The sequence below is a fragment of the Elephas maximus genome, chromosome 5 (genome assembly GCF_024166365.1).
Source record: "Elephas maximus indicus isolate mEleMax1 chromosome 5, mEleMax1 primary haplotype, whole genome shotgun sequence".
NCBI lineage: Eukaryota > Metazoa > Chordata > Mammalia > Proboscidea > Elephantidae > Elephas > Elephas maximus.
The window spans coordinates 115,386,617-115,530,795 of NC_064823.1; the positions used below are offsets into that span (position 1 = coordinate 115,386,617).

At 37.3% G+C, this 144,179-nt stretch overlaps 3 protein-coding genes and 1 pseudogene across 10 annotated transcripts; 2 read left to right on the forward strand and 2 right to left on the reverse strand.

The window, feature by feature from the left end:
• Positions 1-3,814: 3,814 nt before the first annotated feature.
• Positions 3,815-38,572, forward strand: GNPDA2 (glucosamine-6-phosphate deaminase 2). Of its 4 annotated transcripts, XM_049886319.1 has the most exons (8): positions 7,222-7,309; positions 7,603-7,666; positions 8,159-8,237; positions 10,912-11,013; positions 12,102-12,284; positions 22,208-22,392; positions 27,796-27,970; positions 35,742-38,572. In XM_049886319.1, the coding sequence occupies exons 4-8, from the start codon at positions 10,998-11,000 to the stop codon at positions 35,801-35,803; spliced, it is 621 nt and encodes a 206-aa protein (XP_049742276.1). In that variant the 5' UTR covers positions 7,222-7,309; positions 7,603-7,666; positions 8,159-8,237; positions 10,912-10,997; the 3' UTR covers positions 35,804-38,572. The 4 variants fall into 4 exon arrangements, with proteins under 4 accessions (XP_049742275.1, XP_049742274.1, XP_049742277.1 ...); XM_049886318.1 differs by lacking the exons at positions 7,603-7,666; positions 8,159-8,237 and adding an exon at positions 3,815-3,923 and having other exon boundaries at positions 7,148-7,309; positions 35,742-36,690; XM_049886317.1 differs by lacking the exons at positions 7,603-7,666; positions 8,159-8,237 and adding an exon at positions 3,815-3,935 and having other exon boundaries at positions 7,148-7,309; positions 35,742-36,687.
• A 2,852-nt stretch (positions 38,573-41,424) lies between these two features.
• Positions 41,425-67,351, reverse strand: GUF1 (GTP binding elongation factor GUF1). 5 transcript variants are annotated; one of them, XM_049886296.1, is made up of 17 exons: positions 67,002-67,350; positions 63,111-63,222; positions 62,815-62,963; positions 62,456-62,536; positions 60,828-60,905; positions 59,931-60,014; positions 54,188-54,252; positions 53,458-53,661; positions 51,393-51,532; positions 50,112-50,235; positions 49,622-49,754; positions 48,042-48,185; positions 47,094-47,227; positions 45,405-45,506; positions 44,120-44,239; positions 42,391-42,427; positions 41,431-41,591 (listed from the first exon to the last, which is right to left on the reverse strand). In XM_049886296.1, the coding sequence occupies exons 1-17, from the start codon at positions 67,164-67,166 to the stop codon at positions 41,454-41,456; spliced, it is 2,010 nt and encodes a 669-aa protein (XP_049742253.1). In that variant the 5' UTR covers positions 67,167-67,350; the 3' UTR covers positions 41,431-41,453. The 5 variants fall into 5 exon arrangements, with proteins under 5 accessions (XP_049742257.1, XP_049742255.1, XP_049742256.1 ...); XM_049886297.1 differs by lacking the exon at positions 67,002-67,350 and adding an exon at positions 65,774-65,839; XM_049886298.1 differs by lacking the exon at positions 53,458-53,661 and having other exon boundaries at positions 41,429-41,591; positions 67,002-67,351.
• Positions 56,492-59,922, reverse strand: LOC126077203 (tigger transposable element-derived protein 1-like; annotated as a pseudogene).
• A 94-nt stretch (positions 67,352-67,445) lies between the features above and the next one.
• On the forward strand, positions 67,446-115,327 carry YIPF7 (Yip1 domain family member 7). Its single transcript, XM_049886321.1, is given in 6 exon segments — positions 67,446-67,640; positions 95,295-95,410; positions 102,766-102,944; positions 106,823-106,968; positions 112,134-112,315; positions 115,088-115,327. Coding segments are annotated over 5 exon segments (786 nt in total). The 5' UTR covers positions 67,446-67,640; the 3' UTR covers positions 115,251-115,327.
• The last annotated feature ends 28,852 nt before the right edge of the window (positions 115,328-144,179 follow it).

Below are 144,179 nucleotides of genomic sequence, written 5' to 3' on the forward strand. Positions count from 1 at the left end.
GGCTTTTCCTGAGTTCACTGAGGGTGGGAACTGTCTGTTTTCCTCAGTTTGGTGTCTAGTACATAATAGAATCTCAGTAAACATTTTATTGAATGAACATATGAATGACTCAGGTTCCCTGTCTATGCCCATGTGAAAGACAATTTTTCTGTCTGGTATTAAACATTTTGCCTTCGGTTGCAGTATCTTCTTGCTTTAATACTGGTACATTGAGTGTGGCAGATGGGTTGTGTCTTAGGCTGGTTTCTCTAGAGAAGCAAAACCAGTAAGGCATATAAATATATAGAGAGAGAGATTTATAGAAAGGAAATGGCTCATGAGGTTGTACAGGCTGGAATGTCCCAAGTTCGTGGGTCAAAATAAGGGCGTCTCCTGATTTCATGCAGCCACAGGGGCTGGCGAACCCAAGATTGGCAAGTCAGAGAGTAGGCCTCTTGTTCACAGGCTGTGAAGATCAACAAATTCCAAGATGGGCAGGCAAGACCATAGGTAAGCTGCTAGCTCAAGTCTCAAGAACCAGAGGTCAGATTAAGAGGAGCCAGCTGCAGGATTCAGCCCTAGCAAAAAGCCCATGAACCTTGCCAGAATGTCCACTTATACTCTATGAGGGCCACATACCCAAGGAAACACTCTTTCAACTGTTTGGCTACTCACAGAAGATCCCATCATGGGGGTGATCACGGTATATCAGATCTCAACATAGAAGTGATCACAACATGATACGACTGCCAAACCACTGAGAATCATGGCCCAGCCAAGTTGACACACGATCTTAACCATTACAGGTTGCAAGAGGTGAGAAACACCAACTTAAGAGAAAAGTGAATTCTAGACATGATACAGTGCAGTCAAGGCAGAATTAACCACGACACTTATAGCAAGGACTGAACTTACTTCTCTAGTGTCAAAAACATTAAAAAAAAAAAAAAAAGAAGAGGTAAAACCATTGAGAAAATATACATTTCACAAATGTCCTTCTCTGCTCTAACGATACTCCCTGAGAAATTCTCTTTTATTATTATTACTTGCTGGCCTTTTTCACCAGGGTAGGTACACAACTGATGTTTATTAGGTAAATTTCAGTACTGGGAAGAAGTTAAAAACTGCTTTTGTAAACTAACTTAAGGCTATAACGCTAAGAAAACTTGTTGTCTAATATGATAGACTATGAAAAACATTGCTGTTTGAAGTAATATAAGTGAGAATGGAAAATTCCCTTTTGCTTAAAAGGATTTGCAACCCAGGTGCAGAACTTCAAGTAAGGGACTTAGGGACAAAACATTTCACATTTATCTTAACTTCGCAACATCTGAGAAACAGAACCTTGAGTCTACTTCTCAGCCCATGCTGGTAATTAGATTATATTTTTCCTAACAGAACCTTAAACATTATTTCTAATGGGACATGGCCAAAGGCACACAATACAACCCTTTTCCTTTTGAGTGATTGCTGCTTTCTCAATAAAAATTTAAACTGACGATATTGAAGGAAGAAATCCAAGCTGCACCAAAAGCATTGGTGGAAAAAGGGCTCCAGTAATTGATGGAATACTCCTTGAGATGTTTCAACAAATAGATAAAAAGCTGGAAGCACTCACTCATCTATGGCAAGAATTTGGAGGACGGCTACTTGGCCAACTGACTGAAAGAGATCTATATCTGGACCCATTCCAAAGAGAGATGACCCAACAGAATGCAGAAATTATTGAACAGTATCATTAAAATCACCCACAAGTCAAATTTTGCTGAAGATGATTCAAAAACATTTGCAGCAGTGCATTGACAGGGAACTGCAGAAATTCAAGCTGGATTCAGGAGGGATTTCATTGCTGATGTCAGATAGATCCTGGCTTATCTTATTCATCTAGTGCTGCTGTAACAAAAATACAAGTGGATGGCTTTACCAAAGAGAAATTTATTTCTTCACAGTAAAGTAGGCTCCAAGTCCAAATTCAGGGCGTCAGATCCAGGCGAAGGCTCTCTCTCTGTTGGTTCTGGAGGAAGGTCCTTGTCCTCAATCTTCCCCTTTTCGAGGAGCTTCTCAGGCGCAGGGACCCCAGGTCCAAAGGATGTGCTCTGCTCGCAGTGCTCCGTTCTTGCTGGTATGAGGACCCCAACTCTCTGATTGTTTCTCTTTCCTTTTTCTCTTGTAAGATAAAAGGTGGTGCAGGCCACACCCTAGGGAAACTCCCTTTACATTGGATCAGTGATATGACCTTAGTAAGGGTGTTAGAATTCTACCCTAATCCTCTTTAACGTAAAATTACAATCACAAGATAAAGGACAACCACACACTACAGGGAAACATGGCCCAGCCAAACTGATAACACCTGTACTTTGGAGGACACAATTCAATCCATGACATGGCTGAAAGCAGAAATAACCAAAAAGATGTTTGCTTGTGTTTTATTGACTATGCAAAGCCATTCAGCTGTGTGGAGCATAACAAATTATGGGTAACACTGAGAAGAATGGAAATTCCAGAACACTTAATTGTGTTCATGAGGAACCTTTATGTAGATCAAGAGGCAGTTGTTCGGACAGAACAAGGGGACAGTGTGTAATTTAAAGTCAGTAAAGGTGTGCATCAAGGTTGTATCATTTCACCATACTTACTCAATCTGTATGCTGAGCAAATAATCCAAGAAGCTGGAGTATATGAAGAAGAATGGGTCATCAGAATTGGAGAAAGACTCTTTAGCAACCTGCATTATGCAGATGACACAGCCTTGCTTGCTGAAAGTGAAGAGGACTTGAAGGACTTACCGATGAAGGTCAAAGATTACAGCCTTCAATATTGATTACACCTCAGTATAAAAAAACAAAAATCCTTACAACTGGACCAATAAGCAACATCATATTAAACAGAAAAAAGATTGAAGTTATCAAGGATTTCATTTTCCTTGGATCCACAATCAATACCCATGGAAACAGCAGTCAAGAAATCAAACGGCGTATTGCATTGGGAAAATCTGATGTAAAAGATCTCTTTAAAGTGTTAAAAAGCAGAGATGTCACTTTAAGCACCAAGGTGCATGCGCCTGACCCAAGCCATGGTATTTTCAATGGCCTCATATGTCACTGAGTGAGCAAAAAGAAAGACCCTCAATGAGATGGATTGACATAGTGGCTGCACTATGGGGTCAAGCATAGCGAAGAATGTGACAATGGCACACCAGGCAGTGTTTCCTTCTGTTGTACATGGGGTCGCAAATGAGTCGAAAGTGACACCTCACCAACAATTTCCCCAGACCTGCTTCCGTTCAGTCCTTTCACCTTCTGAACAGAGTTCTGTGATACCCAAATCAAAGGAGATTCCTATGTCTTCTATCCCTTTCTTTGAATCATGCACCTTAAGACCAAACCCTATAAAAAGCCCCTTAGTGCCCCCTCAGTGAGGTGCTCCAAGTTTCCCCATAATACATGATTGCCTAGAGTTAACAAATTTAACTTTCTTTGATGAGCTTTACTGATGTAAGTTGCCTAGCTGTCATTGTTGCTTGCACAGTCGACGTTCATCAGCTTGGGGTAAAGACAGACAGATTCATAGTGCCTTTATAAGCAACATCTAAAGCAATGCTTGTGTATGGGCATTGCAGGCCAAATCTACTAAACATTTACAATTCACAGCGATTTAATCTTTGTGAGATGAAAAAATTGTAGCAGCAAGGCGATGCTCCAGAAATCAGAGACTCCCAGGTTGGAAAGACTCCCTCCCGCACCGAACTCAGGCGGACCCTGGGTATCACAGTTCAGGACGACCAAGAGGCAGCGCGCATGCGCAGTGCCCGTAGGCCCTGTCCGTCCTTTCCGGCGCCTAGGTTTCCATCCGGGTCCTTGTGTTCCGCGCTCCCGCGCCGGCGGCGACCGCCCGCTGTTTCTTGGGTGTTGATTATTCCCGCTGCTCCAGCTTTCGAAGAGCCGGTGGGTCAGCGGGTGAGTCTAGGGTGGCAGCCTGGAAATGGGAACTCAGGCGATTGCCCTTGGCGTGGCTGTTGTACCATCGAGTGTGCTTTGTGCGGAGACGGGGCCCCGGGCGGATTCGGGTCCCGAGCACCTCGAGGCAGGGGCGACTGGCGCTCCGGCCCTTTCCCCTCAAGCCCAGCAGGTCTTCCTTTTGGGAATTGGGTCCCTGGCCCCTCCTATCCGGCGGCTTTCTCCTGACACTTCTCCGCACACTTGTTAGAAATTCGTAACAGTCCTCCTGTCATTTGCATTCATTATAGTTTGCGGAGTGAATGGGCCCAGCAGCCCTCCCAGTTGAAGTGGGTCGGCATCCTCCGCCTTCCGGGCAGGGACAGCTGACATCTGTGCTGCTTCTCGACTCTCATCGGGATCAGTCACGAACACGCGTGGCCAGGCCACCCCTGCCCAGCGCGCTTCTTCGTGGCCCGGGCGTCAGAGACCTTTTCAAGTTAGGTGCAACATGGTGTAGGTAAAAGCTTAGCGGGGATTCTGGAAGTCCAGGTTCAAGTCCTGGTCCTTCTGTTAACTAGCTGTGCAACCTGAATGGTGTGTAGGTTCCCATCCGGCTCTCAAGTTCTCAGACTTTCGTTGAGCAGTCATTTCCCCAAGCGATGCTCTTCCAGAATGAATCGGCACGGGAGGGAAGACGAGGAAAGGGGCGGTGCTGGGTCCTGTTTTGAGTTTTATCTGGTTGTGATGCCAGAGAGTCGCCCTGGGCCACAGCAGTTTGGATTTTGGGGGATTGGGAAAAGGCGCGTTTGTTTATATGAAGAAGATGGCAGTGGGTGTGTAAGTATGTGGTGAAGACATTTTAGTTTCCTGTGGGTGAGGTGATCCAGACTTTTGAAGGTGAACTCTGTTACTGTAAATAATTTAAAAAAAAAAAACAAACTTGCTTGTGCCTTGGTTTGGGGGACTTGCTTGAACCTCCTTGCAAGGAAGTCAGCATGCCTGTTCTTTTCCAAATTTAATTTGATTATAAACCTGTAATATTTGTAAAAGTACGGACTCCCTAAACCCCATTTCAGATCTGTTGGGGAGTCTGGGATTCTGTATTTTTAGTAAGTTTCCTAAGTGTTTCTTACTGATAAGGCACTTTGTGAAAACCTTACATTGGAAGCATGAGTCTGAGTCAAATAGACTTAGTTTTAAAAACCCAGTTCCTTCCATCACTTGATCACTTTAAAGCATGGGCGGTGAACTTCTCAGTGTCTCAGTTTTTTCATGTGAAAAACGAGAATGATGATTTCTACCTCAGAAAGTATTATTTAAGTCCTTTAATGGCCTTGACCTTATCTTTTGTGTCTACAGAAACTAACATAATACTTGGCATTTAGTAGACCCTTGGAAGTGTACTGAACTGACGTAAATAAGATAGCATGTAAAATGCCAATAGCAGAGAAGACACTTGGAAAACTCTACTGTCCTTCCTTCTCCTTACCTTTCAATTTTTTGTCTTTATTAGTAATCCTTTTCTGAGTATTATTACTAGAAACAAATATATTTCTTGATGATCATAACAGCAAATATTCCTGATTCTTTGGTATATAACTTTAAAATTGCTTCTGACGTTAGATTATTGGTGAATTTAGATGGAGGCCAAGCCCATTTGTGGAGCTGAATTTATGACTTATTATGTAAATTATCATCAGTAAATGCTGTAGATCTCTTGTTACTGTGCCAGAATTCTAGATCGTAATTCTTTTGTTGTTATTCCAGAATTCTAGATCATTGTGTTTTTAAAGACATCATTTAGGCTCCATGTATTATTTTTTAACAAGATTACATTGTAGTAACACCTACTTCATCGCCTTAAAAGAATTTATTAGTCTATGTAAAGTGCGTGGGTAAATAACTCAGGATTACTGAAGCCATGTAGAAGGATTGGTGGTGGTAGTTGATCCATTTGAATAGAAAACTAAGAATTAAAATTTTGGAATTATGGTTTAGAAAACAATATAAATGTTATGAATCTTGATAATAAGTAATGTATCTTACAGAAGGAGCCCTGGTGGCACAACGGTTTGGAGTTAGGCTGCTAACTGAAAGGTGGGTGGTTCAAACCCACTCAATGGTTCCGTGGGAAGAAATGACCTGGTGGTCTGCTTCTGTAAAGATTACAGTCTAGGAAACCCTATGAGGCAGTTCTACTGTCATATAGGGCCGCTATGAGTCAGAATCAACTTGATGGCACCAAAACAACTATATCTTAGGGAAACCAGGAGGTGCCAAGAAGTATGAGAATGCTAGCTTTCATAACTTTCATGGTAATCAACCCACACTGTCTAAAATGGAGTCATATAGTAAAAATTTCTCTGATCTCTTAATATTTGTACTGTAATTTTTCTTAACCTTAGAGGAATCTTTTAGGAACTAAAACTGCTTTTTGTGGAAAAAAATTATTTTTCCCCAGAGGTCAGCAGTTTCTTTACTTTGTTTTCTTTTTCTTTTGTTGCATTCAAGTAAAATTAAATTTTTTATTAAAATAGCATATCTAATATCCCATTGTTATAAAATTATTTCTGTATATTCTATATGTGTGCATAGAGAGATGAAATTATTTCTGAGTGGTGAAATTTGGGTTGATTTTATTTTCTTCAGTTTATGTTTCTGTGTTGATTGAGATTTGTACAATGAATATATATTATTTTACAAAAACACTAACAAAAGGGAGATTTGGTTGTTACATTATAAGAGCTCTGGATTTTAATAAGTAACTCAAAAGTCGTTGCATAATCATTACTACCGTTAATGTGCAGTGAAGAAATGAATACTGCTTTGTTTGCCATTAGGGTATTTTTATGTTGGTTTAGTAAGATACATTATCCCTGTAGACGCAGCGTGGTATGGTATCTTTGTAATCGGTTTGCTTTGATTTGAATTCTGGCACTACCAGCATGACCTCAGTAAAGTTGTGTGGGTCCCTTTTCTCATCTACTAAAACTGGGTGTTATGTTTATTTTACAATATTTTTGTAAAGAAGAATATATGAATTTACATGGCCTAGTCCACTGCCAAGAGCCCAGAGTCTCCTCAAAAAAAGAACAACTATTATTACTGTTTTAAACTTGGAGATGTGACTGGTTGTATTTTGTACATATGCGTGTCCTTTTTAAAGTCATCAGTATGTTATACTTTTGTCTGTAAATTACCTAAAGCGCTCTACAATGGACTTTTCTCAGGATTGAACTTCTTGTCCTGGACGCTGTGCATCATCATAATGAGGCTTGTAATTCTTGATAACTATGACTTGGCTAGTGAATGGGCGGCCAAATACATCTGTAATCGCATCATTCAGTTCAAACCTGGACAGGACAGATATTTTACCCTGGGTTTACCTACAGGTAATAAACTACTTTGTCCATTTTAGATAGTCAAAATGGTGGGATTGTAGGGTTTCTCTTAGTATTTTTCTCATTTGCTTCTTGCTGTATCGCTGGTTGACCATATTAGTGTATAATTAAAATAAGTCAGAAATAAATATATATTTAGCAGGTAAACTTAGTTACTATTTTCTTGTGTTGAGATTCTGTCTCACCTACCACTCCAAAAGGCAATAGGAAATATCCTAACTAAAGTTATTGTCGTAATATTTTTTATAGCTTTCTCTAATGATCTTTCCTTTGTTTGCTTTTAGGGGCATTACTTTTCCTGTTCATATAATTTATTAGTAGACAAGCCTTCTTATTAATTGTTAAAAGGTACCTGAAGTATGTACTATTGCTTCTTAATTTCACCTCATATGCCTTATACTGTCTTATTAGCGCTTTGCTATATCTGTGTTTATTTTTGTTCTAGAAGTATTACAAGTGAAACATTTGAAGACTGGTGTGTCTATCACAGAATAAACATAAGCATTAATTGCATATTTTATTGGACTTAGTTCTATTAAGGATTCCCTTAAAAAAATAATCAGGTAGTATCATTGATCTTATGGCACTGTATTTGGTATTGTTGACCTGTGACTTCCACAGGAAATAACATTGGACCTGGAATCAGAGCTGCAACTTTCTTGGTGATGACATGCCATTTTATGCTATATCCCTGAGCCTTGGTTTCCTTACCTATAAAATAAGGATAATAATAGCTTATAACGCTGTTTTGAGGCTTCAAATAATATAGCGTATGATGCTTTGAATATTGTAAATGCTTTATTAATTTTAGGTTTCTGTAAGTGTGTTCTTTTTTGACAGAATATCGTCTCTTCCTGCTCCTCCTTCCATACATGCCAACTACATACAAGCTACAAATCATAATTTTTTTTCTACTTGGGTAATTTCCACTAATAGTATTTTTTAGCATATTAAATTGCTTTTTTGTTTGTTGTGGTTTTGTTTGTTTGTTTTTTGTTCCAGAGCAGTAGATCTTGGTGAGAGTGGCAAGGGGGTGGGGGTGGTTAAAAACTACGCACACTAGCGCTCTGCCCCTTACCATCCCCACTTCTGATGTGTGAGCCCTGGGTGTTGAACATGGCTTCCGTATAAATTTGCGTACTATAAACCTGGGTTACACTCAGGATAGTAGCCCTAATTTCTTCTTATCTTAATTATGCAGCAGAAATAAACAGTAGTTCAAGTGTGGGGATAGAAAAGCTTCAAATGTCAGCAGTGCTAAACGTGTGTTTGTATATTTAGATCTACAACTTATGCTTTATTTTGGAGAGCATAACTGCCTACTAATACACCTGCCAAGGCAGTGTCTCTGGAAAAAGCTTCGTTGACATTTTTCGTTCTACATTATTGACCATTGACAATGTTAGTTACACCCTCTCACTGACTGCTTTTGACTCTTGAACGTACATATCTGTAGTTGCAAGTATCATGCTGTGTTGTAATTGTCCCTCCACCAAGCACAATTTCTGGGGATTATCTGCTCAATATATACTCACTGAAGTGATCTTAATGAGCCTGACATTTAAAGCCTTCCGTGCTGTAGGCCTGACCTGCTTCTCAGCCTTAATTCCACCACTCTCTTACCCTGAATCATGCTAGGCAAACTGGACGGCTTATAGTTCAAAAATTAAGGCTTGAACTTGCTGGCTTCTTTACTTTTACTCATGTTGTTTGCGTATAATACGGAGAAAACTGCATGAGCTCTAGAAACATACAGATCTAGATTTGAATCCTTGACTTTACTGCCATGTGAGATTTGGCAAATTCCTTAATCTTTTTGACCCAATTTTTCCATCTTCAAAATGAGAAAGATAATGTGAGACTCCCAAGGTTGTGGGGGTTTGCCTGAGGTAATGTAACATCAGCACAGCATCTAGCACACGGTAGGCATACGGGTGTCATCTCTGAGCCTTCCTCTTTTCCCATTATGCCCTGCCCACCTTTGACTTTTGGAATTCTTCCCCTTCTTAAGCTTTCAGTTGAAAAGTTATCCTTTTTGACCCTTCCTGGAATAGACTTTTCTCTTTTGGTTCATTGTAGTATTCCGGACTTTTTTTAAGATTATTTACAATGTTTTTCCATTTGTCGTGAGTATTTTCTACTTGTTTTAGTCCTATTTTGTGAGTTCTCCCAAGACAGAAACAGTCTTAATAATCTTTGTCTCAGCCATGTTAGTTCTTGCTAAATATTTACTACTCTTGAACTTCCTTAGTATTTTTTTGCCAGAGACTACATGGGGTCACCGTGAGTCAGAATTGACTTGAGGGCAATGGTTTTTTTTTGTTTTTTTTTTTTAGTTTAGTTTAGTTCTCTCAGACTTCTGCCTGCTATTTGAGTAGAAATTTTCTGTGCAAGTTCTCCCTCGGCCTCCATGATGGTGGGTGGAATAGAAATCAATACTCCAGCCAGGACTGGAAGGACCAGGTAGCTAGCTTGTTATAAGAATGCAATCAGTCTAGCCTTCCAGATTAGAAATAGAATGAAAAACACAAAGCAAATTTAGAAAACAAGAAAGACCATTCCCAAATGACTAAATTCGTTTATATTTATTGTGTCATATAACACAGCAGGAAACCCTGGTGGCATAGTAGTTAAGTGCTACAGCTGCTGACCAAAAGGTCAGCAGTTCAAATCTACCAGGCACTCCTCGGAAACCCTATGGGGCAGTTCTACTCTGTCCTATTGGGTCGCTATGAGTCGGAATTGACTGGATGGCAATGGGTGGGTGATCGCACAACACCATCAAACAAAATTCTCTTTTCAAATATTAATTTTAAAAAACATGTAAAGGAATCCATTATAAGCAATAAAACTAAGAAAACACATGATGTATTCAAAGCCAAGATCCCATTTCCTGCAAGTCCTCTATCTTAAACTTCTCTTTCTCACTTTACGTTACACATTTTAGTGGAAATGTGCTGAAGATAATACAAAATGAGGAACAGGAGGCCCAGTTAAACAGGAAGGTTGAAGTCCTTTCCTCAATCCTTGTTAGTTTCAGAAATTATTTTTGAAAGTAGGGACAGTATTTAAATTTAGCTCCAGTTTGCCCTTTGATTTCACTAAGCGGTCAGCACTTGACCCTTTTGTGTATCGTTTATACTGGAAATCCTTCTCTAATAAAGATTTTTTTCACAAAAAATGGGATGTTGATTTTTCTTTTAATTTAAATGTGCTCTTTAGAAGTTTCTAATCTTGGAATTTCAATAGTAATTCTAGATACTCAACAATTCAAGAATAGTTTTTCAAACTGTAATTTCTAGTGATAGATTTCCAGGTTTATTTAGAAAATTCTACAAATAATAGTTTTTTTCAACTTGGGTAATTTGCATGAATTGTACTTTTTAGTATATCAAATTACTGAAATTTCAAGGTACTCTGTAAAGAGACTACTTTGTTTAATGTATATTTGTTAAATATGTGTTTGAAGTAATAACTACCTAATAAATTAGAAATATAGAATAATTGTTAAATCAGAAAAGAATAAAGTTAAGAACTTTTTAAAAAACAGATTTTAAAGTTATATTAAAAAATGTAATCTTTATCTGTTTTAGGGAGTACACCTTTAGGATGTTATAAAAAACTAATAGAATATCACAAGAATGGAGACCTTTCTTTTAAATATGTGAAGACCTTTAACATGGATGAATATGTTGGTAAGCTATGTTTGAATACATTGGGTATATTTTGTATTTTTAATAAAATAATATGTTTCTAAAGTATAATGTAGTGCTTTGTGATGAGGTTGAGGGTTTATATAAAACTCTTTATGATGACAGCATGTAATAGTGGAAGCGTGTTAGACCAGAGAAATCAGACGATCTGTATTCATCCTGGGCCCTGCCACTTATCAGTCATGTAACCTTGAGCCAATCCGTCACGTTTCTCATTCTCTGACTCTTTTTTAAGTCTTTTCTTAAAGCAGGGTTAAAACCAATGTTGTGGTGGGGATAAATTAAGCAATATGTGAGTAAAAGTAAATTGTAAAATATTTTTTCAAATATAATGTTAATATTTATTTCAAGCCCTGAAGCTTTTCTTGTTTATTGAATGTTAACTTGCTTAACTGGAAAGGTCTGTTATGTGTAGAAACTCTGTGTTAAACTTTAAACTTGGAATCCATTTTCAGTTTGTGTACTGGAGGATTATTGGCAAGTAAAAATGTACTAATGTATTTTAAGCGACAAATGCTTTATAGGCATTTTATATGACAGCATAAGTGAGAGCCAAAGAGCTGTTGTGACTCGGTGTGCTTCACATGCATTTAGAAAGAGCAGAGGCGAAATGCAGGCCAGCAGTTCAGCTGAATGGCTGATTAACTTACATCGAGCATAACACAGAAATCAGTGCGTTGGTTAATACTTTATGCATTTGAGAGGTGGAGTGGAGTGTGTAAGCAAACATTCACTAGCCTTTCTGTGTTTGAATCCCAGCCTTCCTGTGAGCTCTGTGACTTTGGGAAAGTTATTAAACTTACCTGTTCTCTAATTGTTCATCTGTAAGATGAGAATGATAATAGGAATTCCTTAGGTGTGCATGTTAATAGAGTTAATACATCCATGTAAAGTGATTAAGATAATTCCTGTCATGTAATAAGCATATGTTCCACATAAAATGCTTTTAAATTGAATATGGTATAGAAGGGCCATATAATTTAAGTAGCATTTATGGCTTAATTAGAAAAATAAACTTTAGATTTATTTCTGGAAATAGTTACATTTATATTTATTAATTTCATATTTAGGACTTCCCAGAAATCATCCTGAAAGCTATCATTCTTATATGTGGAATAACTTTTTTAAGCATATTGATATAGACCCTAATAATGCTCATATCCTTGATGGAAATGCTGCAGATTTGCAAGCAGAATGTGATGCATTTGAAAAGAAAATTAAAGAAGCTGGAGGAATAGATCTTTTTGTTGGAGGTATGTAAAACATTTTGCCGTTAATCAATTGTTAGTATTTGAATTAGGTGTTACAAAATTTTTTTAAAAAAGGCATCACTGTGTAATATAAAGAATGTCTGTGACTGTTTATAATACCTATTTATTCAACTACTGATTTCTACTTTATTTTAATTAAAAAAAAACTTAAAATTTTAACAGTTGGAATTGTCTAAATCATGTCTTAAGAGGTAGGTCCCAATCTCTGCTACACTTCTAATTTTACCCTGTTAGGACTGACAGTTTACTACACTTTTCAAAAAGAGTATCTGCGTCCTTTCCTCGGTGATAACCTTATCCTTTTAAAATTTCTTTAAAATTCCAACCTATTTGTCATGGATTGAATTGTATCCCCCCAAAATATCTGTCAACTTGGCTAGGCCATAATTCCCAGTATTGTGTGATGGTCCACCTTTTTGTCATCTGATGTGATTTTCCTGTGTGTTGTTAATCCTTTCTCTATGATGTTGATGAGGTGGGACTAGCGACAGTTATGTTAATGAGGTAGGACTCAATCTACAGTATTAAAAACCAAACTAAACCCAGTCGATTTCTGACTCATAGCAATCTACAATATTAGGTGTGTCTTAAGTCAACCTATTTTGAGATAGAAAGAAGCGAGCAGAGAAACGGGGGGACCTTATACCACCAAGAAACAAGAGCCAAGAGTATAGCGCGTCTTTTGGACCCAGGGTTCCTTTCGCTGAGAATCTCCTTGTCTGGGGAAGATGACAGGGATTTTCCCCCAGAACTGACAGAGAAAAAGCCTACCCCTGGAGCTGGTGCCCTGAATTTGGGCTTCTAGCTTCTAGACTGTGAGAGAATACATTTCTCTTTGTGAAAGCCATCCACTTGTAGTATTTCTGTTATAGCAGCACTAGATAACTAAGACGCTAACCTTATCTGATTACAGGGTTGAATCTCTTAAAGTTTGTTTAAGGAACTGATGGATTTTAATGCTTCTATACTGATCACTTAAGTTGTTTCGTCTCACTGAGAAGTCAGTTAAGAATGATGTAAAACTTCTGTTCATTATTAGCCTTTAAACCAGTTGTCATCTAGTCAGTTCTTTCTGACACATGGTGACCCCAAGTGTGTTAGAATAGAGCTGTGTTCTGTTGGGTTTTCAATGGCTGATTTTTTTAAAGTAGATCACCATGCCTTACTTTCAACATGCCACTGGGAGGGACTTGAACCTCTAACGTTTAGGTTAGCAGCCATTATAATTGTCTTTATAAATTCCAAAGTGTATGAATGTTTAATTGACCAAATTCTACCTGTAAATAATACATAACCTATTGCCATTGAGTCAACTCTGACTCATAGCGACTCTATAGGACAGGGTAGAGCTGCCCCACAGGGTTTCCAAGGAGCTACTGCTGGATTCGAATTGTAGGCATCTTGGTTAGCAGCCAAGCTCTTAACCACTGCACCATCAGGGCTCTAAATAACATGTATGTATGTGGAAAACCTGGTGACGTAGTGGTTAAGAGCTATGTCTGAGTGGTTTAGAGCTACATCCACTAACCAATAGATTGGCAGTTCGAATCCACCAGGCACTCCTTGGAAACCCTATGAGGTAGTTCTACCCTGTCTTATAGGGTTGCTATGAGTCAGAATTAATTCAACGGCAGTGGGTTTGATTTTTGGTTTATATGTGAAGGTCATTGGATGGCACAGGTGGTTAAGCACTTGACTACTAGCCAGAAGGTTAGCACCACCCAGAGACACCTCAGAAAACAGGCCTGTCAGTCCCCTTTCTAATGGTCACAGCTTTGAAAACCCGGTGGAGCATTTCTACTCCATACACATGAGGTCACCATGAATCAGAATCATGTAGATGTATATTTTCTGTGTGTATATATATACACACACACATTAAAAAGTTGAGGCTATTATTTTAAATATCTAAAGAACTTGATTGAACATTTATATTTTAAATGAATTAGGTACATAATCTACCACTGAAACTAGGAAAAAGAGTTTCTTCTCTTGTAATGACAGTATGGTTTCTTGTCATCCATAGAAACAGCTGGAACAGGTAGCTATAATTACAATCAGAATAGTATAACATGAACTAAACCAAAACCAAAATTGTTTTTGGTGCATTTTTTACTATTCAACTAAAAATACTAAAGCCTAAGTTAACAAGTTTTCTGGATAGGTCTTACCATGAATTTATTAGGAAAGTGCTCGTAATTACATGAATTAGAGCTTCCATAGAACTGTACTGAAGTTAATCTGCGATTGAGGTGATTGGATGCCCTTAAAGTCAGGCATAAATTTGCATCCTGTTTCTCCTACTTATTGTCTGTTCATGGCCTTGTAAAGTAAGTTTAATATAATAAGTCATCAGTAAAACAATTAATATTTACCAGTCCAGAGTTGTGAGAATTAACTGAGCTCATAAAGTGTAACTGGAAATAGTTGTGTTTTCAGTGTTCAGTCTTCTCTTTGTCTTAGAACTCTAGATGCTGAAATAATTTTTCCTTAGTTTATTGAATTTTCTGTTGAGGTTTTGACTGAATTACCTTTCAGGGCATTCCAGTGAGACTGAAATAGCCTCTTTGAGGAAATTTTTATCCCTGCCTAACAGACCAATGCCATGTATTTTCCTGCATAGATGGGGTGATTATTTATCTGAGCAAGAAAATCCATGTTAGACTCTTGCTTTTTAAAATAGAAAATTATCTGTGTTTTTAAATAAAATTTGCTAACATTGCTTCAGTATTCCTAGAGAACATTTACCCTCCAGTTTTGTCCATATAACTCAATTTTGGGATAATTTCCGTTTTGCATCTATCAAAATAAGGCTAAGACAATAGGTGTTTTAGAACATTTAAGGAATATACTAAACCATTCATTCTTTAAATTTTCTAAACTGTATATCAGAATCAAGTAGAATCACTGGAATATCCTATACCTGGATCTGTTTATCTTAGTTATATCAAGAAATGTTTTCGCTGATATACCATTATGTAAAAAAAAAATGTTAATTGTTAGAGGTTCATGATTAAAAATGTCTGCCTGATTTTTTTTTTCCCTTCTTCAGTTGAGGACTTTTTTTTGTTAATTTGTTGACCTTAGGTAAGGATCCATGGACTTCAGTGCCAGGAAATAGACTTCATTGGGGGAAGAAAACAAACAAAAGAAACTGATAGGAACGCTGTAATTCCAGTTTGTTCTTTATCTGCTTTCCAGAAAGCATTTATATATTAATGTGATTTCTGGTAGAATTCTCTTTTTTCCTTATAACTTTAAGTCATTTCTGATTTCTTTTTAGCTAAAAGTTTTTGGTACATTTCCTCACTATAAGCCATCTCAGTTTTCCTTGGAAGTAGATGAAGTATTAATTAAAATTATTTATGCTTATCACTGACTCTTAACTACTACAAAGAACTTTGTTTTTAGACAGATTTTTGTTTTAACTTTTCTGTAGTTGTTTCCCCCTACCCACCCCACCCCCCCAAAAAAAAGTTTTAAAGGAGTTTGCTTGGCTCCTCCATTAGCATTTTCACAGTAGTCTTGATAATTCAGGGTCTGAAATTTTATAGTTACCATTCTAGTGGACATAATCACTTTGAGCATAGGGAGAGAAGGGTTAGTTTATTGCATTTTCTCTGAACTTTTTCCTATTTGGGTATTGGGATACCTTATTTTTGGAAATGTACTCATACAGGAGTGAATCTTATTTATTTGTTACATTTATTGGTTTAGGTTTGCAGGAGCAGTGGTGGCACAGTGGTTTTAAGTGTCACCTGTTAACCGAAAGGCCTGCAGTTTGAATCTACCAGCTGCTCCGCGGGAAAGATGCGGCAGTCTGCTTCCTTAAAGCCTTAGAAACCCTGTGAGGCAGTCCTCCTCTGTCCAATAGGGTTACTATGAGTTGGAATCAGCTAGACAGCAGTGGGTTAGGTTTTTTGCGGGGAGGTATCATTGGGTTGTAAAGATGAGGCTTGGTGTCTGGATCTTACTACTTACCCTTCTTTTGTTCCAGGGTTTGTTTAATAAAAACACTAAGAACTGAACCAAATGGGATCAAAATGTCAGCTTTATTAAAGGTTACATTGGGTTAGAGATTGCAGGTGGGGCTTGAGGCACAATGGGGTTTCCAGCTCCTCCCCTGTGAATTAAAAACAGTAGAGTGGCTTCACCAAAAGAGTAAAAAGACCACCTACAGACTGGGAAAGAATTTTCAGCTATGACGTCTCAGACCAGCGCCTGATCTCTAAAATCTACATGATTCTGTCAAAACTCAACCTCAAAAAGACAAACAACCCAGTCAAGAAGTGGGCAAAGGATATGAACACACATTTCACTAAAGAAGATATTCAGGCAGCCAACAGATACATGAGAAAATGCTCCCGATCATTAGCCATTAGAGAAATGCAAATTAAAACTACGATGAGATTCCATCTCACACCAACTAGACTGGCATTAATCCAAAAAACACAAAATAATAAATGTTGGAGAGGCTGCGGAGAGATTGGAACTCTGATACACTGCTGGTGGGAATGTAAAATGGTACAACCACTTTGGAAGTCCATCTGGCGTTATCTTAAACAGTTAGAAATAGAACTACCATACAACCCAGAAATCCCACTCCTCGGAATATACCCTAGAGATACAAGAGCCTTCACACAAACAGATATATGCACACCCATGTTTATTGCAGCTCTGTTTACAATAGCAAAAAGCTGGAAGCAACCAAGGTGTCCGTCAACGGATGAATGGGTAAATAAATTGTGGTATATTCACACAATGGAATACTACACATCGATAAAGAACAGTGACGAATCTCTGAAACATTTCATAACATGGAGGAATCTGGAAGGCATTATGCTGAGCGAAATGAGTCAGAGGCAAAAGGACAAATATTGTATAAGACCACTATTATAAGATCTTGAGAAATAGAAAAAACTGAGAAGAACACATACTTTTGTGGTTACGAAGTGGGGAGGGAGGGAGGGAGGGAGAGGGTTTTTTATTGATCAATCAGTAGATAAGAACTGCTTTGGGTGAAGGGAAAGACAACACTCAATACAAGGAAGGTCAGCCCAATTGGACTGGACTAAAAGCAAAGAGGTTTCCGGGATAAAATGAATGCTTCAAAGGTCAGCGGAGCAGGGTCGGGGGTCTGGGGACCATGGTTTGAGGGGATTTCTAAGTCAATGGGCAAAATAATTCTATTATGAAAACATTCTGCATCCCACTTTGAAATGTGGCATCTGGGGTCCTAAATGCTAACAAGCGGCCATCTAAGATGCAGCAATTGGTCTCAACCCACCTGGAGCAAAGGAAAATGAAGAACACCAAGGTCACACGACAACTAAGAACCCAAGAGACAGAAAGGGCCACATGAACCAGAGACCTACATCATCCTGAGACCAGAAGAACTAGTTGGTGCCTGGCCACAATCGATGACTGCCCTGACAGGGAGCACAACAGAGAACTCCTGAGGGAGCAGGAGATCAGTGGATGCTTCAAAGGTCAGTGGAGCAGGGGCGGGGGTCTGGGGACCATGGTTTGAGGGGACTTCTAAGTCAATTGGCAAAATAATTCTATTATGAAAACATTCTGCATCCCACTTTGAAATGTGGCGTCTCGGGTCCTAAATGCTAACAAGCGGCCATCTAAGATGCATCAATTGGTCTCAACCCAGCTGGAGCAAAGGAAAATGAAGAACACCAAGGTCACATGACAACTAAGAACCCAAGAGACAGAAAGGGCCACATGAACCAGAGACCTACATCATCCTGAGACCAGAAGAACTAGTTGGTGCCTGGCCACAATCGATGACTGCCCTGACAGGGAGCACAACAGAGAACTCCTGAGGGAGCAGGAGATCAGTGGGATGCAGACCCCAAATTCTCATAAAAAGACCATGCTTAATGGTCTGACTGCGACTAGAGGAATCCCGGCGGCAATGCTCCCCAGACCTTCTGTTGGCACAGGACAGGAACCATCCCTGAAGACAACTCCTCAGACATGAAAGGGACTGGTCAGCGGGGGGGAGAGAGATGCTGATGAAGAGTGAGCTAATTAAATTAGGTGGACACTGGAGAGTGTGTTGGCAGCTCTTGACTGGAGGGGGGATGGGAAGAGAGATAGGGAAGATAGCAAAATCGGCACGAAACGAGAGACTGAAAGGGCTGACTCAATAGGGGGAGAGCAAGTGGGAGAAGGGAGTAGGATGTATGTAAACTTACATGTGACAGACTGATTGGATTTGTAAATGTTCACTTGAAGCTTAATAAAAGTTAATTAAAAAAAAAAAAACAACAGTAGAGTGGAAGAAAGAGTGCGAAAATGTTAATCTACTATTGCTTACTCCTCGGAAATGGAACAAGAGTTCCTTTCCCTCTATACAAATCAAAAGAAGGAAATATATACTCTCACAAGTTCTCAGTATTCCTCTGATGGCAAAACTGATGGATGGATAAGGCATATAACACAGTCTCTGACTCATCCCCAGCAGTACAAAATGCAAACAGAATTTCGTAGATAGAATCTAAAGGTATTATCTTTAGGTATTTGTTTAAAGAGTAAAATATAAGAAGACAAGGAAGCAAACTATCCTAATTTGGTTATGTGATTGGGTTCTTTGGTTTATAAGTAACAGAAACTAACAAGGGGACAAAAAACAAAAGCAAATTTACTAGAGTGATTCTAAGGTGACCCACAGAACGGAAGGAGGAGTTGAAATAACCAATTCTTTGGAAGGATAAGAACTGGGAAACCTCAGATCTCAGAAGTAGGAACTCATCAACCTTCTCTTGCAGTGATGTTATCAAATCCTTCAGTTCTAGATGTTTTCTTTCTTTCTTTGTCCCTAATCAAGTTTCAGATTCTCCAGAGAAAGATTCTGATTGGTTCAGCTTGGGACATGTACTTATGCCTAGGTCACAGTCACTCAGTCCAAGAGAGATGCAGGGTATTATGGTTGTTCTGGTCCTTGTTCTGTTGTACATAGGATCTCTGTGAGTCGGAACTGACTTGATGACACCTAACAACAGTAGTCCTTGTGATAAGGGAAGCAGAGCAGAGGAGAAGGCCAGAGGTGGAAGAAGCGATACTGAGCACACCAAAGAGTAGCAACCATCCATTTATTCACCTGTTATTTATGGAGGGCATCCTGTATGTCATGTGCTGCTGTAAATGACAAGGATATGGCACTGAAGGAGAGAAATCCCTTATTCATGAAGTTCACATTCTATACCGCAGAATTACCCTTTGGGTTAGCAGCCGTAGCGCTTAACCCCTATGCCACCAGGGTTTCCCACAGCAACAGAGGACAACATGTAACTCAGGCTCAGATTTTAGAGATACTTCATAGAGGTGCTGATAGTTTAGACTTGAAGGCTGAAGAAGAGTTAGCATGGATTTTAGGTTTTGTGATTATTTTTAAGAAAATTTTGCAAAGCTTAGTAAAATATTCTCAACATTTAAAAAAGTAGTTTTATATCAGCATCTCAATTTTTGACAGTTGTTCATGGCATGTGTTGACCCTTCTCCTTCATGAACCTTCCCTCATAATTTCAACTTAGCTGTGCACTTCTGTGTGGCCCACATCACCAGACGACTAGTGTTAGAATGCTTCCTTTCTTGAACTTATATTTTCCTAGTTTTATCCTTTCCTCTTTATACATATATAGAAAAATATAAATATTTGCACAGATGTATATTTAAAAGGAAGAACAGAACACTTTTATAGATTTATAGAGAAATGCACACCTACCATTCAGAACTTACAAGCAAATACATAATAGTGGAAAAGAAACATCCATGCATATTAAGTTTATGTAGGTCTGGTTTATGTCTCCACATTAAAAATACCTACACTTCATTCTCTTTTCTCCTCCATCAAAACCAAGTTACTCTTTGTCATATTTTATGTTGTTGAGACTTGGGGAAAATTTGTTAGAATTTTATTTTAAGAGTCAGTAAAATACACTAATCATTAAAGTAAATATGCAGAATATAAATGTAATAGACCTTTTAATGACTCAGAAAACTTGTGGGTTTATTTTTTAATTGAGATTGCCAGATATCTGATTGATTAGTAGGAAACGTACATAAAACTTGATTTATTTATGTCGTAGAGAAATTCTTGATTTTATGAAAAGATTTATTTCCTGTTTACCTCAAATGAGGAATGCTGTATTTTTATCTATATTTTAAAGGCAATCCTGAACATTTAGTGCTGGCGGTTGTTGTTAGGTGCTGTTGAGTCAGTTCCAACTCATAGTGACCCCATGTGCAACAGAATGAAACACTGCCCAGTCCTGTGCCATCCTCATGATCGTTGTTATGCTTGAGCCCATCTTTGCAGCCACCATGTGAGTCCATTTCCTTGAGGGTCTTCTTTTTTTTCACTGACCTTCCACTTTACCAACCATTGTGTCCTTCTCCAGGGACTGGTCCTTCCTGATAACATGTCCAAAACTGAGTCGAAGTCTCGTCATCTTTGCTTCTAAGGAGCATTCTGACCATACTTCTTTTGAGACAGACTTGTTCTTTTGGGAGTACATGGTATATTCAATATTCTTCACCAGCACCACAACTCAAAACCCAGTGCTGTGGAGTCAACCTACAACTCAAGGGCATCAGTTATTCTTCAGTCTTCCTTATTCATTGTACGGCTTTCACATGCATATGAGGCAGTTGAAAACCCCAGGGTACATTGTATTGGGTAAATCTGCTGTAAAAGACCTCTTTAAAGTGTTAAAAAGCAAAGATGTCACTTTGAGGACTAAGGTGCACCTGACCCAAGCCAAGGTGTTTTCAGTCACCTCATATGCATATGAAAGTGTTGGCAATAGGTATTTCAAAGCATTGTTTTTCAAATTGTATGTTGTCATCCATTATTAAAGCATGAAATAACTATATTCAGTCACATCTAACATTTCCTTTTTGTTCCTGTTGTTAATGAAATGGAATATAATAGAAAATAGCTTGTGTGGCTCTTTGTTTCATGCAATTCTGGTTTTAATTATGTATGTGTAAATGTGTGATGTGTGTGTATGTGTACTAGATTGCAATGTCAAATGTACTTCTTATAATAGGTTACAGTCAACAAAGTTTAAAAAAAAAAAAACTCCACTATCCTAGATGTTACCTTGTCCAATGTATACATTTTTATCAGTGAGGAACTATAATACAGAGAGGTTACTGGTTAATTACCCCATCTGGACTAAAAAAAAAAAAAAATCTGAACTAGAACCAAGGAATTTATAAGTCTGAGTATAAAGAGCACCGGGTTGGGAATCAGAAGGCTTAAATTTGAATCCTATCTCAAATTGTGATTTGAATGAGTGACCTATTATCCTTGAGCATCAAAGTTTCCTTTTGAGTTTTTTAAAAAAAAAAGACAGGACAGATGAGAGGGGTAGATATACCTAGTTTGTCTCTCAAGATTTTTAGATGTATCTGTTGTTGAGATAATACACGTGAAAGTGCCTTATAAACTAAAGTTATTCTAAAGTAAAAACAAAACAAACTCTGCTGTCAAGTCAATTCTGGCTCATAGCGACCCTATAGGACAGAGTAGAACTGCCCCAGAGGGTTTCCAAGGAGCACCTTGTGGATCGAACTGCCGACTTGACTTTTTGGTTTGCAGCCATGGCTCTTAACCACAACGCCACCAGGGTTTCCATTCTAATGTAAGGTGATACTTCATTTTACTTGTGTTGTTAGAATCATGCTAACTCAATGCTAAGCATATAGAAAATATTGAAGTACTTGAATCAGGTACAGAAATGGATCCAACTATAAAATAAAACAAGGTAAGTGTGTTTATTATTTCTTTACTCTTAAAACCACATTGAACTATGAGAAATCTTAGTTTATGTGAGAAACCTTACTTATTAATATATACATGTGTGTATGTGTCTTTCTTTTAAAAGGAATAGGTCCAGATGGTCATATCGCTTTCAATGAGCCAGGATCCAGTTTAGTGTCAAGAACAAGATTAAAGACTCTAGCAATGGACACCATTTTGGCAAATGCTAAATATTTTGATGGAGATTTGTCGAAAGTGCCAACTATGGCTCTAACAGTTGGTGTGGGGACAGTGATGGATGCTAGAGAAGTAAGAATTAAATGTTCTTTAATGTTTTCACTTTGATGTTTGTGTATTTTAGGGGAATTATGTTGCTGAGTAAGTATTAATTTTGGTTGCATTTTTTGATCATATAAATTGTTTTCCAGCTTTTAGTAGCTAGCTTCTGTCAGTGTTACTGACATCTTTAGGATTTAACCAAATTAAGTCTTTGGGATCTGCAAACTAAGAATCAGGCACCATTTCTTTGAGGTAGTGCTTCATTTGTCTGTCCCTGCTTTATAGTTTGAACTGAGGTTCTGAAGTTATAAAGATCAGATAGTTCTTTTTTAAGTGAAATAGTATTTTTTTTTTTTAGTATTATGAAAGGACTGCTGGGACAAAGATGCAATTTGAGTTATATTACCTTTGGAGCCCTCAGGATAATGCAGTGTGAAGTGCTTCTTGACTGTAGGAGAATAGCCCAGTTGGTTTCCAGCAGGAAGGAATGGATCAAAGGCGAGGTTTATTCCGAATTTGGTATGTTTAAGAAGAATAAAGCTCAGAACAATAGTCCTGTTTCATTTAAAGTTTTAATTGGGCTGTCATTTCCTTCCCTGAGAATAACAGAACAAATTATATCCAGTCCATGATTATAAGTGGTTAAATTATATGGAATCTCAGAATTTCATTCCTTTCAGGCAGCAGGATTGAACAGGTTCAGAGGCATCAGTACAGACAGCGCAAACTGACCCTGACATAAATATACCTAGACTTGAGCCAAAATATAGGAGTTTCTCATTCTCTAAAAAAAATAAGAACTTGACTGCTAACCAAAAGGTTGGCAGCTCAAATCCACCAATCACTGCTTGGAAACCTTTGAGACAGTTCTACTCTGTCCTGTGGGGGTCACTATGAGTCACAATTGACTAGATGGCAACTGTTTTTTATTTTTATTTTTTTTAATACGAAGAAAAGATCTTTTAAGGACTGAAAGTTCATAGTAAGTTAGGAAAAAGATTTCAGAATAGTCTTATTTCTAAAATATGAAACTGAAAGTTATGCAAATAGACTTCTTGTCTTCAACAAGATTTAAGTTACAATGCAACCCCATGTTAGTTGTTAGAATGAATAGAGAATTATACAAATACAGATTTCTTTTGGTTAATTTTTTCAGCGAAAGTATATGATGCCCTTCATCTTACAATATTTGTCCCTAACATGATCATAAAGAAAATCATCATGGCAAAACTACCGTATTTCCTGCAAATAATGCACCCACATAAATAGCACACCCACACACGTAATATGCATAGTGCACCTAGGAAAATAATGCAGAAGGAGGTTGCGCGGTAGGCGAGAAAGCATATAGTGCGTGCATTATTCACGTATAATAGGGTATGGGATTTCATCATTTTCCAAGTGGCCTATCATACTGCTTTAAGTTTTCACAGCATTCTTTTGAAACAAGCACATTGAAACCTGTTAAGAGCTGGAACTTTGACAGAACTGCCTTGTTTTTCTAACACTGCCTGTCACATAATAGGCATTCAATAACTTGGGAATTGTTTGAATGAATTATATATTTTCATAATTCATTTTGGGTGAAATTAGCCATATCCACAGCTTGGTTATCTTCCTGAATCATCAGAACTGATTTTTATTGACTTTTGGCAGGTTTCCAAAAGCCAGATTTATCCTCAAAGGATTAAATTTTGTTTTACCAAGGTGTATTTAAAGATATTGCCATATATGGTATTTTATGCAAATAATGTGCAGTTCCTGCATTTGTTTGCCAGCTGCACCCTCGCTGTGCAAGGTATTTTCGTAAGCATGTTCTGCTAGTTTTTTTTTTTTTACAGCAACATGTGGAAGAGGACTGGCAAGTTGGCTCATGTGAGGGTGCCTCATGGGGAGGGCGTGGCTGGCAAGCACCGAAGGCACACATTATTTGCATAAAAATATGGTATTTGAAAAGTAATTTAGAAAGAAAGACAAACTTTAACTATAGCAGTATCTTTAGAATTATAGATAATTATACTAATTTGGATATTCTTATGATAACAAAAGGAAAAATAGATGAAATCCTGTTTTTGACTTTATTGCCTTACTGAAAGTCACAAAGATCATCAGTGGCCTCCTAATTGCTAAAAGCAACATCTTTTCTGTAGATTTCATCCTACTGGACCGCATCATCATCTATTAGTGTTGACTGTTTCTCCCTTCATAAGACGCTACCGTTATTATTTTCTTTCTAACCATTCCTTCTCAGTCTGCTTCCCCAACTCTTCTTCCATTTGTCTTTTGAGCTCGGTTGCTCTGTAGGGTTTCATCCCACCATTGTATATTCACTCTGCATACTATTCTTGGACAGTCTTCTCCATGACCATTTTTTAAAAGCTACCATGTCAGTAACATTCAAATTTTGGAAAATTCTAAGTAGTTTTATTACTATTTCAAAAAGATAACAGCTCCTGACTATCTCCATTCTTTACCTATCCCAATGTCTGTATTACTGTCTGAATTATTTTTTTCAAAAATACGGTTTAGTTTATTATTTATCTGTATAATTAAGACCCTCAAATTCCTTGTTTCCCCCTCACAAGATGAGCCCTCACCTCTTAGCGTGACATGACTCTGTATTCTTAGACTTCAGCCAAAGTTTCCAACCATTTCCTTCCATGTGCCGTATGTTCCACGTTAGCAAACTTCTAGCTTTTTATGTCTGAAAAGCTGTTTTTGTAGCTTTTCTACTATTCTTAAGACTTGGCTTCGGATAGGAAGTACTCTAAAGCTTTTCCCAACTCTTCCAGAGAGTTATTAGACCTTCATGTCCTCATTGTGTCTTACTATTGTATATATTTTGTACACCAGTTTGTTCACATGTCTCTCCTTCCGACATTCGTGGCATCGTAAGGCTGTATGACGGGTGAGAGCTTAGAACTTAGAGCTGAAAATTCTGCGTACTCTGCTAGCTGTATGATTTTAGGCAAGTCGCTCAACCTTTCTAAGCCTATATTTCCTCATTTATAAAGTGGTAATTAGAAAATACCAGGAAACGATGTTGAGGGCTAAAAATGAGGTTATGGATTTTTGTAACTTATTTACATCTATTTGTTTATAGAGTGATAGATTAAATGTGGACTTTAAACTTTCATATCAGCTTATTTCATAACCTTTTAAAATAGCTTTATTGCTTTAGGCTTATGCTTTTTCTAGGTGGCATGAAAGTATGGTATCCTTGCAGTATTTTCCTGAGCACTGGTTCTCAAACATCAGTGTACATAAGAATCACACTGTACCCGAGTCTCCACACTCAGAGATTGATAAAATTTGGTGATTTTGCAGTTTGAGCAAGCATCCCAGATTATTCTAATAGAGGTCCTCCTTTTTCATAATATGAGAAATACTCCCCTTGAGAATAGTGGAGCAAGTATATTCTAACTAACCACATATCAGTGTTAAATGATATTCTGATAGCAGTGTTTTTCAACTTCTGCTTTTCCAGGTATTTCTTCTTAATTCTCAGTTAAATGTATCGATGCTGTAGTCATAAGTAAACACGAATAACTAATTCTTCATCCAACCCCAAGCATCCATTAGTCTCCTTTCCTTCCATTCTCTTTGAATGGAAGTCTCCATGCTGCTCACATTAGTATATACTTCACCTTTCTCATCAATAAAACTTTAGTTGTCTTTTCAGTGTTTCTTCTCAGGATACACTTAATGTTGGCATTTGTAGCTACTGTTCTCATTATGTTTTTATATTGTTTGCTTCAATAATGAAAGACTCTTAGCTCATATTATCTAATTGGTAAACCTTTTAATAGTTCCCCTGTCTCTGAAGGAGTATATTAACAAAACCAAGATACAAACAAGTTACAGAATCCTTGTATTCCTCAGTTTATCTGTAAAGTAGGAATAACAATAGTATTCATCCTGTTTTGAGGATTAAATGAGATAATTCAAAGAAAGTGCTTAATTCACTGTTTTAGTTTTGAACCACAAAATCGTATTTTTAAATTCTCCTGAAATAAATTAAACTTCAGAAAATATCTTTCATGCCGATGTCAGTAGATATTCTAGTATCTACTTTAATGCAGTGTATGTTAAAGTAGCTTTATAGAGACCCTTCAAGTGCCTGAGGACTTCTGTGAGATGGTCTGCACAAGAATCGCATAAAGGGCTCTGAGTCCTAGGTTCTGTCTCCACGTGTTCTGAATTAGAATACTATACCTAGGATGGAGCTAAGAACCTGCATATTTAAAAACTCCCGTTATATATATATCAATCTTAAGAAAAGAACGTTGGCTAATAATGTCAACCAACAAAGTAAAATTAGCACATTCATAAATCATTATTCTTCCCTGAGCCTTGATCCTTGTAGTTAAGAACAAGAAGTATCAATGAAAACATTAGTTGAAATTCATACATATCTTAATTCATTCATGGGCTTTGATTTTAGTTAAGATGTAGCTTCAAGATGGAAGTCAGATAGTGAATCTTGATGAAAGAAATACAGTAATATCCTGACTCATTTCTCTCATTAAAAATCTAGTTATAAAATATGTAATACAAAACTTTTTATGTTGTTATATTTTAGAATTACACCCATTGTAACATTCATCTTTTTACTTAGCAATTGTGATGAGAAAAACATGTTTATAGGTTTATTACATTACAGAAATTTGTGTGCATATGTTGAGTTGTAAACTGGAATCAGTTTACTGTTAAAAGGTCATAAAGAGAAGATTCATTCGGGCACATGTATACTCATTTGCATATATTCTTTGAATTGTGTTATAGGTGGTTAGGCATTGGAATGAAGAGCTTGGATTTTCTGGAGTTTGTAAGGATATTTTCAGTCATATGTGCTTAAAGAACAAGTTATTTTTAAGTAGATCCCTAATCTTTATATCGTTTTGTTCCAAGACAAATTTAAATAGCTCGTATTCAATGTAGCAGTCTTCAGACTTCTTTAGAATTACTCTTTAAATGTTGTAGAGTCTTGCTTTTCTTAAAGCAGTATCTTTTGCTTTTCTAAACTAAAGCCATTTAATGTATCATTCCAAATTATATAAATTACTTGTCTGTTGACTTGTAATTCTCCTTTTGCAAAACAGCCATTTGGTTTTTTTTCTTCGTTGTCTCTTCTGCATAATCATAGACATTATGATCTATTCACTAATGTCCCCTAGAAAGGTGTCATCTTGTTTCTTAAACTAGGAAAAGGGACACATTTTGTGCTTGCCTATTACCTTAAGAAGTAGAAATACCTTGAACTGTGAGTAAGCATGGGGCTATTTTACCCTTAGGTGAATTTTTTTTTTTTTTAAACAAAATTCTTTGTTTAAAAAAAAAAAAGCAAAAACATATATATAGAGAGAAAAAGCTGCCTAGTCATTGGAACATACTTTAATGATTAATTAACAGTTGATGCTCGTGGTTTTTCAGGTAATGATCCTCATAACAGGTGCGCACAAGGCATTTGCCCTGTACAAAGCAATAGAAGAAGGAGTCAATCACATGTGGACTGTTTCAGCTTTCCAGCAGCATCCCCGAACAATTTTTGTATGTGATGAAGATGCTACTTTAGAATTAAGAGTTAAAACTGTGAAATACTTTAAAGGTGAGCACTGAATTTGAAAAGCAGGCTGTGAGAATGCTCCGTTGTCGATAATAATTAAAACTTAATCTGACTGTGCAGTTACATCCCCCACTGTGGCCTAGTGAAAGCTGGCATTGTGCTGACACAGTAGCCAGTTCTTTCAGGGAATAGAAATGTCTCACCTCAGATAATAGTAGCCGTCAGAGTGGTTTCTTATTTTTTTCATGAAGACAGACTCTTCAGTCTGTATTTTTAGCAAATACAATTTTTCTTGAAATCCACAATTTAGTAAAATTTATTGCTTTTATATTGAATATGCAAGATTTAAAAACTCAGAAGAACATATATGTCCTTTCTGTTTTTCTTTTCCTTGTTTACCTAACCCACCTTCTCCTTAAGCTGGCTTTAGAACCTAAGTAGATAGGCTGGGTCTTCCACTAGCTTATTTAATCCTCACAATTTCAGACAAATTTAGTTCCATACATTCAGGGTTTAATGACTAAATCTCAGAGCCGCATGGAATGAACTCTGCAGGTAAGCAGGAGCACCTCTCCTTTTCAAGCTAGAGATGGAGTAGTTATCCAGGTCATTTTTGTAACAGAATAGTTTTATTTTCCAGGCAGGTGATGTAGATTTTCGTTTTGCTTCTTCTTTTAGTCGAGTTCGGTAATTCTCAAACCCCACTGTGCCTGGTTCTGTATATAAAACCACATGTTATGTTGTTGTTATGTGCCCTCGAGTCAATTCCGACTTAGCAACCCTACAGGACAGAGTAGAACTGTCCCAAAGGGTTTCCAAGGAGAGGCTGGTGGATTTGAACTGGCCAACGTTTTTTGGTTAGCAGCAGAGCTCTTAACCACTATGCTACCAGGATTCCATAAAAAAACCACATATAATTGATGGGTGATTTCAGAGATTTTATGGGAAAATTTTGACTATTAAACCTATTTCCATAATTTAAATTTATTTCCTGCTTGAGTCAACTCCACTAATGTATACATATGTACATATAAACAGGCTATAAAAATAGGTACTCTTTATAAAGCACCTGTATTTATATAGATGATATAAAACTGCTGCATAACCTTTTGGCTATACATATAAGTCAGTGATTCACCCAGTGTGTAGTATGTGCACTACTGGTTTTACATGAATTAATACATATATTTTTAATCTTTTTACTCCAAGTAACTAGGGTTTGTTTTAACATGTGTTGGGGAAAATGTATGGAACAAATCCAAGCTAAATTTCATGTATATCATTGGTTAGGACAAGGTTAAAATAGCCGCCATATTTTATTGCCTCTAAATGCATCTTTTTTCACAGTTATATTATCTGAATTGGGATGTGTGTTACAATTGGTGACATAAAATAGCTTATTGGGTAGCATTTTTTGTTAGTGGTACAGAAAATAATAGTGCAGCTTTACAGTCTACAGCATCTCATATTCATGAAATATTGTGTATAAACTTAAAGATTGTAAGTCAGTTTAAAGAAAATCAGTAACTCAGTTCATGTAAATATATGAATATGGCAAAAATATTGAAGGTGGTATACAAATGATTGAGGTTTTACAAACACTGAAAACAGTTTCATATTTTTAAAACAAAATTTTGATCATGCTGTGTATATAGTTTTGTCCTGTATTTTCACTTAAATGTTGTGAGTGTTTTTTGTTACACTAGTCTTCAAAAGTATTTTTAATGGCTACATAATACTCAGTCAACTAAATGTATCAGAATTTATTTAAACATTTCTTTATTGTTAAACACTTAGATTATTTCCTGTCATTTATATTTTTACCAGTTAAATTGCTAGTTTTTTACCATGCCACAAATGTATCAAATTAAATTGTTAGCTTCTTTGTAATTTGATAAATAGAAGTAAAGAGCACCTAAGTGCTGAGCTGTAAGACAGAGTTCATGGATAGAGTTCTCCCCATATTTTTCTATGTAGTCCTTCAGATTTCTTCACAAATACTAGATTCTTCTAAAATTTAATACAAAGAATTCTCAATATCCACACATTTTAATATCAGTTTTGAGGAGCTTCATTTAACTTGACCATTTTCTAATACAAGTAATCCCCAGATAAAGTTAGTAGTAGATTGATTTTGTCACAATTTGATTTTTATCAGAACATTTTTATATTTTAGTGAAGTAAATAATAAATTTAATAATACTAGCCAATACTTATGCGGCCAGACACTACTCTAAACATATTGCACTTATTGATTTAATTCCCACAATTCTATGAAGTGAGTAGTCAATACAGATGAGTTAAAAGGCTAATAGGGATGTTAATTTACCAAAAGTCACACAGCTCATATGTGGGCAGAGCTGCGTAATTGAAAACAAGCTTATCTGGAGCCTGGGCTTTTGACCAGTCTGGTATACTGCCTCCCAGAGAAGGATTAAACTCTGGCTATGATAGCATCTACATCAAAATCATGGGAGGTAGATATTCATGTATTTAGTTCTTTCATTTCTGTCTATCCAAGTTCTAAGCTCTTTTGAAACATTTTGAGGTGGAGATTATTGAGAGGATTGCTGCATTGCCTTTTTGAAGACACTGTATTTTCCACATAGAAGCTGTCCATATTTCTGAAGGTTTCATGCTAACAGCTTCTGTAATGTTGTCTCTTTCATTGTGGAGAAAAATGGAATTGAGATATCGTTCTGGGCTATCTCTAGGCCTCATTCTACAGTAAGGATATTTTGATATAGGATAAAGTAATTGACTATCATAAACTTGTACATATTTCAAATACAGTTTTATATATTTGCCATATCTTCTTTGAGTTTTTATATAACTTTAAGATGTACTTGAGGATAATGACCCCTGTAGTTGCCATCTGTAATTTTTCAAATTCCATTCGGATCATTACCCTTTCTTCTGCTGTCACTGAAAATGACAACAGGAATCATAAAGGGTTCTAGTTATTTATTTCCTGAGTGAAATAACTAGAAGTTTCAGTATATACCTTTTGAAGATATTAGTAAATCACAAGAAAACAAGTTTAATACTTGGAAATTTGTTTTACAAGTTCTAGTTTTTTTGTGTTTGCTTTTAAAATAAAACTGCTGTTTGTCCTTGAGTTAGTGTATCTTCAAGACAGCATTATTGTGGAACTGTTTTTTTTTTGGACCATCCTCTTCAGGCCTCACCCCAATACCTAGACCAAGGCTGAATGAATTCTAATTGAGCTAAAACCGTAAAAAGTTATTTTGTAAAGCCATTGACATTTAGAATCTGTGATATTTATCTTCTCTTCTGGCAAAGTGTCCAAGTCTGTTGCATTTTTAGCAGTACTCATTAAAGTAATTTATTTCTGTTTACAGTAGCAGTTGATGATTACCTTTCATCAAATTCTTATGTCACTTTTACTTTGTCATAGTAAATAATTTATTATTTAGACAGCAACTAATAGAATTTTCAAAATACTAGCTGGAAATGGCTTTATTTTATTTATGAAAGTTATGACCAATGTGTATTTAAAAAAAAAATTTAAAGAAGTTGAATTTTTAATGTTTATCCAAATGTTTTAAGTTGTGTGTGTTTGAAAGCTCTAGTGTATTCTTCCCATGATCACAGTGGTTAGCAAATGATAACGTGAGTTGTATCAAGTAGAAAAATGATCTTCTAAGGAATTGTCATTTAGAAGATGATACCCACTGAAAAACCCACTGCCGTCCAGTCAGTTCCGACTCATAGCGACCCCATAGGGTTTCCAAGACTGTAGATCTCAATGGAAGCAGACTGCCACATCTTTCTCCCATGGAGCACCTGGTGGTTTCAAACTGCCAACCTTTCTGTTAACAGTCAATTGCTTAACCACTGTGCCACCAGAGCTCCTCTAGGAGGTGATGATACATCTTTTAAATAGCATGGCTGAAATTACCATTATCTTTGATGCCCCCTGTTCTAAATGGGATTGGTTTTCTTTGGAGAAATCATCTGATAAATCTTTTTCATTAGCATATGTTTCTTTTGTACTACAAAAAATTGCCTCAATGTATATTCCTGGTAAATGTGAATTATATTTTCCAGTTAGTATCATCAGTCAGTAAGCATGGATTAAAGTGCCTTCATGTATGTTTCACATTGTGTGAGTCAAAAGAAGTACAAACATCCCTGCCTGGAAAGTAGTTGATGTTCTTGGCAAAAAGTTGGCTAATTATTATTAGCAAGTTGAGAAAATGAGATGTAATATATTGCATTAAAATGAAAGCTCCATGGAGGCAGGCACTTTAGTTATATGAACTACATTATTTCAGCGTTTAAAAGTGTGCCTAGTACATTGGAGGCAATTGAGTTGGGCAGTAGATGGATAGACATGATTATCAAAACATTTCCATTTAAGTGCTAAATTATGTAAATCAAACTATGAAGTCCAAAGGATATTAAATAAGGGAGAGACTCACATTTATAGAGTTGTTGAAGAAAACTTTAATTGTGCTAATGGGATTGAGAGCCCTGCAAGATGGGTAGCATATGTCTGTCCTCAGAAGAATGTATATATGTGTGTGCACAAACTTGCATACATGTAAGTTTATATATTTTGAGGACTGGAGGACGACTTGAACTTTCTCTCTGGCTCTGTTACCCTGGATTCCAGGTTAAAAGTTGATACTCTTAATTTCTGCCAGGTAGACAGCTTCTAACTGTTAATCTGTCTTAAAGTCAGAGATAGCTCAGTAATGATTATTTTACTTTTTTACTGCATGCTAAGTTTAACTCTTTTGCCCTGTTTAAATATAGAGTGATTTTTAACTTTTTAAATAATGATGGTACTTTGGATTTTTTTAACCTTGAAAAGTACATTAGAATGTAGGCCAAGGCCAAAATACTCATAAACTAAACCAAACCAAAACCCATTGCCATCAAGTTGATTCTGACTCACAGTGACCCTATAGGACAGAGTAGAACTGCCCCATAGAGTTTTCAAGGAGCGCCTGATGGATTCATACTGCCACGTTTTGGTTAGCAACCATAGAACTTAACCACTATGCCACCAGGAGTTACATTTATAAACTAGTGTAGTGTAAAACTAGCCTCCCTGAAGTACACTGTTCACTGACATGATGCTTGTGAATTAATTCTCCTCTGGCTTCCTTCAGAGCTCTGGGACTGGAACATCCAAGAACTGTATCTCTTCTCTGTTAGGGTTTCAAATTAACTTTAGCAGCCTTTATAGCACCAAAAGGTATGAGGGAGGGCTTTTTTTAACCCTGAGAAAAAAAATTCTGAAATATTTATATACATATGTATATGTAATTTTTATATTATTAAATGTTTTATATATATATGTGTATATATATATATGCATTTTTTAGCAAAGAACAAATGCCAGTAAGTGAGAATATTTCAAATAAAGTCTCAGGGACAGTTCTGCATATACAGTATTGGAGATTACATTACCTAAGTGATATATAAGTCAAATATCAATATGAAACTGAAGACCGTTAGGCAAGGTTGAGTAAGTTTCTTTCTGTTCTGAATTGTAGAATCAGAATTTTTGAGTGCAGAGTCCTTCATTTTACAGATGAATGCTAGTACCAAATAGCTAAGTGTCTGTCATAGATCTAAGGTGGAGATGGAGCTAAAATCAAGTGTCTTTATGCTTAGTTTGGTACATTGTATACAAGTCTTTGTAATTTTCCTGGTCAGCTGTTGCTTCAGGTTTTATAATTTTCAAACTTTTCCCATTACCCACTTAAATCTTTTATCCCTTTTTTTTCTCCCTTCAACTGCGTGGGAGACTTAACTGCTGTCCCTCCACAGTCCCACTCCCAAGCTTCTAAATTTAACTTAATCCTCATACATCCTTTCCTTTCAGATCTAGCCATTCTACCAGTGCCCTTCACCCCTTCCATCCTACCTTAAGCATCATGAGCGATAGAATCTTCTTCTGTCTCTGTCCTCTCCTTCTCTTCTGCTGCCTTACTATCTACGTATGTTCTAGATTCATTAAAAAACAACAAAATTTCCTCAACCCCACCTTCCTCTCTAGCTACCATCATCTTGCTGAACCTTCAGACTTCTTTTAACAAAGTTCACTGAGGTCCTAAAATGTGCCAGGTACAGGACATAAGGCACTGAATAATGCCCTGGACCTTAGTTTCTAGTTGAAGACATGGTAGAAAAATGTTTTCAAATAGTGAAAAGTACTCTAAAGAAAGTGAAATAGGTAACACAACCAGGGAGATGATAGCGCAGTAAGAAAGGGAGAGAATGAGAGGGCTGGAGATCAGAGCGGTGGTCAAAGGCAATAGAAAAACATCTAGATTATTTCCTAAGTGACCCAGAGGCAGTTTGAGGATTTTAAGTAGGGAAATGGTGAAATTTAGTTTCTGGTTTTAAGAAGATCATATTGGCTGTTGTATGGAAATTTTGTCATGGGCCAGCAGAAAAAAGGTGGAAGCAGGTTATTGAGTTAGGAATATTCAGGTTAGCAATGGGTGACAGTGGTTTGGACTAGGGTGGTAGCAGTGGAGATGAACTGTGGCCAGTGTGAGATATATATTCAAAGTAGTGCCCAAAGCTACAGCCAGCTGGTCTTGCTGAATTAAATGAGGACAGAGAGGGAAAAAAAAAAAAACTCAACAATGAATTTTAGGTTTCTGGCTTTAGCAGCTCAGTGAAGGGTAACATCATATACCAAGACTTTTGAAGAAATGATTTGGGGGCGGGAGGAAGTCTTGATAACATAGTTAAGTTTGAGGTGCCAGACATTGAAGTAGTGTTGAGTAGCATTCTCTCAATTTTAGTTGCACTAGTAAATGCTTCCCCCCTTCCTCCTTTTTAAGATGCTTCCCCTCCTGCCTTTTGTCTCATTAGAGGAACTCATTAGTGCTCTTTGAACATTCCTTTCTTTGCTAATCCTGGAAAAGCAGGTCTTCCTCAGGATGAGAGTTTTAGAGTGCGTTAGCAACCTTCCTGATACAGAACTTCTCCTTATTAACAAGTACTCCATCTCCCCAATCTAATCTTACTTCCTGAAAAAACTGCTTAACTCCCTTCCCAGGTTCTTAACCTGGAAGATTTAACTGATTTCTTTAATCTCCAAAATATTAAATATTTATTCCATTGATTGAGTCAAAGGTAGTCTTTTTAGAACTTGGTTCCAAAAGAAATAGTACTTAAGCATTAAAACATACGAGGACTGGACAGGTCTTCCCAAGAAAGCCTTAATGAACAGAATCATTTACAAGTGTATTAATGATAAAATGAAGTTTAAACCTAGGAAATTAATGCTTAGTACTATCATCTGTATTGTTTTAGTACACCTTCCTCAGTGTGAAGGAGTTAAGCTTATAGTCTGTCCCTATCATAGATGTCAAAATAGTGGAAAATAATGTGCCAGATGAACAGATACAGTAATATCTTGGAGAAATAAAGCTGTCCTAGCAAAGCAGCAGTTTTGAGCCCCTTGAAACTACCAGAGGATCAAAATCAGCAGACTTTCAGATGTAATTAAAATGTATTAAAACCATGTCAGTGTTCAAGTGTGTTATCTTGTCATACTGAAGCTCTCTGAAGAAAAGAACTCCTACTTGTGGTTACTCCCAAAGTACCTTGTACATTCTAGATCTTTGCTGTGTTTCATAAATAATTGTAAATTGATATTTGTAGGTGGTTTAAACATAAACATTTCTATTTTTCCATTAACTTGACTGTTTTTTAGCAGATGAGAAGTGATATACTTATTGTATCTTAGTCTTTAGCTTTCTAAAGTAAATGAGATGTAGTTAACAAAAATACAAATAGTACTATGCTTTTTTTCTTTAAGGTTTAATGCATGTGCACAATAAACTTGTGGATCCACTATACAGTATGAAAGAAGGAGATTGAAGGAGATTGGAGCAAAAATTCTGCTTGAATGAACAAAACACTTTATAAGTAGTGAATTTTCAGCTATGCAATATGATAGAACATGGGGAATTTTGAAGATTGTCACTTTAAAAGTCCAATATCTATATGTTAAACATTCCATAGTTAGAATGTGTTTATTTTGCACTAGGACTTGCTTAGAAGTAGTTGGCTCTCACAACTGTTCAGTTGTTTATTAGCCAGCCTGTAAAAACAATGCAGAAATGCAGTACCCACCTGCTTTTTTTTTTTTTTTTTTGAAGTCATTTTAAAGATTCTGTTCATCAAGTACTGTTTTATAATATGACTCCAATGGCATAAAATAGATTTTAATTTTTATCACATGAAGACACTCCAAACTTTTCAGGTTATCAAACAGCTGTCATTGCAGACTGACTTCTGGAACGCCGTCTGTATATTTTCTGTGCATCACACACAAGCTTTGCTGCACGTGGTTGCCTTAGTCATTTCTGCAGTAACATCAGGACATCAAAAAGTCCTGCTACATATTGTTGGTAAAGGAAATTTGAAGAGATTACAGTGCCTAAAAGTATAGTTTAAGTCTTTTCAAAAAGTATGTAAAGTGCATGTTTTTATGCACCTTCTTCAATAGTACTTAAAAAAAGGGGGGGGGGTTATTTAATGGCTGAGTTTCATGCCCTGAATAATTATCATGGCAATTATGAGCTTTATATCCACATACTTAATTTTTTTCTCAAGATGGTTTTTTTCTGATTATTGTTAAACTTAATAAATTAGCTTTATTCCTTATATACAGAATTGCCTAATAGGACAATGTTTAAGTTACTGTAAACTATTTTAGATTGCCGTAGAACTTGTGTTATTAAATTGAATATATTGTTTTCTACCTTTAACTCAAATAAAGCTTATAATAAAGCAAATATAAGATATCTAAATTTTATTTCCAGAAGTGAAATGTAAGAATACATGAATTTGAGAGATTCCAACGATTAATTTGCATTGGGCAGATCTGCTGCAAAAAACCTCTTTAAAGTGTTAAAAAAAAAAAAAAAAAAAAAGCAAAGATGCTACTTTAAGGACTAAGCTATGCCTGACCCAAGCCATGGTACTTTGTCGCCTCATATGCATGAGAAAGCTGGACAATGAATAGGGAAGACTGAAGAAGAGTTGATACCTTTGAATTATGGTGTTGGCGAAGAATATTGAATGTACCATGGACTGCCAAAAGAACGAACAAATCTGTCTTGGAGTAAATACAGCCAAAATGTTCCTTAGAAGGATGGCGAGACTTTGTCTCACATACTTTGTACACGTACCAGGATGGATCAGTCAGTCCCTGGAGAAGGACATCATACTTGGTAAAGCAGAGGGTCAGCAAAAAAGAGGAAGACCCTCAACGAGATGATTGACACGAGAATGGTGCAGAACCAGGCATTGTTTCGTTGTGTTGTACACAGGGTTGCTATGAGTTGGAATCGACTCCACGGCACTTAACACAGATTAATAGTACCTGTGAGCCTGCATTTACTCTTTGTTTACATCATGCAGTAAGGGGATTTAAGTTAAAAGACTGTCTCTGCTTATAGTTTCTCAGCCTTGCTCCATGGGGAATCACAGTCCTTTTCCTTTGCATATTTTGCACCTTGTAAGCCTATCTGGTAGAAAAAGCATTACATATGTACCTACTTAATTGCCTGTGGTTGAAATTCCTGAAATATTTAAGCAGCAAATAAGTTGAAAATGAAACAAAAATCAGTAAAACTCCCAGGGTAAAATATGTTGATTTAAATTCTAGATGATATTGTAACAGCTATAAGTATTATAAATGGTTTTTAAATGTCTAGTGAATCAGCATCTTCCATTCACACTTCTGCTAAGATAGAATTGGTTACTGCAAACTACCCTACCTTAGAAGATCAGATAGTTATCACAGTGAAAAAGTTCAAGGTACCTGTTTCGGTGCAAGGTTCACTGGTTATTTCTATGCTTTAAATGTGCCAGCTAAAAGACCTCCTTTCTACTATTACCCTTTTTATTAGTCTAGTTCAGGTCCATGTATTCAATCTCATTACCAAACTATGTTTTAGATACTTTAGCTCTCTAATCCAAGAGATAAGCTGCTGTTACCAGAATAAGCCTAGTGAAGACAAATTAACAGGAGTCAATAAAAGCATGGTCGCTAAGAGTTGGGGTCTAAGATAAAGACCATTATTTGAATGCCAGCTCTGTCTTGGACAATATGTAGGCCTCAGCTTCCTCACCTGTAAAACAAGTTAATAGTACCTGTACTTCCGTTAAGCATATTAAATGAGGGAACGCCTATTGAGCTCAGTAGTGGCAAAGATTGGTTAGGTGGTGGTGATGTGCCTTCAAAATGATTTCTACTCAGTGACCCTGGGTGACTTCTAAGGGTTTTCTAGGCTGTAACCTTTATGGAAGCATATAGTGAGGTCTTTCTCCTGTGGAGCCATTGAGGAGGCTGGAACTGTGAACTTTCAGTTAACAGCCATCCTCTTCACCAGTGTGCCACTAGAATTTCTCAAAGGTTGGTGGAGAAGCGCAAACCATTTGTGCCACTCGGGACCATCATTAAATTTATATAGCTAGGACTAAATCGCAGATCATTTAACTCCTATAGTCAATTTTAAGTAAATTCCTACTATCTTCATTTATAATGATTTCATAATGTATTACCTTAGCATAAAATTCATCTAGCTGTTTTAGTCATCTAGTGCTGCCGTAACAAAAATACCACAAGTGGATGGCTTTAACAAAGAGAAATTTATTTCCTCACAGTAAAGTAGGCTAAAAGTCCAAATTCAAGGCGTCAGCTCCAGGGGAAGGCTTTCTCTATCGGCTCTGGAAGAAGGTCCTTGTCCTCAATCTTCCCATGGTCGAGGAGCTTCTCAGGTGCAGGGACCCTGGGCCCAAAAGACATGCTTTGCTCCCAATGCTGCTTTCTTGGTGGTATGAGGTCCCCAAATCTGCTTGCTTCTCTTTCCTCTCTCGAGCGATAAAAGGTGGTGCAGGCCACACCCCAGGGAAACTCCCTTTCCATTGGATCAGGGATGAGACCTGAGTACCAGTGGTGTTACAATCCCACCCTAATCCTCTTTAATGTAAAATTACAATCACAAAATGGAGGACAACCACACAATATAGGGAATCATGGCCTAACCAAGTTGATACATTTGGGCGGGGTGGGGAGGACTTATTTCAATCCATGACAATAGTCTTATCCCTGAAAACACTTCAAGTCTTTCAAGACAGATGACAAAAATCAACGGCAAAATTATTTTACCTTGTTGCTAGGTGTCCTTGAGTCAATTCCAACTCATAGGAACCCTACGTACAACAGACCAAAACACTGCCTGCAGCGTTGCATGTTTGAGCCCGTTGTTGCAGCCACCCTGTCATTTCATGTCCTTGGTCTTACTCTTTTTCGTTGACCCTCAAGCATGAAATGATGTCCTTTTCCAGGGACTGATTCATCCTGATAACATGTCCAAAGCACATGAGATGGAGTCTTGCCATCCTTGCTTCTAAGGAGCATTCTGCCTGTACTTCTTCCAAGGTAGATTTGTTTGTTGTTTTGGCAGCCCATAGTATGTTCAATATTCTTCACCTATGCCACAACTCAAATGCATCAATTCTTCGGTCTTCCTTACTGTCCAGCTTTCACCCACATATAAGGAGGTTTAAAATATTCTGCCTTAGGCCAGAAGCACCCTTATCCTCAAAGTGACATGTCTGCTTTTCAACACTTTGAAGAGGTCTTTTGCAGCACATTTGCCCAATGTAATATACATCATTTGCTTTCTTGACCACTTCTTCCATGGGTGTTGATTGTGGATCCAAGAAAAAAAGAGACCCTGGACAAGTTCAGTCTTTTCTCCCTTTATCATGACGTCAAAGAGAACATTTTACCTTACTGTAATGTAACAATCTGTGCACTCTGGTTTATTCACAGATTAAGTAACAGAGTTAAGAGCATGTGCTTGAAGCAAGACAACAATTTATTGCTTGCTTCTCTAACCTAAGTCTCCTCAATTATGAAATCTAGACAATAATTATTAAACTCATTACAGCTGCTGCTAATACCACTTATCACTTTGTACAAATTATACAGATGCATTTTAAATATGAGATGATTAAAAAAACCTCTGCCTTCATTCTAACTTAATGTATTTGGTAAACCACCTACTTTCAAGATAACTTTTGATAAAAGTTTATTAAAATTTTATCAAAACTAGATGATTAGGTAACGCTATTGAGTTTATTTAATAACTGATTCGTACATATCTAAATTGACCCAGCTAACAACAAATCTGAAACTTAAGGTAGCTTTTAAGATTTTAATATGCACAGAATTTTGATTTCAAAAGAGTATAAGCTACATTTCAGTAAGAAGTTAGCTAGGTTTCTTCAATAGAGTGACTGCATGGGCAGTCAAAGCATTCCATAACTATTGATGGCTTCGTTTGCTTTTCTTCCTGATTTTTTTAAAACATTTTATTGTTAAATTGCTTTAGGCGAAAGTTTACATAGCAAATTAATTTTCCAGTCATTGATCCTTACACAAATTATTTTGTGACATTGGCTGCAGTCCCCACAACATGTCAGCGCTCTCCCCATTTCCTCCCTGGGTTTCCCGGTTCCATTAAGTCCAGTTTCACTGTCCCTCCCTGTCTTCTCATCTTTGGTTTTGGGCAAACGTTGCCCTTTTGGTCTTATATAGTTGATTGTTCTGAGATGCACATTCTTCACAGATGTTATTATTTTAAAGCCTTAACCATTATTTGGCAGAAAAGTGGCCTCTCAAAGTGTCTGTACAGTTTCAAGTTAGAAAGTTGTCTTAGGGCAATAGTTTCTGGGGTTCCTCTAGTCTTTCAGACCAGAATCCAGTCTATATTTTTAATCTGAATTTTGTTCTGTGTTTTTTACCTAACTGGGACCTTCTATTGTGATCCCGGTCAGAGTGGTTGGTAGTGGTAGCCAGGCACCATCAGTTCTTTGGACTAATTGCTTCATTGAGTCTTAGGTTTCTGTGTTCCTCTTTCTCCAGACAGGATGAAACTAATAGTTGTTTCTTAGATGGCCACTCGCCACTTTTTAAGACCCCTGAAACTTAAGGTAAATTTGAAACTCACCTTACCTAGACAAATTTTAAGTACAGGACCTTTTAGTGTAAGTAAGGAAAAAAAAAAATACTCATAAAACAAAGCAGTCAGGATTCACTGAGCACTTACTAGGTGCCATGCACTCTTCTGATTATTTTAAATGTATCATCTCATTTAATTCTCACAAGCACCTTATGGAGGTAAATGGTATTATAATCTGGACTTTATTAAAGAGGTACAGACAAAGAGAGAGTAAGTAATCTGGCCAAAGTCACAGTGCTAAAGTATGGCAGAATAGGAAATCTGAGACAACACAATATGCCTTCAGAATCCAGGCTCTTAGCTACCACACTGCTCCCTTTCAAAGAAAAGCCAGCAGTTATTTAAACCTGAAAACCCTGAAGGTAACATGCAAATTTTTATTGAGGGGGAGGACATTTTTATAATTCCAATATGCTAATATAAATACTAAGAAAAATTAAAGGATACAAAAATTTTATTTATGAAAATTCTTTATATTTTCCTACCAATTATTTATCAGGTTGTGTTTTCAGAACTTTTATAAAAGCATCTTTTGGAACTTCAATGTTGCCAACTTTTCTCAGTTTTTTTTTTCCTTCTGCTTGTCTCTTCAGAAGTTTCATTTTTCGGGTAATATCACCACCATACTGTAAAATATTTTTTTAAAAATTTAAGTTCAAATCAGTCCACAGAAATACAATCAAAAAGTACAATTACATATAGAAACATCAATACAATCAAAACAGCCTTATATAAACTATATCCAGAAGGTAGACATCTGCAATATTATCTATCTAATCCCCTTTCTTTTTTTTTTTTTTTTAATCCCCTTTCTACTTAATCCTAATTTTACTACCTTCTTAAAGAAAGAAAAAGGCTTTACTTGTGTATGCTCAGGAAGAACTGTCAATGTCCTGAGTCAAGGCTTCAAATTTTGAATTACAAAGCTGTCATCTAATCTGGAAACTCTTACATAGGCATAAATGTGACAGCTATGTTAAGCATTCTGAAAAAGCATTTTACCATTTAATTCCCATAATAACTTTTTTTTTCTTGATATATAGATAAGATCGCAAACTCAGCAATGTAGGAAAGGTGAATCTCAATCCCATACTCTTCCCACTTTAAGATAAACCCATTGTCTTCAAAATCTTTCATTATAAATTAATAAAACGTATCACCCTGATCACAGAAATAATTTACAAAATCCTTTCTTATATAGTATTGTGTATAAGGAATTTTTATAAATAAGATAAAAAAAAGAATATGGTCAAATGAACATGCTGTGATGGTGAAGCTGAAATTTGCCCATTTAAAAAGAAAACTGGAGATGAAAGATATTATAAACACAATAAACCAATAAATAATGAAAATAGTAAGTTTATAGCCCTTTGGTTTTAAGCCCATAAAGTAGATATATTATTACGGAGTAAAAGAAATACATACACATTTTGCCAAAACATTTTTTCTATAGGCTTTCACCCTGTAAAAGAGAAAATTCTGTTTAAGTATATAACCTCATTATATTGTTTAAAAGTACTTTATCTCCAGAAGCAATCTCCCTTTACTGAAGGTTTCTAAGGATAGTGTCATACCTATATAAAATTGCCTAATCAAAATTAGATAATTCAAACGCTGTCATATTTACTTTCATGTACTTGGCATAAAATAGCAAATGAATTCAACGTAAGTAAAAAAATATATATATATATACATTTTACTAAGGAAAAAAGGTCAAGGATTGTGGTAGTCAGGCCTGATTAGCAATATTTGAGCATGGTGTGACTTTTGATTACAGAAACTACAAAAGGCTGTTTCTGCCTCAACCTAAAAATACCACTATTCTAAAAAAATTAATTAAAAATGATTATTGTGTCTTCACTAAATAACTTCAGTGCACACTGGTCAAAAGTGGCTAGGAATATAAACAGCATTACTAGACTTAGGCTTTTATAAAATTCATTGCAGGGGAAACTAACTTTAATACAGCCACCCAAGCAGTTATAAATTAATCTATTTCTATAATTTTGTTTCTGAGAAATTTACAGATCACTCTAATTTTAAGTAGCTCAATTTTTATGCATTCCATAGGAAGATATCTCTCTTTTCCTTGGAAGTATTCTACCTCAATAGTCTTAGGTTAGCATGATTATCGGCTATTTTAAATTGCACTTTCCAGGATGTCCCCTGGTTACCAACTCCACTCTGCCTAATCTGTGAGTATTCAGGAAACATTAACTAACCAACTGAAACAAAGCGGTGTTAGGAAATGAAATTATTGTAAATATATGCATAAAATTTATCCCAACATATATATCTCCTATATAAAAATGATAACTGTATACAAAGACTAACATAATATTAGCATTCCTTTCTCACATTTCTGATAATACAACCTCCCTAGCTCTGGAGAAGTGGTAAATGAGTCAGGTAAAAAATATATATATATAATTTGTCTTTTGGAAGACTGTCTCCAAAACTTTTCAGTTCCAGTTCCAATTGGCTTATAATTTAAGAAATAAAGCCATAAAAACTTAAAATGACTAAATTAATTTCCCTTACTCAGGAAACTGGGTTAACATCAAATGAGTAGAAATAAAAGCAATTCTTCAAATAACTAAATAACATCACCCAATGGCATTAATATAAGTAATTAAAAGTTGACAGTCATTGATAGATTAGTAGAAATAAGAGTCATGTAGCTCTACCATCCACCACTCATCTGTCAGTTTGTTGTACTGTGGTGGCTTGCATGTTACGATGCTGAAAGCCATGCCACCAGTATTTCAAATCTGTAGGGTCACCCACAGTGGACAGGTTTCAGTGGCGCTTCCAGACTAAGACAGACTAGGAAGGACCTGGCAGTCTCCTGACAAACATGGCCAGTGAAAAGCTTATGAATAGCAGCAGAACATTGTCTGATCAATGGCTGCAACAGTGGGCTCAAACAAAGCAATGATTCTGAGGATGGCGTAGGACTGGGCAGTTTTACATTGTTGTACACAGGGTCACCAGGAGCCGGAACTGACTCAATGGCACCTAACAACAAGCTCTATCATACAGCTTCTATACGTAAGCTTAAAAAAAAAAAAATGTTATTTTATGTTTTCTTTGGTTTATCATTGGTGTATCATTCCTAAAACAAGCCTGGGAACAAAAATAAATTTCAACTCACGTTTCTCTTGCAATGATTTTACTTCCAATAGCAGCTTGAATTGCAATTTCAAACAGCTGCCTGGGAAGAGAATCCTTTAGACGTTCACATATGACTTTGCCAACAGAATGTGCTTTGTCCCTGAGAGAGAAAAAATAAAACTCCTTACATAATCCAGATAAGAATATTTAAAGTAGCTTTCTAGTCCCTATGTATACCCAATGTAAGAGTGGTTTCTTAAAGAAGTTCAAATAGAACTCATTTACCACAAACATCTCTTATTCAGCGAACATGTATGATTTCTGATTGCAAAAATGATGTATAATCTGAAAGTTTTCAAGATGTCTTCCATTCCCTGAATTATGCAGTTTCAACTAGAGCTTTTTCTGTTACTTATTTTGAGAAAACACTGTGCATATAAAACAACAACAAAATTATATTCAATATAAGTGATTAAAGAAAAAAAGATATATAAATCCAGTACAGAAAATTTAGAAAAAACATAAATTACAAAATGAAAGCCATTCTTGATGTCCATTCCTTCATCCATAGAAGACCACCATTAATATTGTACGAGAAGAAAGGCCTGCTGATCTACTTAGGAAAATCAGCCACTGAAGCCCCCGTGGGTTACAATGGTCTGGTCTGCAACCCATCATGGGGATAGCACAGGACTGGGCAGTGCTTGGGGGCCAACTTGACCGCAGCTAATAACAATTTTAAACATGTATCCGTCTAGTCATTTTACTGTGCATAGCACTATTTTTTTATGTATTTATATTTAATTTTTATAATTTGGGTCATGGTATGTATGATATTCTGCTTTTTTATTTAATGTAGATGTTTTTCTATGTCACTAGTTACTACTCCACAATATGGTGTTAATGATTTAAAAAAATAGGTTAATGGGTGTCCATAATTTTTAATAAATCCTCCATTTTCATGAAAATGTGGGGCATTTCATTTTTCATTATGTTTTATGAATATAAAAAAAACTTTTCAATCTAAACTCTATCACTATAAAGTTTAAAAAACATTTTCCTTTTGTCTTACATGGTAAGGGAAACGTGTTTACATGGTAACTAGTCTACGTGGCTATCATAATTTATTCTCCTTTTATATTTTTAACAGTTTGGGAAAAGAAAGTTGGAAAAAGAATACAAAGAAAAACTAGTATAGGGAAACTTAAGTACCTTTAAAAGTTTTTAAAATGAAGCTGCTGAAATAAAGAGCAACCAATAACTGTAGACAACCTATCACAACTGATTACTTTCATATTCCATGATTAGTTTTTTTTTTAACTTACTTGTGTACAACAGTTACTAGCTCTTCTACAATATTTCCATTCAATAGAATATCCATTTTTACAAGTTCTGCAGTTTGGTAACCTGCATCTTCATAATCAAAACTAACAAGAAAAAAGAAAAAACTCCAAGTCATAGATAAACATTTTATTTTCTAAGGAGATTTTTTTTTTTAACCTTTTCAAAACATCTTTTCTCTACCCTTCCCTATTACCTACCTCCCTCCCCCCGCAAAAAAGATCTAACTTTCCATCAAAATATTAAATACAGTTTCAGGTTAATGGATCTAAATGTTCAGAGAAAGTAGCAAACTTCATTTTTTTTACATTTATGAAAGGGGCAAAATAATGATGGATGTTAATGACGGTAGGAGAAGGAGAGAGTGAGGGGAAGCAAGGGGAACATGCTCCAGAGGGAGAAGAACAAGAAATTGGTAAGCCAGACTAGGAAAATGGATCAGGAAAAAAGAAAGCCCACTGAAGGCAAATGTCATCTTCTTCCCCATGTTCCCAGCAGCTGGTTGTCTACAGACAGTACTATATATATGTCATTCTCAGATTAATGAGTTGTGTTTCGATTTAGTTTTTTATTATAAAGAACAACCATATGTTTAAGTAGGTGCTTCAGACTTGGTAAAACAGTCATTAATAAATAAGACTTTTAGATTTCACACATGGCTATTTAGTTTCAAACTTCACAGAAGCTTTTGTGAGAATTAAATGAGTTAATGCATGTAAAACACTTAGAACAGTGCCTGATACATAGTGTTTAGAACACAGCCTAGCTTAGCACACATAAGCACTTAATAAGTGTCAGCCCAGTGGCACCATGGAAGAAAGGCCTGGTGATCTGCTTTCATAAAGATTATAGCCAAGAAAACCCTATGGTGCAGTTCTACTCTGTAATGGGGGTCCACATAAGTCTGAATCAACTCAAGGGCAATGGGTTTGGTTTATTACTATTAACATAGCCAAAGCTTGCAATGCTAATCCAAACAGACATGTTTAAATATTTAACTGAAGTCTAAAGAGAAAGTTTCTATTTTGCTTACACGTCTTCCCAATCATGGACAAGAACATGTATGTTCTTATTGTCTTAATCATAAAATAAACTGGTTCTCATGACAAAAAATACTACCAAAATGCTATGCTTTGTTATTTAATAGTAACTTTCTCTTCACTTTCACGAGGCTATTGCTCCATGTGCTCCTACAGAAAAAGAGACTGGTTTTCGTACTGGGAAGACCAAAGAATTACAGAGTTCACAAATGCCAGGGCACACCTAAATTTGTCACAGATTGATGAGTATCTGTATTTTTTAAATGTACATAGATGCTACTGGGATTACATAGCATGAAAATACATTTCAACCCAGAGATCATAGCAGCTTTTAAAATCGTATATAATTCTTATGAAAAGATAGAATAAAACAATTGTCATAAAGATGACCTTAAATATTTTCATTAAAAATATTTTGAAGAAGAATCCAAGGGACTCATTTTCCCTGACCAAATTACAAGTACTCTGTAACCCCTGGAAGGCTGCTGCTCCAAGCCTGTCCAGTCTTAGAGTCTGATTCTCAAATGTCTTCAAGGCAGCTACAATTGTTAAATACGTCAAGTATTATTATACTCTTGGTGGCCAATATTTCAAAAATTTGTCCAGGCATTTGAATTTTCCATTAAATTTTACCTAGCATATCCAGAAGACAGGGATTTCAAAGAATCATAAAAATCTACCACAATTTCATTCAAAGGGAAGAGATATTTAAGCATAACTCTGTGTTGATCAATATACATCATATTCTTCTGAACTCCTCTTCGAGCCTAAAAAGGAGAAAAGAAGTACTTAATTACAACCTATTCAAATATTGATTTAAGTGGACAGAAACCAATTATCAAGCTGCAAATTCCCTTACAAATCCTGACAACAAACTGGGAAAATTTACGGAGTATTTCTTTTAAGAGTCTGGTAAAATCTTGTGGTCAATATTTAAGTATACGGAGAACCATTTTGTATGTCAATTGTTTTATGCTTGTTACCAAAACTTTTTTAATTCTTTTTATCTAATAATTTTTTTTCTAATTACACAGTGTTTCATTTAACAATAAATCAAATGTAACTATATTTAAATCCAAGTCCTAGTTTCTCCTTTCCTAAGTAAGGAAATATAGGTCCAGAAAAACTGAGTGACTGAAGATAAAATGTAGTTCGTGAAAACAATTCAAACTAAGGTCTCCTAGTCACGGTTTGAGAGTTCTTTTCAATAAAGAAAATGAAGAATGCCTTCCAATCTAACAGTCCTTAAAGTATTGTAATTGTCTCTGAAACTATATTCAATTTCAAGTACTCAAGCAGGCTTTAAAAAAGTTATAATTTTAGGTACTCAGGATAAATAAAACATCAAATTTCTTTCTTTTGAGCTAAAATATCAGTTCAGTGCATTAATACAAGATAATAAAAAATACTACATTTTCTTATTTACAACAATTTGTGTGTGTGTGTGCAGATATAGATATATTTATAAATATTAAGTTCAATGTGCTCAGCAGAGGAAAATTTTTTTCAAACTCTGGGCTGAGAACAACTATTTCAGAGGACTAAAAGCTACTTTTGTAGTAAACTGGATTACATTTATACCTGGCAAAGCATCATAATTTTTCCAGTGTATTCATCTGGTGTGATAACAGTGCCCAAAACAACTGGCTCCAAATATTCTGTTACTTTTGATTTCTCAGGGAATTGTGCAGGGTTGATGATTGTAATTTCTTTTTCTCTATATTCCTAAAAATTAGAAAAAAATCAACACTTAAAAAGAAATCTTAATATAATCATTATCACATTTCATAAAAGTTTACTTTTAATTTATAGCATATGTTGGAATTTATCTTGTTACTCAATTTGTTGGAATCAATAAAAATATAAAAGAATTCCTAAAAATTACAATATAAGCAGTCCCTGGGTTATGAACGTCCAACTTACAGACTACTCGTACTTAAGGACGGCCATAAAGCCTGTTACGTTAGAGTTAAATACAACGGTTCATGGTAACAAATGCACATACTACTTTGACGTTCATGAAAACACTGCACAGTTTGGAGGTGTTTCTTAAATGTCTTATATGCATCATAACGTAAAATATATACTAAGACAAACATTTTACTGACACTAATTAAGAACCGTATGTACCTGTTCTGACTTACCTACAAATCCGACTTAAAGACACTTAGGAATGGATCGTGTTTGTAACCCGGGGATTGCCTATATTATCTTAACATGTTTTAAGTTAAAAAAAAAAATTCCTATTATAATCATTTAACATTAACAACAGCTGCTTCAAAATAATATACTCTGGTTATTGATATTTACTCAATACATTTCATGTACTGTTTAGGAAAAGTATGACAGAAGAATATGTTTTAATCTGCTCTTCATAAGACATTACAATTACAGTTCTTACTGTAACTACAATTACTAAAATTAACTCTTGATTTTGTTGGAAAATATTTACATGTGTTAAAGTTTGTATTTGTTCAAAATGAACAGATTGCCACTTAGATAGAATTCAATTCTTTAACGTCAAATCTAAAAATTTCCCACTGCCATGTAAGATTGTATCACTTCTTATAAATTACCTATGACCTAAGTGATATTTTTCATCCTTGATCTGGATTTAGAACAGTATTTGTCATCACTAGTTCTAGTTTTTATTCACTAGTTACACTAGTAACAGACTAGTGTTGACAGTCTGATGATTATTATCAGGTTAGGAAAAATATTGCAGAAATTACCGCATTTGTACACAAATAATGCGCACCTTCTGTGTCTGTTTGCCAGTCGTGCCCTCCCCCCATGAGGCACCCTCACAAGCACTGCCATGCCAATCCTCTTCCTCGGTTTTGTAAAAAAAAAAAAAAAAAATTAGCAAAGTGTGCTCACAAAAATACCTGGGGGGGTGGTGGGGGGGGCTGCAACCAGCAAACCAACACAGAAGGTATATATTTGTGTAAAAATACCACAGTTTTCAAATAGTTCCTCCATTATTATCTATAAGGTAATTTTTGTTAAAACCAATCTAAAGTAAATATCTAATTAGTTTTAATAGCAAGTTAGCTAATTGGATACTAAAATTTTTCTGCTGCATTCTGCATACACATATGCATACACACACATACACACACACGGTTCTACAGTTTTCACAATAGTACTAAATATATTACCTTTATCAATTTTGCTGATGAAAGAACAGCTTTATATGGAACAGTGGGGGTTGTCAAAATAACAGAAGCATTATATTCTTGTTCTAGTCGCTGGTTGAAAACTTCCATATGCAAGAGTCCAAGAAATCCCAACCTGGGGGGAAAAAGCCAAACTCCAGAATGTGTATGTCCCATGGGCTCTATTTTCTTTGATAAAGACACTGTTACTTATGAGGGAAGAGTGATATCAAAAGAGGCATTCAAGCAAGTCACATCATAATTAAATGCTAGCATAATTTTATTAAATAAGATTCAAATCTTCCATTAGGATTCTATTCGAAATCACTATAAAACTTACCTATAGATGTCAATCCATGGTATGAAACAGGCAGATGAATTGTTTTAGTTCATTTTTACACTAATATGAACTTATCTTTAGAAATGTTCAAGAGCAATGCACCATTTAAACTTTACTATAAAAATGGGACTCTACAATGTGAATGAATCTTACCTCCAGCCAGCGCCTAAAGCAAGGCTACTATCCCGATAAACTGTTACACTGGAGTCATTTAAAGTCAGTTTTTCTATAGCACTCTTCAGGTTATTATATTCAGACTGGTCTATAGGGTACATTCCTGGGGACACAATGAATTCTAATTACAACGTGATAAGTTGTTTACAGCCCTAATCTAATACGCAGTGCTGCCAAGTTCAATATTAATCATGTAGTTTTTAAATTTTTCCTGTTATTTCATTGACAAAATAATGGTTTGCTAAAAAATCTGAATATTGTTTTGGTTTCAAAGTATCTTCCAAGTCATGAGCCTTTAATGAATTTACAACTGGATTAACACTCCAAATGATATTTTTACGCATTTACAAAAATATAGGGAAATTGCAAGATCTAAACAATCATGGGACTTAGGCCTATAAAGAAAATACATCGTGTTCATTTAAAAAAACAAAAGTGCAAGCCAATCTACAACCACAAAGAAACTCTATTAGTATCTAAAAACAGTAATAGAAATGAAAACTACACTAAACTCTTTAATCTCTAAGGCAGACAGTTTATCTATTAAAATTAAAGACACTGTCAGAAATTATAGGAGTTACTACTGATTCATCAGATTCTCTTGCATCTAACACCTCTGAAGCCCACATCTCTCAAGTCCTCCAAAACCCAAATGGCTATCTTTGCTAAACGTGGGGATAAACAAAGTTCTTAATTCCCAGTGTGAGATTTTACAAGGAGGAAAATAAGGGAGGGATACTCAGTACAGAGTAAGTTGATGACGACCTTCAATCAAGTCTTCATATTCCAAAAGTCTGTAATACCACTCAGTAATAAAAGGTTCTGAATGATGCATACATGAGGCAACACTATTCTGTCACATGTATACGACTATAACACAGTATAAGGCATTCAGCAGTGTCTACTGAGAATTAGTAATAAAAACTTCCTAACGAGAAAAAGGTTTCAAGTATAAACTGGACTAATGCCCTAGAGAAACAAAAAGGAAATTCATATTACGATGCTGTTCTGAATTCCAAGTCTGTTTCTTAAGAAGTTCTAAGAATTTAGGAAATAATCTCCATATAAAGTTTCATCATTACATATGAAATTATAAACTGATATGTAAATAACACACAAAAATCAACTAAAAAAAACTACATTATCCTGGCATTAAAAAAAAAATTAGCAGTTACTTAATCAGTAATTTTTGTTTCATTGCACAGGCTTTTATTTTTAAAATATTTTAGCCTTCATCCTTCAAAGTTGTGAGCTCCTCACCTGCAAATACCATTGGTTTCGCTGATTTAAACCCAGGCAAGGGCTCCACTGGTTGCTTATGTAGATATAATGTATCTCCTATTTGCGCTTCAGTGACATCTTTCATCCCAGCAATCAGATAGCCCACCTGTCCTGCATATCTAAATAAAATTATTATATGGAAATATTTACTGATCTTTATATTTCAAGTTCATAACCATAATTAGTTCCACCTTCCCAGAAAACTACCACACACTTTCCAAACAAAACTTGGTCAAACTGAAAATAAGTGCTACGTATCAGTTCTCAACCTCTAAGAATTATCAGCCATAAACTACACCATCCCTATAGTCCATTGACCAAGGATTTCTGCACCAGAACAAGCTTAAGGCCTTCTTCATTACTCTGAACCCACTTGCAAATGAAACATCAGATTCTGAAATGTAAACACAGTAAGACTGGTATGTGCGGAAGCACAAAACAGTTTTTATAATGTCTACCTTGTTAATCAATTGTGTTACAAATGTGCTTTAAGAAAAAAAGAAGATATATTTTTGACCAGGCAGAAAACTGTGAACTCTCAACAGATCTGACATCTATTTGATGTTGTTCTTGTAGGAAAAGAGCAACTTTCAAGATTTCAGAGTTTTAGCTTTGTTTTTTTAAAAAGCAAATTCCTGAACATATCTTGTCTCAGAACAAATTCAACTGATTCCCTACACTTTTGAATTCTACATCTTAAAAAACTCATTTACATTTAGAATGAGGTATAGAAACCTTAACCAAAGGTTTGGTGATACTCAATATATGTATGGCAGAATATAGATTTCAGACATATTGGAGTAAAATAAAAAGATGTTCTGACTCAATCAAATAAAAAACGTAATCAGCAAAACAGTGCTGGTTGTAGACATACAGCAGAAAACTCTCAGATGTGACCTATATAATCATGTGGTTCAAGTCCCCCAATTTTTACAGAGGAATCAAAGACAATGTGCCCAAGGTCATCTATCTAATTAGTACCTGAGATAGAGGAAAATCCAAAAAAACCCAAACCTGTTGACCGTCAAGTTGATTCCCACTCACAGTGACCCCATAAGAGACAGTACAACTGCCCTATAGGGTTTCCAAGGAACAGCTGGTGGATTCGAACCGCCAACTTTTTGGGTTAGCAGCCAATCTCTTAACCACTGTGCCACCAGGGCTCCTGACATTGAGTAAAAAAAAAAAGCCAAACCTGTTGCCATTGAGTCAATTCCGACTCAGTAAGAAAAAAAATATTTTAATGCACACTGCCTTGCTAACCCCACTCCCCACGAGTTCTAGTTAATCAAGGTTTTACCATGAATTCCACACTAAAGTTATCACTTTCTACACTATCTTTATGTTGCAAAATATAGTTGTCGTTGTTAGTTGCCATTGAATTAATTCTGACCCCTGACGACCACATGTGTGCAGAATAGAACTGCTCCACAGGCTTTTCAAGGCTGTCACCTTTTGGAAGCAGATCACCAGGCTTGTCTTCCAAGGTGCCTCTGGGCGGGTTTGAACTGCCAACCTTTCGGCTAGTAGTCAAGTGCTTAACTATCTGTGCCACCCTGGTACTCTTTCTATACTACCTTTATGCTAAAAAATGTAGTTATAAAAAATCAAATGTCTAGCTATGACTAGTCATTAGGAATAAAAATATATCAATTATTTTTTAAATTTATAGAAGTTTCTACTATCCTTCACCTACGAGATTCCTTTTGGCAGAGCATTCATTGTATTAAAAACAAAAAACAAAAAACCAAACCCATGCCTTCAAGTCAATTCCAACTCATAGCGACCCCATAGGACAGAGTAGAACTGCCCCATAGGGTTTTCAAGGAGTGGCTGGTGGATTCAAACTGCTGACCTTTTGGTTAGCAGCCGAGCTCTTAACCACTGTGCCACCCATTACCAAGTTGGGATCACTCTTAACCACTGCGCCACCAGGGCTCCTTAAGTTACCAAATTGGGATCATTCTATGCATATACCAAGTTGAAAAGTGGCAGAGAATAGAAACATACAAATTTATTCTAATTACTAATAGAGATTACTTACAATTTATCAGTTGGCTGCTCATTAGGATTCAGAATTCCTACTTCGTTAACTTCATAGATCTTTTGAGTATGTGCAGACACAATTTTATCTCCTTTGGAAACCACTCCGTCAAATAATGCTATATTGGCTATCACACCCCTATACTGGTCAAAGGTGGAGTCAAATACCAAAGCTCTCAGGGGATTTTTGCAATGTCCTTGAGGACTATAAAGAGTAAGTCAAAAACAAATGCACACATACTAAATTAAAATCTTAAAATGCCTATTTTCAACTCAAATATGTTTAATGTATTCTAGTACTAGTATTTATTCAACCATAAGAACGACTATTTCCAAACAGCCAAAATAAAAGGACCTTTCTATAAAATAAGCATACTGCCTGTTTTTACATTAGATTTAAACCAATCTTCAGTTTAAAAGAAATGATTGTTTTTAAATTACTTATAAAACTGACAGGATATCTCTGTTCAGTTTTAAAGCAAAGAACAATAACTGCCAACGTCCTGAAGTCTATTATAATGATTGTTAGGACGATATCCCTTTCATACTTGCTTTTTCTTTTATTTTACTGTACCGTATTTGCCATCTACATATTACTAAATATAAATCAGAAGTTTATTATCACTGACTGCAAGAGTACATTTGTCATATCCACTAAAATAACAGATCACACTGATGGTCCTTGGACTGCTAAATGTAAGTGAACAGTACAAAAATAGCAAAATACTTACGGGGGTATTCTTTCAATGACTGCCTGAAGAACACTTTCAACATTTGTTCCAAGTTTAGCAGAAATCTAAAAATATACATACGACAAAATAAGCATTTAAAATTAAGACTATATTTTTCCATTCTAATGACTGTGATCTATTATTAGAAGGAAAAAAGAATTCTAAGAGTTATCAATTTATCTGAAGAACATAGCAAAAGGAGGAAAAACATAGCATATTGACAAATGACCTTCCATTATAGTTAGGTAGCTCTATGGTTCTAAGATTAAATTATAAGAACATTCTGTTTATGGAATTAAAAGAGCAACGGACTAAGTTAAAAAAAAAAAAATCTGGGTAATAAATATAAGTCTGCATGGAATATATGACTTTGACCAACACATATATTACTTGCAGCTTCAATTTCATCTGAAAAACCAAGTAATTTAACTAACTCTCATATATATGTATCTAAAAATATATATTTTATATATATAACATTTAACATGTAAATATATATTCTGTGTGTGTGGACGGCATACATGCAACTGTAAGGCTTAGTCCTACTATTTCATTGTTCTCACACCAAAAACACAAGCCAAAAGACTCAAACCACATACGCATGCCCGATCTCTGTCACCACCGATAAAGGGACTGTCTCTGAAATCTTGATTTCAAAATCCATCCAATGAATACCACCTCTTACTACTGAAGCTCACTTGTCTAGGCCAGGGTTTCTTGACTTTAGCACTGTGGACATTTTGAACTGGATGGTTCTTTGTTGTGGGGCTTAGCATCATCCATGGCCTCTACACAGGATGCCCATAGCATATCCCTTTCCAGTAGCGACAACCAAAATTGTCTCCAGACATTGCCAATTATTCCTTGGGGAGCAAGATCACCCCCTACTGAGTGCTGCTTTCAACTCTAGCTAGCACCTTCTTTGTAATAAATAGTCTTTTAAGATCACAACTTCTAACTCATCAACGTACTACTTTTTTCTTTATATATTAGCCCCCCACCCCACTCCCTTCCCATCCTTCTCAAATGAGACTATTTATTTAGTATCACTCTGCTGAACCACCTTCTATTCTCTCCCTGTCATAAGCAGCTAACAAAACCCTAACCTTGACTGCATCTAATCATATGCATTTTCTATGTCTATATAGAGAGCAGCTGAACATTACTGGGGAAAATCAAATACAGGCATACCTTGGAGATATTGTGGGTTTGGTTCCGGACCGCCACAATAAAGCCAATATTGCAGTAAAGTGAGGCATAAATTTTTTGGTTTCCCAGTGCATGTATATGTTTATTACACTACACTGTAGTCTGTAGGATCACTATGAGTAGAAATCGACTCAACCACAACAGGCTTTTCAAGTGGTCTATTTTTTTTTTTTTTTTATTAAGTATACAATAGCATTATGTCTTAAAAAAAAATGTACTTTATTTCTATACAATGATAACCATCATCTGAGCCTTCGACAAGTTGTAATCTTTTTGCTGGCAAAGGGTCTTACCTCAATGTTGATGGCTGCTGAACTGATCAGGGCGGTAGTTGCTGAAGATTTGAGTGGCTGTGGCAATTTCTTAAAATAAAACAATGAAGTTTGCGACATCAGTTGACTTCTCTTTTCACGAAAGATTTCTCTATAGCACGTGATGCTGTTTGATAACATTTTATCCACAGTAAGAACTTCTTTCAAAACTGAAGTCAATCCTCTCGAATCCTGCTGCTGCTTCATCAACTAAGTTTATGTAATATTCTAAATCCTTTATTGTCATTACAACAATGTTCACAGCATCTTCACCAGGAGTAGATTCCATCTCAAGAAACTACTTTCTTTGCTCATCCATAAGAAACAACTCCTCATCTGTTAAGTTTTATAATGAGATTACAGCAATTCAGTCACATCTTCAGACTCTACTTTTAATTCTAGTTCTCTTGCTATTTCTACCATATATGCAGTTACTTCCTGCACTGAAGTCTTGAACCCCTCAAAGTCATCCATGAAGGTTGGAATCAACTTCTTCCAAACTCCTGTTAATGTTGATATTTTGACGTCCTCCCATGAATCATGAATGTTCTTAATGGCATCTAGAATGGTGAATCCTTTCCAGAAGGTTTGCAATTGACTTTGCCCAGATTCAAAGCTGGAATCATTATCTATGGCAGCTATTAAAAAAAAAAAAAAAATTGCCATTGAGTCAATCCCAACTCATTGGGACCCTACAGGACAGAGTACAACTGCCCCATTGGATTTCCAAAGACCAGCCAGTGGATTCAAACTGCCAACCTTTTGGTTAGCAGCCAAGCTCTTAACCACTGCACTATAGCCTTAAGAAATGTATTTTCTTAAATAATAAGACTTGAAATTCGAAACTACTCCTTGATCCATGGGCTGCAGGTATGAAAACATTAATCTGGGACGTCTCCATCAGCGCTCTTGGGTGGCCAGGGGCAGTATCAATAAGCAGCAATATTTTGAAAGGAATCTTTTTTTCTGAGCAATAGGTCTCAATCACCAAACAAACCAAACCTGTTGCTGTTGAGCCGATTCCGACTCATACGACCATATATATATATATATGGTCTCAACAGCAAGCTTATTCAGTAAACCATGTTGTAAACAAATGCACTGTCATCCAGGCTTTGTTCTTCCATTTATAGAGCACAGGCAGAGTAGATTAGTATAATTCTTAAGGGCCCTAGGATTTTCAGAATGGTAAATGAGCACTGGCTTCAACTTAAAGTCACCAGTTGCATTAGCCCCTAATGAGAGTCGGCCTGTCCTTTGAAGCTTTGAAATCAAGCACTGATTGTCTTCTCCTCTCTAGCTATGAAGTCCCAGATGGCATCTTCTTCCAATATAAGGCTGTTTCATCTACACTGAAAATCTGTTGTTTAGCGCAGCCACCTTCATCAATTACCTTGGCTTGATCTTCTAAATAACTTGCTGCAGCTTCTCCATCCCCACTTGCTTCTCCACCTTGCACTTTTATGTTATGGAGATAGTGTCTTTCCTTCAACCTCATCAACCAACCTCTTCTAGCTTCAAACTTTTCTTCTGCAGCTTCCTTACCTCTCGCAGCCTTCACAGACTTGAAGAGAGTCAGGGCCTTGCTCTGGATTAGGCTTTGGCTTAAGGGAGTTTTGTGGCTGGTTTGATTTTCTATCCAGACCACTAAAGCTTTTCTCCCTATCAGCAGTAAGGCCGTTCCACTTTCTTATCATTCATGTGTTCACTGCACTGGAGTAGCACTTTTAATTTCCTTCAAAAGCTTTACCTTTGCATTCACAACTTGGCTCAAGAGGTTTAGCTTTCAGCCTATCTCAGCTTTTGACATGCCTCTCTCGCTAAGCTTAATCATTTCTAGCTTTTGATTTAAAGTGAAAGATATGAGACTTCTCCTTTCACTTGAACACTCAGAGGCCATTGTAGGGTTACTAATTGGCATAATTTCAATATTGTCCTGTCTCAGGGAGTAGGGAGGCCAGAGGAGAGGGAAAGAGACAGGGAAATGGCCAGTCAGTGGAGCAGTCAGAACACACACATTTATTAAGTTCACCGTCTTGCTCAACACAGGGTTGCCACATACCTGCAATGTATAAAAAACCCAATATCTGAGAAGTTCAATAAAACAAAATGCAATAAAGTGAGGTGCATACTGCCCTGGATGGTTTATCACGAATTTATGACCACAGATCTCTACAGGCACCTAGCACCTCCTAGCAGTCTCAGCACATGTCCTCCAGTAAATTCACAATACCACTCTGTAAGAGGATTATTTGACACCACCTTCCTTATCAACCCACACATTTTCCACTCTGGCCAATTCACTCCCAGCTAATAACTTCACCTCTTATTTCATTAAGGAAACAGAAAACATCAAAAAGTCCCTCGTCTAAATACAGAAACAACTCTACATCTGTACCTACAGCCTGGCCTTCTCTCATTATAGAGTATTCCCACTTCTCTGAAAAGTCAATCCTCCCACACTTCTGTTTTGGATCATATACTCTCTCCAACCCTTAGCAAGTTTTTACTCCTAACACTCTAAACGTTGACAATAATTTGGTCTAAGTTCTAGGAGCACTTTTGTACGTACATTTGCTCCCTAGGAAATCACATCCATTTCCATGATTTTAAACACAGGTACCATATTATATGCTGATGAATCCTAAATATGTATCTCTAAACCAGACTCTTCATGAATGCCAGATTTGTATATTTATACAGTATCTCCACTTGGATGTCTAATAGACATTTCAAATTCACTATGTCCAAAAGAAAGCTCTTGTTTACCCTCCATATCTGTTTCTCCCTAGATCTCTCCATATTAATAAGTGATAACACCACTGAACCAGTTGCTCAAACTCAAAGCCTCCAAGTCAACCTTCATTCTCCCCTGTCTTCTTTACACGTAACCTATCTGAAAATCTACTGTACCTACAAAATATACACCATATTGGTCCACTTCTCCACCACAGACTTAGATAAGATCATTTCTCACCTGGGCTATTACTTCTAGCTGGTCTCCCTGTATCTCTTCTTGTCCTGCTCTAATCCATTCTCTATAAGGCAGCCTGAATGATCAGCTTATGTCCCCATCTTGCTTTAAAATTTTTTCATTATCTTAGAATAATTTTCCAACTCTTTATCACAGTAAGAGTCCCAGCATGACTTGCTATCTGCCTACCGTACAAAGCCATCTTATCTAACTTGCTTTTCTGTTCATTAAACGTGTCAAATCTTTTCCTAATTTAGAATCTTTGCACTTTTTCTCCCTCTTCCTAGAATGCTTTATCTTAACTTCTTCAGGTGTCAGTTCAAATGCTCCCTCATCAGAGAAATCTTCCCTAAGTTACTCTGCATTATAGCATCTCTCTGGGGGGATAGGGGTTGGGAGGTGGCAGGGAGGTTCCACTTGTTAACTATGGTATTCCATCTAGAACAATACCGTGTGCTGAATGAATTTCTGTGACATCTGTCCTATTCAATAATCACTATGCTTACTCTTTACTTATTAACTGACTCTCCAAGTACAATATAGATATAGACATCAGGAGGCAGGGGTCTTGTCTGTCTTGTTGACTGCTGTGCCTCTGGCTGGCAATATACCAAATAAACATCTGAATAAATTTTGTACAGGTTTACTAAAATCAAAAGTATACTTTAATATAATATACTCTAAGTTATGAAACCATAATTCCAATGACCGCCTTAAAATGTTCCTCTTCATAATAAACCGTTTAAATTCTATGTATCCAAGGGAAAAATGTGCTTGCATCAGTTATTACTAAGTTGTTTGTAATAATCCATCGTGTAAGGTTAAACAAATACACTTCACCACCTAAAACTTGTGTTTTCAAAAACCAAATGAGATTGAGAGTGGAAGCTAAATGTTACATTGTTGCACCCACATACTTACTCACTAGCATGCAGCACAGCACAGTTTGGCTGTGACTATTTAACACTCAAACTATCATTGGAAAGGTTAAAAATAAATTCGAATTTAAAATGGTATTAACTTTGATATAAACAAAATCTACTGTTTCCTAAAACTGGTACCGTATAATTCCTATCTGTCTTGACAATGTAATAAAGGTTTTTGAAAAGGCTCAAATGAAATAGCAGTGACATTAAGCTATAAAAATAGTACACAATACCAGGCTATCAAATACTATGAAATTTCACTTAGGCCAAGTACCTGAGATTTTTAAAAGTATAACCAATAGTCTACAAAAAACGGTATTTACCTTAATACATTCATCACTTGGAATATCAAAGGCCTTTTCAATTTGTTTTTCGACCCTTTCAGGATCAGCATTCTTCAAATCTATCTTAAAAAAAAAAAAAAAATCCATTATATCTTAATAAAATGTTTTATGTATTAACAGTGTTTGAAGATAGCTAAAAGTTTGTCTGCTTTAATCTAACTGACCTATGATTTTTTTCAAAAATATTAAAATAACCTAGATACAAGCAACCTAATTTAACAAATATGACCACTGAAGAAAGGTCAAATAGCAGAGCATGTCTGATTATTCAAGGTGGAAGAAGAGTTCAATAACAATTTTTCAATTAGCACCATGTGGAGTGATTTTATAAGTCAGACATACATCAGCATTATACCATTAAGTGTGATAATAACCTGTCTTACTATAAGCAGCCTTGCTTCTTTTAAATTTAGCTCTAAAATCAAGAAGTATTATTTAGTGGAACATATTTTTACATAAAGATTCTTAATTTATTAATTTTAAAACATAGAAGTAGAGGTTTATCAACAGCTCTCAGTTTAGCAGTTAACTGTTAGGTTTCACGCATTGCGCTGTATTGTTTGCTCCTAGATCATAAGCTTCTTCTCTTTCTTTGTGTATAGTTTAGTGTAACAGGCATATTTTCTCTGTCCTGTATCCTGTTACTATGGAAATCGTCCTCCATCACTTCATGTAGTGCAGGGAGACTACGTGCAAAGCTACAGGGGTTTGAATTGCAATTCTATCACATGTAAGTCAAAAAAATAAATCCCACCATTGTATTTGATAAATATCTGGAGATCCTGCATATAAGAAAAATAGTGCACATGATATTCAAATACTAAATATACTTTTAAAAAGTGAAATAACAAATAGCATTTGTTGTCTCATAATTACCTTGTTTATAACTGGAATTACTGATAGTTGTGCTTCAAAGGCAAGAAAGAAGTTTGCTACAGTTTGGGCTTGAATACCCTGAAAATATCAAAACACAAGATACCAAGATGACCATTCTAACCTTCTGTCACAAAACCATTCAAGACCATTCCATATATTTTATCAAAACTGAAGTTTTGTGCCACTTTAATAATAAAATTCAATGGAATGCCATATATATGCCCTTCCTACTTCTCTCCCCAGTTTATCTCTTGGGGCCAAAACAAAGTCAGCTGATGGTAAAGCAGTAATCACAGCAATCAGTGTGGACCACAGACATTCTACTACACTTGATATAGTAGCCTCGTGCAGAGGTAGAGGACAAACTATGGTACTCATACTTCCATGTATCTGGATTATGCCCTGTGATAATTCTTTCAGTTCAGGAAGCACTCACTGGAGGGTCTTCTCTGTGCTAGAGTCCTGGTGGCATGGTGGTTAAGAGTTCAGGCTACTAATCAAACTGGCAGTTTGAATCCACCAGCCGCTCCTTGGAAACCCTATGGGGCAGTTCTACTCTGTCCTATAGGGTCGTTATGAGTCAGAATCGACTTGAGGGCCATGGGTTTTTGGTTTTTTTTTTTCCTCTACGCCAGGCACTGTGGTAGGCACTGAAGACACAAACAGGAAACACGATCCCTCAGGACTTCAAAGCCTACTAGAGGACACAGTTTATGAGTCTTCCCACCCCTACTGCTCCCCCATCAAAATCTAGTCCTGTTGCTGTTCAGTCAGTTCCTACTCATGGCAACCCCTTGTGCTGAAGAGCTTAACTGCTCCACAGGGTTTTCCTGGCTGTAATCTTTAATAAAGCAGATCACCGGGACTTTCTTATGTGGTACCACAGGGTGGGTTCGAACAGCCAACCTTTAGGTTAACAGTCAAGCGCAAACTGTTTGTACCACCCAGTGCCATTTATAAAGCCCAGTACTATCTTCATAAGGTAGAGACTGGCATTCCCGACAGGATCAGGGAAAGCTTAACACAGGTAAAAAATAAAAGAAAAAAAAAATCTTTGGGTTTAAAGGAAGAGTTTGTGAGAAATTGAAGTATGCCAAAAATTTACTTTAAACAGTTTAATCATATATTTTTATGGCTGACATTAATACCCCCCAAATTTAGTAATGCTGTCAACATGTTTCTTTAAACCTAATAACTCCCAAATTATGACCTTAAAATAGCCCAAAATCATTTCAAAACTAAAGATCATTTTCAAGTTCTGTTAAAAATCGATAAGGCAATCAAGGATTAAAAATTGTTAAAATTGTTTTTTTGGTAGGATGTATTTATGAATATGACATACTTCAACAAAAAATATTTCAATCTCTTGAACAATTCCACTGTTCAGCTTTAAAAATCTCACAAATTTTGTGAGAATCCACGCTTTAAACGACGAACTAGTCAGTTTTATACAATGCTTTAGTATAATTTCAAATTAACAGGACCAAAGCATACAATATTGGCTAAGTCATACAATAAATCTATTTTTTTTTTTCAAAAGAAAACTATATTTCTAAAACACAGTCTAAGGAAAACCTCTTAAAATCATCAGCTAGCATGTCATATCGCATAAAATGAAGACTACCTACCTCGTTTGCATCAACCACAAGTAAAACGCCCTGGCAAGCAGAGAGGGACCTGGATACTTCATAGCTAAAGTCAACATGGCCCTGAGGTGGGGTGGAAAAAAAAACACTGGTAACTCTGAATATTAGCTGTAATTTTTCTTTTAGGGAGGGGCATTATGGCCAATTTGTTGACTCCACTTGGCAAAAATTGTTAAATATGTTCTTTTTAGCCAACACTTGTGAAACAATTCACATTAACATAAGAACACTGAGATAAAAGCAAAGGTAAGTGTATAATATTAAGTAAAAAATGAAATACGTACAAAAAATAAAGTACAAAGCTGACTTTAATATACATACAAAATAAGTATTAAACTCACAGGTGTATCAATGAGATTTAAAAGATACTGCTTTCCTTCACAATTGTAAAAGAGAGATGCGGTCTGTGCTTTTACAGTGATTCCTCTTTCTCGTTCCACTTGCAATTTATCAAGAACTTGCTTATTATTCTTTGTTTTATCGATTGTCCCTATAAACAGAAACACTTGTAATTTCTACAGGCTTAAAAAATTGACAATACTGCATATAAAAATTAAAGCCAAAATTTAAAAAAGCATAGTAAAAGTAATTACAAATTCCTCATTGCCATTAAGGATATAATACAAAGTGAAGATACCTGTTAGTTCCAGAAGCCTGTCAGCTAACGTACTTTTGCCATGATCCACATGTGCAATGACACTGAAATTTCTAATATTTTCAGCAGGAAATCTAGACATGTCAATTTTTTCCTAGAAAGGGGAGTGTAATATTACATTTATGAGTATAAATTTTGTATAATACAAAATGAGTATACAAACTCAAAGAATATCCTTTTAGTCCTTTTTGAACAATTTCATTTCTAGCATTTATACTGTTTCACTGAAAATAAAGAGATGTATGGCTAAGCTCAAATTACAGGGACATATTAGGCTAGAACTCATCAAATACATCTCTTTCAGTCAAAGGCAACCATACCGCTAAATAAAATCCTTTGTTTGCCTACAGTTGGGCCAAGGAAACCATATAGTGCAGTTCTACTCTATTGTATTGGGAAGCTGAGTCAGAAAAGGAACCTTGCTGGTACAGTGCTTAAGCACTTGGCTAACTAAAAGGTCGGTGGTTTGAACCCACCAGCATTTCTGTGGAGAAAGATATGGCAGTCAGCTTCTGTAAAGATCTACAGCCTTGGAAACCCTATGGGGCAGTTCTACTCTACCGTGCAAGGTCACTAGGAATCAGAATCAACACCACGGCAATGGGTTCGGTTTTCTAGTAATGAGTCAGAATCTACTTGATGGCACAACACAACAGGGCCCATCAGGAACTGAACGTATTTTCATGAACAGAGAACACAAGACACCTGGAACTCCTGAAGAGCCTCAACGTGCCTTGGTCCAACAAAACCTCTTGAGTCAAAGGAGCTACAAAAAAGCTGAACGAAAGGAAAGTCTCTGACCCCATCACACATTTAGTTACCAGAATCAGACCTATTTAAAAATTTGTGCTTCTAATTGAGTCTTCAAAGGTTTAATTTAGATATAATTTTGTTACTTTGCAACTTCTCTGGGAAGTGAAAAAAGATCACCTCAGCAAAGTTTTTTTTTCTTCTCCTTATTACTTAAAACCTTTGAATATTTTTTAAATGAACATTCCTGGTTTTTAGTGCACACATCTTTTTTTTTTAGTACTTTACTGACATTTATCACCAACAAAAACCCTGGTGGCATAGTGGTTAAGTGCTATGGCTGCTAACCAAAGGGTCAGCAGTTCGAATCCACCAGATGCTCCTTGGAAACTCTATGGGGCACTTCTACTCTGTCCTGTAGGGTAACTATGAGTTGGCATCAACTCGACAGCACTGGGTTTGGTTTTTGGTTTTGGTTTATTGAAAACCGGTATTCAGGTAAAATGTGCAGTTTTTGTATTCTGAACATTTTATTTCTCCCAATCATAATCAAAAGAAGACGGAAGGAATACAGAGTCACTGTACCAAAAAGAATTGGGTGACATTCAACCATTTCAAGATGTAACATATGATCAAGAACCGATGATACTGAAGGAAGAGGTCCAAGCTGCACTGAAGGCACTGGTGAAATACAAGGCTCCAGGAATCGACAAAATACCGAGATGTTTCAACAAACAGATGCAGTGCTGGAAGTGCTTGCTCCTCTCTGCCAAGAAATTTGGAAGACAGCCACCCACTGGAAGAGATCCGTATTTGTGCCCATTCCAAAGAAAAGGGATCCACCAAAATGTAGAAATTATCGAACAATATCATTAATATCACACACAAGTAAAATCTTGCTGAAGATCATTCTAAAGCAGTTGCAGCAGTACATCACCAGGGAACTACCATTTAAGCTGGATTCAGAAGAGGATGTGGAAGAAGGAATACCATTGCCAACGTCAGATGGATCTTGGCTGCAAGTACAGAATACCAGAAAGATGTTTACCTGTGTTTTACTGACTACGTGAAGGCATTTGGCTGTGTGGATCATGACAAATTTTGGATAACAATGCAAAGAGTGGGAATTCCATGACACTTAATTGTGCTTACGAGGAACCTGTACACAGACGAAGAGGCAGTCATTTGAACAGAAAAAGAGGATACTGCATGGTTTAATGTCAGAAAAGGTGTGAGTCAGGGTTGTATTCTTTCACCATACTTATTCAATCTGTATAATGAGCAAATAATACGAGAACCTGGACTATATAAAGAAGAATGGGGCATCAGGATTGGAGGAAGGCTCATTAACAACTTGTATGCAGATGGCACAACCTTGCCTGCTGGAAGAGAAAGGACTTGAAACACTTACTGATGAAGGTCAAAAGCCACAGCCTTCAGTATGGATTACACCTCAACATAAAGAAAACAAAAATCCTCACAACTGGCCAATAAGCAACATCATGATAAATGGAGAAAAGACTGAAGTTGTCAAGGATTTCATTTTGCTTGGATCCCCAATCAATGCCCATAGAGGCCGCAGTGAAGAAATCGAACAACACATTGGGCAATTTTGTTGCAAAAATGTCTCTTCAAAGGGTTGAAAAGCAAAGATGTAACTTTAAGGACTTTGGTGTGCCTGACCCAACCCATGGTGTTTTCAGTTGCCTCATATGCATGAGAAAGCTGAACAATGAACAAGGAAGACCAGGCAGAAGAATTGAAACCTCTGAATTATGGTACTTGTGAAGAATATTGACTATACCACAAACTACCAAAACAATAAACAAATCTGTCTTTGAAGAAGTACAGCCAGCATGCTCATTAGAAGTGAGAATGGAGAGACATTGTCTCACCTGCTTTGCACATATTATCAGGAGGGACAAGTCCCTGGAGAAGGACACCATGCTTGGTAAGGTAGAAGGTCACTGAAAAAAAGGAAGACCTTCAATGAGACAGACTGACACAATGGCTGGGACAATGAGCTCAAGCACAACAATGATCAAGAGAATGGGAGGATCAGGCAGCATTTCCTTCTGTTGTACACAGGGTCACTATGAGTCGGAACCAACCTGATGGCACCAAATAACAATAACAATCATAATGGGCAAAACCCATGAGATTATGAAGTAGAAAATTCACATGAGCTTTAAATTTCCTTTTTTAAAGTTCTCCAATACAGGGAAGCCAATAAAGTGCATCTATATCTGAAAGAAATTCTGCTAAAAGATGAATTTTGATTTGTTGACCTGGTGGACCACACCCCCCCCCCCCCCCCCCAGTTCAAGTCAAAGGGTATAAAAGGACTGCATCATTTTTTAGGGGAACTTTGAATTGCAATATAAATTCATTTTAAATTCCACAGGCATTTTACAAAAGGCCAACGGTGCTTAATTATACATAAGGTCTTTTTTTTTTTTTTCCAGTTTCTCATATTGCGCTTTCAATTACTTCTTTTTTTTTCCCCTCAACTATCTCTCTTCAATTATCAGAAAGGACTTTTTAGAGATGCCTACACCCTGCTTTGCCCAACAACAAGAACAGAAAGTCAAAATTACCTGGGTTTGCTTTGGGTGGGGTAAAGTGAATTAAACCACAGAAGCTAACACACAGCCAACATTTTTTGTATTCTAGGTATTGAACTAAAAAGCCCCCTGCCTTACACCACGTAATCCTCACAAATAACAGTCCGATGCTTCATCAGTATCCCACTTAAGATGATGAAAAAGTCACAAAAAGCTGAAGTCCAGATCATATGACCAATAAATTGCAAGACAATGGAGATTATACTAGCAGCTTCCTCAGTAGGCTTTTAGGAGATTTAAATAAATACAAAGGCTTCGATCAGGGCCTCGCAAAAACAGTGAGTTGGTTATCACCGTTACAACTTAAATTTACGAAGTTAGTGACTTGCCCATGGTCACACTAGTGAGTGGGGGCCCGCGCTTTCTGCTCCGCCTCCCTTTACAGAATCTCAAGCTGCGTTCACAGCGAGGCCGAGGAAGCCCTTTACATTCCCAAGTTAGAATGGAGCACCCTCTAAAATTTTAATATGCGGCTGCTAAAAGACTCGGAGGCGGTCACCTTGCGGTCCCCGGAGCCGTAGAGCCTAGCCGGAGCCCAGGGCTCGGCAGTGGACCCGCGAGTCGCAGGACAACGCAGCCATGGCAGCCCCAGACACGCCGCCCCGGAGGCCCACGGCACGAGCGCGCGTCCGCACCGCGGGCCCCGGCCCGCGAGCAACCACATAGCCCCGGGCGGCAGGACTTTAGGAAGGGGTCCCAAGACGCGACACAGCCATCACCCGAGGCTTCTCTGTTTCAACGGCATCCCCGGCAAGGCTGCGCCGCCGACATCCAACCAAGCACTCGGAATCGGAGGAGAAAGTCAACAGCGTTCAACGGCAAAGCCCAACCAGCGACTCCGGGGGATGATGGGGACGCCCGCACGCAAACATGACGTCAGCGCGTCTCGTCGCGAGAGTGTAGGGAAGTCACGCGCTTCAGGGCGCCCTTCGCCTTCCTCAAAGCGAAGAGCAGTGAACGTTAGCTTTACATATATGCTGAGTTCAGTGCCAATTCGTTTTCATTACCTGCTTTCTTCTCACCACAGCCTTGTGGTGTAGGACTGTTCACTTCCCCCCGCTACCTCTGGAAATCCAGACTGAGTGATTTACTCAAGTGCATACAGGTGGTCGCAGGGGCGGATTATCCAATAGGGAAGGTAAGCACAGTTATTACCTTGCTTACCAGGTCATCTGTAGTGAACAGTTTTACTTTTTTTCACTGTATCAAAGACTGTGCTTCTAGATATGGCTGGCATCTGCCTCTCTCCCAACTCCATAGCACCTTCCCACAAAATTAAAGCGACTTTTCAAATTTACAATGCCTGACAGGGGCGGATGACCCAGTAATCAAGGTAAGCACAGGTTTACTTGTGCTTACTTACTAATCTGCAGTGAACAATTTCACATGTGTTTCACCACATCAAACACACGTGAAACTGTCACTACAGATGATCTGGTAAGCAAGGCAAGCACTGTGCTTACCTTGCCTTATTGGATAATCTGCCCCTGGGTGATCCTCTGAGTGGTAGAGCCAGATTATTCAACCCAAGCAGCCTGATTCCTGATCCTCCTGCACTCATCTCTTCCATGCATACCCTTAGCCAAGAGCTGGATGAGGAGCCGAGGTTTAAATCATGCTTATATTAGCACAACGTTCGTTGGGACTTAGCCTCCTACAAACGGCAAAATAATATCCAAACTGTTCTAAAATCTGGAAGTGGAAATATATTCTCCATGATCTCTGTGGTATCATTAATACTGAAATGCAGGTATCCTTAATACTGAAATGTATCTCAAAGGAAAGGGTGGTCAAAATGATAACAATGAGTTCAAGGAATGTGAAAGTGGAAAAAGTGAGAGCCCTGATGTCTCCATCATCTTCAAGTTGCCACTTCAAAAATGTGTACCCCGCAGAGTGCAGAGCTCTGGCTAAGTTGGGTGAGGAATAAGGACAAGAGATGAACGGGATGGTCCTTTAAGTCTTTTAAGGATTCGATTTGAGATTTCTTTGTGGGTTTTGGTGGAGGATCTTTGATTTTGTTTCTTCAAAGATTTCTGTTACAGGGTTTCTTTAAAATGCCCTTTAGGAAACTCAGTATAGGGCAAAAGAGTATAACAATTTTCCAAAAGTTTAGGAAGTCTATTCGGATTCTTAAACAAAACAAAAAACAGAAGCAGAAAGAATGTAGTACCCTTGGCATCTTATCTGGAGTTTTAGCCTTACACGTAGGTCTCTTTTCAGTCTATATGAAAACTACTATCAATTTCCGCTTCTTATTTTTTCCACTAAACATTACGCTTGTTAAATTTTTCTGTTTCTTTAATGTAGATCTAGTTCATACCTTTTAATTTCTTTTTTTATTGTGCTTTAAGTGACAGTTTACAAATCAAGTCTGTCTCTCATACAAAAATTTATATACATCTTGCTATATACTCCTAGTTGCTCCCACCCTCATGAGACAGCACAGCCGTTCTCTCCACCCTGTATTCCCCATGTCCATTCACCAGCTTCTGTCTCCCTCTGCCTTCTCATCTCGCCTCCAGACAGGAGATGCCCACATAGCCTCATGTGTCTACTTGATCCAAAACCTCACTCTTCAACACTATCATTTTCTGTCTTATAGTCCAGTCCAATCCCTGTCTGAAGAGCTTCCTTTGGGAATGGCTCCTGTCTTGGGCTAACAGAAGGTCTGGAGACCATGACCTCCAGGGTCCTTCTAGTCTCAGTCAGACCATTAAGTCTGGTCTTTTTACGAGAATTTGAGGTCTGCATCCAACTGCTCTCCTATTCCATCAGGGATTTGCTCTTGTGTTTCCTGTCAGAGCAGTCATCAGTTGTTGCTGGGTACCATCTTGTTCTTCTGGGTCTCAGGTTGATGTAGTCTCTGATTTATGTGGCCCTTTCTGTCTCTTTTTGGGTTCTGTCTCTTGGGCTCATAATTACCTTGTGTCTTTGATGTTCTTCATTCTCCTTTGCTCCATGTGGTTGAGACCAATTGATCTATCTTAGATGGCTGCTTGCTAGCATTTAAGACCCCAGACGCCACTCTCCAAAGTGGGATGCAGAATGTTTTCTTAATAGATTTTATTATGCCAATTGATCTAGATGTCCCCTGAAACCAAAGTCCCCAAACCCCCACCCCTGCCACACTGGCCTTCAAAGCATTCAGTTTATACAGGAAACTTTTGCTTTTGGTTTAGTCCAGCTATGCTGACCTCTTCTGTATTGTGTGCTGTATTTCCCTTCACCCAAAATAATTCTTCTCCACCATCTAATTAGTATTCCTTCTCCACTCTTGTAACCATCAAAGAATATTTTCTTCTCTGTTTAAACTATTTCTTGAGTTCTTATAATAGTGGTCTCATACAATATTTGTCTTTTTGCAACTGACTAATTTCACTGAGCACAATGCCTTCCAGATTCCTCCATGTTATGAAATGTTTCATGGATTCATCATTGTTCTTTATCAATGCGTAGTAGTCTATTGTGTGGATGTACTATATTTATCCATTCATCCATTGATGGGCACCTTGGTTGCTTCCATCTTTTTTGCTATTATAAACAGTGCTGCAGTGAGCATGGGTGTGCATATATCAGTTCAAGCAAAGGATCTTATTTCTCTAGGATATATTCCAAGAAGTGGAATTGCTGCATCGAATGGTAGTTCTATTTCTAGCTTTTTAAGGAAGCGCCAAATCGATTTCCAAAGTGGTTATACCATTTGACATTCCCACCAGCAGTATATAAGTGTTCCAGTCTCTCCATAACTTCTCCAACATTTATTATTTTGTGTTTTTTGGATTAATGCCAGCCTTGTTGGAGTGAGATGGAATCTCATTGTGTTTTGATTTACATTTCTCTAATGGCTGATGATCAACAGTATTTCCTCATATATCTGTTAGCTACCTCAATGTCTTCTTTAGTGAAGTGCATGTTCATATCCTTTGCCCATTTTTTAATTGGGTTATTTGTCTTTTTGTTGTTGAGTTTTTGCAGTATCATGTAGATTTTACAAATCAGACGCTAATCAGAAATGTCATAGCTAGAAACTGTCTACCAACCTGTAGGTAATCTTTTTACCCTTTTGGTGAAGTTCTGGATGAGCATAGGTGTTTGATTTTTAGGAGCTCCTGGTTATCTAGTTTCTTTCTGGTGTTTGTGCGTTGTTAATAATGTTTTACATACTGTTTATGCCATGTATTAGAACTCCTAGCGTTGTCCTTATTTTTTTCTTCCATGATCTTTATCGTTTTAGATTTTATATTTAGGTCTTTGATCCATTTTGAGTTAGTTTTTGTGCATGGTGTAAGGTATGGGTCTTGTTTCATTTTTTTGCAGATGGATATCCAGTTATGCCAGCGCCATTGTTAAAGAGACTGTCTTTTCCCCATTTAACTGATTTTGGGCCTTTGTCAACTGCTCATATGTGACTGGATTTGTGTCTGGATTCTCAATTCTTTTCCATTGGTCTATGTATCTGTTGTTGTACCAGTACCAGGCTGTTTGGACTACTGTGGCGGTATAATAGGTTCTAAAATCAGGTAGTGTGAGGCCTCTCACTTTGTTCTTCTTTTTCAGTAATGCTTTACTTATCTGGGTCCTCTTTCCCTTCCATATGAGTTTCGTAATTTATTTCTCCATCTCATTAAAAAATGTTGGAATTTAGATTGGGATTACATTGTATCTACAGATCGCAATTGGTAGAATAGACATTTTTACAGTGTTGAGTCTTCCTATCTATGAGGAATGTATGTTTTTCCACTTATGTGTGTCTCTTTTGGTTTTTTGCAGTAGTATCTTGTAGTTTTCTTTGTGTAGCTCTTTTATGTATCTGGTTAGATTTATTCCTAAGTATTTTATCTTCTTGGGGGCTACTGTAAATGATACCGATTTGGTGATTTCCTCTTTGATATTCTTTTTGTTGGTGTAGAGGAATCCAAATGATTTTTGTATATCTTCTATCCTGATACTATGCTGAACTCTTCTATTAGTTTTAGTAGTTTTCTTAAGGATTCTTCAGTGTTTTCTGTGTTTAAGATCACATCATCTGCGAACAGAGGTACTTTTACTTCTTCCTTACCAATCAGGATGCCCTTTATTTCTTTATCTAGCCTAATTACTTTGGCTAGGACCTCCAGCACAATGTTGAATGAGAGTGGTGATAAAAGGCATCCTTTTCTGCTTCCCATTCTCAAGGGGAATGCTTTCAGACTCTCTCCATTTAGAATGATGTTGGCTTTGTATAAATGTCCTTAATTATGTTGAGGAATTTTCTTTCTACCCGTATTTTGCTGAGAGTTTTATGAATGGGTGTTGGACTTTGTCAAATGACTTTTCTGCATCAATTGATAAGATCATGTGGTTCTTGTCTTTTGTTTTATTTATATGATGAATTACATTAATTGTTTTTCTAATGCTGAACCATCCCTGCATACCTGGTTTGAATCCCACTTGGTCATGGTGAATTATTTTATTGGCATGTTGTTGAATTATATTGGCTAGAATTTTGTTGAGGATTTTTGCATCCAAGTTCACGTGGGATATAGGTCTGTAATTTTCTTTTTTTGTGGGGTCTTTACCAGATTTTGGTATCAGGGATATACTAGCTTCATAGAATGAGTTTGGGAGTATTCTGTCCTTTTCTATGCTCTGAAATACCTTTAGTAGTAGTGGTGTTAACGTTTCTCTGAAAGTTTGGTAGAACTCTCCAGTGTTCTGTATATGTCAAATTGGTTGATTGTGGCATTTAGATCTTCCATGTCTTTATTGAGCTTCTTTCCGGAGGTTCTGTCCTTCACCAAAAGTGGTGTGTTGAAGTCTCCTACTATTATTGTAGGTCTGTCTATCTCACTTTTCAGTGCTGTTAGAGTTTGTTTTATGTATCTTGAAGCCCTGTCATTGGGTGCATAAATATTTAATGTGGTTATATCCTCCTGGTATATTTTCCCTTTAATCATTATACAGTGTCCTTCCTTATCCTTTATGGTGGATTTAACTTTAAAGCCTGTTTTGTCAGAAATTAATATTGCCACTCCTGCTCTTTTTTGATTGTTGTTTGCTTGATATATTTTTTTCCATCCTTTGAGTTTTAGTTTGTTTGTGTCTCTAAGTCTAAGGCAGCATATAGATGGATCATGTTTTTTAATCCATTCTGCCACTCTCTTCTCTTTATTGGTACATTTAGTCCATTTACATTCAGCATAATTATGGATAGGTATGAGTTTCAGTGCTGTCATTTTGATGTCTTTTTTTGTGCATTGTTGACAGTTTCTTTTTTCCACTTAATTTTTTGTGCTTAGTAGTTTATGTTTATATATTGTCTTTTCCTCTTATTTGTTGTTGTTGGTTTTGTTTTTGCTGAGTGTTTTTTTCGTATGTTTTATTTTGATGAGTAGTATTCTTAGTCTCCTCTCTGGTTACCTTAATATTTACCACTTTTTTTCTAAGTTTAAACCTAACTTTTATTTCTTTATATTGCCTTGACTTCTGCTCCAGATGAAAGATCTATGACTACATTTTTTAGTTCCTCCTTATTGTTTTAATGTTGCCTTCTTGTACATAATGATATTGCTGTGTCCCTGTTTTTAGTGTTTTTTTAAATCTTGATTTATTTTTGTGATTTTACTAGCTGGGTTGACACCTGGTTGCTCTATCCTGTGTTCTAGTCTTGGGTTGATATCTGATATTATTGATTTTCTAACCAGTGAACTTCCTGTAGTATTTCTTGTAGTTGTGGTTTGGTTTTTATGAATTTCCTAAACTTTTGTTTATCTTGAAATGTCCTAATTTTGCCTTCATATTTGAGAGTCAGTTTTGCTGGATATATGATTCTTGTCTGGGAATTTTTTTTTCTTCAATGTTTTCTATAAGTCATCCCATTGCCCTCTTGCCTGCAAGGTTCTGCCAAGTAGTCTGAACTTATTGACTCTCCTTTGTAGGTGACTTTTCATTTATTCCTAGCTGCTGTTAAAGTTCTCTCTTTATCTTTGGTTTTGGCATGTTTGGTTATAATATGTCTTAGTGACTTTCTTTTGAGAACTACCTTTTGTGGAGCTCGATGAGCATCTTGGATAGATATCTTCTTATGTTTGATGATATCAGGGATGTTTTCTGCCAACACATCTTCACAATTCTCTTTGTATTTTTTGTTGCCCCTCCCTGTTCTGGTATTCCAATCACTGGTAGGTTATTTGTCTTGATAAGAGTTCCACATGATCCTTAGAGTTTCTTCCTTTTTTAAAATTCTTTTACTTGATTTTTCTTCAAATATGTTGGTTCCAAGTTTTATCTTCAATCTCACTTATTTTCCTTCTAGTTCCTTAATTCTGCTCCTCTGACTTTCTATTGAGTTGTCTAATTGTGTAATTTTATTGTTAATCTTCTGAATTTCTGATTGTTGTCTCTCTATGGCTTCTTGCACCTTATTAAATATTTCATTATGTTCTTGAATAACCTTTTTTCATTTCTTCAACTGCTTTATCTGTGTGTTCCTTGGCTTGTTCTCCATTTTGCCTGATCTCGTTCCTGATGTCTTGAAGAGTTCTGTATATTAATCTTCTGTGTTCTGCATCTGGTAATTCCAGGAGGTCACCTTCATCCGGAAGATTCCTTAATTCTTTGTTTTAAGAGTTTGTTGAAGCAATCATGGTCTGCTTCTTTCTGTGATTTTATACTGACTGTTGCTCCAAGCCCTCTATTAGTTACTGTATTGATTTATGTTGTGTTCGCTTACTGTATCCTAGCTTCTTGTTTTGTTTTGTTTTGATATGCCCAAATAGGCTGCCTGAGTGAACTAGCTTGATTATTTTCACCTTTGAAGCATTAACGTCCTGTCACCAGATGGCTAGAGCTGTTACCAGCTATTTGAGCCTAGGAATCCATTCACTTTTCTTGTATGGATTCAGCTCATGTGTCCAGTTAGTTGGTCATCAAGTGTGTGGTACAGGCTCTGTCCTACAGTCTTACAGGGGCAGGGGTGATTGGTGTAGGTACAGGTATCTGGTTGCAGCAGGGAGTCATGCTCTGATCAAGCAGGGGCATGACAACCATCCGCTGATTGTGAGGAAAGCATGTCCCTATTCCCTAGAGTGCACAGATGGGTGGATTCTGCATATGGACCATGGGTACCCAGTGCTTTTGGTTGTAAGGACTGGGAGGTACCACTTATCCTTGGACCCCTATCGCAGGTGGCTAGATTATGTGAGTGGAGCCACCAGTCCTTAAGCCCCTGATGTGGGTAGGTGAGTACCCTGTTTAATAAGCAAAGCGGTGTCAAACATCAAACACCCCCCTCTCCACCACATAGCTGAAACTGTTGCAGCCTGCCAACAAGGTTCTATTCTCCTGAAATTGGCCCACACAGGTCCATGCAGATGTAAAAGATATTCAAAGTCAGTAGACTGTTTGTGCCTGGACAGGAGCTGCTTCTGTCCTGAGCTCCCCAGCTTAGCAGAGCTGGCTGATTATCTTTTCCCCGAATTGTGAATTTATTCCTTCTCCAAGGCTGGGAGAATGGCTCAGACATGCAGCAGGACCTATCTCAGGCCCAGGGATATTGACAGCCACTGAAGCTGGCTTGGGGGCTGGGGACATAGTAAAATAAATACAAGTACTTAGCTTTTGCCGAGGGCACCATTCTTCTCTGGTTCTGCAGGTGTGAGCAGGCTGTGCGGCTCAATGTCTTTCTCTGAGGAAATGGCATCTAGAACACCACTGCCAGTGCTGCTGCAGCCGCTCCAGGGCTGTGTGCCTGAGGGTTCCCCGCGATTCAGATCCGGCAACTCTTCCCCACTTCTGAACCACGTCTCTTCCTTCCCCTGCTGTTCAGTCCATGTTCTAGCTTTGCCTTTGATGTTCAGAGCTCCTAGTTTATCATACATGTAATTGTTTTACTTGTTTTCGGGGGGCTCTTTGTTGTGTGAGGGATCACCGGAAGCATCCGAGTACTCCGCTGTCTTGGCCCTGCTTCCATACCTTTTAATTTCTGAGTTAAAAAGAAAAAAAAAAATTGCCATGCAGCCAGTTCCAACTCATGGCAAGCATGTGGGACTCACGGAGACCCCAACTTTTCATGCATTCCATGGAGTTTTCAGTGGCTGTTCAGAAGCAGATTACCAGGACTTTCTTCCTTCTAAAAGGCCTCTGAGTGGGTTTGAACCACCAGCCTTTCAGTTAATAGACCAGCGCTTAACCTTTTGTGCCATGCAAAGACTCCAGATTAGCATTCTATTACTTGTATATACCACTGTTTAAAAATTTTCTTTCCCTATGAAAAGCAGATTATTTCTCTCTTACAGTGTGAAGTTATCCTTGAAACTATCACTCTCTGCTCCTATACAATACTTACTCTGAGATAATACCTAGCATAGAGTTTTTAGCTCTTGCAAAATTAATTTCTCCAAATTTTTATAAAATTGCTCTCCAGAGAGGTACCCTAAGAGTTTACACTCCCTCCAGCATTTTATAATTGTTTCTAATTCCATACATTCCTTTTAACATTTGATATTACCAAAGAAAATTACGCCAATACTAAAATGATATCTTCTTGTTATTTTAATTTGCATTTGTCTCATTGTTGCCAAGATTAAGCATTTTTGAATGCTTATAAGCCATATTTGTTTCTCATTTTATGAATTACTTAGTCATATCCTTTGCCCATTTTTCTATAAATTGTTCTTTATTTTTCTTGCTGCTCTGTATAAATCACCCTGTCTTTTTTCCTACTGCTTTTCAAGATTTTCATATATATTCTGAATGTAAATGTTTTAATGGCTATGTTCATTGCAAATATCTTCATCTGGCCTATTAACCATCTGTAGCTTTGACGTGCCCTTCATCACACAGCTTTCTTTTTTTAAAAAAAATTTTTTTGATATTGCTGTATACATTAATTTGTCTCTTCTCAGTTTGTACTTTTGGGTCTTATTTAAGAAATACTTTCCCACTCCAGTGTTACCAAGGCAGTAACCAAAATCTTCTAATAGTGTTATTGTTTTGTCATTCACAAAATTGATTCTTTTTGTATACATTTTGGGATATTTGCTTATTTTCAAATTCTTCTATTGAAGTTTCCTTTTTCCTTTTAAAGAGTTCTTTCATGATTATTTAATTTTCATAGCATCCTATTCTTGTTTATTTGGATTTATTATCTTCTTTTTTCTCTCTCAAAACAATAATTTTAATGTATTTATTTGAAAACTACTCCTCTGTGTTATTTCTCTTTTATCTAAGTTCTTTCTTGTTCTTTGTTTTAGTATTCTCTCTTTTTTAATGTTTGAAGGTTTTTTTCATGTGTCTCATGAAACTTGGCTATCCTTTCCATTTTAAGAGTGAAGGACTAAAAAACAAAAAAGCAAAGAAACCTTAGTAGAAGTTCTCTGTGTGTGTTGATATTCTTGATCCAAAATATTGATATTATGGAGCATTTTTAGCACTAGCAGTATTATTAATAAATGCTTAAAATAACATTTCAGTTGTCATCAAAAGCACAGGGACAATTTTTATAGCATGTTAACAAAGGATCCCCCGTATTGCTATTGTTGTCATCAGGTGCTGTCAAGTCAGTTCCAACTCATAGCAACCCTGTGTACAATGGAATGAAACACTGCCTGGTCCTGTGCCATCATCACAGTCATTGCTGTATATGAGCCCATTGTTGCAGCCACTGTGTCAATCCATCTCGTCAAGGGTTTTCCTCTTTTTTGCTGAGTTTCAACTTTATCAAGCATGTTCTTCTCCAGGGACTGGTCCCTCCTGAAAATGTGTACAAAGCATGTGAGGCAAAGTCTCACTATTCTCACTTCCAAGGAACACTCTGGCTGTACTTCTTCCAAGACAGACTTGTTTGTTCTTCTGGCAGTCCATGGTATATTCAATATTCTTAGTCAACATCATAATTCAAGTGCATCAGTTCTTCTTTGGTCTTCCTTATTCATTGTCCAGCTTTCACACACATATGAGGCGATTGAAAATATCATGGCTTAGATCAGGTGCACCTTAGTCCTCAAAGTGACATCTTTGCTTTCTAGCACTTTAACTACTTGCAGCTAAAATGCTGCCACCATGTGTCTATAGTGTAAAATACAGCTTAGAATTCATTTTGTAGACCAGTTTTGAAATTTTTCTGTGATTTTTTTTTTTTTTTTTGACATTCACATTATTTCAAATTTGGGGCATAAAATATTTTGTACATATTTTTATATTGCAAGTTAGAAAGTACTGAGGGAGAAGAGGAGAAAATTGGCAGGAGTTAAATATCGAAGGAATAATTTCACCTAGTTTGTGAAGGGCTTAGAATTGGATCTTGCTAGCTAACCAAAAGGTCAGCAGTTGGAATCCCTCAGGTGCTCCTTGGAAACCCTATGGGGCAGCTCTGCTCTGTCCTATAGGGTGGCTGTGAGTCAAAACTGACTCAACTGCAACAGGTTTGGTTTAGTTTGCATTTTAGCATTTGGAGCCCGTGTGATGCAGTAGTTAAGAGCTTGGCTGTTAACCAAAAGGTTGGCAGTTCAAATCTACCCCTTGGAAACCCTATGAGGCAGCTCTGGTTTGTCCTATAGGGTCGCTATGAGTCAGAATTGACTTGACAGCAACAGGTTGGTTGTTTTTGGTTTTTAGTTAGCATTTCACCATTATCTTGTATAAAAGTCATTGTAAGCAAGGAAATTACCCGTCTTTACCCTGAAAATGGTGTGTCAAATTGACTGAAGATGAAAGCAAATGAAGTGACTGAGGTAAGGGGGTGGAAGAAGAGTCTTTTAACTTAATAATCTAGATGAGCCACATTAAGGACCTGGATGAGGACTAGCAGGAAATGGAGATGAAAGGGCAAGTAGTAGATATTTTAGAAATAAATTTAAAAGAACTAAGTCGATGTAGGGAGGAGTCCAGGATAACTCCACCATTTTCTAAGCTTTGGTAGATTGCAGAATGGCATTGCTGTTAACAACAATGTGAAACTTAAATATCGAATATCTTGCAGGTAGTTATAAATGGAGCATGCGGGAAAAGTTCAGGACTAAAGTTTTAAAAGTCATCTGTAAAAACATAGGAACAAAAACTGTGGTGTTGGATAAGGTTTCCAAGTCACAGAGTAGGGAATAAAATAGTTGAGAAAAGACCCCAACACACATTAGGGTACCTTTTGTGAAATGGTACAAACAGGCCTCAAGGACACAAGGATAGCCTTATAGGTGTGACCCCAATACTCCCCAGCATTTTCTCCTTTTTCAAAATGGGCAACTCAAAGCTTAACATAACTAAGGCCATGATAAACCTGTAATTTGTTCTTCCCCTGCCTGCCTCCTTCACATACCTGTTAATGACTTTGTTTTGACCAAATGTTAATGACTTTGTTCTTTGTTTGAAACGGATGCGAATAACCTTTCATTCTGTCTGGACTACCTGTGGCATAACAACCCCCACAAGAAAGTTGGAGCCCAGGTGTCAGATATGTATATCGTTAGCCGAATAAATATCTGACAGGGGACTGCAAAGACACTTGAAACCCTTGTAAAGTTCTATATAAGCTCTAATGTAAAATTGCTCTTTGGGACTCCATAGAGACAGCTTGTGTTGCTGCCAGGTCCCCGGTGATATGTGCATCTCCTTAATAAACTTTCTCACTCTTTCTAACTTGGACTATGTTTCATTGGCTCAACTGCTCCAGGGCACGGACCCTAATCGTTTACGTTTTTCAGAAATTGCCCTTAAGCATCCAAGAGCTGGCCTCTGGTTAAGCTCAGGGTCAATAGCCTTTTCTCTAAATCTTGATCCTAGTTAAGAATCTGTAGGACCTCCTCTTGCCGAAACTCAAAAATGAATCAAACTGGAAATCTGCATCGTTGTTTGTTGCTGTAGAGTTGGCTCCAATTCTTGGAGCCCTTAGGTAAAACACTACAAACCTAGCCCAGTCCTGTGCCATTTCCATGATCTTTGAGCTCATTATTGTGGCTATTGTGTCAATCCATCTAACTGAGGATTTTCCTGATTTTTTGCTGACCCTCTACATCATAATTTATGGTAATTTGTGAAAATGCTTTAAATTCAAAGACAAATTTTTGTATTTAAAGTCTTTTTTTTTTTAATATTTAAAGTGGAGCCTTGGTGGCGCAGTGGTTAATCACCTTCAGCGTTGGAAATAAGAGCAAAAACTTTGATCTCTGACTGTTAAAGTCCAAAATCTACTTACAAGAGATAAGATCAAGAATATTCAAAACCACTTCAAGGATAAAGAGTGGTGTGCAGACCAGAACAATAATTGGAATAACTTAGCAAATATTTTCAAAGTAGCCCAAGAAAAACATGTGTCCAGCAGAACGAAGATAAATAAGAAACAAGGAATAAAGAGCTAGAGAGGCAAAGTGCCTTTATAGAGTTTAGAGCTGAAAGTGCCTGGAGCCGAGAGCTTGATCTGCTGACTAGAAATAGAGGGTCAGGGAATTACAAAACTAAGTTCACATGCTCTCTGCTGACCTTACCAGTTAATCTTCCTATCATTTTTCTTCCATATAGGTTTCTCTGCAACAGTCTTGGTCAAATGTACCTTTTTTTAGATCTGACATTGTTGTGTGACATTGGCTTAATTCTGACTCATATGATTGTACGAGTTTTTAGGTTTGAAGCTCTATGATTCTCACTGATGTCACTAAGTGGAAAACATCGCTATTAGTTGAGTCACCTCTAATGCAGGGAGACTTATGTACAATAATAAAACGTTGCCAGGTCCTGGACATCTTAATGATCTTTGGTATAATTGAGTCCATTGTTGCAGCTATTTTATCGGATTTATTTGAAGGTTTCCCTCGTTATCACTGGCCCTCTACTTAACTAAACATGATGTCCTTTTCTAGCAAGCGGTCTTTCCTGATTACGTGTTCAAAGTAAGTGAGCTGAAGTCTTTCCAACCTTGCTTCTAAGGAACATTCTGGTTTTTGCTATTTCCTATTGTTTTTAAGAAGGTGACATTAATATATGTGCACACCTTTTACAAGTGCATATTGTAACAAATGGAGCATGTAATATTTGCAAAGTTCATGTTAAAATTCTTACTGTCCAAAAAATGGACTGAAATTCTTACTATCCAACTTCCGTCTAAAGAACAGAAATATGCCTGCTCGGTGAATCTGCTACCCCCACACCTTTGTGATTTTCTTATGAATCAATCAGTAATGAACTTAACAACCAATATTTCTTTCCAAGACAAATCCTTTTGTACCTTGGGTCACCTGTAAGGCTATTGTAGAATGTTAATATGTAATATCCTTATTGTTTAACTGAGAGGGTCTATTAGACATTCCCTTGAGATGTTTAAAAGCCATACTAAGCATACCGTTAAATCTATCTGAAGTCTTAACAAAGGGTTTTGTAGTCACACGCTTGAGATTGTCACCTAAGACAATATTTTAATAGTAGCATCTTGGATTTTATCTTTGTTCTGTAGCCGTTTCTTATTTTGAGAATGGTGCTGAGGTTGAAAACAGTTTTATTTTCAAACCAAGTAAGCCTGGCTTTTTAAAATTCTCTCAATTCTTTATAGAACCTTGACGGTTCTTTATATATTTATCTCTTTCTTTTCATATTTTATCATAGACAGCTTCAAGAAGCTAGTTGGCATTTTCTGTATCTCTTCTGGAAAATTAGATTATTTTTCACGTCAGCTTGGGACAGTACTGCCAAAATTTTTGATATTACATAAAATGAATCCCATTTTTTTCCATTCTCCAATACCATTTTTCTCACTATTCTTCAAACCCTTACCCTGGGGCCCTTTAAGCTTCCACTAACAGTCTCCTTGAGGTACTTCTAGCTCTTTTCTGTTGCCTGGTCCAAAAGCCAATGTAACATTTTTTTTAACCACTTCTATATACCAAACTATGTGCCAGTTATTTATGCTATATTGCAAACCACTCCAAAATCTAGTGCCTTAAAACAACAGCCATTCATTTTGCTCGTGAATCTGCAGTTTGAGCAGGACTTGGCAGGGATGACTCATGTCTATTCTACAATGTCTATGGCTTCAACCGGGGTGACTGAAAAAACTGAGGACTTGAAAATCCCAGGCACGCTTTTTCTCTCTTCTTTTAGTCTCGCGGCCTTTCCAAGTGGTTTCTCAACATCACCTCTTCAGCCTGACAACCTCAGGATAATAATAACATTACATGGCAGCTGGGCCAAAAGACCCAGGTAAAAGCTGAATGGATTCTCATGACCCAGCCTCAAAAGTCTGTGAATAATATTTCTATCACATGTTTTTGGTCACTAAGGCCAGTTTATATACAAGGCAAAGGGAATTCGATCCAACTTCTTATTGAGAAACATATCAGAATTTTCATCTATCTTTAATCTGCTTCAAATTGCAGAGTATTCCGTTGCATATGTGTATCATGATTTATTTAACTAGTTTTTCTAATGTTAGGCAAGGAGACCTAGTCACACAATAGTTAAAGCACTCAGCTGCTACTGAAAGGCTGATAGTTCGAACTCACCTAATGACTGCAGCTCCATGGGAGAAAGACCTGACAATCTGCTCCTGTAAATATTACAGCCAAGAAAACTCTATGGGGCAATTCTGTACTATCACATGGGCTCACTAAGAGTCAAAAATTGACTTGAAGGCACCTAACAACAAAAACAATACTAGAAATTTAGGCAGTTATAAGATCTTACTTTTGTGTATGTCCTTGATAGGATCCTTAGGATAAATTCCTTTAATTGCATTTGCTATGTCAGGGGCATTTACAGGTTTTATAAGGCTTTTAACTGCCTAATTACCTTCTAGGGATTATTCTTTGAAAGCAGTATATATTCAAACTCTATGTGGGAATTCTGGTTGCCTTCAGCTTCACTGAAATGATATACTTTCATTTACTTTTATCTTTGCTAACTTGATAAGTCAAAATTACATCTTGTTTTAGTTTAAAATTATTAATAGTAAGTTTAGATGTTTTCCACATTTTTTACTTATTATGCATTGCTCATATCTTTGTTCTTTTTTTCTCATTAATTTTAGCTTCTTTGTCCTTTTATACTGGATTAGAAGATAGTATCTTAATGTGTTCTCTATAGCCCTGATTCAGTCTTCTAAATTATCATTTATACTCTCTGTCATCTACGTTGTGTCTTTAAATTCTTCTTTTTTACTAAACGGTTTTCTTACAGTCTTTCCTAAATTAACTGGACTCCCTTTTAATGTCAGCTTGTTATTTTTGTTACCTATTGTTTTATGTTTTATTCTAATTTTCTTCTCATTTAATCTGTTCTTTGCTTTTGACTTTAAAGCCATTTGTCTATACTCTAAGGGCAAGTTTAAGTTAAAAATATAATTCATAACTCCATTTAATGGGCACATATAAACAATAATATGTCATGGTCTTATAAAAGGTGAAAATGGTTGCCACTGTCAACCTCTCCAAGTTGTGAGTTTCCACCTTTTCTCAGGACCCTTCCAACTCTTCAGATTAACCCTGGCAGTCAGTGTACAGTGTAAATTGGTACACCAAATACTGGCAAAGGTTAATGTCTTAAATGTTTTTAGATAAAAATATAAATTGTAATTATATTATTGTTTTCCATACTCCAGTGGGTCATCTTGCATATCTTCACATTACATCATTAGGTGAACGTAGCGTGGTACATGAAAAGCTCTATTCCCTCAGTGTACGTACATTGCTACCAGTCATCTCGTCTCTGACCCTACCTCCAGCAGGGTAGCAAGGGTATGCATTGAACCCTTATTAACATGAACCCCACCTCATTCAGCCAAGCTGCAACACCCCATCATATTTTCTGATGCCTATCTCCCCATATTTTAGTTTCCTAGTGCTATTGTGGAAACCCTGGTGGCGTAGTGGTTAAGTGCTACAGCTGCTAACCAAGAGGTTGGCAGGTCAAGCCCACCAGGTGCTCCCTGGAAACTCTATGCGGTAGTTCTACTCTGTCCTATAGGGTCGCCATGAGTCGGAATCGACTCAACGGCAGTGGGTTTGGTTTGGTTTTTAGTGCTACTGTAACAGAAATAACCCAGGTGGGTGGCTTTAAAGAACAGAAATTTATTTTCTCATAGTTCTAGAAGCTAAAAGACCAAATCAGGGACTCAGCCATGTTGATTTCCTTTCTTGTTGGTGGTCCCAGGCGTTCCTTGGTTTTGTGGTGATATTCATGTGGCATCTGTCTTCCCCCACGTGTGTCTCTAGGTCTAATCTGCTCTTGAAGGGATTAGATTTCGAACCCACAGGACTTGAGTATGATCTAATTAACATAAAGAAAAACCTTTTTCTAAACAGGATTATATCCATAGGTATAGGTAAACACAATTTAATCCATTACACTCCATCTCTCAGAAGTGGCTTCCTCTAAATATATATGAGATCATAGGAGCAGGTGGCAAGATTCTTCTTCTGGCACTCGGAAAAGAAGCAGCCTTACAGTAGAAGGGTGCTTGATCTTTCTTAATAATTCCAAATCCTTAGTCTCTGGGGTTTCGGGAATTTTCTTGCTTCCTTTCATATGAATGAACTGTTTTGGTTCATGAGGAAAAGGACGTGATGGCCATGATAATTTTTCTCACTACAGGCTCTTCAACATTACCTGTAGAAATTCCTCTCAGATTCTGACAGCAGGTTAAGTCTAAGTATTTTTTTAGGTCACTGAGTATTTATCTTTTTCTAAGCCCCCATAGGTATTTTGCTGGGAACAGTGAGACAACTTTCTAGGCCAGTGACATTTTAAACGATAGATCCCAATTTTTTTAATAAAGTAGATGGCATTGTATTCAGAATATCATTTTCTTACACTGCCACATTCTTTCCCTAGTTCAGGTTTGTGAATGAAAATACAAATACTTTGAGTCAGAGAGCTAGCCTCAAAAGGAATTCTCTGTATCAAGGCAATACTTGAGTAAATGTCCCAAACTAAGTTAAAACTCTAAGCCCTACGTAGTTAGTGAGGTCCTGGTACCAAAAGAAGGTATACATACTTTTTATGAAATAGAACTTAAAATATACTTTTTATGAAATAGAACTTACATACTGATAAATGCATATAAATATATTCCATATCTGGCCATTTTCCTCATATTGACCTAAATACTTTCACCCACTGAGCATAATAAAATATTAAAATTAAACTTGGAATACCTTGAAAAAAATCTTAATAATAATGCAATCCCATAGGTCCTGAAATAGCAATGTTGTTATAAAAAAGATATAATTATGGCAGTGCACTGGGAAAGCCTTCTCCCTGCCATTGCAGAAGAAAATGTGGCTAATATAATCTTTACAGAGTGGGACTCAAGAGATTTTAGTGAAAACATTAAATCATATGTTAGCAATAAAGTCTATTCTTAGCCTTTATTGTTAGAAAATTTATTTATTATAAAATATGAAATAAATGTTCAAGAAATGTTTTATCTTTAATCACAATCTATTTATATGACACAGCATTTGCAAACAGCCCTCCCCCTTCCACACACATCTTTTTTTTTTAATGGGTTTTCATGCTGATTTACATAATAACAAAGGTGTTGTTAGTTGCTATCCAGTTGGCTCTAACTCATGGCAACCTTATGTAAAACAGAATGAAGCATTACCAGGTCTTGTACCAGTTTCCTAATCATTGGTATGTTTGACTCCATTCTTTTGACTATTGTGTCAGTTTATCTCTTTGAGGATTTCTTTCTTTTTTTCTGACCCTCTACTTTACCAAAATTGATGTTCTTTTGTAGTGATTGGTCTTTCCTGATAACATGTTCAAAGTGAGTTAAAGTCTCATCATCCTTGCTTCTAAGGAACATTCTTTTTGCATTTCTTCTACGACTAATTTGATAGTTCTTTGGCAGTCTGTGGTATATTCAATATTCTTCACCAGCACCACAGTTCAAGCTCATTAATTCTTCTTCTGTCATTCTGTTCCATTATTCAACTTTCTCATACATATGTGGTGCTTGAAAATACCATGGCTTTGGCTGGAGGTTCCTTAGTCATCAGAGTAACATCTTTGCTTTTTAAAACTTGAAAGAGGTCTTTTACGGCAGTTTTGTCCAATGCAATATGTCATTTGATTTCTTGACGGTTGCTTTCATGGACATTGATTATTGATCCACATAGATGAAATCCTTGACAACTACAATTTCTTACCCGTTTGTCATGATGTGGATTATTGATCCAGTTGTGAGGCTTTTCATCTTTTTACTATTCAGGTATAATCCATACTGAAGGCCGTAGGCTTTGACTTTCATCAGTAAGTACCCCAAATCATTTTCATTTTTGCCAAGTAAGGTTATATCATGTGCATATTCCAGGTTATTAATGAGTCTTCCTCCAATCCTGGTGCCGCATTATTTTCATATAGTCCAGCTTCCGAGGTTATTTTTTCAGCATACAGATCGAATAAACCAGGTAGAAGGATACAACCCTGTTGCACACTTTTTTCAATTTTGAACCACTCAGTATCCCCTTGTTCTGTTTCAGTGACTGCTTCTTGATCCATATACAGGTTCAGCATGATCACGTTTAAGTGTTCCCTAATTTCCATTATTTGCAATGTTCTCCATAGTTTGTTATGCTCTACACAGACGAATGCCTTCCAGTAGTCAATAAAACACAGATAAACATCTTTCTGGTATTCTCTGCTTTCAGCCAAGGTTCATGTGATATCAATTATATCCCTCATTCCACACTGTCTTAGTTATCTAGTGCTGCTATAACAGAAATACCACAAGTGGATGGCTTTGACAAACAGAAATTATTCTCTCACAGTCTACGAGGCTAGAAGTCCAAATTCAAGGTGCCAGCTCCAGGGGAAGGCTTTCTTTTTCTCTGTAGGCTCTGGGGGGAAGGTCCTTGTCATCAGCCTTCCCCAGTCAATGAGCTTCTCAGCGCAGAGACCCCAGGTCCAAACGACACACTATTTTCCTGGCTCTTGATTCTTAGTGGTATGAGGTCTCTATGTCTCTCTGCCTGCTTCTCACTTTTTTATCTCAAAAGAGCTTGATTTAAGACAAAACCTAATCTTGTAGATTGAGTCCTGTCTCATTAACATAACTGCCTCTAATCCTGCCTCATTAACATCATAGAGGTAGGACTTACACCACATAGGAAAATCACATTAGATGACAAAATGGTGGACAATCACACAATACTGGGAATTATGGCCTAGCCAAGTTGACACATACTTTCAGGGGACACATTCAATCCATAACACACATCCTCTTCTGAATCCAGCTTAAACTTCTGTCATACCTTGTGAATGTATGGCTGCAATCATTTTTTTCAATTATCTTCAGAGTTTTGCTGTCATGTGATATTAATGATATTGTTAGATAATTTCTGTATTCCATTTGATCACCTTTCTGTGGAGTGGGTACATATATGGATCTCTTCTAGCTAGTTAGCCAGGTATCTGTCTTCCAAATTTCTTGACATAGATAACTAAGTGCCTCAAGTATTACATCCATTTGTTGAAGCATCTCAATTGATATTCCATCAATTTCTGGAGCCTTGTTTTTCACCATTGCCTTTAGTGTAGCTTGAACTTCTTTTTTCAGTACCAGAGATTCATGATCCTATGCTACTTCTGAAAATGGTTGAACATGAGCTAATTCTTTTTGTACAGTGACTCTTCATATTCCTTCCATCTATTTACTGAGCAGTTACTATTTGCCAACCACTGTGTTAAGTGATTTTCTTGCAATATCCTGTTTAATCCTCATATTTTATACACAAATTTATTTACACACACATATAGATATACACATATGTTTATATATATATAACTTAGCTACACTATAAAACCTACGGAAAAACAAAGGTAAGTGGATGAGATAAAGTTTAAATAAGCAATATCATGGACTTCCAGAAGAACAAACAAATTGATCTTGGAGGAAGTACATCCAGAATGATCCTTAGAAATGAGGATGGTGAAACTTTGTCTCACATACTTTGGACATGTTATCAGGAGGTACCAATCCCTGGAGAAGAACATCATGCTTGGTAAAGTAAAGGGTTAGCAAAAAAGAAGACTCTCAATGAGATGGATTGACACAGTGGCTGCAACAATGGGCTCAAACGCAGCAAGGATTGCTGCAGGACCAGGCAATGTTTCGTTCTGTTATACAGAAGACTGCTGTGAGTCTGAACCTACTCGACGACACCTAACAACAACAAGCGGTAGATAAGGTGTAATTTTTATTCTAGTTTTACAACTGAGGGAACTGATGCCCCATGAGGTTAGATAACATGTGGAATAATTTACATAATTCCTTGGAAAAACTGCCTATGAAAATTAATTACAATGATCTGCTAAACGGTAGAAGTGAAGGTGAACAGACAAGGTCCCTATATGGTGACTCTATGCAAGAAATGCCTAGAAGAAGGTCCTGGCAGTCTGCCTCTGTAAAGATCACAGTCAAGAAAGCCCTATGGAGCAGTTCTACTCTGTCACAGATGGGGTCACTATGAGTCAGAACCAACTCAATGGCAATTAAAAGAAAAAGTATATAAATTTGAACTATGGAATTTCTACTGGAAATGATACTTATTCCACAGGTGTGCTTAATTTGTTATTACATTTTAAAATGATGATTATTATAATATGGCTACTAAGAATGCACAATTTAGCTACTGCTTGTATCAACTTTCCTAATTTAGGTATAAATTATATTTTTGCTAACATTTACTTTTTACCAAACTAAGAACTTAATAGAAGTTTGGTTACAATTTAGTTTTTTTTTTTTTTTTCTAAGACAAAAGTGAAAGCTAACAAGAAATAGCCAAACTAAAAGTCAAAAAATGATAGTATTAATGAAGAAATGCCATGCAATTTTCTTTTCTAGCCATGGAACATATTGAGCTCTTTAAAATTCATGGATAGAAACAGAATCTAATGCCCAATTTCATGTGATTCTGTAATATTCAAAGCTACAGTTTTAGGCTTAGAAGCAGCATGGTCTGTAAAGGGCAGATGATCAGGCACAAATCTCATGTGACACTAACAAAAGAAGCAGATAGAGTAAGTGACAAAAATGGATTAGAGGAAGTAATAGAAAACAGAATGTATTCTATTCTTTAACCATTATTAAAAAAAAGTAATTTTTAGGGAAAATAAACTCAATGTACTTTAAATTATAAAATAATTTATAAACATTGTTAACAAACAACCCATTTCTCTATCATCAGAGGTAGAAAATCTTGGTATATTTTTCTCTTGGTTTCTTGGTGCATTTGCAGCTCTGTTCAGCTGAAAAATATTTTTTGGGTTCCAAATAAATGTCATTTAATTCCCAAACAGATCATTCATAACCCCAGAATTTTAGATGGCCATAGAGAGTCTTTTGGGAGAAACAGGCAGAGCAATAAAAAGGAAACTGGGTTGAGTGAGAAAATGAATATTCCAGACCTAGTTCTGGCACATATTAGATGGGTAGTCTCTTTACAGGTGGTATTTGAATAATTATGGACAGAAGTCTAAGTGGAAAAACATAGTGGCATAAACTAGGGTGATAGCAGAAGGGATGGAGAAAAGTGGTTAGTGGAAGATATACTTTGGAGATGGAATTATTAGGATTTATTGTAGAATTAGATGGTTTCTTATTTGAATGAGTAGATGGTTTGTGATACTATTCCCTGTAATGGTAGGAAGAAAGAGTCTGGGTGGGGAGGCTAGAAAAGAAATCAGTATGGGATAGGTTAAGTTTAAAATGTCTATGAGATATCAAATAGACATTCTGGAGCTGAGAGGTCTGGACTGCATACATGACTTTGGAATTGCCCGTATATGACATATATAAGACCAAGGGAATAGGTGAGTTTAGAGAGAGAGAGCAGGGGGAAGCATGGAGTGAGGGAGGGAGGGAAGGAGGAGAGGGAAAAAAAAGGAAAAGAAAGTAAAGTAATTTGTGAGTAAAATCTGGTGCTCTTTACATCAAGTTAGAATCCCTATTTATTGTATACAGCCCTTTTGGTTGTTCAGAACTCAGAATAATTATTTAAGTAGATGAACTAAAACAATTAGTGCAACTGTGAATATAATGCTGATCTTAACTATACCCATCAGTGTGCATTGTAACAACTGGGTGAATCATTACAGGAAAAAAACACTTGAATGTATATTTAATATGTATTTTTTGTATAGTGTTACATGTATATGAGTATAAATTTAAGGTATTCGGTATATGTATTACCCAGCAGTATATGTATTAATGGCCCATTAATGTACTTCTCAGGAGATGGAAGCCATTTGACCTTCAGTGTTTCATGGCTTATAGTTCAGTTGAGGCTTAATGTTTCTTTTTTACGTGTCATCTCTGGTCCACATATTTCTGCAATTTATTTAATCAAGCTGGTTCTTCATGAAGAAAGATTAAGTTGAGAAGGACAAATTATGGAATAAGTTTAAAATTTATCTTCAAAAATTAAGATTAAAAATATTACACTTTAAGCTTTTCAGTGAATTTATATGTCAGAAAAAGATTGTACAGAGTCCCTGGTGTTACAGGAAGGGATCTATATTCTCACGTAAAGAACTCTGAAAGAAAGAACAGAAAGCCCAATGATAAAAGTTTGTCTACTTCATAAGAATTTTACTTTTTCCATGGCATTAATACATTTGGACAGGAAACTTGGCATAATTCTGGAAAGCATCCAATAATTGCTCCTATATTATCTCTCCAATTCAATAGAAATTAAATCCTATAAACCTTCTTTCCAAATATCTTTTATGTCTGTACAGTTCACTTCATCTCCATTGACTATGTCTCAGTTTAGACAGCTTATCATTATCTTTTTTTTTTTTTTTTTTTGACCGTTATAACCATCTCCTTGCTTTAACGTCTGCTACAGCCTTGAGATACTCAATTCATCATTCTCTCAGTTGCCATGAATTTTCTATCGGTTCTTAACACTTCTGCTGCTACCCTAGTCCAAGCCACCTGCATCTTATGCCTATATTATTGCAACAGCTTTCTCCTAACCAGTCTTCCTTCTTTCATCCTGTATAAAATTGATCATATCATCCCACTTCTTAAAACTCTTCAGTGGCATCTCATTTTAATTACAGTAAAATCTTAGTCCCTTGCCATGACCCAGAAAGTCCCTATGATCTTTGACCTCAACTCCTTCAACCTTTCCCTGGTTCAAAAATCACTAACCACATTGGCTTTCTTTCTGAATCCCAAACCATCAAAACTTCTTGCTCTCTGAGAGTATTTGTTTGAAATCTTCTTCACCTATTCTTTCAAGTGGCTCCTTCTTTCTCATAAATTAGGTCTCAATTCAAATATCCTTTTTAAAAGACCTTCTCTGAATATCCAAATCAAAGCAAAATTCCCTACCCTTGTCATTTTCCATCTTCATAGCATATTCTGTGTTCTTGATTAAAAAAACAAAACAACAACAACAACAAAAAAACAGTTGCCATCAAGTCTATTCCAATTCATGGTGATTCCATGTGCTTCAGAGTAAAACTGTGCTCCATAGGTCTTCAAAGGCTGCAATCTTTCTGAAGTAGATCACCAGGACTTTTTTCCAAGGCATCTCTGGGTGGATTTGAACCACCAGCCTTTCAGTTAGTAGCCAAGTACTAGACAGGGACTCCATCTTCTTGATGGTTCTAGTTAATACCTGAAATTATCTTGGCTCCATAGTATGAATTTTGGATCTAGTCCATTAGGATGAAAATATTGATGTTCTGCTTACAAACTTGTGTAAATTATTTAATCTCTGCTTCTTTTTCTGTAAAGGAGATAATAATACCTTATAAAGTCATTGAAAAGTTAAATGACTTAATATACCTCAAGTTCATAGAACAAGGCCTGGTTATTCAGTATTATTAATTATTAGTATAGTAGAATATCTACTAAGATACATCTCTTTAAGTTCAGCTCTGTTTAGTTTGCCCACTTCTGTAATGACAGCAGCTAGAACATAGTCTGGTACTCAATAGTAGGCAGTCAATAAAGGTGTGATGTATTCTTGCCTAAGCACTGTTTTTGTCGTTAATTGCTTTTGAATTTGCTGTAACTCATGGCTACCTTATGTATTGTGGCACAAAATATTGCCCAGTGCCATCTTCATGGTTATTGGTGTGTTTGAGTCCATTATTGTGGCTATTGTGTTAATCTGCCTCATTGAGCGTTTCCCTTTTTCTCACTGACCCTGTACGTTGCCAACCATGATATCCTTTTCTAGCGATTGATCTTTCCTGATGATGTTTCAGAAACAAACGAGTCAAAGTCTTGCCATCTTTGCTTCTAAGAACCATTCTGGTTGTATTTATTCTAAGACTGATTTGTTCATTTTTTTGGTAGTCCACAGTATATTCAACTTTTTTTGCTAAAACCACAGTTGAAAGGCATCAATTATTATGTCTTCCTTTTTCATTATCCAATTTTCACATGCATGTGAGGCACTTGAAAAGACTGTGGTTTGGGGCAGAAGAACTTCAGTCATCAGAGTGACATCTTTGCTTTTTAGAGCTTTAAAGAGGCCTTTGCAGCAGATTTGCCCAGTGCAATATGTTGTTGGATTTCTTGACTGCTGCTTTCACTAGCGACCGGGTAAAGGCAGTTCTGATTAAAGGCATTCAAATTCCAAATGTTTTTAAACGACATGGAAAAAAATTAATCTGCCATTCTGCCCTTGACATCAGTTGGCAATTCCTGAATGTCAACTAATCTTCCCTTGAACAGCAGTGTTTCAGTTACTAACATCTGGATGCATGGGAAGCTTCTAGTCCTAGAAAGGAGAATCAACATGAAGCAGACCCAGGAGCTTCGTCTCCACCCATAAGGTTGGTATTAGGGGCAAAAACCTAGATTCAGGAAGGAATTGGAGTGTTAGCCAAGTTACCTGGGTCAGAACCAGGGAGCAGGCTCCTGACAGTTATCTAATGATGCTGAAGGAGCCAACTCAGGTAGCAAGCTGGGGTAAGAATGGAGAGGACCTGAGAAAATGATGTATTTCTATACTGCATCAAATGGCGCATCTGATGCCATAATATGTTTACTTGCAGTGGCCAGGATTGGCTCAGGAAATGGACCAGAACTGGTCTCGCATATATGAAGCACTGGATAGGATTATTATATCCATCTTTGGCTCTGCTGGAAAAGTAAGAAGCAGAGGAATAATCAAAGACAGACCAAAAGTAGTCCTCTAAAATGTTGTACATTTAAGTTCAGTAATTTGACACTACGTTTTCATTTCAGTGCTGAGATCTCCATGTTAAGATTATATGCCATATCTTGATTTTTATTGTGTGTTATTAGGAAGGAAACCCTGGTGACAGTGTGTGTGTTAAGAGTTCAGCTGCTAATCAAAAGGTCAGCTGTTCGAATCCACCAGGCGCTCCTGAAAGCCCTATGGGGCAGTTCTGCTCTGTCCTATAGGGTCACTATGTGTCAGAATCGACTTGCTGGCAGTGGGTTTGGTTTTGGTGTTTGAATTATTAGGGAATCCTGACTAGGTTGAATACATTCTTACAGGCTATGAAGTAGACGGGGGATTAAGGCCTCTTACTTTGCATTTCTTGCCTCAAATAAATGATCTTATCTCAGAGTCGAATGGATATGTACACAAAGGAAACTGAATTTTTAAGATCTGTCCTTATCAGTTGTATGACTGTGCATAGTTCACTGTGTTTGTAAACCTTAACCAGTGTTATAAGATACTGTGTTTGGCTTTGGGCAAGCTTTTTTTTTTTTTTTTTTTTTTGACTGTAGCATCTGGTTAGAGTGTCAGAGTACAAATTTAGAAATTTATATATAGCCGGGACTTCATCTTTTCACCGACTGATTTGTTTTAAATTTCTTAAGTAAAGCTCCATTTGTTGGAGGATATTTCTGCATAAAATAATATGGAGGTATGTGTTTGATCCTTCTAAAAGACTTGACATTTAAACAAAGTAAGAAGCTGGATTATATAAGGACTTTAACACCAATAGTTATGTTACATAAAGCTTTGCATGTCATGAAAACTTAACATATTCTCAAGTGGAGTTACTCTCTATGCTTTATAATAACACATTTTTAGAGGCTGAGAAAGTTATGCTACAAATTTTAAGCTGTTTAAATAAGTTGTTGAAAGATTTATTGCTCTCTAACTCCTGATTTTAATTTACATAAATCATAGCTACTTTTATACACATTACTAATGAAAAATCTTGATTTATTAAATCAGATGCCTGAAATGCTGAATCTAATTTTAGAAAAGCTTTCCATAATTTTACCAAACTGAACAAATTTGATATATTTAACAATTGTTACTTGAATGTTTCTGATTAATGAATCTGGCTCTCAAAGTTAAGGCAGTTTATGTAATATAATTTGAAATTTATTATAAATAGCATTCCATAGATTACTGTAATTACATAGATTACTGCAAGTGATTTTTAAATTCACCCCTTGAAATAAAAAAAAAGTGTTTTGCAAAGAAAAATAAAGATTAAAATGTTAAGTTGGATAACATTATCTGTCCAGTTGAAAAGATTCTCAACTCCATTCTCTAATTTTCCTTCAAAGACCCACTGTTACCTCACTAACATCTTCTTCCACCACCTCCTCTTCCTGTCATTTTTTTTTTTCTTCCCTCTGGTTTTCGTAACTGTTAGGTCTTATTCAGGATCATACACTCCTCTTCACTCTTAGTTGTTGTCGTTAGTTGCCATTGGCTCAGTTCTGACTCATGGTGACCTTATGTGTAACACAAGAAAACACAGTGAAATGTTGCTCATGGGGAACTTACATAGAACAGAAGGAAAGGTTGCTGGGTCCTGTTCTGTCTTCATGATCGTTTGTATGTTTGAATCCATTTGTTGCAGCTATTCTTTCAATGCATCTCATTGAGGGTTTCTCTCGTTTTCATTGATCCTCTACTTTACCAAACATAATGTCCTTTTCTTGCCATTCATCTTTCCTGATAACATGTAAGTAAGTGAGCTGAGGTCTTGCTCTCTTTGCTTCAAAACTATGTAAAGTGTATAGAAAGAAAAACTATTCCTTTGGTGGAATTGAGCCTTGTTCCTTCTGACTCAGCACGAAGACCAGGTGCAGGATCCAGGGCAAGAGAAAAAGGTAAATGTCCCAAAACTTTTTTAGGAATTGTAAAATATAACTGGGAAATTGGTTTGTAGGGTTTTATTTTTATTTTAAGGAGCTTTGGTGGCATGTGGGTTAAGTGCTTGTCAGCTAACCCACTCAGTGGCTCTTCAAGAAAAAGGCCATCTGCTCCCATAAATATTACAGCCTAGAATATACTATGGAGCAGTTCTACTCTGTGACATGGGATTGCTATGAGTTGAAAATCAACTGGATGGCATCTAACTACAACATTTTTTTTTTTTTTTTTTTTTTGGTGAGTAGAGAGGCTGTTAGCAAATTTTAAAGCTATAGGAAAATCAAACTCAACTAGGATTTTTATCAGTCATTTACTTTTTGCTTTTGCTGATAGGATATATGAAAGTGCTTAAAGTGAAGAACTGAACTTGTTTAAGGGAAACTCTTAAACCTTAAACTCCTAAGAATAACATATTTTGAGAAGACTATTAGTTCTTTCAAACCAATTAAAATCAGTTTGGTCAAAGTCACAGTTCTAGTGTGTGAAAATGTCAGAAAAGGTAGTTGAAGATGCAGGTTTTGTAAGTGACTTTCTGCCATACATTTCATACCCTTCCCCCAATACTAAATTTGCCCATCCAAAGAATACCTTGTGCCCTGAGAGAAATCAGCCAAAACCACATCACCAATTAATCTTCGTAAATATCTCAAAAGAAATTTTCTTGACTTGTAATTTCGTAAGTACAAATTACTGTTCTTATTTTTCAGATGCCAACCTTGGGACAATATGACTCTGACTTTTATCAATCTCATTATACCATTGATAATCAGGAGCAGAGTTGCAATGATTCTAATGCCTATGATTATCTTTATGCATCTAGAAAGTAAGTTACTTTTTATGGAAGAAATATGCTATTACTTTAAGTAGTCATGGTAACATGGCATTCTAGGTAGGCAGTGTTTCCTTGAGGGGAGTGAAAGCTCTCTCCGGCATACCTCATTGAAGAGCCTAAGAAGAAATGTAAGAAGGGCAAGACGTTACTTCAGTTTTCCATACATACCCTTTATCACCTCTGGGCTGTTTATAAGTGAATTTCTTGTTTTCCTCTTTTCAAAATATCACTTAACAGGGAGACTGAATGCAGGTACTAAGCATTTTACCTGATTACTCTTTAGACCGCCACTTAAGAAACAATTCATTTAATTTTATAAACATTTATTGAGTGCCTGCCTTTGTGTTAAGGGTTAGGAATGATGACGCAAAGATAAAGAAGAAATCCATGGTCATTTTCTCATAAAATTTAGGAATTTATGTTGAGTAGATGGTCAATTAAATACGCAATTATAATACAGTATGAAAAGTGCTATGATGGAATAAAAATGTACATATTTCAAAATGAGTTATTGCACTTGAACATTCAACTTAAATTGAAAATAAAACAAAACAATTAAGAATTTACTATTTGTTCTTTACTAATGGAGAAAAGATGGCATTAAGATTGAGAAGAATTTGGTTCCACTTCTGGCTCTGTCATTCATTGTCTCTGTGACAGTGCGAAAGCCTTAATTTTGCTGAGTGTCATAATCTGAGAAATAAGGACATTAATAATACCTGCTTCATGGAACCCTCATGAAGAACAATTGTGATTATGGACAGGAAGCATGTTAAAGTAAAACAACTACATAAAAGCTATTTATTCATATAACTATAGCTTGCAAAGGCAATTGATACATTGTTGCCTAAAGTAATTAAAGCTTGTTTGGTTACAGGGTTGATTCTTAGATGTTGCTCTGTGGGTCTGGTTTAGTGGACTCTGAGAATGGTCAGGCTCTTCAACTTTCATAACTAAACATTTACTGAGCTCTTACTGTGTATTAGGAACCGTTCTGAGATTTATATAAATTAACTCACCGAGTCCCTAAACAAGCCCTGACATAGGTACTTTTTGTTATCTCCACTTTACATATGAGAAACCTCGGACACAGAGAAATTAAAGAACTTTCCCAAAATCACACACTAATAAAAAAATGGGGTTACAATTGTAGCCTAAGGTGTTTGATTAGGCCCATAACTGGGTTGGGTATATAATTTATTGCCAAACCAAAACATTTTTGAGAGTAAAATGGGTGCTATTAATAGTAATGTTGGGACAATAGGCATAAACTGGACCATCTTAAGAAAACTGTGGCGTGTGGTCACCGTACCTTCCCAATAGATCTATTTTTTTTATATATAACAAATACATCAAATTTATTAATTATGAAAGCTTATTTATTTTTTAACCCAGAAAACTACCTTAAAATCTCCAGATGGAAGGAAGAAATGACAGAAAAAAATATAACAGGCAGTGGGAAGTCTTGTGTCCCAACTCTGCCCAGGAAAACCTGGACACTGTTTTCATTGACTGGTGACTCCTGCAGACATGAGCAGATAGATGCAACATTAACAAGCTGCTTCCTGGCTACACCTACTGAACCACTGCCGTATGTGGGCAGGGGGAGGTAATGACATATAATGCTTTTTAAACAGATGAAGTAAATCATCTGGAATTTTATCTCATTCTCATCCCTATTCTATCCTCTCCAGCATTAGGCAGACTGCTTTAAGTATTTCATGAAGTGAAAAAATAATCTCTACACATATACAACTAAGCAAATTAAAAATGCTCTCAAAACTCTTTATAAAAAAAAGAGGGAAAATGACAAGTCTGTATAGAATTAGATCAACCATTGTAGAATCCAGCAAGAGGAAGAGAATTTGATTTATTTCATTTATGATTTATACTCTGGAGGAAATTATCTAGGTCAAGAAGCAACAGAAAATTGTTTTAGGCAGAGAAAGTATATGTGAGTTAGGGTATTACAGGATGGTCACTCAAAATATACAGTCCACAATGAGAGTTACCTAATAGCATGTTTCAGCTCTGTTCTTACCCTTTTTTTAGAAAAGAACCATCTGCCTTGAACCTTCTGTTTCTTTTTTCCATTCTCTTCTCCAGATGGGATAAGCATTTGGGTAGCCTCTGCAGTCTTCATTTTCAGACTAAACTGAGGAAAGCCCAACAGGAGACAGACAAAACTTTCTCTTTAAGCAGGGACTCATGGACCACAGCCTTCTCCCTCTAGCCTACCTGCCCCAATTTTCTTTCTCCATTTGATTACCCATATCAGCAATGCGGCTTAGTAGTTAAGAGTTCATCTGCTAACCAACAGGTCAGCAGTTCGAATCCACCAGCCTCTACTTGGAAACCCTATGGGACAGTTCTACTGTGTCCTATAGGGTCACTATGAGTTGAAATCGACTTGATGGCAACAGATTTTTTTTGATCAGTAATGTCCCGAAATGAAGATGATAAAGAGATGGAAATTAATATGACCAAGTGAGGAAGCCTCACAATTATATTGTATCAGGTTGATGGAGGAAGCCTCACGATTGTATTGTATCAGGTTGATGGCCTAGTGTGCCTCACATGCTCAGCATTTAAATCCAAGCCCTGATTTGGATGTGCTAACATTTCAATTCCAACCCACACTGCACATCTCAGGAATTAGGAAAAGGCATGTTGGCTGCGGTAGTTTTATGAGGTACGTAAAACATAGAGTCAGGTCAGTGATTTACCAGCGCACATCAAATGAACTGCAGAGATTTGGTCTTTTATTCATACAGTGAATAGTGTCAATTAAAATATATCCCAAATCAGAATAAGATGCTTATCATCCTGGCAAAAGACATAGGATTCTAGAAGATAGCTATAATCAATCAATAAATCAGTCTCCCCCAGATATATTATTGCTTGCTTTAAAAAACCTGTTCAGCTCAATGGCACACTTATCTAAAATCTGGTTGATTATGCCTACTAAGGCAATGAGGATATTTACCTTTAAAAACACGGATTCTTAATTTAGAGTAAACAAGGAAGAAAATCTTCATTTGAAACAAATCAACAAAACCCCCCAAAACTGAACTATGCAGTCATTTCACAAAACCAAAATCCCAACCCGTTGCTGTTGAGTGGATTCCTACTCACAGTGACCCTACAGGACAGAGTAGAGCTGCCCCCATAGGGCTTCCAATGCTGTAAATCTTTACAGAAGCACGCTGACACATCTTCCTCTTGCAAGGAGGTTGGTGGGTTCGAACCGTTGAACTTTCACTTAACCACTCCACCATCAGAGCATAAGAATTGTTTCCAACCACCTGTAGCCAGCTACCTATGCTATATTTTTCCTGTTTGTGGAAGTAGAAAATCTATTTTATTTGGAGAAAGAAAGAAATATTGCAGAGAGGTGAAAAGAACTGTAAAACTCTTTTTGAATATTTTAGTAAGAATTTAACAGACCAATACTGAGTCATCATCTTCCTGAACCCCAGATCTGATCTTCCTCTAGTATTTCAAACATAGTTAAGGGCATCACTGTGCTTGCAGGTGGACCAACCAGGACCTGAGAAAGCTGCACAACCCAGAGCTCTCCTCCCCCTTTCCCTAAACCACACTAAAATGGAACTGGTTTTACGATAAAGTCTTGCCAAGGGCTCTTAGAATGCCTGATTTTATGGGCTCAATTTGAGACTTACAGAAATAAAACTGGAATTTGAACCCAGGGAGTCTGACTCCAGAGGCCAGTTTCTCTAACTTCTCTACTGGATTCAAGATAAATCCTATCGTTGGCTATCGTTACAGGCATTGCAGAGTTGGGAAGTCAAAGAAGGGAAATATGACCAAGAATGTTGCTGATCTTTCTAAAGGAACCTTTAACAGTCAACTTCACATTTGCTTGAAATGATTTTTATAGGAAGAGGAAACATTCACTGACAAAGCTAATGTCTAAATCCTACAGTTAGAGTCCCGTGTTGGTTTTTGTTTTGGTATAATTCAGTTGACATTTTTTTCATCTGAAATAATGTACTAGGTTAGAAATCATCACAATGTCAGTATCTATCTCTTTATAGAGCTAATGAAAATGCTGTGTGTTCCATAAGAGGAGAAATATTTTGTTGGTAATACTCTGCAAAACTCCCATTGCTTTGCAAGGATACAGATACAATGTAACCTTAACATCCTAAGTATCAGTTATGCAGGGCTGTAGGCTTAGCAGAGCGATGGGTACGTGTCTGGTCCCATCCCCTCTGAAATTTTTTTTTTTTTTTTTTTTTTTTACCAGTGGGTATTGTAGGTTTGCAGGCTATCACAGAGAATCTAAGAGAACCTCATTGTCATAGCCATCCTGAGTTGGTGTGTAGCGTCAAGAAATATGGTCAAAATTATGATGGTTCTTGCAGGACAGAATCAATGTCACTGAATTGTACATGTAGAAATTCTTGAATTGCTGGATGTTTTGTTGTGTATATTTTCACCACAAAAAAATTATGGTTGTTCATAGCAGTTATGGAATTTGCTGTATGGGACTGTGGACTAATTGATTATTTTGGTTTTACTTGGGTTTTCTTCATTGTAATGTTGTGTGAAATTAAGTTAGAGTCAATACGTACAAAGTCAAAGGTAATAACAAAATTTTATTTTAGTCATATAGAATGTGTATGATAGATTTTGGCGTTTGAAGGATTTTGGGGTTTCCTTTGTAGGGCACATTTTAAAATTTTACTCTCTTAAATAAGTGATGGGGGATTTTTAGTATTATGTCCTCATCAAGAACAACAGAGGACAAGCTCCTGATAAAAGTTTTCTGTATGAGGGTGTAGAGAGATGGAGGAAAGAGTAAGGGCCAGGGTTTGATTGGTGATTGGTAGATTTTTTTTCTTTACTGTAAAAATGTGGGTTTTTTGGGGGGGTGGGTAGGCTGAGTCAACGTAACCACCCATGCTAAGTTTCCTCATTCAGAGATGCTGCTCAGCAGATTATGCTCATTGAAAGTTGATTTTCCGTTATTCATCAAAGCCAGGTTAGGAGCACCTGGGCATGGGTTATGGCTGGGGCAGATTATTCAATTGTCAGAGAAGCACAGTGCTTACCTTGCTTACCAGATCATTAGTAATGAACAATTTCACATTTCTTCACAACACATCAAAGATTTCTGCTTCTAAGTATGGGTGGCATCTGTGTCTCTCCCAACCCCACAACACTTTCCTACAGAATCAAAGCCTCTTTTCAATTTTACAATCCCTGACAGGAGTGATGACCCAGTAAGCAAGGTAAACACAACTAATCTGTAGTGAAATTGTTCACTACAGATGATCTGGTAAGCAAGATAACCGCCATGCTTACCTTGCCTATTGGATAATCTGCCCCTGGTTATGGAGAGGCTGGGACACTATGTCAGTGACATAGTCTTGCGTAGACACTGGTCCACTGAGCCGCCTATATTTGTTCCCTTTTACTCTTCTAGAAATGCTTATATTAAAAAACAAAAAAAATATGTAGGGGCATTTTGTCAACCAACATGCACTTCAGATTTTTATCATTTGTTTCTGAGGCACTGGGTTTTTTTGGGTTTCTGACAGTATTTTTGATGATATGCCTACTTTTCTGGAAGAAGGAAAAAGAAGGGTAGCACATGCCACATAACTGAAAGAACAACAGTATTTGGCAGTGTGCTGTGGGTAGGGCACTGACTAATGAATCTGTTAGTTCAGGTTTGAACCCCTGCTGAGGATTTGCATTTCTAACAAGTTCCTAGGTGCTGCTAGTTCTGTTGGTTAGGAACCAATTCTGAGAACCACTAATGGAGCAGTGGTCCTCACAATTTAGTGTACATAAGAATCACATGAGGATGTTGTTAAACTGTAGATTCTGATTCAGTACATCTGATGTGAAAATGCAGATTCTTAGCAGGGCTTTGAAGTGGAATGAACCCGTTCAGCCCTGGCTGTGGTAGATTCAAGAAATATTCCAAGTCCCTGCCCTCAGTGAACTTATGGTTGAATCAGTGAATAATAAAATCACTGTAGCTTTATTTTCTAAAAAATATCATTTTCCTTGTCAGGCTTATGCAAATAAAGAAGAATGAGAATGTTATAATTCTTAGACTGATATTAATGTTGGAAGGGAAGTATCTAAAGGCCTTTTGTAAGTATCAGCATAGAGCAATGGTAGGGAGCTACAAAGTTCAGAAGCTTGAACTGCGTTTTTAGTTTAGCTGAAGAGGCGGTAATGAAAGAAGCTTAAGCATGTTAATGGACAACTCCTTATGTCTCCTCTTCCTTCTCCAGGTAAGTTATTTAAAATGAACAAACAAACCTCACACTGTAACACCCTCTTTTCTTCCTTTGTCTAGCTCTAGCAAGAAGTCATTTATGAAGATTTTTATTTTCCAACTTTCATACACAAACGGTACAATAAAAAAATAAGTCAAGGAGGTATTGAAACATACTTCAGCAAAACAGAAATGCACATTTCAAAAGAGGGACAATAAAGCCAGCTACGGAATATGTTTAGCAAAGATAATTAGATTGGAAGTAACAGCCTGGGAAGGGCAACAATCAGCTTATGTATTTCTTTTTCCAATGAATTTACCATAATATTAAAATTGTGATTTTTACTTGTGGCTCCCACCAATTTAAACGGGCTGTCATGGTTTGTCATTGCCCCGAAAGTCAGCGAAAAAGTGACATTATATGGGACAGAGCACTGCTCAGAAAACTTCAATTTAAAGCTCAATACCAGCAATTTTATTGTGTGATATTGAGCAAGTCATTCAGTCTCTGCGAACCTCTATTTTATTCTGAAAGTGGGATTAACCATCAGTTTTTAACTTTACAGAGCTGGATTAAAACCCTTTGCTGTTGAGTCAATTCCGACTCACAGCAAACCTATAGGACAGGGTAGAGCTGCCCCATAGTGTTCCAAGAGTAGCTGGTGGATTCCAACTGCCTACATTTTGGTTACCACGCAAACACTTAACCACTGGGGCCACCAGGGCTCTACAGAGTTGGATTAAGTGAGAACATATGAAAGAATATTATACATGCTCAATAAATATTAGTTTATTAGGCATCCTTCCAGAAGCCATTTCTTGGTCAGATATTTCACTTAAAAAAAAAAAAAATTATTGCTGTTGTTGTTGAGTATATACACAGCAGAACATATTCAACAATTTCTACCTGTTCATTCAATTTATTGATTAAAGTTAAACTTTAAGGAATTTATTCCTTCCATGGGTAAAAACTCATGGGTGAATGCTATGTGCATTTATGAGAGGGAAAATTTTAGTCTCCTTTACTGATTTGTCGTGATACTCCTTTCTTAGATATATAAATGCCAGTATTTTTTTTTTTTCCTAGACAACAAGGAAGTGAGCAGCCTCCGCCTGCCTCTTTTTTTCCACCAGAGATGCTGACACCATCAGGTTACACAGGACAATTTTTTCAACCAATATCCACCCCAGATTATTATTCACAATCTCCTTACATTGACAGTTTTGATGAAGAGCCTCCTTTGCTAGAAGATAAGTTAAGGAAGTGTTAGTAATGGGTGTATAGCCTGAAGAATAATTGCAATAATCAACACTTAATGTGTGCTGTCAGCCTGCTGTGTGCTGTGGTTTATGTATGATTGTTCTGTGTATAAATAAGGATTTACCAGAACCACTGGAAGTTTGTTGCATGTTTGCATGGCACAGATCGGCAGTAGACGCATGTTATTGATATGACGTTGCTGCTGTTGCTAAAATTTTTTTGCACCCTTTCTTAAATTTGGACACCCCAGCCATGTCTAGACAACAGTAAAGATATCTTTTGGAAGAGTCGTTATATCAAAGTGACCATGCCTCCCAGCCTAGTTAATGAAGCATTTCATAATGGCATATTTCAAATTGGTATTTTCTGTTATGCTTCAAATACTTAAACATTTTTTTCCTGCACCATTTATTGAAAATTATTCCTTTTCTACTGCTCTGAAATATCTCTATTGTTGTATATTAAACTATTATGCATCCTCCCCTTATATCCCTTTAAATTTGAAGAGGAAAAATACCGGGTTTCTACTTCCACTTCATATAGCTCAGAGTGAATTTTTAGATTTTTTGCCCTCTTTGTGATTATCTTCTCAAATGTGTAGGATGTTAGAATAGAGAGCTCCTAATATAGTTTTGTCTTTTGAACCTATGAACTATCTAAACTTCTGCTCCAATATAAACTTCAGGCTGGATGACTTTGTGAAGCCCTCAAGCCTTGACTCTCTTAAAGCCATAAAAAAAAACTCTTTAAGCCATGGACTGGATTTTTAGGATAAGTTGGAAAATGGCATTTTCTAGCTTTTATTGAGCACACAGAAAAATAGCCTATAAAATTATGAAGCAATAATAATTAATATTCTTTGAACAAAAGCATGTTGTTTGAAAATGTGTTTATTTCTTAAATGTTTTATAGTCTAAAACACTTTGGTTAACTTTTGCAATTTGTTAACATATCATTTTGAAGAATAATAGTCAATTCAAAGCTGTTGGGCCAGAAAAAATTTCTGTGATATTTGGCATTTTGTATTTGTAGCATGACTGATTTTTATATTTGAAAGGCCAATGCCAAAATTTGCATAGGAAATAAAGATATTAATTCATTTTTATAGCATATATATCATATACTTTACTACCACTAAAAACCACTAGATGACAGCAAAACAAAGTTTATATTCACATTTCACAGAAGTTACATCTTTTATTTTGTATAATAAAGTTTTAAATTAGGGTACCTAAAATTAATAAATACTTATAATTCAATTGCACATCTTATAATAATAAGGTGAAACAAATATTGCAAAAATATATTTCTGCAGAAAACATACAAAATTTTTTCCTCATAAAAATCTTTAGTAAACCTTACGTTCACTCACTGTCTCATGATTCAGTATTGAAGCATGTGCAGAGGCTAATTACACTATCAATAAGTGGTTGAAATCCCTAATAATGTCCCATAAAGCATTTTCCATCTGAGTTACTTGAAGAATAATTATGTTTTTTGGGAAAAAGGAATTTAAAATCAAAGGCCACTTTATTGTGGCAAATACAGAAAACATTGTTAGTATAAATATGAAAACCGAATATAAAGTTAGAAAACAACATAAGCCTCAGGCAAAATTAACTTAAACTATAGTACTATTTTTGAAAAATCTGCCTTAGACATTTTAACCTTATTTTAACCTTCGTGAGCTGTTCATACTCTCCAAAGTGTACATGCATTAAAAAATGTGCAACTACACCATGAGAATATAAGATGAAACCTGGAAGTTGAAGTTTATTTGCTCACTCTTAATTTACTGAGTCAAATTCTTTCCTTTTGAGCTTGGGAAAATAAATTTCAATTTGGGCATGAAACTAGGGAAAGAGTGCCTTTTCTATTCGAGCTAAGACTGATGTCTGGCTGACCCTCTGAAAATTTCTGGGTCTGTTTTAGAGCAAGGCCCCTCTCTATCCTGGGGGTCATTAAAAGTCTGTATTGTATTCTACATATAGAATATAAACTTTGCAGGTGTACATATGGTATATGCCACTGTAAAGGAAGTTTAGCTATACCTTGTATCTGACCAAGGAGAGTTGCTGAATCCTGGAAAGGTATAGTTGAATGCCACCTACAAAAGAACTTCAGAAAGACAGTCCTTTTTATGGGAGAATTAGGCTCAATTAAAGAAAGAAAGAAAACAACCAATCAATACGGGAGTGGATGCACATTGGCTCAACCGCAACTACATGTAAGTTTTCAAATATTACTTTTGGAAATTCTTTGCTCCTCTGACTTTGGAGTATAATGTTGTGGTCGTTAAAAGAGTAGGCTCTGGAAGACGACCCAGTGTCGAAACCTGTATTTTTGAGTTGGCCCCCCCTTTTTGGAAGTAAATTGCCTGACCTTTCTCCCTAATCCGTCTTCATCTGAAAGCCCTGCTGAAGTCTGTTTGGCATCGTAGAAACATGCTCAGCTTCCACTAACAGACAGGTGGTGGCTGCACTTAAGGTGGATTGGCCAGGCATTGAACCCCAGTCTCCCACATGGAAGGCTAGAATCCCGCCATTCAACCACCACTGCCTCCTGTTTCTATGTTAGTGAATGTCCAATGGCTAAGTGTGTTTTTTTCTTTAATAGAGATGATGTAAGAGGAGCAGAATCTAGCAGAGGGGTCTGTGAGGCGGCAGTCAGAATTCTTTGGGAGGGCAGTGGAAAAAAATAAAATTAGAAATGTGTTTATCATTTGGACTCATGACACTGAAACCCATTTATTTTGGATATCTTATTCTAATGCCATCACTCATAAAAGGGAATGGTTAACTCTTTTCAAGGACTTAATCTTTGACTATACAGACTCAGCCGCATGGTGCGCTGACCTTATAAAAATACGCATAAACGTTATGATTAGGAGCCCTGGTGGCGCAGTAATTAAAGTGATCAACTGCTAACCCAAAGTTCGGTGGTTCAAAACCACCAGTGGCGCTGCAGGAAAAAGATGTGGCAGTCTGCTTTCATAGATATTTACAGGCTTGGAAACCCCATGGGGTCGCTATGAGTCAGAACTGATTAGCAGCAGTGGGCTTTTTTTTTTTTTCCCCCCCACATTATGGTTACATTTTCCTCTTTTCTCCTCCACTGAGTTTCAGGTAGCTAGCATAAAATTGCTCTTCTCATCAAACAGTGGAAGTAAATCTCCAGACCTAGACTAAATATCTTTAGATAGTACTGGTAATTTAAAATTTTTGCCAAGTTTGAGATGACAAAATTTCGGAAGATTAGCAATTGAAAATATGGAAAAAGGATATTTAAGTAGGCAATAAGAGAGGACTTGCACTCTGTTAGCTACAATTTCATTTTTTACTGTGTAATATCCATTTCCAAGTTTTTAAGTAGGTTTAAGCCTGTATTTGCTGCATAAGTCAGGAAAATTTTTCCTTGATAGAATTATTTCTTTAAGATTTCCTTATCTCATTATTTGGGAACAAAAGACTCTTTAAAAAAAAAAAGTTATTTTATATTACATAGGTCTGATTTTTTTTTTTTTTTTCTTATCAGTTGCCAGTGAGTTTGCTTATGGCAGCCCCACGTGTGTCAGAATAGAACTATGCTCCATAGGGTTTTAAGTGACTGATTTTTCAGAAGTAGATTGCCAGGCTTTTTTTCCGATGTGCCTCTGGGTTAGATTGGCAGGCTTTTTTTCTGATGTGCCTCTGGGTTAGATTGCCAGGCTTTTTTTTCTGATGTGCCTCTGTCTGGGTGGACTGGAGCCTCCAACCTTTCTGTTTGCAGCCAGGTGTGTTAATTGTTTGCACCACCCAGGGGCTCCAAATATGATAACCCTTAATTAAAAAATATTATGTTATTTTCCTATATTTATATTATCTCCTTTCTTTTCCTTCTGCAGAACTTGGAATCAATTTTGATCACATTTGGCAAAAAACCCTGACAGTGTTAAACCCACTGAAATCAGCAGATGGCAGCATTATGAATGAAACAGATCTTGCTGGTCCCATTCTTTTTTGCCTTGCCCTGGGAGCCACCCTGCTTATGGTAATGAAAGGCAGCAAGCACCAGATTTTAATGCTTGTCCTTTCTAGTCTCAGTGTTGAAGAGAGCTTTGTAAACACAGAAGAAATTATATCACATAGAGTAGAAACTGCTCAACTCAAGACTTCATTTTTGGCAAGAGAGACATAGTTAAGTGAACCATAGTGACAAAAAGAAACTGCCATCATGAACTAGATAAAATATATAAATTTAAATGGATTTAAAGAAAAAACACCCTGTCAAATTTTTATCAAAGCAAGAGATGGTTTATGCCTTACTCTTCATTTTGTTATTCAGAAATGACTGTCAGTGTGGAATAGTTGAAGAAACACATGGGTTTAGGCTGTACAAGGCTGTGTCATTGCCTGTTTACGTGAGAGTTCTGTTGTGACACTGGGCTAATCCTTTCTCCTCTTTGCTCCTCATTTTCTTTGCTAGGGTACATCTCAAGAGTATTTCTAACACCCTGTGAGATATGAGATGGCTCTCCTTGTTGCTGTTGGGCTACTATGAATAAATTGACTTGCAGCAATAACATGATTTATTTATTCAACTTACGTATTTTCTCTGTTACTTTAGTTTTCTGCTACAGGAAGGCATTGCTTCCTAATTTCAATGCTTTTGTGTATAGGCTACTTTGATTCTTTATGTTTAGCAGTAATGATATTGAGAATCACCAAAAAAGTAAGGAAAAGCATATTTCTACCTAAATAAACTTTAGAAGACACTCTAGCTGATGGTTTAGAAAAAGACTTGATAAAAAAGAAGAAATAAGAAGAGGTCTGTGAGTTTAGACCAAGAAGAAAATAGAAATACATTAAAAACAGAATGAGAAAGATGTTTTAAGCCAGTCTGAAAAGCGTAGTTACATTAAGGCACAGATAGATAAACTTGGCAGGAGAAATAGTACAGCAAATTTAAGATTCTAGGAAAAGCCATTTAAATAATTATTTAGTCTCCTTTCTCTTCTTACTGCTCTCTACTTCCCACAATATTAATTTTTTTTTAAATGTGGCTACAATTTTTAATACTACCTGTAAAATTTATTTGCAACTAAATAGGTTTTTCATTTTTAATATATTAATTACACAATACTAATCAAAATATAGATAGCAATCTAATTTCTTCATGGTATTGTGACCAGTAATCACATTATATTTATTCAGTGCAATTGTATTTAGTGAGAACACCTTTTTTTTTCCTGCGAACTACAACAAATGCAAATTCGCTGTAACTCAAACACTGTATCAACTAGAGTTTTAATTTAGTCTCTAACCTTCCTTCTTCTGTCTTTGTCACAGTAATCTGATAATCTTAGAAGAAGGCCATGTCAATTAATCAAACAGTCAGAAACAATCAGTTTAATACATTAACTCATCTTTCTTTTTCAAGTCATTCATGATACAGCTGTTGGCTTTTCTGTAGAAAACGTTGCTGTTAACATTCCTTTAAAGGAAAACATCATTGTTGTTAGTTGCAGTTGAGTCAGTTTTGACTCATTTGAACCCTGTGTGTACAGAGTAGAACTGCTCCCTAGGGTTTTCAAGGCTGTAATCTTTTGGAAGCAGATGCCCAGGTCTGTCTTTCAAGGCGACTTTAGGTGGGTTTGGAGCCCTGGTGGTACAATGGTTAAGAGCTACAGCTGCTAACCAAAAGGCCAGCAGTTCAAATCCACCAGCTGCTCCTTGAAGACCTTATGGCCCAGTTCTACTCTGTCCTATTGGGTCACTATGAGTCAGAATTGACTTGACAGCAACGGGTTTGGGTTTTTGTTTGTTTGTTTTGGGTGGGCTTAACTGCTAACTTTCGGGCTAGTAGTTGAGTACTTAACTATTTACACCACTAGGAATTCCTAAAAGGAAAGCATTAATACTATTAAAATCTCCCTTGGATGTTTTTAGTGTTAGTCAAAGTTATTTAAATATTCTATCTTTTGTTTTAAATCCAAAAGTAGGACAGGCACAGAACTCTAAGCTTGTAGGGAGAAAAGTGGACCCATTCTCAACTGTGCCACTCGCTGTGTTCTTGAAACCCTTGTCTCGTATTTCTGGACCTTATTTCTTCATTTTGAGAACAAAGAGAGTTTAAGTGATTCTTCAGGTTTTTCTGAATCATTTTTTGCCATGATTTGGATTTTAACATTAGATGTGGTAACTTCAGAATTGATTCTGAGAAATATTGAACAGTAAGTCAACAACATGGCTCCAAACCAAAAAACAAAAACCTGGTTATTACTTGAAGTAAGATTTAACACAGAACCCATTGAATCTAGTTTATCTCTGCCCCAGATATCTAGAATTCAAATGTAAGGGGTGATTTTATGGAATGGTATAGGCATTGTGCTAGAGGAAAAAAAAAAATTTTTTTTTTTTTAAAGCGTAACTAAAATCTAGAAACAATACCCAAATCTATTCACTGTGTCCTGAAATGTAAGGCTCATCATCACACACATCATTTTATTTATTTATATTGATAAGGTACAGTATTTTTTAGTGGGCTTTCTCCAGGTTGAAGGAGACAAACCAAAGAAAATAGCTTCAAACATTTAACATAAATTTAGTTTTACTTATTCTTACCTCCCCCACCAATTTTTTTCCCTCTCAACACCATGAAGACAAGTGGTTAAAAGCTATGTTTCCTTTTAATTTTTCCGGTAGAGTTACGAATGTGATTCTGGAAAAGGAAAATGCATGGCCAATCTAAAAGTATAATCAGAAGAATAATAAGTATTTTGAATCAAGATGTGTTAATAAGGTTGTAGGAAAGAATCCTGAGAAATTTTGAGGTAAAAAACTCAATTTTTGAGGTAAAAGCTATTATTAGAATTTGAAAACAATTAAAAAATGGCAGTGTCCTCAGCCAAATGGAATTATAGCTTAAATTGGGTAACTTAACAAAAGAAACAGATGAAGAGAAAGGTCATTTATTAATATGGAAAGGCACAATTTTACTACAAATTATCTCTATCACTCCCCTATTTGCCCACCCATTCATAAAAAATGCCTTTTGGGATTGGGAAGCTCCAGTATGTGTCCTTTGACTGTAAGGAAGAGTTGCCTTTCACCATTACAGCAAACACTACCTCGGAATATTTCCATCCAATTAAAATACTAAGTAGAATGCTTCCGTAGAACATGAAAGTGACTTTGAAATTGTCATTGTTTTCTAAGGTGGAGCAAATCCACGCAACAGAACAGTGCATGACTGATTTTTTTTTTTTATTATGCCCATCAATAGCTTTATTTTATAAAATACAGAATGTAAAAAAAAAAAAAAAGAATACACCCAATGACAACTTATCTGTACCTAATGCAGGATAGAATTCTGACAGTATAGCCCAGGGAAGTTTTGTAAAAGGACTTAGTAGTTACCAGCCTCTCCAATTATGGAGGAAGAGGAGTCCAAAATAGCTGGAAAATTTTGAACAACAATGAAATGGTCATAACATTCTCCACTACCCTTATACCCATTGCCCTTGAGTTGAGTCTGACTCATAGCGACACTATAGGACGGAGTAGAACTGCCCATAAGGTTTCCGAGGAGGGCCTGGTGGATTTGAACTGCCGACATTTTGGTTAGCAGCCAAACTCTTAACTACTAAGCCACCAGGTTTTCTTCCATTACGCTTAGTCGCTTGCAAAATAATTTCTTTAATTCTGTAAAACATAAGGATTTCATGGATTACAGTCATGGAGAAGGAAAAATGACAGCTAAAAAGCTCTCTCTGAATCAATTTGCCAGACCCTTCATTGATCTATACAATTCCTATGAAAACCGGAGTCAGCCTGTTTGATGTTTATCTAGATTTTCTAATCAACTCAATGTAAATATAAAATATAAATGGAGTCTTTACGGGAGCTTGTCCGGTAACAAATGTTAGAATATACCTTACTGAATTAACAGTAGATTTTGACTTTCACTGGGTGAGTTAATTGAGGCTATTTTATCTCTTAGTCCCTAGTACCTTGTGTATGATGATTATTTTTATGAGTCCCCCTCAGATTAGTGGTGTGCCCTGAGCACTTCTAGCTTCCTTTATCAGTCCTCCTTTTATGCTTTGTTACCACCACTGCCATCGAGTGGATTCCGACTCATAACGACCCTATAGGACAGAGTAGAACCGCCCCTGTAGAGTTTCCAAGGAGTGCCTGGCGGATTCGAACTGCCGACCTCTTGATTAGCAGCTGTAGCACTTAACCATTACGCCACTGATTTGTTACCAGGTAGTTTATATAAATCAGCTTTGAACAAAATATGTTCAATGAAACTGGTGATAGGAATTATGAAAAACAATGATTCTGTGGTCAAATAAGTTTGGAATATACTGGGTTAAATAAAGTCCAGTAAGCCTTGTTATTTTAGGACTTGTTACAGCTCCTATAAATGTTAAGGGCCTGAATTTTAGAGCCAGACTTTCTGGGTTCAAATCTGAGCTCCACCACATAGCATTACGTTACCTTGGGCAATTTACTTAACCTCTCTTGCCATCAGTTTCTTCATGTGGAAAATTGGTATAATAATGGTACATATTTCATAAGATTTTGTGGATTAAGGAGGCCTGGTGACACAGTGGTTGAGAATTCAGCTGCTAACCAGAAAGTCAGCAGTTAGAATCCACCAGCCACTGCTTGGAAACCCTATGGGGCAGTTCTATTCTATCCTACACCGTTGCTATGAGCTGGAATCATCTGGATGGCAAAGGGTTTGATTTTTTTGGTTTGGTGTGAATTAAATAAGCTAATATATGTGGAACACTTAGAATAGGCCTGACCTAGTAATACTACAGATGTTTGAAGACTAAATTGAATTTTTTTATTCATTTATTAATTCATCCCATTATACAACATATATTGGGAGAAAATACATTGTTACTTATGCCTTGTGCCCTTAATAGAAAATCTATGATAATAAATAGAAACCTAGCAACATTTCATTTTTCTATGGCATGCTTGCCCCATCCAAAGTATAGTTAGATATGTTTGATTTTAGGACCTGAATTTATTTTACAGCCAGTGTTTTTTTCTAGAACTCCCAGTTTCCTCATGATGGTGCTATAAATATGTGGAACAATGTTGGACTGGCTTTAAAATGTTTTCTCTGCTTTACTGACATTCTGATTTCCTCTTGATGTTTTTTGTGTTCATACTGTTTTCTTTCCATTGTTTTAGGCAGGGAAAGTTCACTTTGGCTATGTGTACGGCATGAGTGCCATTGGCTGCATTGGGATCCATGCCTTACTGAACCTGATGAGCTCTTCAGAGGTGTCCTATGGCTGTGTGGCAAGTGTGCTTGGTTACTGCTTGCTCCCCATGGTCATCCTGTCCAGCTGTGCCATCTTCTTTTCACTGCAGTAAGTGTCTGTGTGAGCTAATAGACCCCACATGCACAATTATCACTAAGGTTTGCCACACTGAGCAAAAGTTAACCTCTTTCTGATCATATGGGTAATGGAATTCAGGAAACTATGGCTATTAGAAGCTTCACACAGATTCAGGAAAGTATACCAGTTGTTGTCTCAGGTGCTGTTCCTAGTCTGATGATTTAAAAAAAATTAAATAAACCAAGTTATCTCTAAAACTGGCTTTTTTTTTTTAAGCTGTCACATTCTTCATTGTGAACTGTTGTCATGGGTAATGCAACAACTATAGAAAAGTCACTTGTTTGATTTTGGAAGGGTGACTGGGTGGTGAACACTGACAAATTGCTTCAACTCCAGGCATTCTGTCTTCTAAGCTAGAAGCAACTGTTCTTTCTCAACTGGACTCCTTGCAGCATGGAGTTCCCAGGGACGCTAATGACGATGTTAATGCTTGAGACTGTTACAGCATTTCCTTCACTTAGTTGGTATTTGTAATTCAAAACTATTAATAAGGATGCAGTAGATATACATTTCTGTCAGGTGCTTTCCCTGGACATATGCATGCCACTATCACTTAGGTTTGCATAGTGGTGAAGAGCTATGTCTGCTAACCAAAAGGCCTTGGCAGTTGAAATCTGCCAGCCGTTCCTGGGAAACCCTATGGGGCAGTTCTACTCTCTTACAGAGTTGCTATGAGTTGGAATTGACTCCACTGCAACGAGTTTGTGGGTTTTTTTTTTTTTTTTTTTGGATCACTTAGGTTGGAGACAGCAGATTGTCACATAGTCCTTTGTCACCTGCTGTGCTCTGAAACCACCTAAAAATAAACATTTCCCATCAGTGCTCATTCTTCCACGCTTGCAGAAAACATAGTTTGAATTTTCTTTTTGTTGATCCAAGTCATGGGTTATTAATACTATATTGCATAGATAGTATATGAAGAATTTACCAATGCCACTGATAAATATCTTAGAAAAACCGTTAATATTTTGTTTTGATTTAGTATCACAAAACTTTTTTCATAACATTCTTGAAAATGACTCAGTTGGAAATTTTTTTTAATTTTTGTTTTAATGCGATGTCATTTTTAAAATAACATTTCGGAGAATGACTTGCAGCAAGCATTTATGTGATCAGCAAGGACTCCACTTTTTAAAAAGAGGAACATGACCGAAAATGGATACCGTTTGACATTTTAGTACACAGTTTAGACTCTGTAACTTCTGTTTTGTTAGACGCTTTTGCCAAACAATATTATTAGGACCCACCCTTTAAAAATTTCCAAGTTTTAACATTATTTTCAGCAAAGTTGAGATTCGTGGTATCTTGAATGACTCTTGATGATTAGGGGTAGAAAATAAAAACTAAAATTCTTGGATTTTGAAGGTCTTGTGAAGCCTGGACCTCTTTTATCAGATTTTCATCCTTAAATTGATTGCTAAAAGGGGAATAAACTACCTGATCCCTAAGACCATTAAACCCAAAATTTTTGGGGGGACATATTACTATATTATTCAAATTAATCATATGTAATTTTATATTTTTGTTCACAAAAAGCTATAAATTAATTTTATATTTTTGTTCACAAAAAGCTATAAATTACTCTAGAAATGATTCATAATAGGTATCAATTAAATCAAAGTGTGTAATATTTATTGGAATGTCTTTTAGATATTTTGGTTTATTTATAACTTAAAGGCATTATTAGCTATGCTATATAGTTTGTAATTTTTTTGCTTTGCCTTGGTTATTAAAAGTAGGCATTTCTGTCATTCTTATGTATAAATAATAAACATATTTCTCAACTTCAGATTCAATGCAGGAGTGAGTAAGGCAGCACTGTTTGATGGTTGAAAGAATAATGTGCTAGAAGATAGGCGATCTTGACCTAATGCCTACTTTACTACGTGATTTTTCCCAAATCATATCATTGCTTTAAAGCTGGGGACAAGATGGCCTCCTGAGGCCTTTCCTAGCTCTTATTTTTTATTTTCCTAAATAATGCATTCTGTCTTGCATATAATGAAGGGAATTCGCTCTTTACCACCTCCCTCTCCCAATTTGCCCCCCAGGGTGACTAAGATTAATTACCTGACTTACTCATTTGTTCTTGAAGAACCAATTGCCGCCCTAGTTACTTTTTGAGTAGACCGATTTGAACAAATTTATTTCAATATTCTGAAAAACCCACACATACCAAATGGATATTCACAGATGAGGTCAGAGGCCACACACATATGTGCTCCTCTGTTCCATGTGTTCCCTACTTGAGCTGCGTTGGGCTTTGCTAGCCAAGATACAACCTCAGGAAGAGCACCCAGAAACAGTGGGAACAAAAGTCACTCGACTGGAATGTAAATCCATTATTCTTTCTGCCCACATTGTGGGTCAATTTAAGAAGAGAGTAGTAGAAAGGTAATATGTAGCCATAAGACAAGGCTCTAAATATATTTTATATAAGAGCATTTTAGGAGTTGGGATTTGAATGTTGACAGATAAGATTGGCTGCAAATGAATTCTTCTGTTTCTAAATGAAGGTTTACTGAAGTTTAAAATGTTTGTATGTTAGCCTTAGATGGTGAATTTGACTCAAAAATTTTCTAACTGGCAGAGGCCTTTGAGTTCATATGGTTCACCACACCCTTTTTACAAATGGAGAATATTTTATAAATATTATACTGAAGACATTTCAGAGGCAGCTCTGACTCAATTGTCTCATTTTCTCATGATGTAAGGTAATCATTTACTTTGTCTTTGCAATAGGGGAGCCATTGGAACCGTGTTGGCACTGGTCATCATTGGCTGGTGTAGCCTCTCAGCTTCTAAAATCTTCATTTCGTCCTTGGCCATGGAAGGACAACAGCTTCTCATTGCCTACCCTTGTGCCTTACTTTATGGACTTTTTGCCCTCTTAACTATTTTCTGAAAGTGCTTTAAGTGTCCTTACAAGATTATTCTGGAAATGCTCTCTAATTCAAATTTTGTCATATGATTTCTGTTATATTGCTGTTAAGAAAACAATAAGCAGAGAGACAAAAAAGCACTTAAGGATGGTGCTCTAACAGCGTATTAGGTTTGAAAGATGGTTTGCTTTTTGGTGTGGTGCATTGAAACATTGTAAACATTTTACTTTAAAATAAAATTTAATTAAAATGTTCATTTTTTCCCATAACTCTTAATGTAGGGATATAGTTGTGCTGATGAACCTTGTTTCGCTCAATGTATTTCTGAGAAATTGTAAGTAAATAAAATCATATGCTATTTAAAAGAAATCTACAGTAAGCCTCTGAGAAACCATCAGGCAGCTCAGATATATGCATGTTGTTAAAGTCTCATTGCCTAGAAGCTTTGGAGACTAGCGGGGGTGGATTATGTAGGGTTGTTTTTGTTTTTATTCTTTTTTTTTAACTCAAGAATTCAAAGAACCTCTGATGTTTCAATTCACTTACTTTAAGAACTGCCTCTTTGGATGCATTCAGACAATTCATTGAATCTGCACTTTTTCAAACCCTCACTTCTCTCCTACTCAATTTAGATGCTGTGGTCCATAACTATTATTTCTTTTTCTTTTTTTATAATTTATTTTATTTTTGTTCTTGTTGAGAATATACACAGCAGAACATACAATAATTCAACAATTTCTACATGTACAACTCGGTGACACTGATTACATTCTTTGAGTTGTGCAACCATTCTCACTCTCCTTTCATCGCTATTATTCCTTGCTTGCATATATTGTCGGTATCATTGCCACTTGCTCCCTAAGCAGCTGAGTGTGACTAGAGGAAATACTACTTGTTTCACATTAAATTATATTAACATGTCTTAAATGACTCCGTAATCCTACCCTTAAGTTCCCCAGTAAATTTGGTTTCACACTTTCTAAGATGACTGTATGATACCATTTCTTTACTTTTTAAGTCTCCAACACTCTGCAAATGACTTCTGACACCAACTACCTGGAGTTTGGCCAAATTTCACAGTTAAAGACCCAGTCCTCTACAAGACTAGCCTCCCTTCAGACATCAGTCACAAGTTCAGGGATTCACAGGGCCACTCTCACTTCTGACCAGCTGGCTAAAAATTCAGGGGCCTCCACTGCCACCGCAAACCAAAAAACCAAACCCATTGTCACCAAGTTGACTCTGACTCATAGCAACCCTGTAGGACAGGGTAGAACTGCTCCATAGGGTTTCCAAGGAGTGGCTGATGGATTTGAACTGCTGAACTTTTTCGGGTTAGCATCAGAATGCTTAACCACTATCGCCTCAGGTTTGATAATTGACTAGAAGTTCTCAGAGAACTCGCTCCAAGCACTATACTAAAGACTTATATACAGTTTTATATTCTTATATGCAGTTTTATTACAGCAAAAGGATTCAAATCTGAACCAATCAATGGCAAAGGCACATAGGGCAAGATCTGAGAGGACCTCAAATGTGAAACTTCTTTGTTACCAGGGACATGTCATCCTCCTGGCACATAGATGTATGTGGAATATTGTCAGTCAAGAAGCTCACCCAAGCTTCAGTATCCAGAGTTTTTACTGGGACTTATTGTATAGGCATGACTGATTGAATCATTGACCATGTGATTCAAATCAACCTCCAGGCCCCATCCCCTTGCTGATGGTCAGGCTGAAATCACGTGGCTCAAAGCTCCAAACCTCTAATCACAGGGCTAGCCTTTCTGGATGAGCAGCCACACCCTCCGCCCCCACCTCGCCCCCATAGAGTCATCTTGTTAGCATAAACTATTGAGGGTCTGACCATGAGTCATCTCCTTAATATCTAAGGGGCCCATCCTGAAAAACGAAAAGTCTAATCACTTGAGAAATTATGGGGGTTTAGAGTTTACCTCTCAGAAGCCAGAGGCAAAGGACAGACATCTCTTTGGGTAAAGTTAATTCTTCACTACACACACTTCTCTCCATTTGTCATCGTTCTTTGATGGCTGTTACTGAAAAAATAAAGATACCCAGAAGAAAACTGCCTTGTCTTCCCACCACTAGATCTACCAACCTACCTGCACCTGTATCCATATATGCTGCCTTCCCTTTTTTACTCCCTCCCTTTTTCTCCACAGGCAGCTGCTCCATCTTCATGACCAGTGTTTTCTTCTCCACATCTATAATTCACGGCAGCACTTAGTGTCTCAATATGTAAAAAATTCTCCTATTCATCACTACTCCCCAGTTACGGTCCAAATTTCTGTTCTTAATAGCCAAAACACTTGAAAGAGTTGTCTATTATCTCTGCTTCTACATTATCACTTCCCATTCTCTCTTACAGTCCAATGAGGATTTCATCCTCTGATTCACCAAGTTCACCTTTATCGAGTCAGCAACAACCTCCTCTTCTTGCCAAATACAATAGTTAATTCCCAGTCCTTCATTTTATTTGGACTCTCAGAGGTGTTTGATCACCCTCCTCAACACTCCCTGCAAGCTTGGTTTATTTCTTTTTTTTTTTTCCTACCTCATTGGTGGCTTCTTATTGGCTCTACTCTTTTTCTTTTATCAACCTCAGATCTCTTTTTCTATCCACACTCACTTCCTAGATGAGCTCATTAAAATCTAATAAGTCAAAATTTATATCTCCCATCTAACTTTCTATCCTGAGCTCATTACAAGTATATCCAACTTAAACTTGATAACTCCATTTGTTTTTATTATGATAATCTCAAAAATAGCATGTCTGAAACCAAACACTTGACTTCCACTCCCAATCTATTTCTCTCCCAAACTCCCATCTTTATAACAGGATCCACAAATAACCCAGTTTCTCAGTCTAAAAACTAGTAGTCAGTCTTAATTACTCTTTTACCTTTACTTCCAACATCTAGTCCATCAGAAAGTCCTGTTGCCTCTATATTCAAAATGTATCCTAAATTTGACCATATCTCATAAGCTTCTTCACAGCCAACTCCATACTCCAAGCCACTACATCTGTTGCCTAATTGAAGCAGTCCCTGAACTAGTCTTTATGCTTCCTTCTCCCCTTACTTCCCAACAGTATTTTCTCCAACAGCAGCCAGGTTACTCTTTCTAAAAGGTAAATCAGTAGTGTTATCCCAAGCTCAGACCTTTTAATGGCTTTCATTCTTATTTAGAATAAAAATAAACCTCTTTTCCATAACTGAGAGGCTTGTTGCAAGTTGTGGAATCACCTTAGAGAAAGCCGTTTGGCCTTTGGTCTTGGTTCCTGAGAGCTGGGCCAACATCTGAGGCTAATGAATAAGGTTTCCCAGTCCAAGAAGGACTGCCTGGGAGACCAATGCTGACTAAGCCTCACGGGGCATGATATAATCCATCCTGGCCATGTGGTGAGGCTGAAAAAGGCCCTGGAATGAAGGCTCAGGCTGTTTCCTGGTTGGTGGCTATGCACGGGGGAGGGTAATGTGTCTCTACTTGGAACATGGAAGCTCTGCACCATGACTCCTTCCAGATCTCACCCTATATATCTCTTTATTTGTATTCTTTTTTTGTTATATTAAAGCTGTTTATCACAGTTTCAGTGTCTCTGTGAACTTTGTGAGTCATGACAGCAAAGTACCCAAAGGAGCTGGCTGCCCTAAAGTGGAGGTAGTCATGTGGGCTCCAGGGCCTACAGCTAGTACATTGAAGGGGTAGAGGAAAACCCTAGGTTTGGGGCCAGCTGGTGTGAAGTGGAGAGAATCAAGAGGGACTCCCAAGCTTGCAGCCAACACCCACTGACCCAGCCCACACAGGTGGCTGGTGATGAGAGACAGAAGGGCTGCATGGGCAGCTGCAGTCTGAACTGAACAGGGGACAGCTGAGGTTTCCATAGGCTGTAGCTGGCATGTGCTTCCATGGGTGTTGATTGTGGATCCAAGTAAAATAAAGTCATTACAACTTCAATATTTTCTCCATTTATCATGATGTTGCTTATTGGTAGAGTTGGGAGGATTTTTGTTTTCTTTATGTTGAGGCATAATCCATACTGAAGTCTTTGATCTTCTTCAGTAAGTGCTTCAACTCCTCTTTACTTTCAGTAAGCAAGATTGTGTCATCTGCATATTGCAGGTTGTTTATGAGTCTTCCTGCAGTCCTGATGCCTCCTTCTTCTTCATACAGTCCACGTTCTCAAATTATTTGCTTAGTATACAGATTGATTGTATAGTGAAAGGATACAATCCCAATGCATGCCTTTCCTGACTTTAAACCACACAGTATCCCCTTGTTCTGTTCAAATGACTGCCTCTTGATCAATGCACAGGTTCCTCATGAGCACAATTAAGTGTTCTGGGATTTCCATTCTTTGCAATATTATCCATAATTTGTTCTGATCCACACAGTCGAGTGTCTTTGAATAGACAATAAAACACAGGTAAACATTTTTCTGGTATTCTCTGCTTTTAGCCAGGATCCATCTGACATCAGCAATGAAGTCCCTGGTTATACATCCTCTTCTTAATTTGGCTTGAATTTTTGGAAGTTCTCTGTCGATGTACTGCTGCAACAATTTTTGAATTATCTTCAGCAAAATTTGACTTGTGTATGATATTAATGATATGGATTGACAACTTCTGCATTCTATTGGATCACCTTTCTTTGGAATGGGCACAAATATGGATCTCTTCCAGTTGGTTGACCAGGTAGCTGTCTTCCAACTTTCTTGGTGTAGATGAGTGAGTGCCTCTAGTGCTGCATCCAGTTTGTTGAAACATCTCAATTAGTAGTCCATCAATTCCTGAAGCCTTGTTTCTCATAAATGCCTTTGATGCAGCTTGGACTTCTTCCTTCAATACGATTGTTTTTGTTTTTTTTAAAGTTTACAAATCAAGTCAGTCTCTCAAACAAAAGCTTATACACACCTTGCTATGTACCCTAGCTTCTCTCCTCCTAATGTGACAGCACATTCTTCCTCTCCACACTGTATTCCCGTGTCCGTTCAACCAGCTCCCGTCCCCCTCTGCCTTCTCATCTTGCCTCCAGACAGGAGCTGCCCACCTAGTCTCATATGTCTACTTGACACAAGAAGCTCATTCCTCACCATTATCATTTTCTGACTTATAGTCCAGTCCAATCCCTGACTATAGAGCTGGCTTCAAGAATGGTTCCAGTCTTGAGCTAACAGAGGGTCTGGAGGCCATGACCTCTGGGGTCCCTCTAGTCTCAGTCAGACTATTTATTAAGTCTGGTCTTTTTACAAGAATTTGAGGTCTGCATCACACTGTTCTCCCGCTTCATCAGGGATTCTCTGTTGTGTTCCCTGTCAGGGCAGTCATTGGTGGTAGCCGGGCACCGTCTAGTTCTTCCTGCCTCAGGCTGATGGAGTCTCTGGTTTATGTGGCTCTTTCTGTCTTTTGGGATCTATTTACCTTGTGTCTTTGGTGTTCTTCACTCGCCTTTGCTCCAGGTGGGCTGAGGCCAATTGATGCATCTTAGATGGCTGCTTGCTAGTGTTTAAGACCCCAGACACTACTCACCAAAGTGGGATGCAGAATGTTTTCTTAATACATTTTGTCATCCCAATTGACCTCCATGTCCCCTGAAACTGTGCAATACCATTGGTTCTTGATCATATGCTACTTCCTGAAATGGTTGAACATCAAACTGTTCTTTTCTGTACAGCGACTTTCTGTATTTCTTCCATCTTCCTTTGATACTTCCTGCCTTGTTCAATACTTTTTCCATAGAATCCTTCAAAATTGCACTCAAGGCTTGAATTTTTTCTTCAGTTCTTTCAGCTCGAGAAATATTGAGCCTGTTCCTCCCTTCTGGTTTTCTAGCTCCTGATATTTGCACATTTCAATATAATACTTTACTTTGTCTTCTTGAGCCATCCTTTGAAATCTGCTCTGCAGCTCTTTTACTTCATTAGTACTTCCATTTGCTTTAGCTACTCTACGTTCAAGAGCAAGTTTTAGGGTCTCTTCTGACTCTGGAAACCCTGGTGGCGTAGTGGTTAAGAGCTACAGCTGCTAACCCAAAGGTCGGCAGTTCAAATCTGCCAGGTGCTCCTTGGAAACTCTATGGGGCAGTTCTACTCTGTCCTATAGGGTTGCTATGAGTCAAAATCAACTCAACGGCAGTGGGTTTGGTTTTTGGTTTTCTGACATTCATTTTGGACTTTTTTTTCTTTCCTGTCTTTTTAATGACCTGTTTTCTTCATGTCTGATGTACTTGATGTCATCCCACAACTTGTCTGGTCTTTGGTCTTAGAGTTCAATGCGTCAAATCTATTCTTGAGATGGTCTCTAAATTCAGATGGGATACACTCAAGGTCGTACTTTGGCTCTCATGTATCTGCTCTAATTTTCTTCAGCTTCAACTTGAACTTGCATATGGGGAATTGAGGTCTGTTCTACAGTCGGCCCCTGGCCTTGTTCTGACGGATGATGCTGAGCTTCTCCATCACCTCTTTCCACAGATGTAGTCGATTTGATTACTGTGTATTCCATCTGGTAAGGGCCATGTGTATAGTTGCCATTTATGTTGGTGAAAAAAAGTGTTTGCAATGAAGTTGTTGGTCTTACGAAATTCCATCATGCAATCTCTGGTGTCATTTCTATGACCAAGGCCATATTTTCCAACTATTGATCCTTCTTCTTTGCTTCTAACTTTCACATTCCAGTCATCAATAATTATCAATGTTCTTGATTGCATGTTTGGTAAATTTCATACTGCTGAAATTGGCAAAACTCTTTCATTTTTGATGACTTCAAATTTTCCTAGACACATACTTTGTACATTCTACATTCTGATTGTTAATGGTTGTTTGAAGCTGTTTATTCTTGTTTTGAGTCATACCACGTCAGCAAATGAAGGTTCCTGAAAGCTTGACTCTATCCATGCCATTATGGTCGATTCTACTTTGAGGGGGCCACTCTTCCCCAGTTGCATTTTGAGTGCCTTCCAGTCCAAGGGGTTGTAGTTTAATCACCCATTAATGGACCTGTTAATGAAGCATGGAGTTTTCTTAAGTAAGCATGGTCTTTCTATTTGGACTGAAATGGTCCTGTTATCTTGCTGACTCTTGATTTAAGGAAGGTGAAGCAAGATGATATCTCCATAAAATTTTATCCCATTGCTTAGAGGTGCGCTTATGTTATGGACTTAACATTTTTGTGTTTTAGAAAATGCTTTTACTAAAAACAAAAACAAACAAACAAAACACAAAAACCAAACCATTATAGGTAGAAATTGCTCTAAATTCAGTATGTAGGGTGATACTTTTCTGTGCACACAGAGTAAAACAAATAAAATGTTTGATCTTTTAAAATACGTAACATTACATAAAAAGCCACATAATATTATGTCAAAAGCAACATAAACAAATTCTAATTTTTTGAGAGTAAAAAAAAAATTCTTTTTAATATTTCTTAATAGAATAACTATGAAATACCTGAGAATTAATGTTATCTATGATTTGTTATGATCCACACAGTCGTATGCCTTTGCATAGTTAATAAACACAGGTAAACATCCTTCTGGTATTCTCTGCTTTCAGCCAGGATCCATCTGATACCAGCAATGATATCCCTGGTTCCATGTCCTCTTCTGAAGAATGGGAATTCCAGAACATTTAGTTGTGCTCATGAGGAACCTGTACATAGATCAAGAGGCAGTTGTTCAGACAGAACAAGGGGATACTGATTGGTTTTAAATCAGGAAAGGCGTGCATCAGCGTTGTATCCTTTCACCATAGCTATTCAATCTGTATGCTGAGCAAATAATCCAAAAAGCTGTACTATATGGAGAAGAACAGGGCATCAGGATTGAGGAAGACTCATTAACAACCTGCCTTATGCAGATGACACAACCTTGCTTGCTGAAAGTGAAGACGACTTGAAGCGCTTATTAATGAAGATTAAAGACCACAGCCTTCAGTATGGATTGCACCTCAACATAAAGAAAACAAAAATCCTCACAACTGGACCAATAAGCAACATCATGATAAACAGAGAAAAGATTGAAGTTGTCAAAGATATAATTTTACTTGGATCCACAATCAACACCCATGGAAGCAGCAGTCAAGAAATCAAAAGATGCATTGCATTGGGCAAATCTGTTGCAAAGGAGCTCTTTAAAGTGTTGGAGAAGAATATTGAATATAACATGGACTGCAGAAAGAATGGACAAATCTGTCTTGGAAGAGGTACAACCAGAATGGTCCTTAGAAGCAAGGATGGCAAGATTGCGTTTATATACTTTGGACATGTTGTCAGGAGGGATCAGTCCCTGGAGAAAGGCATCATGGTTGTAAAGTACCAGGTCAGTGGGAAAGTGAAAGACCCTCAAGGAGGTGTATTGACACAGTGGCTGCAACAATGGGCTCAAGCATAACAGTGATTGTAAGGATTGTGCTGGATCGGAAAGTGTTTATTTCTGTTGTGCATAGGGTCGCTATGAGTCAGAACTAACTTGATGGCACCTAACAAGAATTAATGTGAAAAGAAACAAATAATCTATACAAAAATGATTACAAAATATTAAAAACACATTTTAAAGAGACTTGAATATATGGATAGATATCCCTGGAGAAGGCTGAATTTTGTAAAAGAATCTCTCCCAAATAAATGTATAGGCTTAATATAATTCCAATTAAAATCCAGAGATTTTATTTTGGAGGTTGACAATGTGAATCTAAGTTAATCTGAACAAGTAAGCAAATATGTGCGGTGAAAAATTGGAAACAATCTAAAAATTTATTACAGTAGGGAGTGGGTTAAATAAAGTATTGTTCATCTCTGTGGTTGAATGCTAGGTCACTAGGGAAATAATATGTTCGAAGATCATGATATTAGAAAATGCACGTATTAAGTTTTCACAATTTTGAAATTTAGTGTGGAATTAGTATAGACTGGCCTAAATGCTTTACATGTGGTATCAACACAATAATTATGAATGTTCTTATTAACACCTCCATTTAACAGATGAGCTTGCTGCATTACAGATAGGCCAAATCGCTTGTCCAAGGTTATTTATACTCTGACTAGGATTTGAATCAAAGAAGTTTGATTGCAGATTCCATAATCACTACATTACACTGTCTGTTACTGAGCAACAGCCTCATTGTATCTTCGTGGACGTCAACATGTCTACTACTTATTCTACTCAGACTTGTCTTTTACCCTTGCCCTGGCCTAGTACTATACAGGGGCAATGAGCTTTTTCTTCCAGGGAAAAATGACATGGTAATATAATAAGACAGAGGAGAAATTCAGAGTGCCCAACAGGATGAAAGTGGTACCTGCATTGTTCTTGGGTTCATTTTTGAACTCTAGTTGAAATAAGCTATGTGAATTCAGACCTAGTTTGTATATGGATAGAGATATCTCAAAAAAATAGGTTTCTTACTGCATTCCAAGTAGTATGTGTATTATATTGATTTGTATGGAATGCAGGAATTGTCCTTTATTTTTTTACTAAGTGGTGAAATTTATTCATGACCAATAGAGTGTGCTTTATGGAAAATGTTAAAGTGAAAAGTGACAGGAAGCACGTTTGCTCCCCTCCTGCTTCCTCCCTCCCAGCTTAGAAATTGCCCCTGGGCACTCATTACCCTCATTATACCTCTGCCCTGGAAAACCTTCCTCCTCCTTTCTTCTCAAATGCTTTCAACTTTTTTTTTTTTTAATCTGAGAACATAACATTTTTCCACATTTCTGTTTTACTAGTTGGATGAAAGTTACATACAGATTGTGTGCTAAAGGTAAGCGACATATCTGGAGTCAAGACATAGCCTTCATTTTGACAGGAATGATTGGGGACATGTGCTGAAAATAAAAGTCCTGAATCACTCAGACTCAAGTGCCCCAGTTCGCGACAGTTTAACTAGGACAGCGGCCTTTGTAACACTTAATGACAGACAGTTTTCTATTCTGCTCTGGCTCCAAGTGAGAAATGCCAACTGCAAAACCACATTGCCAATCTTCTGCTCCTCTTTTTCTTAGGGCACTGTAGTTCTACTCTCAGTGACACAATCAAGGATCTGTAGCTTTCCAGATCTGAGCGAAAGTCTGGAATGAGTTTTTAAAGTTTAAAGCAACCAGGTTGTGTCACCAGGAATCCATGATTGTGACAAAGCATGTATCAAAGGTAAGAGTCATGGGTTGTTACTGCTAATTAGACATGTAGAGTGGTAAAAATATTATGAAACAGGGAAGGAGGGAGGGTGGGAAGGAAGAAAGGGAGGGAGGAGAGGGAGGGAGGGAGGGAGGGAGGGAGGGAGGGAGGGAGGAAAGGAAGGAAGGAAGGAAGGAAGGAAGGAAGGAAGGAAGGAAGGAAGGAAGGAAGGAAGGAAGGAAGGAAGGAAGGAAGGAAGGAAGGAAGGAAGGAAGGAAGGAAGGAAGGAAGGAAGGAAGGAAGGAAGGAAGGAAGGAAGGAAGGAAGGAAGGAAGGAAGGAAGGAAGGAAGGAAGGAAGGAAGGAAAAGAGAAAGAAGAAAAGAGACCTAGGTTCTATGCCTGGTTCTGCTCATAAGCAGCTTAGTGACTTTAAAACCATTGCATACTTTTCTCAATCTCAGTTTCTTCACATGGAAAATAGCGTGAATGAAGCACAGTTTACAAAGTCCTTATGAGGATTAAATAAATTGCTGCATATAAATTACCTAGTCTAGTGCTTGGCACATAGTAAGTACTCAAGGAATGAAAACTTGCCATAGCAGTACACATCCTCTGGGGTGAAATTTTAGGAAATGCTATTTGCTTTTCCATTATATTATGGATAAAAGGATGATGACCTTATAATTGATATACGTACTTAGTGGAAAATAATTAATTTGGCATGAGGGGAAGGGTTAGGTAGGGGGATCATATCAAGGACAGCTAGACATTTTTAAGTATTATTGGAAATATTAACACAATTTTAGAAATTTAAAAGAAGAGTCTTTGTGGAAACATCAGTATTTGGCTACCAAGCATCTGAACAGTTTTCCTGTTTTGCAGGTGTTCCTCATCTCCCAGTGTAGAAATCAAAGCAGACAGTTATGCCTGTGCTCTGATCCCTGACAGCTAGTGACATGTGAACTAGGACCCACCAGTTGGGTGCTCCTGTCTGGAATATTGATAAACTGAGTCAAAAGCAGAGAGACAGAGGTACGCATGGAAACAGAAGACCAGATTCCAGCTGTGGTGTGGCTATGCATCTGTAGTTGTGATATCTGTTGTGGTGCCATCACTGACCTTTCTCACTAGCAAGATCTGGGTTGTGTTCCCTAACTGGTATTTTTTAGATTTTGCGATTTTCCCAAGCTTGGTTCTCCAACCTTAAGACTGATTCTATAATGTATCCTAATTCTTTCTTATAAATCCCTTAAAAAAAAAAAAAAGGTAATTTCCCTTGCTTACTATGAAGAACTCTGATGTTATTGGTAAATGAATGAAATTTTCTTTGTCCTGGCATAACCAAACCTTTGGAGTTTAAATAGGTTATCATAGAATTGAGGGCTTAAATAAGTGTTCTTCTTTAGAACATCAGAGAAGATGTAACTATTATACTTTTTGTAGCACTCACATGGAGAACACTTAGCACCTAAACTGCCCCTGCAGTGGTATTATTACCACGAAAAACAAAACAGAGCAAACAAAAAGCCCCACAAAAACTGGCACTTGAACTTACTGTAATTTGGGGAGACGATTTTGGTAACTCAAGTGTAATTCCCAGATTCTGAGGATAGATTAAGAATCTGGGTTATATCTGTCCCAGCAGCAAAACTTCCAAGACTAATTAAAGACTATCTGTCATGGTGTATAATGTGGTATAGCGAGACAAGCCAAGGTGAAGGAAAAGTGGCATTCAAGGACTTACCTGGAAGTAGATAGCCAGGCTTTTCTTCCAAGGAACCTCATTGGTCTTGAACCACCAATCTTTCGGTTAGCAGCTGAGCACTTAACCGTGAACATGTTAAATAATTTATAGAGGTGGAACCTAGGGCAGGAGCAGAGGAGTGATAAAGAACGCCAGCCAAAGGCATTGCAGTCAGAGGGATCCTCTCAGCGATGGAGTGAGAAGTTCACACAGGCTCTCAGTCACTGCCTGTGAACCAGCTGCAGTGGGATCATCATCTAAATGGGCAGTGCAGTCTATCTTTCCTTTAAAATGTGGAAACTGGGGATTCATTCTTGTTCACTCGAAAGCGTGGGCCATGTAGATAAAGGAACATTCTGAGCTACACTAACTAAAACAAGGAGCGGAACCAATGCAAGCAAGGTTGTTCTTCTCTCAAAAGTGAATTCGAAGAAATTTTAGAGAATACTGTCAGATTTCTTGGATTCTTTCAGAATGTGATGTAAAAAACCCAAAATACTGTTTCGTATATTTCTGTGTCTGATTTTTTTCATTTGCCCACGGAGACTGCTGAAGTAAACTCCTAAAAGAACTTATAGAATAAGGAGGGGCATTCTTATTCCTAACATTATTTTTGTAATTATTTGTTATGAAAGCATTTATTTTGTATCTATTTGAACACGACCTCGGCTGTTTTCTCTGCAAAGAATCATAGAACCGGGGACAGATTACCCAATAAGCAAGGTACACTCGGATATCCTTGTGCTTATTTACTAATCTGTTGTACACAATTTCACCTGTTTTTACCGCATCAATCTGTATGCTCTACGTACAAAGTGATTATCTATGGTGAGAGGACACAACCCTGAATCACAGCTTTCCTCACTTTCAACCAGATAGTATCCTCTTGTTCTGTTCAAATGACTGCCTCTTGGTCTAAGTACAGGTTTCTCGCAAGCACAATTAAGTGTTCTGCAACTCCCATGCTTCACAATGTTATCCATAATTTGTTTTGATCCACACAGTTGAATGCCTTTGCAGTCAATAAAACACAGGTAAATATCTTTCTAGTGTTCTCTACTTCCAGCCATGATCCATCTGACACAGCGATAATACCCCTTGTTCTATGTACTCTTCTGAATCTGGCTTGAACCTCTGACAGTTCCCTGTCAATGTACTGCTGCAACCACTTTTGAATGATTTTCAGCAAATTTGACTTGTGTGTGATATTAGTGATATTGTTCAATAATTTCTGCATTCAGTTGTGTCACCTTTCTTTGGAATGGGTACAAATATGGACCTCTTCCGGTGAGTTGTAGCTCTCTTCCAAATTTCTTGGCATAGACAAGTGAGTGCCTCCAGTGCTGCATCTGTTTGTTGAAACATCTCAGTTGGTACTCCGTCAGTTCCTGGATCCTTGTTTTTCATCATTGCCTTCAATGCAGCTTGGACTTCTTCCTTCGGTACCATTGGTTCTTGATCATATGCTACCTCTTGAAATGGCTGCATGTCAACCACTTCTTTTTGGTACATTTACTCTGTGTATTCCTTTCATCTCCTTTTGATGGTTCCCGCCTTGTTAAATATTTTACCTGTAGAATCCTTCAGTATTGCAACGTGAGGCTTGAATTTTTTGTTCAGTTCTTTCAGTTTGAGAAATGCTGAGCGTGAGCTTCCTTTTTGGTTTTCTAACTCTAGGTCTTTGCATCTGCCATTATGCTACTTTATCTTCTCAAGCAGCCCTTTGAAACATTCCGTCATATTATACCACCTTTTTTTCCAAATAATTTTCTAATCTCTTTCTCAATCTTACCTTGATAAGAAAAACTTTGTTTCCACATTCTTTATACCACCTTTCTTGTGTAGGATCCATTGAGAAAGATCACCATCATCAATTCCTTCCTCCCTGTATGCCAAGAAATTTAGAAGACAACTATCTGGCCAACTGACTGGAAGAGATCCATTACTTGTGCCCATTCCAAAGAAAGGTGATCCAACCAAATGTGAAAATTATTGAACAATATCATCAATATCACAAAGAAGTCAAAAATTGCTGAGGATTGTTCAAAAGCAGTTGCAGCAGTATATTGGCAGGGAACAGCCAGAAGGTCAAGCCTAATTCAGAAGAGGATGTGGAACAAGGGATATCATTGCTGATGTCAGATGGATCCTGGCTGAAAGCAGAGAATGCCAGAAGGATTTACCTGTGTTTTATTGACTATGCAAAGGTATTGACCATGTGGATCACAGCCAATTATGGATAACGTTGTGAAGAATGGGAATTCCAGAACACTTAATTGTTCTCATGAGGAACCTGTACTTAGACCAAGAGGCAGTCATTCTAAAAGAACAAGAGGATGCTGCACGGTTTAAAGTCAGGAAAGTTGTGCTTCGGGGTTGTATCCTTTCACCATACTTATTCAATCTCTATGTTGAGCAAATAATACGGGAAGCTGGACTATATGAAGAAGAACAAGACATCAGGATTGGAAGAAGACTCATTAACAACCTATTATATGCAGATGACACAACCTTGTTTGCTGAAGCGAAGAGGACTTGAAGCACTTACTAATGAAAACCAAAGACTGCAGCCTTCCGTGTGTATTACACCTTAGTTATTTAGTGCTTCTATAACAGAAATAACACAAGTGAATGGCTTTAATAAAGAGAACTTTATTCTTTTACAGTCTAGGAGGCTAGAAGTCCAGATTCAGGGTTCCAGCTCCAGGGGAAGGCTTTCTCACTGTGTTAGCTCTGGGACAAGGTCCTTGCCATCAATCTTCCCCTGGTCTAGGACTTTCTCTGCACGTGGACCCTGGGTTCAAAGGGCACTCTGTGCTCCCGGCACTTCTGTCTTGGTGGTATAAGGTCGCCCTGTCTCTCCACTTGCTTTTCTCTTTTGTATCTCAAAAGAAATTGGTTCAAGATACAACCCAATTTTATAAATTGAGGACTGCCTCATTAACACAACTGATGCTAATCCCATCTCATCAAATCATAGAGATAGGATTTTCAATATATAGGAAAATCACATCAAATGACAAAATGGTGGACAAGCACACAATACTGGAAATTGTAGCCTAGCCAAATTGATATATGTATTTTTGGGGGACACAGTTCAATCCATGACAATATCAACATAAAGAAAACAAAAATCCTCACGACTGAACCAATAAGTAACATCATGGTAAATGGAGAAAAGATTTAAGTTGTCAGGGATTTCATTTTACTTGGATCCACAATCAATGCCCATGGAAGCAGCAGTCGAGAAATCAAAAGACACATTGCATTGGGCAAATCTGCTGCAAAAGACCTCTTTAAAGTTTTGAAAAGCAAAGATGTCATTCTAAGGACTAAGGTGCCCCTGACCCAAGCCATGGTGTTGTCAGTCGCTATATATGCATGTGAAAGCTGGACAATAAATAAGGAAGATTGAGGAATCAATGCCTTTGAATTATGGTATTGAAGAAGAATATGGAATACACCTTGGACTGCCAGAAAAACAAACATATCTGTCTTGGAAGAAGTACAGCCAGAGTGCTCATTGGAAGTGAGGATAGCCAGACATCACCTCACATACTTTGGAAGTGCTATCAGGAGAGACCAGTCCCTGAAGAAGGACATCGTGCTTGGTAGAGTAGAGGGACAGCAAAAAAGAGGAAGATGCTTAACGACATGGATTGGCACAGTGTCTGCAACAATAGGCTCTAGTAGAACAATGATCATGAGGATGGCACAGGACCGGGCAGTGTTTCATTTTGTTGTACAAAGGGTTGCTATGAGTCAGAACTGTCTTGATGGCACCTAACAACACAACAACAACTGTATGCTTGTGCCACTCTCATTCTTGAATCTGGACTACTCGTGACAGGTTTGACCAATAGAATATGGTAGAATTCATGCTATGCTCATTCGGATCCCAGTCTTTAGGAGGGCTGGTTGCTTCTGCTTCTTACCTTTTGAAGGCCTAAATCACTATGTAGAAAGTCCAGGCTACTATGCTGGGAGAGAGGTCACATGGAGCAACACTGAGGTGGCAGTTATCTGAGAGAAGACATCTTGGACACCCAGTCCACTCGAACCTTCTGATAACTCTAGTTCCAGCTGTCATCTTGGAACAAATGAGAGACTCCAGGCAAGAAATGCTCAATGATTTTACAGTCGTTTGTTATGCAGCAGTAGACAAGCGAAACACTCTGTAGCTTGAACAAGTATAGTTTGTCTTGTCCACTTTTCTTTCCCCTCATGTATATCAATCAGTGTTGCACAAAATTGAGCTCACTTTATTATTACTTCTAACTTTTATAACTATGTATATATTGTTTTGTAACCTGTAGTTAAAAAAGTGATGCATTAGCTATATGACTGTTAATTTTTACAACCATGTTTAGGAAACATCCAGGAATTTAAAACAGCTGTAAGAGCTTCTACCACAGCCTGAATTATATAATTTTTCCAGATTTGTGCTTCAGGAAGCACATGAAATGTTCTCAGGGTTTTCCTCTTTCACCTTCTTGCTAGTCCTTCATCGTACTCTCAAAGGGTCAACTTCTCTGTGATGAGACAGCTCCCTGACCTGGCACATTAATAATAGATAATGTGTTAGTACGTGCTGACGATTAATGGAATATAGTTCAGGCACTATGGAATTGCATATTAGCAGGCATTTTAATAGAACTCAGTACTGTAACCAAAAGGATAACTACTACAAAGCAGAGAAGTTCAGGCATAATGCCAGGCAGACAGAGTAAGGTGTTTTTAGGTAGGCAAAATTGGGTTCCCTTACAAAACACACTAAGTGATAGACACAGAAGTATATAAACAGTTTCTATTTGGAGAATATGTTGATGGGAGTTCTGAGTAGAAGGGCTATATCTCTCCCGACCCAACAACACAACTGCATCTATGCCCATTTGGCATCGCTGAAATGCATTTCATCACTTTGAGGGTAGATAGATTACCATAACCTTACAGAATTACTTTACACCACCCAATATAAAGAGTAGGCAGTAAGGACAGTAATGTCTTCTGTCCTTACCCAAGAGGTTAGGTGGCTCTGTCCAAAGGGAACCCTGAGCCTCAACACAAATGAAATTGATGCATTTTTAGGACAAGCTCTTTTACTTTTAACATAAAACCAATTTTACATAATTTGAAATGTATTCACTGAAGCAACCATCCGCAGAATGGTTCTCAAACATTCTTAAACCTGAAATACCTGTTAAGGTGCAATTGGTACTGTCAACATTTCTTGCATGATTTTAATGAGAAAAAAATTAAAAGAAGACTTCTCCATTCGACCAGCCATTAATCACTGTAATGATAGCTGGGAAGTAAATTAACTGATACCATAACCTCTTCTCCTTCAGGAGCTAAGTAATCATAAATGTACCACAGGAAAATTAGTTACATCTGAACATTTTTTTAAAAAAAATGATGATAATTAAAAATGTTAAAAATGAAAGTTTTGGCTTTTTGTTGTTGTAGTTAAAAAGAGAAATGTCTGAGAACTTCAAACTTGGGGCCAGTACCACAATTCTTACCTGTCATTTCCTGATTGTTGATATTATGCCCTCTTTCTTGCTACCCTCTCCTCCAGGTCACCTCTCTGAATCCGCTGAGAGCCCAGCGTCTTTTTTGTGTCCAGCTTTTTTTGGAAATGTATGAATCATCCCAAGGGACATGCATATCATATCCATGTGGATGGTCTGTCCTGCACCATAGCTTTTAAGATCCTTGATGGCTGTAGCAGCCTTTGTTTCTCCTTCACTAAGCATTCTACTCCTATATCTACACTCTGGACTATTCCATTTCCTAGAATAGTTCACCTGAAAAGAAACATCTCACTAGGAGTCACAGTTCCTTAGTTCCTCTCCTTTCTTTCAGCAATCATGCTCCACCCCAACACATTCAACTTTTGCGTCTATCCAAGCTGGGCATCTCGATGTCTTTCATGTTCAACTTCCTAAGCCCATTGCCCTTCTGCCAACTTGCTTCGCTAAACTCTACACAAACTTGGACTAATTCAAACCTCTGGCTTCTTTAATTCCTTACTTGGTCTGATGGTTGCTCTGGAGAAAATCACCCATCTATACAGATCAGTTTAGTTTCAAATTTATAAATTAAAATCTCAAATGAGTTCTCAAAGCAACTAAATTTTTGTAAAAGTAAAACAGACTCATTATAGAATGGAGAAAAGCAAATAGTCAAATGGAAAAGTGTATGTGTATTGGGGGAGGGGAGACACCTACAACACCATCACACAGAATAATCACTATTAACATTTTGATGCTTTCCTTTCCACTGTTATTTCTTTGCATGTAACAGACACAGTGTGCATATTGTTTTATAAAATCATCCTAAATATCATGAAATGCACTTAGTCCATGTCGTGGAATTTATTTCCTATGTCTAATTTTTAAAGACTCCATAATATTTCCCTTTTTTGATAGTCACTGTTTATTTTTAACCTTTTCTTATTGTTTTTAGTTGCCATAAGTTGATTCCATCTGATGGTGACCCCACATCTGTCAGAGTAGAACTGTGCTCTGTAGGGTTTTCAAGGCTGTGACCTTTCAGAAGCAGATTTCCAGGCCTTTCTTTGGAGGTGCCTCTAGGTGGGTTTGAACTACCAACCTTCTGGTTAGTAGTCGAGTGCTTAACCACTTTCACCATCCAGGGACTCCTAACTTTCCCTTACTGGTGGATATATATGCTTTAACTGATCAGCAAATTTAATGCTTTCTCTAGAATGAATTACTAAAGATAAAGCTAAGAACCTAAAGAAAATAACATTTTTAAGGTTTTTGATGCACTTTGACAAATCAAAAAAACTGAGAGCCATAGAATTCAATACCAGTGAAAATAAGAAAAACTGTTTTGTCCCATATTTGACACACTGAACTGTTTATAGTAGCACTGATAGCATTTGGAAGTTTTTATTAATTTAAAAGACCAAAAATGGTCTGTGTGTGTGTGTTCATGTGGGTGGGTAGGTGTGGGTGTGTGTGTGTGCGTTTGTCCCCATTCTGATTGGTGGGCGACAGTGATTTTTTGGCTCTCCTGGAATTAGTGTCAGTTCAGAGCCAGTGCCCAGTAATCCTGGAAAGATTGATTATTTCCTTTTCCCCAATGAACAGCCACTCTTGTAAAAGGCCATGGATCCCTTTGGGAAAGACTAGAAGAGACATTAATAGCACAAATTTTGGCAGTGTAGTGGGGGTCCTACCTTAAGGGGACATGACCTCCCCTTCATTCAAGGGGTTGTACGTCTGTAAACTGAGAATTGCTTGAGGGACCTTGATTCTCTATTCAGCGATTCAAGTTAGACTGCTGTTCATTTGACCTAGAATTCTTCCATTTCTACAGATCAAGTAAATATATAGCAGAGTTCCCATGTATTTCACTTCTAGGGACATCATGACTAAGTAGCCAGTGCCATAAGTCCATATGAATCAGACTATTCTGATTACTGCTTTGACTCTGCTGTCCATTACTGTAACCATACTCACCCTGCCTTTGTTGATTAAGTGCCACCACTTGGCCCCTGTCACTCCAGGATCCAATCAGCCCCATTGTAGTTAGATGTCTTAATTCAGTTAGGGCAATTCCCACTGTCAAATCTGGCTTACATAAAATAGCAATCACAGTAGTCTTCAAGGATGCTGGAACTCCCTTCACAAATTTATTCCTCACCATTGTGGTAAAAGGCATGTTGTCTGGGCACTCCATGGGTGGGTCTGTGTCCATCCTGATAAATCCACTCTAACATGACACTTCCCTAAGCCTTTGGATACCTTCTTCTACAGTATACTAAGGCAGATACGGCATTTCAACTTGATTTAGTGTAGGCCACCACTTAATCCATGCTTCAGTGAGCCAACCAGATAAACTATTAGATCTTTTTCTAACCTCTTGAGCTGAAACATTAAATGAAAAATCGGTGCTTAGTGGGCCCATATGAATAAACTCAAATGGATCCAACTTTATGTTCCTTGCACCGTTATCCCACACCCTTAATAGCCATTCTCATGCATATTCCCCAGGTTTCTTTTCGTATATATTAGAAAAATTAAGCAGTTCTTTTAGAGTATATCATACCTACTCCTGGGCCACACTTTGTTCTTCACCTCTTGGGGCATACTGGGACTTCAGTCTAACTATAGGTATAGAAGCAAAAATGGGTGGTGGGAGTTGGTCCCGGGGACTTCAGCAATGTCTTGTAAGGTATCTGCCTCAGGCAACACCACAGGCAGTGCTCCAGGCACACCCCAGGGGATATCTCAAAGACTTTTCAGGCACAGTTAGGTTTACCTCATCAGATGGAGGTCCAAGGGATGATAGTTTTACTGGGGAGGGTGGCTTCATAGACAAAGATGGAGTGATCTCTTCAGATGGGGGTAAAAGGGTCGGTTCTATTTGCAGGAGTGATTCAATGGGATTTCAGGGCTTAGAGTCCCCAGTTTCCTGATTATCTGCCCATATGTCCCCATCCCAAGTTTATGGATGCCATTTTTTTCCCAATCAATGCCTTCATTTTAACTTCAGATACTGTTCGTGTTTGGGAATTCAATTGATCTGTCGTTCAGCAACTTCTATGTTAAGGCTTTAGGTTTGGTTTTCGGCAATATCAGCTTTGTTACTACAAGAAATAAGGTTTTCTTTCAGGACACAAGTGGTAACTTTCAGGTGTTGTATGCTGCGCTTGAGCTATGACTCTGAAGCTTTGAGCTCATCCCTTTCTTTCACCATTTTGTCTAGCGAAAGTAGGACCAACCAACCAGCTTCCTTATACTTCTCATTTTAACGAAATTGTAGAGAAGTATCAAATACGTAATCACCCAGAGCCTTGTCTTTCACAAATCTTTGAGCCAGTGGTGGTGATATTTTGAATAATTCTGTTGCCAGCATATGGCTAAATGTTTCATAAGACACGTGCCAGATGCTATGATAATTACTGAAGTATAATAGTGAATATTGTAGACTTGGTCCTTACCCTGATGGTATTTATAGTCTGGTGGGGAAAACAGACGATAGATGATAGATAGATAGATAGATAGATAGATAGATAGATAGATAGATAGATAGATAGATAGATAGATAGATAGATAGATAGATAGATAGGTAGGTAGGTAGGTAGGTAGGTAGGTAGGTAGGTAGGTAGGTAGGTAGGTAGGTAGGTAGGTAGGTAGGTAGGTAGGTAGGTAGGCAGGTAGGTAGGAAGGTAGGTAGGTAGTTTAGGTAGGTAGGTAGATAGATAGATAGATAGATGATAGATAGATAGATGGAATAAAATGTACATATATATGTATATATTGATGGATGTATACATAGATACAATGAAGGAAATGAACATGCTACTGTGACAAAATAACCCCCCTCCAAAAAAAAAAAAAAAAAAAAGAAGCCAGTTGCTTTCAGAGTTGATTCTCACTCATAACAATCTCATGTGTGTCAGCTGAGTTCCATAGGGTTTCCAGTGGCTGATTTTTCAGAAGCAGATTGGGAGGCGCTTCTTCTGAGGTACCTGTGGGTAAACCTGAACTGTCAACCTTTTAGTTAGCAGTCAAGTGCTTAACTATAACAGGGTATACCTAATTTAGAGGGGTGGGGACAGGATACCTTTTTCTGACAAAATGAGTTTTAAGCAGGGACCTGAGGGATGAGAGGATACAGGCATGTATAGAGTACAGAGAACAGCTTATACAGGGAGAGAGAACAACAGGCACAAAGCCCTGGAGGCTGAAAGAGTTTGGTTTGTTTGGAGTACCGAAAGACGGACGGTGCACCTGGGATCCTATGGATTCATTGTAAGCATCTTAGAAATGGCATTGGGAAATGGGTCCGGAAGCACATTACAACTGCTTGTGAGAATTACAGACAGATTTGGGGTCCTATGAACCTGAGTTCCGGTTCTAAAAAGCTCAATGTGGTTTAGGGAGGGAGAAGAGATAATAGTTCCTCTGCTTGCAGTCCATAAAGTACAGATAACCATTGACAAAGTTCAAACTTTGCATTTTACAGATGTCAAAACACTTAGCATGTCTCAAGCTGAAAGAAATGAAGAAAAAATTCAAACCCCGGGTTGCAATATTGAAGGATTCTGTGGGGACAATACTAAATGACGCAGGAAGCAGCAAAAGAAGGTGGAAGGAATACACAGAGTCATTATACCAAAAAAGAACTGGTTGATGTTGAACCATTTCAGGAGGTAGCATATGATCAGGAACTGATGGTACTGAAGGAAGAGGTCCAAGCTGTACTCAAGGCACTGGCAAAAAACAAGGCTCTAGGAATTGAAGGAATACCAAAAGAGATGTTTCAACAAATGGATGCAATGCTGGAAGGGCTCACTTATCTATGCCAAGAAATTTGGAAGATAGCTACATGGCCAACGGACTGGAAAAGATTCATATTTATCCCTATTCCAAAGAAAGGTGATCCAACAGAATGTGGAAATTATCAAACAATATCATTAATATCACACACAAGTAAAATTTTGCTGAAGATCATTCAAAAGTGGCTGCCTCAGTACATCGACAGGGAACTGCCAGAGATTCAAGCTAATTCAGAAGAGGACATGGAACCAGGGATATCATCGTTGGTGTCAGATGGATCCTGGCTGAAAGCAGAGAATACCAGAAAGATGTTTACCTGTGTTTTATTGACTATACAAAGGCATTCGACCATGTGGATCATAAGAAATTATGGATAACATTGCAGAGAATGGGAATACCAGAACACTTATTTGTGCTCATGAGAAAACTATACATAGATCAAGAGGCAGTAGTTCAAATAGAACAGGGTGATACTGTGTGGCTTAAAGTCAGGAAAGGTGTGTATCAGGGTTGTATCCTTCCACTATACCTATTCAATCTGTATGCTGAGAAAATAATCCAAGAAGCTGGACTATATGAAGGAGAACCGCGCATCAAGATTGGAGGAAGACTCATTAACAACCTGCCTATGCAGATCACACAACCTTCCTTGCTGAAAGTGAAGAGGACTTGAAGCACTTACTGATGAAGATCAAAGACCACAGCCTTCAGTATGGATTGCACCTCAACATAAAGAAAACAAAAATCCTCATGACTGGACCGATGAGCAACATCATGATAAATGGAGAAAAGATTGAAGTTGTCAAGGATTTCATTTTACTTGGATCCACAATCAACAGCCGTGGAAGCAGCAGTCAAAAAATCAAAAGACGCATTGCATTGGGTAAATCTGCTGCAAAGGACCTCTTCAAAGTGTTGAAAAGCAAAGATGTTTACTTGAGGACAAAGGTGCACCTGACCCAAGCCATGGTATTTTCAACTGCACTGTATGCATGTAAAAGCTGGACAATGAATAAGGAAGACGGAAGAAGAATTGATGGCTTTGAATTGTGGTGTTGGCAAAGAATATTGAATATCCCATGGACTGCCAAAAGAACGAACAAATCTGTCTTGGAAGAAGTGCAACCAGAATGCTCCTTAGAAGCGATGATGGCAAGACTGCCTCTTACATACTTTAGACGTGTTGTCAGGAGAAATCAGTCCCTGTAGAAGGACATCATGCTTGGCGAGTACAGGGTCAGCGGAAAAGAGGAAGACCCTCAATGAGGTGGATTGACACAGTGGCTGCAACAATGGGCTCGAGCATAATAATAATGATGGTAAGGTTTCCTCAGGACCAGGCAGTGTTTCGTTCTGTTGTGCATAGGATCGCTGTGAGTCAGAAACGACTCGATGACACCTAACGACAACAACATAATATATAGAGAGAGAAAGAAAGACAAACAACAAAGTTAATGTATCAGTCCACATCTCTTTGACTGTTACTGGAGTTTCGTACAATTCTGTGTGTTTATTAGCAGATTTGGAGAGTGGGCCAGTGAATTGCTTTTAGGGTGCTTGGCTTGTTTTTCTGTTAGGGTGCTTGCTATAATTTTTAAATATTTTGGTATATTAGAGTTAACTTTCTTTTTTTATTTTGGAGATAGTTTTCCCAATTCATCATTTGTTCATTTAATTTTGATTTGTGTTTTCTTACTTTAGTTTTAAATTTTTATTTATCAGATCTATCCATCTTTTCTTCCTAGGTTTTGCTTTTCCTATCAGGCTCAGAAAAGCCTCCTTTTCCCTAGCATTATGTAATTATCCCCTATTATCAGCGTTTCCCAAATTGTGGTCTATGAATCACTTGCAGAATCAGCTGGGTTTGCTTATTTAAAATATAGAAGCCTGGCTCCCCACTCTAGACTTATTCAATTAAAATTTTTTTTTCAAGATGAAGCTTAAATAATCTGTTTCTTTTTAATCAAGAAAAAAGAGCTGATTGTTTTTCACATTAAAATTTTAGATATTTGATGTATTTTTCTAGTACTTCATTAAGACCACAAATTACTTCTAAAAGATTATAAAAGAATATTTTTTTTTAAACCCTGCAAAACAGAAGTCTATGAAATAAATGTGAAAGTTATTATACAATCCTTTCTTCTAGGATAAAGTCTATTATTAACAGGTTTGTTTTGAATTCTTCAGAATATGTTTTCTATCCACAGTGAAATTTTGATTATGTCTTACAAATTGGAAACATATGGCCTCATAGACCTTCACTAAGGAGCCCTGATGGTGCAGCAGTTAAGTGCTCAGCTGCTAACAGAACTCTATAATGCAGGTTGTTTTATACTATTTAAAAATTCTAAAGCATATACTGGAAATTAGTATATAAAATAAGCTGAATATGGCAGTAAAGCTATTCATATTTTATTTTGTGTCATGTCAAGTTGTTTGCAAATTGTTGTAAGATATAAATTGCCTTTAAAAATTCTGATCTTGAGATGGGGCCAAGATGGCTGACTAGGTAGATGCTACCTCGGATCCCTCTTGCAACAAAGACTCGGAAAAACAAGTGAATTGATCACATACATGACAATCTACGAACCCTGACCATCAAACACAGATCTAAAGAGTTGACCTAAGTGACAGGTGAGCGAAAAGCTGTGCCCTGAACCAGCGACCGCTTCTGGAACCCACGACCTACTCCACAGCCTTGAGCCCTCGTGGTTCCCTGGTGCCGAGTGGCGGGGCTGATAGCAACTTGCTGAGGCGGAGCAGGCACGGGACACAGCCCTAACCCCTAGCACCCTGGGGTGATCTCCGTAGAGACTCAGCCAGTGCAAGCAGGCTGCACACTGACGCGGCTAAGGAAAGAACGGATGAGCAACCACAGGGAAGCAGTGACTGTTTTCGGAGCCTGGAGCCAGCATCCCAGTCAGAAAACCTTGGTGCTGGACTTTGGACTGGGAGCAGGGGAGGTGAGTATGGCATCCTGAGATGGCGCAAACATGGGACACAGCCCTAGCCCCCTGAAGTGACCTCGGGGGAAGCCCAGCCAGTGCACACAGGCAGTGCAGCGAGGTGGCTGACATGGAGAAGTCACCGGGAGGCAGCAACTGGTTTTGGGGCCGAGAGTGTGGCATCCCAGCCAGGGAACCATGGGCACTGGGCTTTGGACTGGGAGCGGAGGAACTGACCAGGGCTTCTGAGACAGCACAAGCACAGGATGTGGGCCTGACCCTCGGGGGCAATCTCAGGCCTGACCCTCAGGGGCAATCTTGACCCAGCCAACTCACACAGGCTACACGCCCCTTGGGAATCTCAGATAAAACAGTCCTCACCAAGCAAGATAAGTAACTTTGTCTATATTCCTGGGTGCTACTCTCTCCTATCTATCTGATCCCTCCCCTCCCCTTCCGAGTTGGCTTCATTAACATTGGAATTTCCTGGGCCAGAGAGTGAAGTGCTCTGCGATTTTTTTGTTTGTTTCTTGTTTGTTTTGTCTTTTCCTAACCCATTCTCCTGGCCTGAGAGAAGCAGCTACCAAAACCCAGGGACCAAAAATCCTTCCCTGACTTCCCAAAATTGAACTAAAAATACAGAACCACCTCCAGCCAAGCATATGAGATCCACAGTCTTGGGCTTTCATCCCTACAGGGAACAAGGTGGCTATTATTATGCAAAAGTAATTCTGATAGTGATCTGACAGTAATTGTTTTAGTGGATTACTGGAAAGACAAGTTTCCAAGGTCTGATATCTCTACCTATTAAACAGAGCCCTCACTGATCCACAACGGGAACTGAGGGCTGAAGTTCCACCTAAACCACCTAACCTTCTGCCATAGGGGTCTGAGGATAGTGACATCTACCAATCTGTAGAGGTACATGCATTGGGTGCCTAAGGTAGGGCTGCAGAGCCCACCCACCAAAGTGCTTTAGGAATAGAGACACACCTACCTCACTGGCACTTGGGGGAAGCCTGTCAGCATTCTGCCTCCCCATAATGTGACCCCCTGCTGCTACTAGAATCTGGTGCACACAACTATCACCACTACTCCTCTAAGCGAATAGGTGACAGTCTACCGGACACACTTGGTGACCGAAAATCAGATTCTACTCAAGAATAGTGAATGGACTCTTAGGCTTATATTTCTGGTAACGGCTCAGACTAGCTAGTAAGGGGACATAAATGATTCAAAGGCTACAACAATGAAGACAGTGCAATCTAGTAGCCCATCTACATATATTGAAAGAAAACAAAACAAGATAAGACTCAGTGAGCAAATATAAAATAAATCATTACAATATCTTATAGATGGCTTGGAGACAGCAGTCGATATCAAACCACATAAAGAAGCAGACCATGATTGCTTCTACAAATCCCCAAATTAAAGAATCAAAATCTTTCCCAAATGAAGATACAATCCTAGAATTGCCAGATGCAGAATATAAAAAACTAATTTACAGAATGCTTCAAGGCATCAGGGATGACCTCAGAAATGAAATAAGGCAATCTATAGAAAAAGCCAAGGAAAACACTGATAAAGCAGTGGAAGAAATCAAAAAGATTATTCAAGAACCTAGTGGAAAAATTAATAAGCTACAAGAATCCATAGAGAGACAGCATTCAGAAATCCAAAAGACTAACAGTAAAATTACAGAATTAGACAACTCAGTAGGAAGTCAGAGGAGCAGAATCAAGGAATTGAAATGCAGAGTGGGGAGGCGGAGGATAAAGCAATTGACACCAATGTAGTTGAAGAAAAATCAGATAAAAGAATTAAAAAAAATGAAGAAACCCTAAGAATCATGTGGGACTCTATCAAGAAGAATAACTTGCGTGTGATTGGAGTTCCAGAACAAGGAGGGATAACAGAAAATACAGAGAGAATAGTTGAAGATCTGTTGGCAGAAAACTTCCCTGACATCATGAAAGATGAAAGGATATCTATCCAAGATGCTCATCGAACCCCATATAAGATTGATCCAAAAAGAAAATCACCAAGACATATTATCATCAAACTTGCCAAAACCAAAGAAAAAGAGAAAATTTAAAAAGCAGCCAGGGATAAAAGGAAGGTCTCCTACAAAGGAGAATCAATAAGAATAAGTTCAGACTCCTCAGCAGAAACCATGCAGTCAAGAAGGCAGTGGGATGACATATATAGAGCCCTGAAGGAGAAAAACTGCCAGCCAAGGATCATTTATCCAGCAAAACGCTCTCTCAGATATGAAGGTGAAATTAAAATATTTACAAATAAACACAAGCTTAGAGAATTTGCAAAAACCAAACCAAAGCTACGAGAAATACTAAAGGAAATTGTTTGGTCAGAAAATCAATAACATCAGATAACAACACAACACAAGGTCACAGAACAGAACATCCTGATATCAACTCAAATAAGGAAATCACAAAAACAAATTAAGATTAATTTTAAAAAGAAAAAAATGCTCAAAACAGGGAATCACTGAAGTCATTATGTAAAAGATCACAATAATCAAAAAGAGGGACTAAATACAGGAGGCATAGAACTGCCACATGGAGAGGAAAACAAGGCAATATAGGATGATACAAGTTAGGTTTTTACTTAGAAAAATAGAGGTAAACATCAAGGTAACCACAAAGAGGTCTAACAATTCCGTAACTCAAAATAAAAACCAAGAAAAACATAATGACTCAGCAAACATAAATTCAACTACTATGAAAATGAGGAACACACAGTTTACAAAGAAAAATGTCTCAGCACAAAAAAGTAAGTGGAAAACTGAAATTGTCAACAACACACATAAAAAGGCATCAAAATGACAGCACTAAACCCATACTTATCTATAATTACACTGAAAGTAAATGGACTAAATGCACCAATAAAGAGACAGAGAGTCTCAGACTAGATAAAGAAACACGATCCATCTATATGCTGCGTACAAGAGACACACCTTAAACTTAGAGACACAAACAAACTAAAACTCAAAGGATGGAAAAAATATATCAAGCAAACAACAGGCAAACAAAAGAGCAGGAGTAGCAATATTAATTTCTGACAAAATAGACTTCAAAGTTAAATCCACCACAAAGGATAAAGAAGGACACTACATAATGATTAAAGGGACGATTGACCAGGAAGATATAACCATATTAAATATTTATGCACCCAATGACAGGGCTGCAAGATACATAAAACAAACTTTAACAGAACTGAAAACTGAGATAGACACCTCCACAATTATAGTAGGAGCCTTCAGCACACCACTTTCGGAGAAGATTAGGACTTCCAGTAAGAAGTTCAATAGAGACACGGAAGACCTAATGGCTACAGTCAACCAACTTGACCTCATGGACCTATACAGAACACTCCACCCAACAGCTGCAAAGCATACTTTTTTTTCTAATGCACATGGAACATTCTCTAGAATAGACCACATATTAGGTCATAAAACAAACCTTTGCAGATTCTAAGACATCGAAATATTACAAAGCATCTTCTCAGACCACAAGGCCATAAAAGTGGAAATCAATAACAGAAAAATCAGGGAAAAGAAATCAAATACTTGGAAACTGAACAATACCCTCCTGATAAAAGATGGGTTATAGAAGACATTAAAGAAGCAATAAAGAAATTCATAGACAGCAACGAGAATGAAAACACTTCCTATCAAAACCTCTGGGACACAGCAAAAGCAGTGCTCAGAGGTCAATTTATATCCATAAATGCACACATACAAAAAGAAGAAAGAGCCAAAATCAGAGAACTGTCCCTACAACTTGAACAAATAGA

Excerpts from the sequence above, each read along its gene's own strand:
- GNPDA2 (XM_049886318.1), top strand. The coding sequence starts at position 7,186 with ATGAGGCTTGTAATTCTTGATAACTATGACTTGGCTAGTGAATGGGCG. Across the intron at positions 7,310-10,911 it reads TACCCTGGGTTTACCTACAG|GGAGTACACCTTTAGGATGT; the intron begins GTAATAAACTAC and ends TATCTGTTTTAG. Across the intron at positions 22,393-27,795 it reads CAGTGATGGATGCTAGAGAA|GTAATGATCCTCATAACAGG; the intron begins GTAAGAATTAAA and ends GTGGTTTTTCAG.
- GUF1 (XM_049886296.1), bottom strand. The coding sequence starts at position 67,166 with ATGTGGTTGCTCGCGGGCCGGGGCCCGCGGTGCGGACGCGCGCTCGTG. Across the intron at positions 51,533-53,457 it reads GAGCAGCCAACTGATAAATT|ATATGCAGGACAGGTGGGCT; the intron begins GTAAGTAATCTC and ends AATTTTATTTAG. Across the intron at positions 42,428-44,119 it reads AAAATCATTGCAAGAGAAAC|GGTGAAAGCCTATAGAAAAA; the intron begins GTGAGTTGAAAT and ends TCTCTTTTACAG.